General features: G+C 42.1%; 1 protein-coding gene and 1 long non-coding RNA gene across 6 annotated transcripts; one reads left to right on the top strand and one right to left on the bottom strand.

Moving 5' to 3' along the window:
* Positions 1 to 69,184: 69,184 nt before the first annotated feature.
* Positions 69,185 to 73,543, bottom strand: LOC133823216 (uncharacterized). Of its 2 annotated transcripts, none has more exons than XR_009888184.1 (3): positions 73,287 to 73,543; positions 70,816 to 70,877; positions 69,185 to 69,276 (listed from the first exon to the last, which is right to left on the bottom strand). It is a non-coding gene; the product is annotated as an uncharacterized LOC133823216 (long non-coding RNA). The 2 variants fall into 2 exon arrangements; XR_009888183.1 differs by lacking the exon at positions 69,185 to 69,276 and adding an exon at positions 69,458 to 69,832.
* A 20,810-nt stretch (positions 73,544 to 94,353) lies between these two features.
* Positions 94,354 to 129,205, top strand: LOC133823215 (2-dehydro-3-deoxyphosphooctonate aldolase). 4 transcript variants are annotated; one of them, XM_062255862.1, is made up of 14 exons: positions 94,354 to 94,511; positions 94,608 to 94,705; positions 95,426 to 95,522; positions 96,151 to 96,216; positions 108,202 to 108,261; positions 108,381 to 108,455; positions 108,601 to 108,685; positions 109,022 to 109,080; positions 115,918 to 115,962; positions 127,126 to 127,224; positions 127,630 to 127,677; positions 127,791 to 127,838; positions 128,718 to 128,798; positions 129,169 to 129,205. In XM_062255862.1, the coding sequence occupies exons 1-13, from the start codon at positions 94,470 to 94,472 to the stop codon at positions 128,772 to 128,774; spliced, it is 879 nt and encodes a 292-aa protein (XP_062111846.1). In that variant the 5' UTR covers positions 94,354 to 94,469; the 3' UTR covers positions 128,775 to 128,798; positions 129,169 to 129,205. The 4 variants fall into 4 exon arrangements, with proteins under 4 accessions (XP_062111846.1, XP_062111845.1, XP_062111844.1 ...); XM_062255861.1 differs by lacking the exon at positions 129,169 to 129,205 and adding an exon at positions 128,987 to 129,146; XM_062255860.1 differs by lacking the exon at positions 129,169 to 129,205 and having other exon boundaries at positions 128,718 to 129,146.
* Positions 129,206 to 144,179: the final 14,974 nt, after the last annotated feature.

Raw genomic sequence — 144,179 nt, 5'->3', positions numbered from 1 at the left:
TTTAAGTCCTTGTGGATGAAGAAATAATTTAAACTCTTATGATTGGTGTATATCTCGCACTTCTCTCCATACAGATAATGTCGCCATACCTTCAATGTGAATACCACCGCTGCTAGTTCCAAATCATGGGTAGGGTACCACTATTCATATTCCTTCAGCTGCCGCGATGCATAGGCAATAACCTTCTCATTCTGCATCAACACGCATCCCAATCCTAGTCTCGATGCGACATAGTACACTACAAACTTGCCCCCATTCGAAGGAAGACTCGGCACCAGAGTGGTAATCAACCATCACTTCAACTCCTGGAAGCTACCTACACATTGGTCTGACCATGAGAACTTCAGATTCTTCCACGTCAACTCAGTCAACAACGTGGACATCTTTGAAAACCCTTCCACGAACCATCTGTAATATCCGGCTAGTCCAAGAAAACTCCTAACCCCCTGAGGCGTTCCTTGGCCTCGGTAAACCTAACTGCTTCTACCTTGGCCGAATCCACTTTAATCCCATCTCTACTAACAATGTGTCCAAGGAATGTCACTTCTGGCAGCCAAAACTCACACTTCTTAAACTTAGTATACAATACCCATCAGAGATGTTGCTCATGCTCTGCCACTAAACTGGAGTAAACTAGGATGTCGTCGATGAAGACAATCACAAACTGATCTAAGAAATCCTTGAACACCCTGTTCATCTGATCCATAAATAATGTTGGGGCATTGGTCAAACCAAATGACATGACCAAAAAATCATAATGCCCGTACCTCGTGCAAAAGGTCGTCTACAAAATATCCTCGTCCTTGATCCTTAGCTGGTGATAACCAGATCGAAGATCATTCTTCGAGAATACTGTCTTACCCTGCAGCTGATCGAACAGGTCATCTATCCTCGGTAGAGGGTACTTGTTCTTGATAGTCAACTTGTTCAACTCCCTATAGTTTATACACATTCTGAGAGTCCCATCCTTCTTCTTCACAAATAAAATCGGAGCGCCCCATGGCGAGTAGCTAGGTTTGATGAATCCCAAATCCAATCATTCCTACAACTTTATCTTCAACTCTTTTAGCTCTACCGGAGCCATCCGATATGGTGCCCTCGACACTGGCTCTGTACCCGGTGCTAACTCAATGACAAACTGAACTTCCCGATGTAGCGGCAATCCCGGTAAATTCTATGAAACACATCCAAGAACTCGCATACCAGTCTAGTCTCTCCCGGCCCCACTGGCGTAACTCTAGTGGTATCCACCACACTAGCTAAAAAACCTATACAACCTCCTTGTAATAGGTCCCTAGCCCTCAACGCTGATATTATAGGAACGCGGGGTCCGTGCATAGTACCCACAAAAACAAAGGGTCCTCACCCTCAGGCTCAAAAGTCACCATCTTCTTCCTGCAATCTATTGTCGCCCTGTATCTGACTAGCTAATCCATCCCCTAAATCATATCAAAATCATCCATATCCAACTCAATCAAATCTACTGATAGTTCCTTACTATCCACCATCATTGATAGTGCTCTAATCCATCACTGATAGTTCCTTACTAGCAGCTCCCTTGTAGGTAGTATAGTCCCAATCCCCGCAGTATAATACTCACTAGGTCTACAAAATCTATCAATCACTTTACTAGAAATAAATGAATGTGTAGCACCAGAGTCAATCAATACAGTATATGAAGAGACAGCACTAAAAAGCTGACCTGTCACTACCGAGGGACTAGTCTCAGCATTTGCCTGTGTCAAGGCGAACACTTGAGCTGGAGTCAAGCTGTCCACCTTCCATGGTTCCTCTTTCTTCAATGTCAGGCAATCCTTCTTGAGGTGTCCAACCACCCCGCACAAGTAACAGGCATTTTCCCCATTCACCCAGATAGCGCTTCCTACATATAGCACACTCCGGGTAGCTTCTCCATGACTCACCACCTCTCTGGCGGGCACCCTGGGTGTGGCGTGCTGCCCCATTGGATCACCCACATGGGGCCATTTTGTAAGTGAGCATGCCTTGGTGCTTGATAATTAGCCAAGTCTTGCACCAAGCAACCTCATGGGGTAGGGTTGTGGTAATTTTGTAATTATGCATATTGTTTACCAAAAAAACGGCTCCTGATGATGTGGCAGTACTGGCTGGCACGTGGCGGTTTTACCTAAAACAAATCCTGTTCGACGATCGACCAGAGAATCATTAATTCGTTAAGTCTCACATTTAGGTGCGACCAATCTGGTCGCATGCTTTCATTTACTTCCTTTTGGATACACAATCTTGTCGTTTCCACAATGACTATGGCCATGACACTAATGAGTGTAACCAGTTGAAGGATGAGATCGAGTTCCTTATCAGACAAGGACACCTAAGGAGATACGTGCAAGCCACAGGAGGTTCTCAACGAGAGGCTCAAGGAGGCAACGAGCAGGCGCCTGTACGCCAACGCTCGCCACCTTTACAGCCAGCTCATGTGGCAGGTACGTTACTCACCATCTGTGGTGGCCCACACCTTGCAGAAGATAGTGGGAAGGCAAGGGAGAGATATGCTCAGACCTTACGCCACGACCAGGACATCCAGATGCTGAATGTGGAGGAGCGAGCGCCCAAAAAAGCTCGAGCAGAGGAAGAGTTAATAACTTTCTCTGAGCTTGATGCTTTGCACGTCTGATTCCCACATTCGGATCCACTGGTCGTGGACGTTCAGATTGCCAACATGATGGTTAAGAGGGTGTTGGTTGACACAGGGAGCTCAGTCAACATCTTGTATAAATCTTCACTGGAGAGGATGAAGTTGTCCGTGAAAGACCTAGAGCCGTGCAACCAAACCATTTATGGTTTTTCTAGCGCAGGGCTTGCACCAACAGGATCGATTAGGCTTCCGGTTACAGTGGGAACTGTGCCTTCAAATAGAACATTACTCACTACTTTTATAGTAGTTGATTGTCCTTCCGCATACAATGCTATAATCGGAAGGCCTATTCTGGTCAACCTGCAAGCAGTGACCTCGGTTTGGCACCTTGCCATGAAATTCCCAACTGACGCAAGGATAGGATGCGTGTTGGGAAACCAATGGGAAGCAAGGGAATGCTACAATTCCTCGATATCTAAGGCGAAGAAAGGTGGATCGAAGGAAGGCATCGGAAAAGAGTTGCAAACGGCCAATGAAACACAAGCCCAATCAGGTGATTGCGTCACCAAATAGGGTGTTGCCCAAACTGAGGATAGAGATTTGGATCCTCTCTTTAGGGATTTTGATGAAGAAGGAGGACCCATCGAGGACCTTGAAGAGGTCCAACTTGATGAAGAAAATCTGACCAAGGTTGTGAAAGTTGATAAAAACTTAGAGACAAAGATAAAACAAAAGCTGGTGGAATTTTTGAAGAAGAACCAGGAAGTCTTTGCCTGGTCGCATAAAGACATGGTTGGAATTGACCCAACAGTTCTCAGCCATGTCTTGAACATAGACAAGAGTTTTCCACCAGTGCAACAGAAAAGAAGGTTGCTCGACAAAGATAGATCGAAAGCTCTAAAGGAAGAAGTCGAGAAGTTAAAGGAGAACGAATACATCAGGGTAGCGTTTTACCCATCGTGGGTCTCTAATCCCGTTCTAGTACCCAAGCCGAATGGCAAATAGAGAACATGCATGGATTTCACAGACCTAAATAAAGCCTACCCGAAGGACTGTTTTCCACTCCCAAGAATCGACCAGCTAGTCGATGCCACTTCAAGGCACGAGATCCTGTCATTCATGGATGCATACTCTGGGTACAATCAAATTAGTATGCACCCACCTGATGAGGATCACACTAGCTTTCGGACCAATACAGGCTTTACTGTTGCAAGGTAATGCCCTTTGGTTTGAAAAACGCTCGTGCGACTTAACAGCGATTAGTCAATCACATGTTCAAAGAGCTGATCGGTACAAACATGGAGGTATATGTTGATGACATGCTGGTTAAGTCAAAGAAGGTAGAAGAACACATAGGGGATTTGCAAGAGTGCTCCAACATCTTGAATAAGTATTAGATGAAGTTGAATCTCCTCAAGTGTTCCTTCGGAGTTGGATCAGGGAAATTTTTGGGATTTATAGTGAACTCACGAGGAATTGAAGCTAATCCTGAGAAGATCAAGGCCCTGGTCAATATGAAATCGCCAACAAAGATCAAAGATGTTCAAATTTTAAAAGGGAAAATTGTTTCTCTAAGTAAATTTATCTCCAAATCGACGGACAAGAGTGTCCCATTTTTTAATCTCCTTAGAGGCAATAAGAAATTCGAGTGGACGGAGGAATGCGAGCAGGCCTTTCAAGCTTTGAAGTCTCATATGTCGCAACCACCAATTCTATCTAAGCCGATCAAAAAAGAAACTCTGTTCATCTACTTAGTGATCACAGAATATGCTGCTAGTGTTGCCCTGGTAAGAGAGGAGGAAAATGTGCAAAAGGACGTATATTATGTAAGCAAAAGGCTAATAGGAGCAGAACTACGATATTCGCCCATTGAAAAATTAGCCTACTGCTTGATTTTAGCCTCCAGAAAGCTGCAATCATACTTCCAAGCTCACCCCATCATAGTATTAACCGACCAGCCCCTACGGCAAGTTCTGTAGAAGCCAGAAGTCGATGGCCGATTATTGAAATGGGCAGTTTGAAATTTCTTACTTACCACGAGCAGCAGTAAAAGGGCAAGCTCTGGCCAACTTCATGGCAGAGCTCACTAGGCTTCCAAACAGCGAACAGACAGAAGAGCTTGAGCCTCAAAGCCAAACTCCCTCTTGGAAGTTGTTTACAGACGGTTCTTCTAATGAACATCACGCTGGAGCCGGAGTGATTTTGATAACGCCTGAAGGACATCGATTCCACTGCGCAATTAGATTTGACTTCACAGTGTCCAATAACGAAGCCAAATATGAAGCCCTGCTCGCAGGTTTATGATTAGCCATGGACATGAACATAAAGTCACTTGAAATCTATAGTGACTCCCAGTTGGTGGTTAATCAGATTATTGGAGAGTATCAAGCCCAGGAGCTGAAGATGGTTGCTTACTTGGATAAAGCAAAGGATTTGTTGGCATAGTTTGACAAATATACTCTACAGCAAGTACCTCGCGACCAGAACTCAAACGCTGATGCCTTGGCCAAGTTAGCAAGTGCAAAGGATGAAGACATGCTGAGCATAGTTCCCGTTGAACGGCTGTTCGCACTTAGCATCAGAGCATAAGAGACTTCTCTAGTAATTCAAGCAACAGATACATGGATGGCGCCTTTCACTGAGTACCTAACGCATGGAGTGTTGCCCACGGAAAGAAACAAAGCAAGAACCCTCCAGAGGCAAGCTACTCATTTATCCTGGTCGACGGAATTCTATACCGAAGAGGGTACTCAATGCCACTCCTAAGATGTGTTTCTAAAGAAAAAACCAAGGAGTTAATGCAAGAAGTCCATGAAGGTTTCTGTGGGGACCACGCTAGGGGGTAGAGTTTATCGAAAAAGATCCTAAGGCAAGGGTATTTTATGCCAACAATGAATGAAGACTCGATGGAATTTGTTCGAAAATGCGACCAAGTGTCAGAAATTTTCCAAGATTCCGCGAGCAGCCCCTAATAAGCTAAAGTAGATGCAAAGTTTGTGGCCATTCACAGTATGGGGAATAGACCTAATTGGATCTTTTCCCACAGGGAAAGGCGGCGTCAAATACGCTGTGGTGGTTGTCGATTACTTCACAAAGTGGGTCGAAGCTGAGCCACTTGTGACCATAACGACCAAGAAAGTATTGGACTTTGTAGTCAAGAATATATAGTATGCCGTTATGGATTACCAAGAAAAATTATCTCAGACAATGGCACGCAGTTTGATAGTGATCTGTTCATGAATTTTTGCGATCGGCATGGAATTATCAAAAGCTTTTCTTCAGTTGCTCACCCGCAGGCAAACGGGCAAGTCGAGGCTGTCAATAAAACATTGAAGGATACTCTGAAGAAAATGCTTGAGGAAGCAAAAGGGGCATGGCCAGAGCAGTTGCCTGAAGTCCTCCAATCGTACAGAACATCCCATCGAACAGCAACGGGCCATACTCCATTTTCCTTAGCTTATGGATATGAGGCTATGTTGCTTGTTGAATTAGATCTGCTGTCACATCGACGGATAGCATACGATGAAGATGTTAATAGCCAATTATTAATGGAATCTTTGGATGTGGTCGATGAAAGGTGCGAGCAAGTCCAACTTCGAGTAGCAACTTACCAGCAAAAGGTTGCCCGGTATTTCAACTCTAAAGTACGTGAAAGGAAATTTAATGTGGGAGATCTGGTACTTAGAAGAGTCTTCCTTAACACCCGCGATCAAGCTGCTGGAGTACTCAGACCTAACTGGGAAGGACCGTACCAAATCGAAGAAGTCCTCCATCCAAGCACTTACAAACTTGCTCGCTTAAATGGAGATCTCATTCCTCGCTATTGGAATGGAGAACACCTATGCAAGTACTATCAATAAACAATTCTTCTTAAAGAATTGGCTTGTATTAATTTTACTTTTTACAAGTTTATGAACAAGGGTTAGTCATTCTTGTGACTGATCGCTTATAAGTGTAAGATCATATTTTTTATCACTCGTATAGACACGGTTGTCCATCTATTACGAGAAATAAAAAGGATTGTACGCAGCCTGAGTCAATCTTGCCAACTATTGTATTATTACAAGTATTTTCTCATTACGTGTGTTGTTTTGCTATATTATCATTCTAAAATCTCTATTCTGGGCAGAAATGTTTGAATAGGTTTTGGTCAAGGCAAGTGACCGAGGACCTAAAGCTCCTCAATCACTTGGGGGGCATATAAGGTATCTAGTAAGCAAAGCATATCAACAGGGACGTAAACACACAAGCAAAATAAGTGAAAGCATGCTACGGTACTTAGAGTATTTTTCAAAATTTTGTTATTTTGTTAAATCAAACTGAAGTGCTATGCTAAGTTCGGTCATGGGGACAAATGTTATAATAAAATGCAAATATTATAATATCAAAAGTGAAATCCTTTACACCACGAGCAGTCACTGCTCGGATGTAATTTTCTATTAAAAGGAAAAGCTGCCCGTGTAGCAATAAAAGTATAAATTGTATTGACATTACAAACTGTAGTTCATGTGTCTTAAACTACAAGTTAAAAATGAAAGAAAAGCATATAAAATTATGCAGCAACCGAAGGATTCTGCTAAGGCTCTTGAGGTTGCTGGTCAACTGTGGCTCCAGCGTCGTCGTTGACACCCTCAATGCCTGTTGCCAGGGATATTTCGGGGGACCCTTGAGCCTTTTCTTCCTCTTCCAAGCGAGCAACACACCTCGCCAATTCTGCCTCCCTTATTGAATCAGGTAGATAAGTAAAGTCAGCCTTGGGATTTCTTTTCCAGAACATGTAGAAGCATTGGAATGCTGCTCCTTCATATTTCTCCAAGTTGCGCTCGTTGGCCTCCTCAAGGTCAGCAACCTCCTTGCGGCTAATCTCCAACTCCGATTGAAGCTTGTGGGTTTCTCGGTAGTTTATCTGCGAGGCTTCCTTATACTTATCTTTGGAGGCGGTAATTTTGGCAATAAAGTCCTCTTTCTTCTTGAACTCCTCCTCAAGCTTGGCAATCTTAGCCTTAGCTGCTCGTAACTCCTCGGCATGCTTGGCCTCAGCTCCTTGGTGCTTCTCGTTCAGCCTCCCCTCAGCCACCTTGATCTCTTCAGCCTGTTTAGCGGCCATCTCCTCTGAGTGGCACCAACTGGTGCTCACGGTCAGAATCCCCTACGATGAAAAAATAAAAATAAAGAGTTTGTTAGTATCTATCAGAGAGATGAACAAGTCAAATTGTGATGGAAGTAACAACTTACACTGAGTAGTTCGGACAGCCCACGACTGAGGAGTTGGTCGACCGACATGGTGGAAGTGTTTCCGAAAGTCTCCAAACAACGCCAGTGTCTGGACAGCTTCTTCAGCCTGTCACTGGCCGAAGTGCAGGCAGAGCTCAAGATTGCTTCGACCACAGTTTTATCCAGTTGGGCGGTAGAGCTTGGATTGGCAGTAGCTGGAGGATTCTAATTGGTAGTTGCATGGGGAGTCTGGTTGGTAGGCCTTGGAGGGGGAGTAGTCTCTTTTGTAGGAGTTGGTGCAGGAGGGTCTTCTGTTCGAGCCCTCTTTGCAGATGGGTCATTGCAGCCTTCTCCATCCTTACGCCTGTTCGACTTTTTCTTGCTCGCAGACGTGGCGGTGGTAGGATTAGTGTATAGGTCGAAAGCTCTCTCAGCAGGCATGTTTTCAAGGAAGGAAACATGTGAAAAATCAAGCGATATAATTGTAAGTGTTGGCTGAATCAAAGAAATGAAAGCAAAGGAATTATATGTAAAATACCTGAGCTACACCTACTGGTCGCTACAATATTTACTGTACTACTGCTACACTCACTCTTTGGCATGAAGAAGTCTGAATTTAAATTATGTGTGTATTTAAAGTTGTCGTCCCCATCAAATAAATGACAGGGAACAGGCAAGCTGTCTAAGAGTGAGAAGTCAGTACCGTTTTCATCTGAAGACTCAAGAATGGGCTCGGGGTGTTCAGAAACCTTCTTTTTGCCCTTTCCTAAAGGAGCCAGAGCGATGGCTGTTTGTGGGGTGCTGGTAGGTTGATTGATGGTCACTCCTGTCGCCCTCCTCCTCAGGGTTGTGACACATCTTGGTGTTGTTCGGTGGTTTCTCCACCAATGGCACTTCCCGTTATTGATTCCCTCACATCCTGGTGAGGTGCCAAAAGGCCGACCAGCCTAAAATTAGCCTCTATGACCAGCTCTTTGATGCTTTTTTCTATATCGGTCATGCTGGCCAAAGATGTTGCTCGTATCTCCATCTCTGGAGTAGGAGCTAGTCAATGCCATGGACCTGAAGGGTATGGAAGTTTTAAGGGAGATGCTGAAGAGCTAAAAAAAATTGAACAACTAAGGAATAAATTATTTACCTCCTTCTATGAAGGCCAGGTTGTTGGCGACCAGGTCAGTTATTAAAAAGTACTCCTAGAAGTACTTTCCTATGTTAGACTTATAGGTAGTCTCACTCAGGAAGGTGCGAGCAAATTCCTGGTGGTAAAAATGGAAAAACCCCATGTTGTTGTGATTGGGGTTGGACTTGAGATCAAAGAGATAGTTGATCTCGTTTGGCGTCGGAACGGATCACTTCTTATGACTATACATGATATAGAAAGCAGAAAGCACTCTATACCCATTTGGTTTTATTTGAAAGGGAGCGAACTTGAAATAGTTGGCCACCCCTTGAAAAAATGGATGAAGGCAAGGTTGCCTCTGCCTCAATGTGGTATCTCGACCAGGCGTTGTAGGCGCCCTCAGGCAGGTTTGCCCGCTGATCGATGGAAGGTTTAGTTAGGGTTATCCCAGAAAGTCCATACTTTTTGAGATAATTCCCTACCATCCTAACTGTAATTTTGCTATGAGATGCAACTTACCATTCGACTTCTGGTCGAAGGACATTCCGAAGCTGGGCTTTAGCTTGGATTTCTAGTTGGGATGTGCTTTTAGGAGAAGGGCTGGTCGAAGGTTTTTTGACCTGAGGGGCAGGATGTTTAGCAGGAGGAGTGGTTGTTTTCTTTCTTTTTTGGGCAATGGATTTTACTCAACCCATGATTGTTGAGCTGGTTGAAGGTCTATTAGAAGAGTTGTGGGAAAAAGGAATTTCTGGGATCAACAATGATGCTTGTTCGTGATCTTCAAGTAGCTAGGCGAGCAGGTCATCGTCGATTGGCCTCTCACCTCCCCATGGATCGTGCATGAAAATTTGCGGGCAGAGAAGGGGAGATGAGAATCAACGGCCAAAAGACCAAGAAGTGTGAAAGTTGGAATAACATTGCTCGTGTATAAAAGTTAAGCTTTTATACGACCAGCATCATTCTAGCAAAAACACTAAAATCTAAGCAAATAGTTCGAAAAATGGATTAAAAAGCAGAAGTGAAAAGTTTTTCAGGAAAAACTTTTCGACTCTGAAGGGGCGGGAAAAACCCAGTTTTTCTACAAGCTTAAAAATAATTCGATTTTATGCCTCAAATTAATAATCCTAACTACCAAACTGATTTATAACCCCTGTAAAGTCTTATTTTCCTATCATATTAGGCTCATATCTACATGCCCTTTTTACCCCGAAACAATTTTTTCAAAGAACATTCAAGAACAACAGATATGAAAAAGATATTGCATGGCATCTCATTAAATGAAAGGTGTGAGAAACTTACTTGGATGTTGGAGTAAATTTTTGAAACGCTAAGTCGAATGCCTGGGCAGAAGCTCCGTAAAATCGTGAAGGTTGTCTAAATTTCTGGGCTTTCCGTGTCTTGTTCTGCGGTGTTCTTGAGGAGAGAGTAAAAAGTAAAAAGTAATTTCGAAGGGGTACTTATATTGAGCAAGGAGCAGTTGCCTAGGCAATCATAAGGGGTAACTTCCCAAGGCATGGGTAAGTGTAATAGCCCTCAAACCACTTTTGGGAAACTGCAATAATGTTATTGGTTGCCTTTTTCAAGAAAGCATGGACGGCTCTGACAGATTTGGTGGGGCATACGAAAGGACGGTCGTCTAAGTTTACTTTATGCTGGTTGCAGTAGGATAAACTTGGGGGGCAAATGTTTACCCAAAAAATTACTCTTGATGACATGGCAGGACTGGCTAACACGTGGCGGTTTTACCTAAAACTAATCATGTTCGACGATCGACCAGAGAATCATTAATTCGTCAAGCCTCACATTTAGGTGAGACCAATCTGGTCGCATGCTTTCATTTACTTCCTTTTGGATACGCAATCTTGTAATAATTGCATTAATTATACTTTCCTTTATTACCTTAATACGTGAATCCAATTGTAATTAAGGTCCATCGGCCCATGTAACCTTCTTGAGTCTATAAATAAGGATGAAAGGACTCAAGGAAGGGACTTTTGAACTTTGAATTTTTGGACTCATAGAGAAGCATAGAGTGTGATTATTCACCGAAATTGTGATCTCCCAAGGCTTGTGAAACTCTTGAACCCCTAGTTCATTGATCACAGTGTTGGGATTCAATATCAAAAAGAACGATAAGTGGACATAGGCCATTACCATCCCTTGGGGCCGAACCACTATAAATCGTTTGTGTCATTTGTTTTCCATTTGATTCTCTTCTTGTTTTCCTCTCATTTTCTATCGTTTATCTGATTCCACGTCATTGATCAATTTGAGGGTCAACACATATGTCTCCTAGACAAAAATCATATATGTTCCTGGGAAGACCTTGTATCCCTAGAAGGCTCCTTAGGGGGAGGTGACTTGGTTACTTAGGGAAGCACCATGGCCACCGTTAGATAGGGGCTAAAGCTGTGTACTCTTTCGCCTTATCAAGGCTATATACTAATAAAACAATGTTTATCCATACTTGCCTGTGTATGCTTCCTTATTACGTATGTGTTACTTGGTTGTTGTCTTTGTTGGGCCATCGCGTGCCACTTGCCTTGTTTTATGCTTTTGTGTGGTGTGGACGTTCTATGGAATGACATACTTTGTGCTTGCTCATACTTCGTTATTTCACATTGCATGTCTGAGATGTGTTTATGGCTAACCACTAAGTTTGTTTGCACGCAGGCATGAGTTATAGGCTGACTTGCTAGCTTGAAGTGTCCGCAAGTGTCGCACATTCCATCTACTTGGAGTTCCCAAATAACCGACCCATGACAGTTGGTATCAAAGCTAGGTTAGATAGAGCTTGGTGGAACCCACAAATGGTGAGCAATACTTGGAGGATCGAAGCACTTGAGAAGCGCGTGGGGGAAATAGATGGCCTGGACGAGAGGGTCAGGGATCTATCCTCCACTAACCGTAATTCTGGTTTGCCCGACACAAGCAATTGCATAGCCGTGCTAGAGAAGGAAAATGATGTTCTACTAGCCCGGATAATTGCGTTGGAGCAAAGAAACACTCCGACAAGTACATTGGATACCCCTCGGTGGGAGGAGCATATTGCGGTGGTGGAGGGCATGTTGAAGGACCAACAAGACTCCATAAACGACATCATGGAGGACTGTAGGGAGTCAGTTGGCACGCTCAGAGAGGAGATGACTCAACTATCTGCAAAGGTGAACCTAACCATGCGAGTGATTGGGAATGCGCCTGCAACGGGGCCGATAGGTATGGAGTATGGCTGGGTTAAAGTGTCTGAGTCGAGGCCCTATAATGGGGCTAGAGACGCAAAGGACTTGGAAAATTTTCTCTTTGACATGGAGCACTACTTTAGAGTCATGCGGGCTGATTCCAAAGAAGGAAAGATCTCCATGACCACCATGTACTTATCTGGGGATGCCAAGGTGTGGTGGGGGACAAAGCATGATGACATCAAGAATGGTCTATGCACCATCACGTCATGGGGAGATTTTAAGAGAGAATTGAAGACAGTTTTTGTTAGAAAATTTTGCCTACATGGCTCGACACTAGTTGAGAGAGCTTAAACAAGTCAAAATGTACATGACCAGCTGCTCGGCCGCCACGGTTGAGGAGGAGACAGGAACATGAGGACCATAAATGTATGTTTTGCCTTAGAGTGGCTAGCGGTTGTGTATGCCTTGAAATTTTGTAAATTGACTTTCAAACGCTATTTCTTTTGGGATCCCTTGTACAAAACATTTAATTATATGAAATATATCTTTTATGCCCAAAACCTTTTAACCCTAGTTCATTAACGGTTTCACTGACACGTTTTCAACTAAATGACATGATTAGCAAGTCATGCACTTTTATAAATACACAGTGTAACGGTATTGGCTATCCAGGGCGTTACAATAGCAATGCTAATAAGCACGCCTTGTCATATTCACATAGCAGTCAAGGGTCAGGCCCTATCAGTATATCTTATGCTCCCTAATAAACATGCAGAGAAAGCATTTATATTTCATTTAAACACTCAAACACATAATAACATATATGGTTACCAAACCCTGATTCGAGCTTGTCTTTAGTGAGGAGTGTACATGCCCAACCGGTCTTTAGGAACCCTTAAACCAAGACGGCTCTAATATCAAGTTGTAACACCCTGGATAACCAAGACCGTTACAATGTGTGTTTAGAATAATGCAAGACTTGCTATTCAAGTCGTTTGAACATAAATGTGTTTCTAAAGTCAAGTGACATGTTATGGTTTAGAGATTTTGATCGTAAAATGGTTTATTTTCATTAAAATAAGAGTTTGATACATGGGATCCCAAAAATAAAGTTTACATGGCGGATATAACCCACAACAGTTAATACAACAGCAGCCAGTCTAAATGGAAAAATACAAGTTTGAGCTCTAGTCCTTGTAGTTCCCTCGGCCGTGGCGGTCGAGCAGCTGCTGATGTACACTCTGCCCCCAAAGGTCTCCAACTCATGGTTGGTCCAGCTTTCCCTTGCCTTTACCTGCACCACGTAGCACTCATGAGCCAAGGCTCAGCAAGAAAACTTTAATCAACAAGCATAGATAATAACAGAAAATGCATAGTAAACCTTAGATCAACCAGTTCAAACAACAACATGGTACAAGAAATAAGTTAGGCAACAGTAAACATATACTACCAAACATATAATTCAATCTTTAATACAAATATTTAGGTTTCGGTGCCCTTAGGCTGAGCCCTCTGGTTATTTAGCTAATCCCGACTCGCTTAGGCTGAGCTGCGTTCAGTACGCTTAACATCAACCCCGGCTCCCTTAGGTCGTATTTTCACACCACACATAACAGATATACAAGTTACAGAACACATGCATTCATTTACAGGGAATCTCAGTCTCATTCACAACTTGGGTGCAATTTTCTTACCTCGAGTCCCGAGCGAAGGATGTAAAGTGGTCCCAAGCATGATCCTCAATCCCGAGCCTTAATGGTAACCCTAGTCACAAGAGACAACAGATAACTATCAAAATCTAATCCAAATAAATGCTTTGGAAACAAATACTAGCCTCCAGGACCTCAAATTCTACTAAACCAGGTAGTAGAATTCATCCCGAGTGCTTAGGTTTAAGTCCCCAAGCCTAAAAACCAAACCTAGCTATGGCTGCCTAGGTGGGTCGCAACCTAGGCCTAAGGGTCGCGGCTCATCCTAAGTCAGAGGCGCCAGCCTCTTGTCCCAGGGGGAGGCAGGCTGCGACTTGACCTCTAGGGCTGCAGCGCGCCCACAAGTCAACAAGCCCCCAGGGCCTTCTGGGGCGCGCGGGCCGCGGCGCCCATGAACTGGGTCGCGGCGCGCCCCTGTGAACCTAGAAATCCCTGGGTTACTCTGTGTTTTTCCCCATCTTAATTCAGCAAAAATCTAACCTAACATACACCAAAACCAGAATTCGACCACTATATCACAATAGCCTTCTCAGATCACCACAACCTCCTAAAATTCTAACCAAAATCCTTGTCAAAACCAAGAATTCATCAAAATCCCCTTTGAAAACTAAGAAGCTACAAACACTTAAACTAACAGCAAATTTCTATCATTAATTCACAGCTAAAACCTTACCTTAAAGATGGCTTTTCTCCTAAGTTGTACCTCAAACACTTCTGGCCTCAATCCTTCAATCTCCAAACTTCAATTCCCTAAGCCTTCTCTTCCAAAGCTTCAAAAACTCTCAAGGCATAAAAGAGGGAGAAAGAAACGTGAAACGAGAGAGAGAGAGAGAGAGAGAGAGAGAGAGTTGAGAGTTATTCCACTATGTTTTGGTTATTTCCTAGAGTTTAATTAACCCAGCTCTCTTGTAGCCCATAAGGGCAAAACGGTCATTTGCCCTGTTTCCCATTAATTCCTTGAGTCATCCTAAAAATTCCCAATTAATCCCAACATGTCCAACTAATCACCAAATACTTACTCGTTACTCGGTAAATCCCAAATATATGTTAAATTTCCCAAAATGCCCCTAGGCTCACCCCGAGCCGGTTATTAAACCCCATTGTGATTATTCTGCTAATCCGCTCACTAGGATCACCTTGAGCCATATACTGCAAATATATCCACATAATAATGTGGTCTCAATCATTTAACGCATATAATCACATTTATGCCCTTAACGGGCCCAAATTATAAATATGTCCTTATAACCAAGAACGAGCCCACATGCATATTTAATACTCAAAAACAAACATATAAATATATTCATATTATCATATAAAACATGCATGCCATGTAGTGATGCATTTAATTAATTAATCACACACACATCCAATTATATCTTCCCGGCTCGCTAATCAAGGCACTAAACCCTATTAGCATTTTTGGGATGTTACATGCATTGAAATCTAATTGTAGCCTGAATATGCATCCATAAATGTCAAGAGCTCATACCCGGAGGTAGCATCCACCATCTGATTGATCCTCAACAAGGGGAAGCAGTCCTTGGGCTAGGCCTTGTTGAGGTCAGTAAATCAAATGCATGTCCTCCAAGTCCTGTTAGGCTTTGAGACCAGCACTGGGTTTGCTACCCATTTTGGATATTGAGCTTCTCGTATGAACTTGTTCCAGAGAAGCTTGTTGACTTCTTCTTTAACGCTTTTTCCCTTGTCAGGTCAAGTAATCTTCATTTTTGTTGCACTGGGGAAACATTGGGATCCACGTTCAAGGTGTGACAGATGATGTTTGGGTCAATGCCCGTCATGTTCGCATGGGACTATGAAAACACGTCTTGGTTCTTGCAAAAAAAATTCACCACTACTTCTCGGACTTTCGCCTTGAGGTTCTTCTTCACCTTCATCTTTTTGTCTGGGTTGGTTTCATTGAGGACAATTTCCTCGATCTCCTCCAGGGGCCCTATTGCCCTGTCATCGCCAACTCTGGGGTCCAATTCATTAGTCTCCTCTCGTTCTTCAAGGACAGCCTGGACCTCCATCTCCTCTAGAGGATTTTGCTCGAGAGTTGCTGCCTCAATCACCAGTATTGGGTGTTTGAGGGACACATTGTAGCACTAGCGAGCTTCTTTTTGGTTCTCGTAAACTGCACTAATCCCCGCCTCTGTGGGGAACTTCATGCACAAGTGTCTGATGGAAGTGGCTGCTCCAAAATCCACCGAGGTTGGTTGGCCAATGATGGTATTGTAAGTGAAGGAGCAGTCCTCTACCACAAATGTGCAGTATTTGAAGGCCTTACTAGGCTTTTCTCAAAGAGTCACTGGCAACTTGATTTTCCCCATTGGGATCAATTCTTTGCCTGAGAAGCCATAAAGGGTCAAAGTGCATGGGGAGAGATCACTTTTAGTCAATCCTATTCTCTCGAAGACTTGCTTGAACATGATGTTTACAGAGCTCCCATTGTCCACCAGGATCTAAGCAACCATCTTGTTAGAAATATGGGTGTCGATTACCAGATGATCATGGTAGGGGAAGTGCACTCTTTGAGGATCTTCCTCAGTGAAGGTGATGACTTTGTCCGTCGTTCGAGGCATCTGTGCTGGAAGTTGGACCAATGCACAAACCTTGTTTTCATGGTTGAGGGCTCACACATATCTAATCTACGAACTCATTGACATTCCCCTTAAGTGGGGTCCTCTTAAGATGGTCCATACTCTCCCATTCATTGGAGGAGAACCTTGGGCCATAGGCACAGAGTAGAAGGTACTTGGCCCGGATTTTGAGGAGGTGCCCCAACTGATTCGGAGGTGGTGCTCCCAAGGGAGCCTGTGCAGGGCATGTTGGGGGTTTTATGCCCTAATTAAAACCCAAATTCTTTGTAATCTCATTTTATTATCAATAAAAGAATAGAAATCATTTTTTGACTTGGTTAATCACTTTGCTCACATGTTTTATTTTCATGATTATTTGTTTAATATAAACTTCTATTAAATCCCGAGCATATAGCTAATCTTATTTATAGTGACGTAATCACAGTGGAATATAAATATGATTATATGTTCAAAATAAGTTAGTCCTAAGATTAGTCAGTGCACCAGATTTACACTGACTTGCCAATCTACGATATGATCTACTTACACATTACAGTGTTATGTTCTTTCCAGAAAATTAGCAAAGTAGATAAGATCGGATGTATTTGTTACATTGGACAGACTGATATTGACGGTTGATAAGATAAGTAAACATACCATTATTGTCTATTCTAGTCATATCATATATTTGGCCAAAGGTCAATTCAATCTCAATTCTGAGTGGTTAGTATTCTAACTAATTGTATTATTTGAGTTCTTTGACTTGTTCGTTACCAGCTTACCCTACGGACTAGCCCATACTTACATCTTGGGAACTTGGTAGTATAATTGAGTGGTAGTGTTAATCATAGATATGAACATCTATAGCTTCTGATGAAGAAGTGAAACGATGGTTTCCTTTTAGTTTGATTCAAGGTGTTAAATGATAGAGATCTCATTTCAGTAATTAAATTAGTTTACTGAAATATCATTTACAAGGAACTAAGTGTTTTAAGGATAAAATACAATGAGGGGTAAAATGGTATTTTAGTCCTATCTCATTGTAGACCATCTATAGAGGATTGAGTGACAATTGTGGTTGTAATGATGGATAATTAATACCGTATCTATATTTGTTATAGAGCGTTCTATGAATTCAAGAGGGCAATTCTGAGTCTATAGTGGAGTCACGAGGAATTAATAAGTTAGTAAATTTATTTGTTAGATTTATGATAACTTATTGGAGCTTGATTTCATAGGTCGATGGTCCCCATTGTACCTTGGATAAAATATCTAGATAGTCTCAATTAATTGATTTAATTATCAATTAGAATTAACAAAGTTGATCAGGTCAATTTTGGTTAGTTTCACAGAGTTATGTAATTTTGAGAAGAAAAGAGAAATCATGGCAGATTTATTAATTAAGATAAATTGGTATCTAAATTAATATATAAGTTTAAATCAAGGTTCAAATTATAAATAATTAATTTGATAAAGGATTTTAATAATTGTTGACGCGGTTCTTCGCCAACAGGTAATTAATAGAATAAGAGAATGGGATTAGTGCTAAGTAACGAACCGTAACAGATGAATGATCTTATAATAAAATGGTGATACAAATACTTTTTAGGTGGTTCAAAGGTTAAAATCCTTCTACTCCACCAGTCAATATTATTGCTAGATTTTTGGTATTCTTTACAGGGTATTTCTTTACACAATAGAATCCAACCCTTTGCAACTCCCAGGGTCTCCATATTTATAGGAGAGGGCACCTGGGGGTTGGCAAGGGAGGTCATCCCGTGACCTTCTTACCCATCATGTCACTTCTGTGACATTCATGATTAATTCCTAAAACCTGACAAATGAAGTGTGGTCTAATCAATAGGTAAGGGGGATAATGGGTCGCACGGCCTAACCCAGTCGTGGGTGCCTGAACACACATGTTTATGCTGCGTGTCTGAGAATTCAGGGATATATCAGACACGTGATGTCTGATATATGCATGCTTACATTGCGTGGTTGACTTTATAAGGGGTCACAGTCGCCAACTCAAGCTCGTACCTCGAGCTGGATGTCTTCTTAGCCCGCGGTGTCCATACTTCTGACCCGACTCCTTAGTAACCTTAGTAAGCCTTTGGTTACCTCGAGCTAAAGAGGTGGGACCTGGTAACAGCAGCTCTGGATACATGTCATCCACATGGCTGATATATAAATATGTCATACCTCAGCTCGCTAATAGCCCGTGGAGAATTAGGGCGTACATTTGCCCCCCAAGCCCCTGCTCGTGGCACATGACGTCACCTGGGGCCACAGTGGGGGCTTTTAGGCTTCCTTGTGGACTCTTCACATCTCGCCCATTACGCAGGCGTCGAATACATAGAGCATCATGGTTGGTGACAGTACGTCTTCCGAGAACCGCATTAAATGGCCTAGCCTATACCCGACCGTCATTTCGCCTTTCGAGTAGTGATCCTTGTATCCTACATCAAGGCAATCCAACGGCCCTCCTCACTTGGCCTCTTACATATATAAAAGGGGTGGCCACCTTTCGCATGGGCCACCCGTTCATTTGGAAATTTTCTTATTTTCTCCTTTCTTCTCAGTCTCAAAAAACCCTCTCTTTCTTCCGGTTACTGTTCCCAGCGTTCCAAAAGTTCAGGCACAAGAGCTCCTTTGAGGCTTTGGCACCAGCAATTTCAGCAGGACTCCAACCCAGACGGCCCTTTTAGCCTCATCACAGCAAAACATTCTGTAAGTTCTCCGCTTATGCATGCTTTAAATTTCTTCTTCACTGTTGCTTAGGTAAATTGTTTCTGTAGCCGCATGCAGTATTCTGCTGGTTTTTGTGGGTATGATATGCATAGGTTTTTATCCTGGGGCATCGATCGTAGAAAAAACCATTTAGGAGCATGACTCATAGGGTACGCTTTCTGGGAAAATTTTCTGGGTAGAATTTTTATATGCCTGTTTGAAATAACCAGCTTTTAGGGTACAAAACCGGGTAGCTTAGGGGAAACGCTTCACAGGCGGTTTTGCACTGTTTGCCTATTGAAACTTTCCTTTCAAGGAAAACTTTTACCCTGACCCTCCTGACACACGGATTCTGAGTAATCGGGGATCCGTTGGGAGCACAGGCGCGTGTTCATAGAACCGCGTGGTCTCACTCTCCACGGGCTGAGATTACCCATGTAAAGGAAACACTTCGCGTCAGATTCTTTCTTATGCTTAGGTCGCCCTTTCTAAAGTTTCTTCTTTTGTTCATTAGGTGACCAGATGGGACCAAAGAAGCATGCCCCTAAGAAGACTGCTGGCAGCTCATCTTCTCAGCAAGCCAAAGGAAAGGAGGTGGTCACGGACTCTCCAATCCCCGTTTTCTGTCCAGCCGTGGAGCAGGAGCTCGAGGTGGGGCCCGACGCTTTCTTCGAGGCCGAGAGGATCGTCTCGAAGATCACTAGCCAGGGGAAAGTGAACAAGATATTCCTTTCCCACAATATTGAGACTGGGAGGGGCGCCCTTGACGCCCGACCTCCCCTAGAAGGCAAGGGGAGTTGCGCGCCGCTCGATGAGGAATACGCGGCCTGGAGCGACAAGCACTTCAAGGCTGGGGCCTTCCTTCCGCTGGACCAGTACTTCGCGGACTTTCTCAATTACATGAAGCTGGCTCCTTTCCAGTTCCCCCCTAACTCATACCGTTTGTTAGCGGGGTTGAGATACTTATTCCTGAAGCAGGAATGGGAGGTCCCCATGCCGGCGGACATCCTTTACTTTTTCTGCCTCAAGGCCAACCTGGAGCAGCGGGGGCGAGGCGACGGGTTCTACTACCTGACCCGTTTTCCAAACACAGCTGCGTTCATTGAGCTGCCCAGCCACCCCAACGACTTTAAAGACCAGTTCTTTATGTCCAAGGGGTTTCGCAACTGCGAACACCACTATTTCAACCGCCCTCGTAAGTATCTTCTACTCTTAGCTCATAAGTTGATTACTGACTAGCTTCTTTTATTAGTTCCTGACTTAGAAACCATCATCCAGCCATTTTCGCGAGGACGGCCAAGTCTGTGACCCTCGGGGGGCAATACGAGACATTGGCGGGGCTGCCCCCCAGCGAAAAGGACTATCGCCAGCTCGTGTCCGACGAGACGATGCTGGCGTGCAGGCTAATCTCCCCAGGCTAGACTTTGGCCTTGAGGAGACTGCGGGGCCTCCCTCCAGCTCGCGAGATGGCGCCCATCCCCGAGGAGGGGGCCGCGGAAGAAGAAGAGGACAAGGTGCCCCTCGTGCGGCGGAAGCGGGCGTTTGAGGTCGCCCAAGAAACAGATGCGGAGAGGGAACGGTCCGGAGCAGCAGCCAGCCCCACCGGGCAAGGTAATCCTTATATGTTTAGGGACTTAGATAGGGCCACTGCGGACCTTCAGTTAGCTAGGTTCAATCCCAGCCAACCCGTTCATCGCCATTGAAGTGACCCAGACCGTGACGTAATCTTACTCTAATGCGTTGACCAGCTTGTGCTGGGATATGACATGATCCGCCCTAGGGGTACTGTAGTCGTAGATAATACCCTAGCCTTTAGGTCGGTCTTTTTTGAGGAGTACGGGACCAACCTTCGGTTGTGGCCCTCCCTTCGGGAGGGTGTAGTAGCTCCGGGTCTTAGGCAGTACGTAGAAGAGTCTAGTCCCGAGCCAGATTCAGACCCAGAGCCTCTTCCAGCCCGCGAAGTCGTTATCTTAGATTCTCCCGCTGCAGCTCCGGGGCCGGTGGTCGTGACCATAGATTCCTCCTCTAGCTCGGAGGGTAGGATCCCTTTCAATACATACTTGAGCTTTATTTTTCCCTTTTATTTTTGTTGTTTTGCATAAATATTTCTACACGTATTAATGCTTTGTCTTTGCTTATACAGAGGAGATGTCTCAGCCCGAGAGCAATGATTTACGAGTCACGTTCCCTGGAGGGAACCCTTCCTCTGGGGCCTCCGGGCCCATGGTGAAAAAGCTCCGGCTGGCGAAGAAGGCCATCAGGAGTACCTCAAAGTCCCCTGCGAAGGGGAAAAACCAGGCTCCAGCAGCTCAGGAGAAAGTGCCTCCACCCCCTCCTGCAATGAAGATGCCTCCGCCTCCCCCGCGAGCTCCCGCCCCTGTTCAGGAAATGGAGGTGCCCCCCAGGACCTTGTCAACCACAACCCCCGAGGTGTGCATCCCGATGAACCCTCGGGCTCTGGCGAAGATCCACGACGTCTTTCGGGGGACGGTCTACGAGACGGCGAACTACACCGTGGACCATTATTATAATGCCGCCGAGAGGGACCTGCGAGCGATCGAGACGAGGATCCCGGAGAACATGATGGAGTCTTCGCTGGGGATGGCTCTCACGGTAAGTTGGCTTTCCATTTGTATTCCTTGCTCGTATGCATCACATGTTTGTTGTTTTTTTTTCTAAGGCAGTTGCCTTATTATCTTGTGGTCTTGTAGGGTGCCTTGGCTCTCCACCGGAGCATATCCCGATCTAGGGCCAGGCTTGAGGACATGAGGGGCGAGCATCAAACTGCTTTGGTCGCCCTTAAGACTGCCCAAAAGCAGGAACAGGATGCCAAGGATGCCCTGACGACCGTACAGGCTGAGCTGGACGCATCTCGACCTAAGCTGCAGGAGGCCGAGGCTACCAAGGCCACGCTAACCGCTGTGAGGATTGAGCTCGAGGAGGCCAGGACCGCACTGGACGCTGCAAAAGCCGAGGCTAAGGAGGCCAAGGCCGCCCTGGCGACGGAGAGGGCAGCTTCCAGCTCCTCCATGGAGGCTATGCTGTACCACTGCTGGGTCTTCAACCCAGATGGTGACTTCTCCTTTCTGGGGGTGGACCCATGGGAGTCCTTCCTGTAGAAGTTCAAAGTTCGCCTTCAGTAAGAGGCGTCCTCCGAGATCGGGGAGACCTCCACAGCCGCCGAGCAGGAGGGCGAGGTAGTGACCTCATCGGAACAGCCTGGCGAGGCCTAGGACTTCTCTTCAAACATATATTATATTTTTTTGTAACTTCGTATTATGAGGTTTTCTAACCTCGAGACAATTGGTTTTATCATCTGTTGACGGTAAGAACTCGTCAACTAAGTTAAGTAAGAAAAATCACAAAGTAAAGATTATCAAAAGAAAAGTTTTAGAAATCTAATTGTAAACTCGAAGAACAATTCCAAAAGAACAATGATGAACTCAAGTTTCATTCAATATGGTGCCCTTGCTACAGTAAAATTTTTAACCCCCTCCAAATGGAAGTGGAGTTCCTTTTATAGTGGGCTCTAATGGCCCCTGATACATTGTGGTCCATGGGACCAATCTGTGCACAAGTACACTATCGGGAAGGTGGTATCAAGTGTAGTGGTGTCGGCTCCGGTACACGGTCAGAGGTCATGGGAGCACCTCAGCTTTTGTACCCGATCATGACTCCACCACTCGCCTTGTACGGGTGTCAGAGACATGGTGGAGGTGTAGCCACTCTTCGTACTATTCCCAACCGCCACTACTTGTCGGGTACAGGTGTCAGGCCTGTCCCCTTATCCTAGCAGCATGCACGTACCCCTTTAGAGGTACCTCGTCCGTACTCCTTCTGACTTTACATGAATTACTATGAGGCTCTCCCACCTCGTTCTTACGGGTGCGTTAAAGAGGTCCTTTATCCTACCTCAGGCTAGACCCGCAGTAGGAGTGGTGCCCCGTCACCGGCACCTATCTCAAGGGGATAGATTAGGCTCCTGCATCGAGACCCACTATGTAGGCAACCCCTAGTGGCACGGATATGATGTGCCGAGGTGGGGGCGTCTCTCGCGAGGCCCCTGGTGTGGCAAGTGCGTGGGCAAGACGCCGGTCTTGCGGGACCCCTGCGCGGCTAGCGCGCAAGGAAGAGGGAGGCAGGGACTCGTGTGGGCGCGCGCGGAGGAGGAGGCAGAGACTCGCGTGGGCGCGCGTGGAGGAGGAGGCTGGGCCTCGCGTGGGCACGCGCGGAGGAGGAGGCAGGGCCTCGTGTGGGCGCGCGCGGAGGAGAAGGCAGGGCCTCGCGTGGGCGCACGCGGAGGAGGAGGCTAGGCCTCGTGTGGGCGCGCGCGGAGGAGGAGGCTGGGCCTCGCGTGGGCACGCGCGGGAGAGGAGGCTAGGCCTCACATGGGCGCGCACGGAGGAGGAGGAAGGGCCTCGCGTGGGTGCGCACGGAGGAGGTGCACAGAGGTGAGGTGAGGCCTCGCGGGCGTGACCTCGCGAGATGGCTCCGCTAGAGGGCCTCGCGGAGGGCAGCGCTCCAAGACGAGGCGAAGTGGTCATTTGGAGTCAAGTCGATTTGAGCAACAATTTTGGAGGTTCAAATGGACTTCAAACAGGCTCGCTTTGGACCTTCCAGGCACCTGAGGTGTGAGAGGGGGGTTCTTTACCGACGTGGAATATTGTGCATCCACATCAGCTTTATTCTTAATTGATTTACATCCTTTTGCCTCTATCTCATTTCTCTTTTAATACTCTTAGTTTCTGTTGGTGCTGTGATTGACTTTTTGTGCTTTTCTAGGGAAAAACATGCTAATCAATTTTGAACCAACTTCTAAGATAAGTCCTGGTTGTATCCTGGACATTAATTTAAAAACCTAGTTCACGTTAATTTTTTATTAATATCTCGTGCTTTTTAAGAAAAACAACGATCAATCAATTTGAATTAACTTCTAAGTTTTAGGACCTGGTTACATCCAGGACGTTAATTTGAAAACTTAGTTCGCGTTAATTCTTGATTAATATCTTGTGCTTTTTAAGAAAAACACTGATCAATCAATTTGAATTAACTTCTAAGTTTTAGGATGACCCGGTTATATCCAGGATATGACTTAGTTGGCGTTAATCCGTTATCAATATCTCGTGCTTTTTAAGAAAAACAACGATCAATCAATTTGAACTAACTTCTAAGTCTTTAAGATAACCTGGTTGTATCCAAGCACTGTATGCCCCCCAAGTAATTAGGAAAGGGTCTTTCATGGTTACTTGAGATTACATCCACAAATATACACAATAATGGAAAAATATTTAATTCTCATCACTTAATAAACAAAAGATGGCCTTTCTGATTAAGCCTTACAAAGGTATCACTGATAATATTTCTTCAGATGGATTGTGTTCCAAGTTCGTGGGACGGCTTCTCCATTAAGTCGAGCTAACTTGTAGGTTCCTTCCTTTATGACCTCGATTACTTGGTATGGCCCTTCCCAGTTCGGTCCCAATACTCCGTCTTTGGGGTCCTTACTGGCTAAAAAGACTCTCCTGAGGACCAGGTCGCCAATGCTAAAGGCACAATTTTCTGACCTTTGAGTTGAAATAACAAGTGATTTTTTGCTGGTAATGCGCGAGCTAGAGCTGGGAATCTTATCGTCTTTCATCAATCAGGTCGAGGGACTCGCAGAGCAGTTCGTGATTGCGGTCCTGGTCATACGCCTGGACTCTATGCGAGGCTACCTTTACCTCAACAGGAAGGACCGCCTCACTCTCAAAAGCTAGGGAGAAAGGAGTATGACCTGTCGAAGTTCAATGCTAGGTCTGGTATACCCACAGTACCTGGGGGAGCTGTTTTGGCCAGACTCCCTTGGCTTCGTCCAGTCTCTTCTTCAGGCTCGCCTTTAGTGTCTTATTGATGGCCTCGACCTGCCCATTTTCCTGGGGATAGGCCACGGAGGAGAAGCTCTCTACAATGCCATGCCTCTCACAGAATTCGGTGAAGAGGTCGTTGTCGAACTGCGTTCCATTGTCTAATACGATCTTTTTTGGCAGCCCAAACCGACAGATAATGCTTTTGACCACGAAGTCGAGGACTCTCTTTGAAGTGATTGTTTCCAAAGGTTCTGCCTCTGCCCACTTGGTGAAGTATTCGATAGCCACCACTGCGTAACGGGCTCCTCCCTTTCCAGTAGGGAGGGCGCCAACCAAGTCGATTCCCCAGACCGCGAATGGCCACGGGGACGAGATCATCTTCAGCTCGACTGGAGGAGCTCGGGCAACGGTGGCGAATCGCTGGCACTTGTCGCATTTTCTGACGTAAGAGAGCGAGTCCTTTGACAGAGTGGGCCAGTAATATTCTTGCCTTAAGATCTTCATGGCCAAGCTTTTGCCCCCAGTGTGATCTCCGCAAAAACTCTCATGCACTTCTTGCAAAATGGTCTTTGCTTTGCCTTGCAAAACACATCGTAGGAGGGGTAGAGAGTGCCCACGTCGGTATAGCATCCCATCTACCATTGTATACCTTGGAGCCTGGTAAAGTACCCGCTGTGCGTCATTACGCTCTTCAGGTAACTTTCCTTCGGTGAGATACTCGAAGATGGGGGTCATCCAGGTCGGTCTGGCGTCGATCATCTCGACCTCCGCCGCGACTTCTATGCTTGGTTTTTCTAAGAACTCTACCAGTACTAACCCCAAAGTCTCCGTCTCCCCGGAGGTAGCGAGCTTTGCGAGGGCATCTACGTTGGCATTCTGCTCCCAAGGTATCTGCTCAACTGAGCCCCGTTCGAATGCGGACAGCTCGACTTTTACCTTGGCCAGGTAAGCAGCCATCTTGGTTCCCCGAGCTTGGTATTCACCTAGCACCTGGTTTTCCACGAGCTGGGAATCGCTGAAACACTGAACGGAGCTGGCCTTCAGCTCCTGGGCCACCCTTAGCCCAGCTAGTAAAGCTTCGTATTCGACCTCGTTGTTGGATGCCTTGAATCTGAATCTCAACGCCGAGTGGAATCTATGTCCTTCTGGGGATATCAAAATGATTCCAGCCCCGAAGCCATTCTCATTATATGAGCCATCTACGAAGATCTTCCATGACGCCTGGGCCGAGGTGACCTGGGGTGAATCTTCCACAGGATCTTCTCGAAATCCTGTGCATTCTGCCACAAAATCAGCCAGGGCCTGGCTTTTTATTGCAGTTTGTGGAGTGTACAAAATCTCGAACTGGCTGAGCTCAATAGCCCACTTCAACAGACGTCTCGATGCTTCAGGTTTTTGCAAAACCTACCTTAAAGGTTGATCGGTCATGACATGTATTGAGTGGGATTGGAAATACAGCCTGAGCTTTCGGGAGGCCGTGATGAGACAGAATGCCATCTTTTCCATCAGCGGATATCGGGACTCAGCTCCGAGAAGCCTCTTGCTGATGTAATAGACTGGTTTTTGAACTCGGTCTTCTTCTCGGACCAATACTGCACTAGCTGCATCTTCTGTGACAGCTAGGTAAAGGAAAAGAGGCTCTCCTGCCGTTGGTTTGGACAATACGGGAGGCTCGGCTAGATGTGCTTTCAGGTCGAGGAAGGCACGTTCGCACTCCTCTGTCCATTCGAACTTCTTATTCCCCCGGAGCAAGTTATAGAATGGCAGGCACTTGTCAGTGGATTTAGAAATAAACCGATTAAGGGCTGCCACTCTTCCTGCCAGGCCTTGAACATCCTTTCGCGACCGAGGAGAGGGCAGCTCGAGCAACGACCTGATCTTATCGGGGTTCACCTCGATTCCTCTAGTGTTGACAATGAAACCCAAGAATTTTCCAGATGCGACCCCGAAAGTGCACTTCTGCGGGTTAAGCCTCATGTCGTATTCTCTTAGTATCTTGAAGTATTCTCCCATGTCAGAAACATGGTTATCGACAGTTTTTGACTTGACCAGCATGTCGTCAACGTACACCTCCATGTTCTTCCCGATCTGGTTGGCAAACATCCTGTTCACCAATCTCTGGTATGTAGCACCGGCGTTCTTCAGCCCGAACGGCATGACCTTGTAACAATAGACGTTAGTTGGGGTCATGAAGCTAGTGTGTTCCTGGTCCGCTGGATGCATGGAGATCTGATTATAGCCCGAGTACACATCCATAAAGGACATGAGCTCGTGCCCCGCCGTGGCATCTACCAATTAGTCGATCCTTGGCAAGGGAAAATAGTCTTTAGGACAAGCTTTGTTCAGATCGAAGAAGTCGATGCAGGTCCACCATTTCCCGTTGGGCTTTGGGACCAACACAGGATTAGCGACCTAGACTGGGAACTTAGCTTCGCGGATAAAGCCGCACTTTTTGAGCCGGGCTACTTCCTCTTCTAGGGCTTCAGCTCGGGTTGTTCCGAGGCGCCTCTGTTTCTGGGATTTCACTGGCACGCTCTTATCCAAATGGAGGGTGTGCATGATGACACTCGGGCTGATTCCCACCATGTCTTCGTGAGACCATGCGAACACGTCCAGGTTCTCCTGCAAGAATTTGATCAGCTCCGCCTTCCTCTCGCCACAGAGGTTTTTCCCGAGCTTAACCATCCACGAGGGATTTTGTGGATCGATATTTACCTCCTCAAGCTCTTCAATAGCTTGGAGCTCGGACTTATCCTCGCCTACTCTGGGGTCAATATCATCACTTAAGATGATATTTTCCCCTCCGGCACTCTGAGGTTTTTCAATCTCGGGATTAGGCAAAGGTTCCTGAGATTCCTCATTTCTACTCCGGACGGTCATCGTTAACTGCCCGGGTTTTACCTTTCCCTTCATGGAAATGCTGTAGCATTCCCTGGCAGCAAGTTGATCACCACGGACCGTGCATATCTCCGTGGAAGAGGGGAATTTCAGTGCAAGGTGGCGGACAGAGGTAACAGCTTCAAACGCTATAAGCGTAGGTCGACCTAAAATGGTGTTGTATGCGGCGGGACAATCGATGACCACAAACTCAAGGAGTTTCGAGACTGTCCGAGGTCCCTCTACCAAGGTGATCACCAGCTCGATCGTTCCTATTGTCGCCGATCCTTCTCCAGAGAATCCATAAAGCATCATGGAGGTTGCTTTCAGCTCGGTGACAGATAAACCCATCTTCTCCAGCATGGACCGGAATAATAGGTTTACCGAGCTTCCATTATCGACCAGCACTATCCTAACCCTCTGATTGGCGAGCTGCACTGCTACGACCAAAGGGTAGTTATGAGGGAACTGGACGTGGCTGGCATCTTCTTCAGTAAATATGATTGGTTGCCTTTCCAATCACCGTTGTTTTGGCAGATGCTGCTCGGGGACAAACTCCACTCCATTATGAGCTTTAAGTTTGTTGACGTATCTCTTTTGGGCACCTCTGCTCGTGCCAGCCAGATGGGGACCTCCAAAGATTGTGGAGATCTCTCCTCTTATCACGAGAGGAGGGACGTCCTGATCTACCCGAGACCCGGGCTGACTGACCGAGACTTCCTCGCATACTGAGCCAAAGGTCCGGCTCTGATGAGGGTTTCAATCTCATACTTCAGGTGCCTACAATCATCGGTATTGTGGCCAATGTCATTGTGGAACTGACAGAACTTGGAAGGATCTCGCTTTCCCTTCTGGTGCTTTAACGGCTCCGGCTTCTTCCAGGGGAGGCGAGTAGAATTTGCTAGGAAGATGTTATCCCTAGAGTGGGTGAGCTTCGTATAAGTCGCGTAGACCGGCTTAAATTTTTCTACGGACTTGTTCTTCTTTGGGCCGTGCTAGTTTCCCTCGCTGCTCCCCTTTCTCTTGCCTCCACCAAACTGGTTATTCTGCTTAACGGTCTGGGTCGCTGTCACGACCTCCGTTCCTACTCCAGCGGGCTGTTCAGGGACCTGGCTGGTCCCTGCAGCTGAGGCTTGTGCCTCCTCCAGGTTGATCCATCCCTGGGCCCTATTTAGGAATTCATTTACGATGCTGACTCCCTTCCTTTGTATCTCATTCCAGATTCTCCCCCCCCCCCCGACGAGGATTCCAGTCCTCAAAGCCATGAACTTGGAGCTGTCATCGGCGTCTCTGGCCCGAGCAGCGACGTTCGCAAATCTGCTCAGGTAAGCCTTCAGAGGTTCGTCGGGTTGCTGCCGTACGTTTGCCAGGGTGTCGGCCTTGACGCGGATAGCCTGGGAAGCTCAGAATGCTCTCTTGAAGTCAGTAGAGAAAGTTTTCCACGAGCTGATTGACTGTTTTTTACTCTGTTTGAACTACTGTCTGGCCGGCCCAGTCAAGGTGGAGGGAAATATTAAACATCTCAGCTCGGGGCCAATGTTGTGGGCCATCATCAGGGTATTGAACATACCCAGGTGATCTGACGGATCTCCGTCTCCATTGAATTTGGACAAGTGCGGCATACGGAAACCAGGCGAATATGCCGTTGTGGCTATGCTGGGGGCGAAGAGCTCAAGTTCGTCCCCTGAATCATATTCGTCTTTTTCTTTTTCTGATAGGAGCTTCCTCATCAGCTCCTCCATCTGAGCCAGGCGCTCAAGGGTTTTGTCCTGATTTCCTTGGTTGTTCCGGGGCTGTTCCACAGCTCCGGATCCATTGTACGCATTTGGCGGGTTATTGTCCCTCCTATCTAGAGATAGGTTATATGGGACATTCCTGCTGTCGCGTACCTCGGACAAGTCTTCCCTTGGACGAGCACGGCTGCCATTTCCCATCGAGTTTCCTCTTTGAGAGTTTAGACGATCTTGGAGGTCGTCCCTCGGGGTGGCTTGAGGACTTTGCACCGAGCTCAAGCATTGGCGCAGCTCTCCACCAGAAAGGTCACTTCGACAGCTTCCGGTCCAATAGCTCCCATTTGAGAAGCTTGGGGCCCGCCTCTGGGGATGAGGATCCGGGACTTCCCTGGTCGCCCTGCTACGATGGGAGGGCCCTGCGGAAGGTGGATTTCTCCTACTGCTCCCATGAGCTAGAATATCTTGGACTGGCTGAGGAGGAGAAGGATATCTTATCGGTGAAGGAGGATGCCTGACCGGGGATGCAATCCTGGTCCCGTCAGGGCGGATTAGGTTAGGTCGGGGCCGCTCGGCTCTACCAACCTCCGGGTCCTGCGCTCGGCGGTCTGAGCGGGGTATAGGACGGCTGGCCGGGATGGGCTGTCGCTGTGAGCCCTCCCCAGATCTCCTTCGCGAATTCCCTCGAGCCCTCCTGGGTGCACTCGAGGGTGGAAGTGAGCTGGGAGTTGAAGTTCAGACCGATCGGCTGTACTGTTGCTCGGCCCTAGGTAGCTCTTCGAAAGCTGTCTCTCGGTGGTGCGATGAGGGAGTAGAGTTGGACATCGGGGGTCTGGCCGACCAACTAGGCCTAAACCGATTACCCCGGTGGGACTTATGAGTCTCGCCTTGCCTCTTTCCGACATTAGTGTCGGTTGTAAGAGGGGGTAGTTGGGCCAAAACCTCTTGGATCTGCTAGTTAGCTTTTGCCAGCTGACTCCTCAGTTGTGCATTCTCCATCTCCACTACCGTGTAGAAATCTGGGTTCGGATTAGGTGGCTGGGGAGCCGAACTTCCAGTGTCATCTTGGCCTATTGGCTACTTGCCCGGCCGCTGTTGAACCTCAGGGTTCTGATCATCGGAGATAGTGGCATGATGGGCCTCCTGCCCATCACGTTGGTCCGCCTCGTTACCGTGTCTTGAGCGAGTGACCACCATGGTTGGGTATTCGCAATAGCACCAATCTAACACGCTCTCAATGAAAGCACCAAACTGTTGACGCGGTTCTTCGCCAACATGTAATTAATAGAATAAGAGAATGGGATTAGTGCTAAGTAACGAACCGTAACAAATGAATGATCTTAAAATAAAATGGTGATACGAATACTTTTTAGGTGGTTCAAAGATTAAAATCCTTCTACTCCACCAGCCAATATTATTGCTAGATTTCTGGTATTCTTTACAGGGTATTTCTTTACACAATAGAATCCAACCCTTTGCAATTCCCAGGGTCTCCATATTTATAGGAGAGGGCACCTGGGGGTTGGCAAGGGGGGTCATCCCGTGACCTTCTTACCCATCATGTCACTTCTGTGACATTCATGATTAATTCCTAAAACCTGACAAATGAAGTGTGATCTAATCAATAGGTAAGGGGGATAATGGGCCGCACGGCCCAACCCAGTCGTGGGTGCCTGAACACGCACGTTTATGCTGCGTGTTTGAGAATTCAGGGATATATCAGACACGTAATGTCTGATATATGCACGTTTACATTGCGTGGTTGACTTTATAAGGGGTCACAGCTGCCAACTCAAGCTCGTACCTCGAGCTAGATGTCTTCTTAGCCCGCGGTGTCCATACTTCTGACCCGACTCCTTAGTAACCTTAGTAAGCCTTTGGTTACCTCGAGCTAAAGAGGTGGGACCTGATAATAGCAGCTCCGGATACATGTCATTCATGTGGCTGATATATAAATATGTCATACCTCAGCTTGCTAATAACCCGTGGAGAATTAGGGCGTACAATAATTATTTAATTAATTAAATCAATAGAAAACAATACAGGTCTTGATTTTAAGTCCAATGGGCTTATAATCAAATGGGAAATTTCACGGGCCTAAAGCCCATGATAATTTTGACCTAGGGCTTTAAAAATGCTATTATTTTATTGATTTTTTAATTAAATTAAATGTCCTAATTGAGTCTATAAAATGAGTGCTTAGAGAGAAGTCAAAACATAAGTTTGATAAGTCACAAATCAGATTTTCTGATAGTTTTAGATTTTCTCTTTACACAAGTCATTTTCTAAGCATCTTCGTTATTTTCTCTTCTTCTCTCTATATCTATCTCATTTGTTGAGAATTGCTCACACTAGTCTAGGTGATTCTAATGATACATTGGAAGACTATGAAGAAAATAGAAGATCGGTTCAGTTTCTTGATAATGCTCTGCGACAGAGAGGATACAAGAGTTAGAGAAACTAAAGGAATGACTCTTTCATTTTGCTGCGTATACTGTAAGTATTCTTGTCTTTTTTTATCTTTGAATTCAATTTTAGAAACATGTTCTGGGTTATCTCATATTAATTTGTTTAATATTAGATCTACATGAAAATAAATAAAGATCATGTATAAGTTCTACTAACAACTGACCTCAGAGCCTTTGGTAATCTTTATTTTCATGCATGAACATGTTTAAAATTGGATTATTTGATATGTTTGAATAATTTGATGGTTTTCATGTTTTTATGAAGCATATTGATTTTATGTGATTATTAGCAATTTTTAGGTTATTTTGTTGTGTTTTCTATGCTATTAATTTTTATATATGCTTTATTTTGTGTAAAACATGTTAAAAATTAATTAGAAAATGGTTTTGGTTTGAAAAATTGCTCAAAAAAAAATTTTGGAAAAATTTGGCCTGGCTGCCCATGCGTGCGCGCACACCCGCGTGCTGCCCACGCACACCCATGCACACCAGCCACGATGAACAGTACCCACTGGTACTATTCATCCAAAAAAAAACTTTAATTTTTTTTAAATTAAAGAAAAATAAAATTTTCGAAAGTAACTTATTTATAATCAAAGACAAAAATATCAAATTTGTTATGTATTCAAAATTGTGTTTTAAAATAAGATATTTTTGTTAGTTGAAATTTAAATAATTAGATATTTTCTACAAAGATTCAAATTCAAATTTAAAAATAGACTAACAACTTAATTTTAAATCTTTTAAAATATTAAAATATTAGAATTATGATATCAAATATTTAAGATATTTTTATTTAAATTTTTTTTATTAAATTTTTATTTGAAAATATAAATATATTTTTATTATATAGGTTTTAATATTTAAATTATTTGAAATTTGAATATTGTTAGTTAGATATTTTTATGGATATTTGAATTTGTTTAATTATTTTGAGATATTTTATGGTTGTTATAACTATTTATATTTTTTTTAAATGGTTAAAATATTAGCTAATAGCTGTAACAACACAATATATTTGTGAAAAGTAATTAGGATATTGATTTTAAAATTTAAAATTGGTTAGATTTTGAAAAATATCATTTTTTTCAGCCAATTAATAAAATATTTTTTTTCAAATTAACCTAAAACCAAGTTAATTGTTGATAAATGAAATTTAAATTAACTATTGTTAATTGTTGATCAATTTCATTTAAATTGACTTATTTTTTGTAAAAATTTAATTAATTTGAATTTTTTGAAAAATTCTAGATAATTAGTTGTGGTATTTTTGCAAATGAAATTAATCGTGGTATTTTTGCATAAATTCATAGAATTGCTCATATAGTAACATGATTAGGCACATCCAATTATAACATGTCTATTTGCACTATATGTGGCATTTTTGCAATTGGGCTTAGATGCATATAGTGGCTCATATGTTTGTTAGATATGTGGTTTTATTTGGGCCCATTAGAAAATGTAAAGTTTAAATTTCTCTCTTGTAGGTGATTCCACTTGTGAAGGCCCATTTACTTTGTATGACTATAGTGGGCCTAATCAATTAATAACAATTAATAAAATGAAGGTTTAAATTCTTGTCTTTTGGACCTTGTTTGGAAAATAGGGGGCCTTTATAGTGGGAACGACATATTGGACCTAGCCCTCCTCCATACAAGCCCAATTGTTAAGGCCCATTTACCTGAGTTGGACTTAATTGTATAGGTTCATTATATTAGTTAAACCTAAATATTGATTAGCAACAAATTAATTGAATTTATTTCAATGTGACACTTTAGAATTAATGAGAAATTATGGGACTTTGGTTTTAAAAAATTTAATCTATTTAATTTTTTTTTTTGGAAAACCATAGTCATTAATTTTCTAAAAATAAATAATAAAAATACTATTTTTTAAATTTAATAATGAGCTTATTTTTAGAATTGTATTCGATCTCCACCGTTGGTTTAGCATAGTTAATAGCTTAATGGGGCCTCGAGGTGCTTTGATTCGTCCCCCTACGGAAGGTGTTCATTAGTTATTTTGACAAGGTTAGATCTTGAAAGATAGATAATTATAGGTCAAATTCTACTAGACTCACCCTTACGGTGACTACTATGACTAAATCTATGATTATCGAAACCGTGGGTCTAGCTCATAAAATAAGAGATTTTGTTTTCTTATTTTGATCGAATAGTAGGTTGTTAATAGTGGTGTCCATTATTAACTAAGTTTACAACTCTAGTTAACTAGTGGTATTTTTTACTCTCGCCAACCGGGACAAGGATATCATAGATTAGTTAAAAAAACCTAAAGAAATAGAGATATGATTGTTTTTGGTATTTTTTCTCATATCTTACATATTTTGGTATATGTTGTGCTATTTCTTGAAATTTGTGTGAATAGAAATTTTATTGAGCAAATGTGATTGATTTCTATTTTATTGATAATTTGTAGTTTTAAGCTAAGTAGTGTCTGTGTCTACTCCCATCCTTTCTCAACTTTCGATGGAGAAAACTTCCTTAATTGGAAGCAGAATATCAACATAGAGTTGATTGGTGATAACTCTGAATTTGTCATGATTGAGGAATCCCCAGAACGAGCACCGTGTCCGCACGTTAGTGATGGCACCGTCAATGCTCGTGATGGTACCGTAAATGCTTAGATAGCACCTTCTTTGCACGTTCGTGATGGCACCATAAATTCTCGGATGGCACCGTGTCTGCACGCTCATGCTCAACTCAACAATGGTCTGACGCAGCTCATGAACGAGCTTCAGATTATTGAACCTGTCATGGGTGGACCTAGTAAAGGAGTTGAAAATAAGACTAACGATGTTACTGCTGATCTAGCTAAGGTTGAAGCTCATCCAGCTTCATCTTCGAAAGTTGGAAACAAAAGGAAGGTGGACAAATAAACAACCCCAAGCCTGGAAAGGCTACAAAGGCGAGTGCACAGACGCCTAAGGGGAAGAACAAGAAAAACAAGAAAGGTAAAGATAAGTGCTTTCACTGGAAAGAGAAGGGGCATTGGAAACGAGATTGCCCTAAGTTTCTACCAGCGAAAAACAAAGGTAATGATTATAGTTCATTTATCTTGGAAACATGTGTTTTAGAGAATGATAAATCTGTTTGGATTATTGATTCTGGATCTACTAACCATGTTTGTAATTCTTTACAGCTTCTTGAATCGTGGGAGGAAGTGGACAAAGGCGGCATAAAGCTTAGAGTTGGGAATGGAGCGTTCGTTGCGGTCCAAGCTAGAGGAAGAGCTCGTCTAAAGTTTGGAAATAAATTTTTAATTTTAAATGATGTATTTTTTATTCTGGATTTTAGTAGAAATTTAATTTCAGTTTCCATGTTGCAATTAGAACGATTTGTTATGACTTTCACAAGTTCTAATATATCTATTTCTTTCAATGGATCACAATTGTGTATTGCATGTTTGGAAAATGGGCTTTATATTCTGTGACCTAACGAACCCCTCGCTCTTAATAATGATTTATTCAAAGTAGCTAAACCTAGGACCAATAAATGTCAAAAGACCGATAACAATAATATGACGTATTTATGGCACTTGAGATTAGGTCACATTGGCTATGATAGGATTCAAAGACTTACAAAGGACGGACCTTTGAGGGAACTCACCTTAGGTGAATTACCTGTCTGTGAATCTTGTCTAGAAGGCAAACTGACCAAGCGTCCATTCTCTACAAAGGGTAATAGGCCAAAGAACCACTTGGTCTTGTGCATTCAAATGTTTGTGGACCTTTGAATGTACAAGCCAGGGGTGGTTTTGAGTATTTCGTCACTTTCATTGACGATTACTCTAGATACTCATGTCTTTACCTAATGCATAGGAAATCATAAACATTTTCAAAGTTTCAGGAATTCCTAGCAATGGCTCAGAACCAATTAAGTAAAACGTTAAAGATCTTGCAATCTGATAGGGGTGGAGAATATTTGGATATGCAGCTCCAAGATCATTTAACTGAACTTGGGATTTTATCACAACTTACCGCCCTAGGTACTCCGCAACAAAATGGTGTAGCGGAACGCCGGAACAAAACTTTATTGGAAATGGTTAGATGCATGCTTAGTTACTCAACTCTACCAACTTCGTTCTGGGGACATGAAATTGAAACTGTGAATGACATTCTCAATGTCGTGCCGTCTAAATCAATCCCCAAAACACCTTTAGAAAGATGGAATGGTCGTGAACCTAGTTTACGCCATTTTAGAATCTGGGGGTGTCCCGCCCACGTCCTAAGGAAAAAGGAGGGAAAGCTAGAACCGCGAACTAAAGTTTGCATGTTTGTTGGCTATCCTAAAGGTACTCGAGGTGGACTTTTCTATAGTCATTCAGAAAAGAAAATGTTTACTTCTATAAATGTTACTTTTCTAGAAAATGACTATGTCCAAAACTTTAAACCTCGCAGCAAAGTAGTTTTAGAGGAGATGGTTAAAGAATTGACTCCAACCAATGTTCCATCGTCATCAACGCAAGTTGATGATGAAATTCCCACTCTTCATGTCCAACCGACGCAAGTCAATTTAAATGAAGAAAGTACCACTGTTCCTGAGCAAACAGTCACGGAGCCTTGTCGTAGTGGGAGTGTTTCTAGGAACCCAGTTCGCTATGGTTTGGATGGTGAAACCAATATGGTTGTTGGTGACACTAGTGATGATTATCCATTTTCTTTCAAACAGGCAATGGCTAGCCCTGAAAAGGAACTATGGCTCAAAGCCATGAAACAGGAAATGGAGTCCATGTACTCAAATTATGTCTAGGATCTTGTGGAAGCACCTAGGGACTTTAGGGCCATTGGGTGCAAGTGGATCTACAAGAAGAAACGAGGTGCTGATGGAAATATCAAGATTTATAAAGCTCAATTAGTGGCAAAGGGTTATACCCAAAGAGAAGGTGTGGACTATGAGGAAACTTTTACTCAGTAGCCATGCTCAAATCCATTCGCATCCTCCTATCCATAGCAGCCGCTCTCGACTATGAGATCTGGCAAATGGACGTCAAGACAGCTTTTCTTAATGGAAAGCTTGACGAAGTCATTTATATGGATCAGCCAGAAGGATTTAAAGTAGCTGGACAAGAAGGAAAAGTTTGCAAGTTGAATATGTCCATCTATGGACTTAAGCAAGCTTCTCGTTCCTGGAATCTTAGGTTTGATGAAATAATCAAGACCTATGGCTTTGAACAAAATATTGATGAGCCCTGTGTTTACCAACTGAAGGCAAATCAAATAATGGTATTCTTGGTTCTTTATGTAGATGATATCTTACTCATTGGAAACAATGTTAAGAAATTATCAGATGTGAAGAATTGGCTGAGCACTCAATTCCAGATGAAGGATTTGGGTGAAGCAAGTTATGTTCTAGGTATCCAGATCATCAGGTATAGAAAGAACAAACTCTTAGCTCTATCTCAAACAGCTTACATAGATAAAGTGCTTGAACGTTTCTCAATGACAAATTCCAAGAAAGGGCATCTCCCGTCCTGCCATGGAATTCATCTTTCAAAGAAGCAGTCTCCCCAGACTCCTAAAGAGGAAGATGCAATGAGAAAAGTTCCTTACGCATCTGCAGTTGGAAGTCAGATGTATGCCATGTTGTGTACTAGACCAGATATCTGCTATGCAGTGGGAGTAGTGAGCAGGTATCAGTCAAACCCAAGACCGGAACATTGGATAACAGTTAAGCATATCCTGAAGTATTTGAGACGGACTAGGGATTATATGTTAGTCTACAAGGGTGGTGTTATGAACCCTGTAGACTACACCGACTCAGATTTTCAAACTGATGTCGATGACAGGAATTCTACTTCTGGAATGGTGCTTCCTCTTGGGGGTGGAGCTGTGATATGGAGAAGCGTAAAGCAGTCTGCAATCTCAAATTCCACCATGGAGGCTGAGTACACAGCCGCGTCAGAAGCAGCTAAGGAAATAGTCTGGCTAAAGAAGTTCTATTAGTATCTTGGTGTTATTCCAGAAATGGATAAACTGCTTGTGTTGTTTTGTGACAATACAGGAGCAATAGCCAACTCGAAAGAACCTCGAAGTCACAAGAGGAGTAAGCATATAGAAAGGAAGTATCACATTATTCGAGAATATGCGGCCAGGGGAGATGTGAAGGTTATGAAGATTGCAACTGAAGACAATCTTGTGGATCCGTTTACAAAGACACTACCAAAAGCTACATTTGATAAGCATATCAAGCAAGTGGGATTGGTAGAATTAAGGCATTAGTTTCAATTAGTGCAAGTGGGAGTTTGTTGGGGTTTTATGCCCTAATTAAAACTCAAATTATTTGTAATCTCATTTTATTATCAATAAAAGAATAAGAATTATTTTTTGACTTGGTTAATCACTTTGCTCACATGTTTTATTTTCATGATTATTTGTTTAATATAAACTTCTATTAAATCCCGAGCATATAGCTAATCTTATTTATAGTGACGTAATCATAGTGGAATATAAATATGATTATATGTTCAAAATAAGTTAGTCCTAAGATTAGTCAGTGCACCGGATTTACACTGACTTGCCAATCTATGATATGATCTACTTACACATTACAGTGCTATGTTCTTTCTAGAACATTAGCAAAGTAGATAAGATCAGATGTATTTGTTACATCGGACAGGACCAATATTGACAGTTGATAAGATAAGTTAACATACTGTTATTATCTATTCTAGTCATATCATATAGTTGGACATAGGTCAATTCAATCTCAATTCTGAGTGGTTAGTATTCTAACTGATTGTATTATTTGAGTTCTTTGAGTTGTTTGTTACCAGCTTACCCTACGGACTAGCCCATACTTACATCTTGGGAACTCGATAGTATAATTTAATGGGAGTGTTAATCATAGATATGAACATCTATAGCTTCTGATGAAGAAGTGAAATGATGGTTTCCTTTTAGCTTGGTTCAAGGTGTTAAATGATAGAGATCTCATTTCAGTAATTAAATTAGTTTACTTAAATATCATTTACAAGGAACTAAGTGTTTTAAGGATAAAATACAATGACGGGTAAAACGGTATTTTAGTCCTCTCTCATTGTAGACCATCTATAGAGGATTGAGTGAAAATTGTGGTTCTAACGATGGATAATTAATAGTGTATCTCTATTTGTTATAGAGCATTCTATGAATTCAAGAGTGCAATTCCGAGTCTATAGTGGAGTCACAAGGAATTAATAAGTTAGTAAATTTATTTGTTAGATTTATGATAACTTATTAGAGCTTGATTTCATAGGCCGATGGTCCCCATTGTACCTTGGATAAAATCATCTAGATAGTCTCAATTAATTGATTTAATTTGTCAATTAGAATTATCAAAGTTGACCATGTCAATTTTGGATAGTTTCACAGAGTTATGTAATTTTGGAAGAGAAGAAAAATCATGGCAGATTTATTAATTAAGATAAATTGCTATCTAAATTAATAAATAAGTTTAAATCAAGGTTCAAATTATAAATAATTAATTTGATAAAGGATTTAAATAATTATTTAATTAATTAAATTAATAAAAAATAATACATGCCTTGATTTTAAGTCCAATGGGCTTATAATCAAATGGGAAATTTCATGGGCCTAAAGCCCATGATAATTTCAACCTAGGGATTAAAAAATAGCTATTATTTTATTGATTTTTTAATTAAATTAAATGTCCTAATTGAGTCTATAAAATGAGTGCTTAGAGAAAAGTCAAAACATAAGTTTGATAAGTCACAAGTCAGATTTTCTGATAGTTTAGATTCTCTCTAAACACAAGTCCTTTTCTAAGCCTCTTTTTTATTTTCTCTTCTTCTCTCTATATCTATCTCATTTGTTGAGAATTGCTCACACTAGTCTAGGTGATTCTAAGGATACATTGGAAGACTATGAAGAAAATAGAAGATCGGTTCAGTTTCTTGATAATACTCTGCGACAGAGAGGATACAAGAGTTAGAGAAACTGAAGGAATGACTCTTTCATTCCGCTGCGTATACTGTAAGTATTCTTGTCTTTGTTTCTCTTTGAATTCAATTTTAGAAACATGTTCTAGGTTATCTCATATTAATTTGTTTAATATTATATCTGCATGAAAATAAATAAAGATCTTGTATAAGTTTTCCTAACAGGGCAGGCACCACCTTCGGTGTACTAGTGTAGATGTCCCAACTTGATGGGATTTTCTATCTCAACCCGCAATTGTCTGCATTCATTGGTATTATGACCAATGTCGTTGTGGTACTTGCAAACTTGCTTGCGTCTCTCGTATCCCTTTCTCTCCAAATGGATTGAGGCCTCCAGTAGTGGATTTGTTGTTCAGTGGCTAAATACACATTCTCCCAAATATTAATTAGCTCAGTGTACTCAGAGTATTGGGCTGTGTATTTCTCTTCAGGAGCCTTTATCGCTTTCTTGCTGCCTTTGTTTTTACCCCTTGCTTACTTCCACTCGAGCCTTCACTAAGCGTCGTTGATTGGGAGGGAGCAGCTACTCCAGTACTAAAAGTAGGTTGATAAGCACTGAATCCAGTGGGAGCTACTCCATACCCCATGGGCATGGCGTTGTAACCTACTTGTGGAGTGGTAGGATTGTACTGCAGGGCACTCATTACAGTTGTCTATGCAGGAGTGTACAGCGAGAAATGAGAGCTTGGTGTTGCAGCCGTTGGGATGGTAGGGGCTGGAATGAATATTGGTCCCCCAAAAGCTCCAATTTGGGCATCATCCTAGTGGATATATTCTTGGGCCTGACGGATGAAGTCATTGAGCTTGTGGAATCCGCGGCTTTGCAGGTCGTCCCACAGTGGAGAACCTGGTCGGATACCAACATGTAAAGTCATAAGCTTCTAACCATCATCTACCCTCTTGGTCCTCATAACTTCCTCTTTAAAGCGCTTGATGTAGCTTTGAGGGTCTCAAATTACCATTGCTTGATGTTATCCAAGGCATTGACCTCGAAGCTAACCTTCCGCACTGTTATGAACTATCTCCAGAAGTCGAAGGATAGTTGGGACCAGGATTGGATGGAACTTGGTCCATGCTTCTTAAAGCATTCATCAGCTGCCCCCATCAAGGTCAATGAGAAGCAGTGACATCTTGCGTCCTCGGAGACACGATGCATAGACATCAACCTTTTAAACTTAGAAAGATGGTCGGACGGATCTGTCATCCCACTATATAGGGTGATGTCGGGCATTTTGAAGCCTCTGGGCAATGGGACTTCGACTATGTGTTGAGCACATGGCTATTTGTTCTCATCTTTAGCGTCTGAGTCATTGCCCTGCTTCTTAGCATCCTTAAGCATTATCTTCTTCAATACCCGACTCGGGGCGAGTCAAGGGGTATTTTAGGTATTTGGCATTAAATTGGGTTATCAGGTAATGGGAATGAATAATTGGGGATATACTACTTCAAAATTGACATGGGACGATGGTTTTAAACCGTCGTATAGACTCTTGTACGTCAGTTCTAATACCGTCATCCCATTCAATGTCATGCCATGTAAAGCATGAAACGACAGTTTAAATAAAAGTGTTATCTCTTGTCGTACATAGACGATGGTTCCTATACAAACATTGTCTTTTATGGTACATGAGACGAAAATTTCTGTGTAAGCGTCATCCACTACAGTAAATAAGACGACAGTTCCTACTCAAGTGTCATCCTCCTGCAGTACATGAGATGACAATTTATGTGCAAGCATCGTCCCCTGCAATACATAAGATGACAGTTTTGTGGAGACCGACATCCGATGTAGAATATGAGAATATTTTCATTTCTCTATTTTCAACCACTACATTCATTCATAATTTCCTGTGTAATTACAACATAGTTCAGACAGAATCAACATGAAGACAAAATCAATAGAATTCAGTATATTCCAAATCTAAAAATTACAAGATCAAAATATACACTTGCAATAACTATGTAAGTGTTAACTAAAAACTACAATTAGTATATTTTTTTAATTCTGATTTCAAAAGTTACTCTAGCTATGACTCATCCACTCAAGAAGCTTGGCTGCCCATTCATTTCGAGTTTCATTAATTTTTCCAAGTGTATATGTATTTTTCCCACCACACTACAAAACACAAAATAAAAAACTAAGTCAGAAAACGTCCACACCGCACAAACCGCCCACACTGCACCGCAATTTGCGGTTTAGAACCCTTCGCGGTGCGGTTGCGATTTGTATTTTTGCCAAACCGCGCGGTGCGGTGTGGTTTGCGGTTTTAAATTTTATAAATGCGGTTCAAACCACACTACCCCGCATCATTATATATATTAACTTTTTTATATTATTTTTTTCAATTTTACTACATTTAAAGTTAATGCATAAATATTTATATAGTATAATATAATATACACAATATCTAGAAAGAAATTTAATGTTTCATAAGATGCTAACACATATTATACTTCAATCTAAAGATATTCATCCTTAATTAAAATAATATTTACGTTTATATTACATTTTTTATTTGTTATTAGTTTGTTATATTTTTATTGTTTTGCTTAAAGTTCATTAGCTTGTTGTACATTTAATTATTTTGTTAAACACTCTATGGTTATGAGATTTCTTATGAATATTTCTTAATTATAATATTTAATTGTTAAATTATTTGGTGATAGGTATAAACTGCCAAAACCACACCGCACCACACCGCATTTTTGCGGTGCGGTTTATGCGGTTTGAGGTCTATGCGATGCGGGTTGCGGTTTGGAAAATTGTTCAAACCGCATATGTGGTGCAGTCCAAAAAATTAGAGAAAAACCGCACCAACCACACCACGAACACCCCTATATTATACTACATACATAGAATTCCCAAGACACATGTTCAATTACAACATATCAGCATAATGAGCATCAACTAGTTTAATAATTAGGCATCATCTCCCCTATATATTGTATAAAAACTTCCAGCATGTAGAAAATTCCCAGAACAATACATAATATAATCAAGTATTCAAGTATAATTCCCAAAACAATACATAATATGCACCTTAAATAAAATTGTTGACCGCGTTTTTGGCCAACGACGTGTAGACGTCAAAAACCTTCAAGAGAAATAAATGACACAGACGATTTTATAGTGGTTCAGCCCCAATATGTTGGTAATAGCCTAATCCACTTAGAGTTGTGATTATAGATCTGCACTCAAGATCAGATGAACCTAAGTCAATTGAGTTTCTTCAGTGCAGATTACAAGAATACAAGAATTCTCTCAAATACAAGTACTCTCTCTCTCTCTCTAGAAAATAAGAATTTGAATCAAAAGTCCAAAAGTCCTCTTTATGATGCCATAAGCCTTGTATTTATAGGCTCAGGATCGTACAGATGATATCCCCCCATAATCAGGATATTTTATTATTCTCATTTTATTTAAATTACAATAATATTTAAAATGTAACAGTACACTATATTCGTGGGATAAATGAGAGATTCCCGCGCAAGCCAAGACTAATTCTCATTGAAGCTATTTCTGGGATCTCTTGCGCAGCTTTGCTCTATCTAGTCGATCCATATCTCATTCAAGCTGGTCGACCACACCTTCACTGGGCAGACACGCACCTGACTGGGTAGACATGCACCTGACTAGGCAGACATGCACCTGACTGGGCAGACATGCACTTCACTGGTCGGACATGGTCATGACTGGTCAGACATGGTCATGACCGGTCGGCCAAGGCCATGTCTGGTCGGCCAAGGTCATGCCTGGGCAGACAAACATGTGACCGGTCAGACAAGGTCATGCCTGGGCAGATCAACATGTGACTGGTCGGACAAGGTCATGCCTGATCGGTCATGACACTTCTCAAGCCAGTCAAAATTCTTCAATGGTCTACCGGGTCATTCCTAAGCCAGGTCACCCAACCATTCCTTGCCATTTGTCATTTCTATTGCCACGTCATCATTTTCAAATTTTGGGGATAACATTTGCCCCCCAAGTTTATTATATGATGTCTCACATAATAAACTTTTTTCTCCACAGTTGACGGCACTTAAAAAAAATAACTGTTCATCTTCCCGCCATGCAACAGACCACAACTCCACAGACCACGATTACTGCAATTAACTGCTCATAATCGTGGGGAGAAAAAAAAATAGCCCAGGAATCCCAGGGGTCCAAAAATAAGTGCTAATTCCCACTTTTTTTTCTTCTTTAAATAGGTCCCTATACTTCCACATTTCCACATACACAAGAAAGTTAAAAATAAAAAAACCCTCTCATCTTCTTCTTCCTCTTTAGCCGAAACCCTCTTGAGTATTTCTTCTCTTGGCCAAAACTTCAAGGACCTCCAAGGAAAAGTTTCTCATTTCTCCAAGAAAATCAAGGGCTCTTCAAAGTTGGGTAAGTCTTCTCTTCCATCTTCACTTATGTTTTTTTTTTCAAAAATTTCCATGAAAAATACAAGTGGTGGCCGAAACTCCATAGAGCATTTTTTCTTGAATTTGTCTATGAATATTAGAGATATAATGTGTTTGGTGGATGTTTTGATGTTGTTTAGATTATGGGTAACCCAATATTATCTTCAATTTCATAGGAATTTAAAGAAAAATGGGTCATTTTAACCTAAATCATGAATATGGGTTTTTGGATTTTTGATGGCATACATGGGTTCAAGAACATTTGAAAACCTTTCAATTTCCCCATTTTGATCTTGTGGTTGTGTATTTTGGGTGAAAAAATGTGTTTGTGCTAGGAATTTTGGGCTTTGTTTTCGGCTTAGGGTTTATAGTGAGGTTTGGGTATGGGACATGGAGTATGGCCGAGTGGCCATGGCCCTTTCTTTTGTGTAAAAAGTATGGTCCGATCGGACCATACAATAGCCCCTTGGTCATAGGATGCATCCGATCGGATGCTTAGTTATAGCTCGGACTAGGCCCCTCGGAGCCCTTGGATGTGCACCTCGGACATCAAGTGTCCGATCGGACACCCACGCACACACGCCATGGGGCTGGGCTCATCGGACACAAAGTGCAGCCCCTCGGACCAGGCACACCCGAGCGCATCTCCTCGGTCCAGCTGCTCCTCGGACTCCCAAGCGCACACCTCTTCGGACCCATATGCGCGCACCTCCTCGGACCAGCAGCTCCATGCGCGCATCTCTTCGGGTGTCTCGGCACCAACAGCTCCTCGGACCCCTTACACACGCGCGTTAGCTCCTCGGCACTAGGCACATGCATCCGCTTGGACCAAGGTGTCTGCTCGGACACCACGACTTCTTGACACCTCTTGGCTCCTCGGACCAAGCATGGCACGCCCTAGGCACTTGGCACGCCACTTGGACCAAAAAAAATTTATATGTCCAAAACTTTTAATTCATGCTCACCCTAGGGACCTTAAGCACTTTTTAGGCACAAAATTTATTTTTTCTCCATGCATGCTAAATTTTCACTACTTAGATAAATTTTTCTAAGTAGAAAAATAAATTTTACTCTTGTTGAATTTTATCAGTATGGTTACTCACCTCTCCATTTTTATTTTTTGTAGATGAATCGCTTCGACTATAGAGGAGGTGACAACCACACGAATTATGATATGTCTGTCCCGCAGTCGATCGAGACCCCTCAAAGCAGCGACTCCTCATCAAAGTCTCCCACCAGTCGCACTCCTGAGGATCGCCTCCGCCGCTTTAAGCAGATCCTCCCTCGTTCAGCTTTGTACTTTCTCCACGAAGAGCAGTTTCTTCATCAAGCTGAGCAGTCGACAATGAGGGTAAAGAAGTCTAATAGACTCCCGCAGGACCAGGATCCTCAAGTAGCCCGCAGAGCGGTGCAAAAAGTGGTGGAACGCAGTGAGGTCCACACTGCAGCTTCTTCGAGACCACCCCGCCAGATGCCAAACTCAAGTAAGACTCGGAGACAAACCACCCAGAATTTCGCTACCGAGGTCCAGCGCCTGGCCGTCCAAAAACCAAGGAAGGAAGGAGAGGAAACACCTTCCTGGTTTACCGCCAAGCCTACAAAACTCAACCCCGGGATGTTTGACAAACACATCCAAGCCTTGGGTTTGAGAGGGGTGAATGTGATATGTCCGCGCCCTCACCAGAGAGCTAACAGGCCCGGCGGACCATACTGTGCCTGGTCCAGGCACCATACATTCGTAGGAGCGACCATCCCGCTACACCCTTTCTTCCGGTCAGTAGCGGATTATTTCAACGTCTCTCCCTTCCAGATCGCTCCGAACGGGATTCAGGCGTTATCTGCTATACATTCTTTACTACATGCAAGGCTGGGATGAGCCTACTCCTCACGAGATACATTACTTGTTCGACTTCAGGACCAACCCAAGCCATAAGAACACAGGTTTTTTCCACCTCTTTCACAGGCAAAAGGGGGTTAAATACCTTTGTGGCATCGCTCACAAGTCGAACCCTGGGAAATACTATACAGAGTATTTTCTCACATCAGACATCAAAGCCAACAACTTGGCTTTTACACATGCGGGTCCATTCGAGCAACCCTTGCCCACTCAAGAGATGTTCAAGCGAGCAGAGGAGTTGGCTAACATGTGTATCGAGGAGAAGGACGTGAAAATTTTGGTTACTGTGGACAACCTTCAGATGGTGGGCCTGCTACCATGTAACCAAAACATCACAGTGGAGAGTACTACTGAGGAGAATAACGCAACTGATCAGTCCAACACCGGCACTGAGGTGGTGACTGACCAGTTTTCTCCTGGACCATCTCCTCACCCCCGTAGACCAGGCGATCTTGTCATTAGGGAGCCTCAGCCAGAGGAACAGCGCAGACCTACTATTCCCACCCAGTCCGGGAAAGGAAAGGCCATCCAGCCTGAAAGGGACTTGAGCTCATCATCAGATGACGAGGACGACTTCCTCGATCAAATCCTCAACTTAGGTCTAGTAGTCATAGTAATATGTTTGATAACTTGGTGATATGAGATTAATAGAACTGTAGTAGTAATATACTTATCCACATATTGCTTTTTTTTTTTTTACTAACAAATCTTGTGTTTCCTCTTTTGCAGATCCAGAGATGTTCAGGCATTACAACACCCCTCCTGCCCCGAAGAGGAAGTCTGGAGAAGGAAGTGGCTCCACTCCCCCGAGCAAGGTCCCGAGGACAATACCGCCCAGCCAAGGGAGACAACCCAAAGGGTTAGTTGCAATCCCGTAGTTGACCCCTTCCTCGCTTCCTCCTTCAGCGAGCCTAACCCCCACTCGTCCGACCGGCCCGAGCGAGGCACTACGCACTGCTAGTACCATTGGGAAGGGAGTAGTTGATCAGACTCTTCACGACGCTTCAATGATTCAAAGTTTTGAATCCTTCCCTCGACTAAGTGTTGATGTCGTCTTACAGAGAGGGATTGCTCAGTTGGCGAATGTAAGTACTCTACCACAAGACAGTTTGTTACTTATATTCATAGTTTGTAGTAACCTCTTGTTTTTCATGCAGACGCTCTTGACCATCAGTCATGCTCAGCACCGAGCAGTAGACTACAAGGAGTTGATCAAGGTCTTAAATGATCAACTAGTTGAGGCCCAAGCTAAGGTGGATGCTCTTCAATCCAAGTTGGAGCGGTCAAAGAAGACTGTGGCTGAGCGAGAGGAGTCTCTTAGGGAGTTGGCTGATGGGAATGACAAACTAACCCAAACCACAAGTCGCTGACTGATCGGCTAGACAAACTGACTTGTGAGAACGAGGGGTTGGCTTGTGAGAACGAGGGACTGATTCGCGAGATTGAGGAGCTGAGGCAGGAGAAAGAAGCCGATCTCACTCGCTACGAGGAGATCTACTTCAACTGTTTTTATCAGGTGTGGAAACTAAACAAGCCTCTCAACCTCGACTTTCTCACCGAGGAGATTAAGACAGAGGAGCTTGCTAAATGTGAGGCCAGGGCTGCTGAGGAAGCTGCTAATCCTGCCGGTGCCACATCTATTTCTCCCACGCTGTCATTCCGACCAGAAGGAGCAACTGAAGCTGAGGAAGGGGTTGGCAGCCGACCAGTGACCCCTCATCCGACCGGAGAAGCCTTCGCCTGACCAGACAAGTTGTCATCCTACCAGCCCTCTATCATACTTTATTTTGTGTTTTGTTATATACTCTTGCTCGTATGATCGAGCTATTTGGCATTTGTACTTTACTTTTCTTTTTTGGCTAACTTGAAACATTCAAGTCTTTTTATACTTAAAACATTACAAGTTTATTGTGAATAGCAAAGTCACCCTAGTATATGCCTTATATTTTCGCATGAGTACTTAGTTTTCTAACTTTGAAATTCTAGACATTTCATAAGTCCATACTAAGTATACTTTCTCACGCTCTTATTGCTCTAACATTTTATGAGCATAACGTTTATTGTCACACGAATATCTGCTTCTAACTTAAAATTTTAAAAAATTCCAAGTTACTTAAGCTTTGTCAAACAAGTTAGCTTAATGGCCTTTTTGGACTTCAAAAATTTACAAGTCAGCCTAAAAAAATATTTTTGCTCGTGCTCTTATTGCCTGTGTTGAAGTGCACGCCAGTATACCCTATGTGCCCCCCAAGTGATTAAGGGTTGAAAAATCCTTGATCACTTGCTACTTGACCGAATTTGTCTGAGCAGTTACTACTCGTGAAACACATAGAATATACAAACATATTTCAGCAGTTAACCACTGCAAAAACATGCAACTATTTAAACGTTGGTCATTCATCTGATGGATACCGACCAGTTGAACACTGCCCGGTATATATATATATATTTTTTAGAAGACCTTTTTTGTTTTAAATTGTAATGACAGTTGAACACTGCCAAGCAAGAATAATCAACACATATGCAAAATTTGTAGCAAGATTTGACTACGCTGCGCGTGATCTCTTTTATTACTCGTAAAAAAAAATGACAAAACGTGTCTAATTACGAGTCTCAAACAAAATAACATTGTTCAAAATAGCATGACTGGTTAGCAAATAGCCAGTTCACAAACAAACTTAAATAACAAGTTAAGCACCTGATACAAAGCTACTACTCTGTAAGCAGTATTCATTGATAATATTTCCTCAAGTGCTTGCCATTCCAGTAGTTCCTGATCAGCTCTCCATTTAACCGAGCAATCTTGTAAGTGTCGAGTGGCAAGACTTGCTCAATTTGATACGGTCCCTCCCAGTTTGGTCCTAGTACTCCAGCCACCGGGTCTCTAATGAACACCTTTCTGAGGACCAAATCTCTGACCTGGAACTTTCGATCTCGGACTTTGGAATTGAAATAGCGCGCCACTTTTTGCTGATGAGCAGCAACTCTCAGGCTTGCCTTTTCTCGTCTCTCCTCGAGGGAAGCCAAAGATTCTGCTAGCAATTGATGATTCTCCTCCTGGTTGTACATGGTCCTTCGATGAGATGGTGGGTCTACTTCCACAGGTAACATGTCCTCATACCCATATGCCAAGGAGAAGGGGGTATGACCAGTTGCTATCCGGGCAGTAGTCCTGTATGACCAAAGGACTTCTGGCAATTCTTCCGCCCAAGCACCCTTAGCTCGCTCTAGACGCTTTTGTAAGGTGTCCTTCAAAGTTTTGTTTATGGCTTCAACTTGCCCATTGGCTTGTGGATGGGCCACCAAGGAGAAACTTTTTGTGATGCCATGCCGAGTGCAGAAATCGGTAAATATGTCACTGTCGAACTGAGTGTCGTTGTCAGACACTATCTTCTTGGGCAGACCATAGTGACATATTATATTTTTAACCACAAAGTCTAACACTTTCTTTGAGGTGATCGTGGCTAGTGGTTCGGCTTCAGCCCATTTAGTGAAATAATCCACAACAACCACTGCAAACTGCACTCCTCCTTTCCCTTTGGGTAATTTCCCGATCAGATCAATGCCCCACACTGCAAAAGGCCATGGGCTCTGCATTTGCTTCAAGACATTCGGAGGCACCCTGGGCACTTTAGAATATCTCTGGCATTTATCACACTTCTTTACGTACTCCATAGAATCCTCGTTCATTGTAGGCCAGAAAAATCCTTGCCGCAAAATATTTTTAGATAGACTCTGCTCCACAGCATGATCTCCACAGAACCCCTCGTGCACTTCAGCTAATAAAGTTTTTGACTGGTCGGGTGTTATGCACCTGAGTAGAGGCAAAGAGTACCCTCTTCTATACAACACCCCATCCATCATAATGTACCTAGCAGCTTGCCTCATAACCTTCTTTGCTTCATTACGATCGTCTGGGAGGGTTCCTTGCTCAAGGTAAGCAATGATGGGTGTCATCCAAGTGTCAGTTATTATGATAGGCATGGCTTCTTATTCATTAATGCTCGGCTCCGCCAAGTATTCCACCAGTACTATGTTCAGAGTTTCGGCATCTTTTGCACTAGCTAGCTTTGCTAGAGCGTCTGCATTAGAGTTCTACTCCCGTGGTACCAACTTGATGGTATACTCCTCGAATTGTGCTAGCAGATCATTGGTCTTATTTAAGTATGCCACCATGCGTAGGCCCCTTGCCTGATATTCCCCCAAGACTTGGTAGACCACCAATTGGGAATCACTGTTCACTTCCACTGACCGGGCACGCACATCTCTAGCCAGGTGCAAGCCTGCTAGGAGGGCTTCATACTCTGCCTCATTACATTGAATCTGAACCTTAGCGCACAATGAATTCGGTGCTTCTCTGGCGTGACCAATATAATTCCAGCTCCTGAATGATGCTCGTTCGATGACCCATCAACAAAAAGTTGCCAAGTAGGAAGTTCCTCTTTTTGGTCAGTGACACGCTCTTGCTGGTCGGGAACGTCAGCGATCCCAGTACATTCAGCAATGAAATCTGCCAAAGCCTGACCCTTAATAGCAGATCTCGGTTGGTACTTGATTTTGAATTGTCCCAATTCAACCGCCCATTTAAGTAGCCGACCAGATGACTCCGGCTTCTGCAAGACTTGACGTAGGGGCTGGTCGGTAAAGACTTTAATGGGGTGTGCCTGGAAGTATGGCCGCAACTTACGCGATGCAAGTACCAAGAAATAAGCCAACTTCTCGATCATGGGATACCGGGATTCTGCTCCTATCAATCGCTTGCTAACATAGTACACCAGGTGCTGCACTCTATCCTCTTCTCGTACTAAGGCAGCACTAACAGTGTGCTCCGTGACTGCTAGGTACATAAAGAGGTCTTCTCCATCAACTGGTTTCGAAAGAACAGGAGGTTGGGCCAAATGTTCCTTTATGGCTTGGAAAGCTTGCTCACATTCTACCGTCCACTCAAACTTCTTGCTCCCTCTAAGCAGGTTAAAAAATGGGACGCACTTGTCCGTTGATTTAGAGATAAACCTGCTTAGAGCTGCAATTCGCCCAGTCAAGCTTTGCACATCCTTAATTCTGGCCGGAGATTTCATTTTTGTGAGAGCCTTTATCTTTTCTGGATTTGCCTCTATTCCTCAGGAGTTCACAATAAACCCAAGAAATTTTCCAGAACTCACTCCGAATGAGCACTTGAGGGGGTTCAACTTCATGTTGTACTTTCTTAGTGTTGCAAAGCACTCCTCCAAGTCTCGTACATGTCCTTCAGCTTCCTTTGACTTTACCCTCATATCGTCTATGTACACCTCCATCCTCTTGCTGATTAAGTCACGGAACATACCATTTACCAAACGCTGGTAGGTAGCTCCTGCATTCTTCAATCCAAAGGGCATGACCCTATAGCAGTATAGCCCTATGTCTGTTCGGAAGCTGGTATGTTCTTCATCAGGAGGATGCATGCTGATCTGGTTATACCCCGAATACACATCCATGAAGGACAATGTTTCATGACCAGAGGTTGCATCCACCAGCTGGTCTATTCTCGGCAAAGGAAAACAGTCCTTTGGGCACGCCTTGTTCAGGTCGGTAAAATCTACACAAGTCCTCCATTTTCCATTGGGTTTGGGCACTAGCACTGGGTTTGAAATCCAGGCAGGGTAATATGCTTCCCTTATAAACCCATTCTCCTTTAGCCGATCTACCTCCTCCTTGAGAGCCTTTGCTCGATCCTTGTCAAGCAATCTCCTCTTCTGTTGCACCGCTGGATAGCTTTCATCCACGTTGAGCACGTGGATGATCACAGTTGGTGAGATACCCACCATATCCTTGTGAGACCAGGTGAAGACATCTTGATTCCTTCGCAAAAATTCTATCAGCTGTGCTCTCACTTTTGCCTTCAACTTTTTTCCAACCTTGACTCCTCTGGTCAGATCATTCTCATCTATTGGGACCTCCTCTAAATCCTCGGACGGTCCCACATCACTTTCATAATCCCCAAAGTGAGGATCAAAGTCCCCTCCCTCGCTTTGGGCAACGCCCTATTTGGTGACTTCATCACCGAATGGGGCTTTTTGTTCTCTTAAACCAAGAGTGCTTTCTTGGCCAAACTCCTCTAACATCTCTTCCCGATTGGTTACAACTGCAAAACTTAGGTCGACATCCATCTCGTCTACCTCCTCTTTCTCAGCACATACAATCATGTTGCTCTCCTTGGCCCCCTTCCTTGCTTTAGCTACCGAGGCATTATAGCACTCCCTAGCCTCTCTCTGGTCTCCTCGGACGCAGCCTATGCCTGCACTGGTCGGGAACTTCATGGAAAGGTGCCAGATTGAAACTGCCGCATGTAAGTTTGTGAGTAGTGGTCGACCAATAACCACATTGTAGGCGGACAGGCAGTCGACAATCAAAAACTCGGTCATCACTGTCTCATGTTTGGGAGCCTCCCCCGTCGTGATTGGCAACTTGATCGTTCCAGCTGGTGACAATCCTTCTCCAGTGAACCCATAAATGACTTGAGAGCATGGCTTCAAGTCAATGGTAGATAGCTTCATCCTCTCAAAGGATGACTTATAAATGATGTTCACAGAACTCCCTGTGTCGACCAGACATCTCTTCACCTTCATATTCGCAATTTGGACTGTCACAACAAGAGGGTCATTGTGAGGATATCTCACGTGTCGAGCATCATCTTCAGTGAAAGTGAGGGACTCACTTTTGTATCGTGGGTTCTTCGGTGGTCGCTCCTCCACTGCCATAACTTTGGAGGTTGATGCTGCATCCAACTCATGACGAAGGGTACGAGCATACCTCTCCCTTGCCTTATTGCTATCTCCAGCAAGATGTGGACCTCCACATATGGTGTCTAATGTGAAGTCCACGGGCTCAGGTTGCAAAGGTGGGGATCATTGTCGCTTGAACCCAGGATTGTTGTTACTTCCATCTCCCTGGGTCTTCTCTGCTCGATACTTCTTCAGTTTCCCCGACTGGAGGAGAAACTCTATCTCATCCTTGAGATGATTGCACTCATTCGTGTCATGACCATAGTCCCCATGGAAGCGACAGAACTTGTTCATATCTCTCTTACTCATCTCCTTCTTGATTGGTGGGGGTTTCCGGTAGGGGACCTCTTGATGACTTGCCAAATAGATCTCCGCTCGGCTTGCCGAAAGAGTGGTGTAATTGGTGAACCGAGGTTCATACTTAGTTGGCTTGTCGTTTGATCCCGACTTAGCCTTCTTCTCATTGTCGCGGCCAAACCCGTTATTCCCACGTTTCTTACCACCATTTTGATCATTTTCACCATTCTTGGGAGGATCAGTCGATCCGCTCGGATTGTTCAGGCCCTTCTCTCCCTTCTCAATCGCATCATCCAACTTCATGTATTTGTCAGCCCGGTCCAGAAATTGGATAGTGATGAATACTGTCCCACAAAGGACTCCGATAGATAATGCCAGAAGAAATTGCCACCATCTTCCCCTCATCTCCAACTGCAGTAGCTCGGTTAGCTTCTCTCATGAACCTTTGTATGTAGTTCTTGAGAGACTCATCCTTTCCTTGCTTAATATCTGCCAAGTGATTGGCATAAACAGGAGGGGTCCGAGCAGCACTAAACTGCCTGCAAAACTTATTTCTAAAACTTTCCCAAGAAGTGATGGAGTTAGGCTTAAACTTCCAATACCACTCCTAGGCAGTGTCGGACAATGTGGTGGGGAAGACTCTGCACCGATAGTCATCACTCACCCCGAGCAGCTCCATCTGATCTTCGAATTTCCCCACGTGCCTTATTGGGTCTGCCTTTTTTGTATAAACTGGCAGTACCGGTGCTTTGTACTTTGCTGGTGGTTGGGCTGCTCTAATTCAAGCACAGAACGGGCTGCCACTCCTGTGGTCTGCTGAATCAATCGCAGAGGGTCATTTTGACAGACTCTGAACTGCAGCTGTCAGAGCATCAAGCTGGGCTTGGATGCCTGGGACCACTGCTTGGGACTTATTCTTGGGACCGCCTAGTCGGGCGCTCCTATCCGGCAGACCATCATCAAGTATTTCTACTCGACTGGTAGGTCGGATTGGATCTTGCCCTACGACCGGGACGGTCCTTCTCCTATCAGCAATGACATCTCTTAAATCCTTCTGAGCGGTGTGCTTTCCTAATCGATCGAACACCGTACTCCGAGTTTTCTCGGAAGGTTTGCTAGGTGGAACATGCTCCTTGCCACTGCGCTGGTTGGGATGCAGTGGTGGCCTTCCTGTCTGAGCTGGGCGATCATTTCCTCCTCGACGGTTGTTATCATTCTTCTCCTTCGACTGCTCAGTGTGATGACTATCGGCTTCATCACGCCCATGCCCATCTTTGAAGTGGGAAGTCTCTTTACCTCGAGGAGCTCTATTGTGCTCCTGCTTAAGAGGAATTTCTTGCTACCTAACTTGTGACTTCTTGATCTAGAAGTCTCTGATCGGTGGCTTCTTGAGGGGGTTTTGGAGTTCCCCCTTTGGGTTGAGGCAGTGCCCGACCGGACCCCATCTTCCTCATGACCAGGTGGGTTACTACCACCCCTGCTTGGCCCACGAGAATGGGGTCTATCAGTGTTCTTACGACAAGCTTCTGTGGTCCTTGCTCCTAGGGTGGCTGCCACTCCAGGTGCAGCTTGGGCATTGGCCCGGGTCAGCTGCGAAGCTGCCTCTAGAGCGAGTGCAGCCTCGCGATGTCGCCTATCGGCCTCCGCCTGCTGTCGCCAGATTTCCTCACTCCTAGCGTCCATTTCCCGTCTTTGCTGCTCGAATGCGGCATTCTGCCTAGCCATTTCTTCAGCGAACGCCTCCTGTCTAGCATTGAATTGTACCATCTCCTCTTGGAAGGCGTTCATGGCTTCCTGGAGCTCTTCGACTTCTAGAGTTACGTCCTCGAGCACGACTCTAGGCTCAGTTTCACAGTCTTGAAGGCTAGGACCTTCTGATCTGGCGGGCTCTTTAGATGAGCCTATCTTCTTGGAGGCCGCATTGGTGTTCTTAGGTGCCATAATACTTCAGGGACCATCTGTCTTTCTCTTCAGGCTCTCAATGAAAGCACCAAAATGTTGACCGCATTTTTGGCCAACGACGTGTAGACGTCAAAAATGACAAAAACATTCAAGAGAAATAAACGACACAGACGATTTTATAGTGGTTCAGCCCCCAATATATTGGTAATAGCCTAATCCACTTAGAGTTGTGATTATAGATCTGCACTCAAGATCAGATGAACCTGAGTCAACTGAGTTTCTTCAGTGCAGATTACAAGAATACAATAATTCTCTCAAATACAAGTACTCTCTCTCTCTAGAAAATAAGAATTCGAATCAAAAGTTCAAAAGTCCAAAAGTCCTCTTTATGATTCCATAAGCCTTGTATTTATAGGCTCAGGATCTTACAGATGATATCCCTCCATAATCGGGATATTTTATTATTCTCATTTTATTTAAATTACAATAATATTCAAAATGTAACAGTACACTATATTCGTGGGATAAATGAGAGATTCCCGCACAAGCCAAGACCGATTCTCGTTGAAGCTGTTTTTGGAATCTCTTGCGCAACTTTGCTCTATCTAGTCGATCCATATCTCATTCAAGCGGGTCGACCACACCTTCACTGGGCAGACACGCGCCTGACTGGGCAGACATGCACCTAACTGGGCAGACATGCACTTGACTGGGCAGACATGCACTTGACTGGTCGGACATGGTCATGACCGGTCAGACATGGTCATGACTGGTCGGCGAAGGCCATGTCTGGTCGACCAAGGTCATGCCTAGTCAGCCAAGGTCATGCCTGGGCAGACAAACATGTGACTGGTCGGACAAGGTCATGCCTGGGCAGATCAACATGTGACTGGTCGGACAAGGTCATGCCTGGTCGGTCATGACACTTCTCAAGCCAGTCAAAATTCTTCAATGGTCTACCAGGTCATTCCTAAGCCAGGTCACCCAACTATTCCTTGCCATTTGTCATTTCTATTGCCACGTCATCGTTTTCAAATTTTGGGGATAACAAAAATCAAAGTAAATTCATAGTTTAGTAAACTTACCAAAAGAATGCTAATTTTATTATTCTATGCCCAAACCAATCTTCAATACAAGTTTTTGTCTCTCAACCTAACTATATTAAACACGAAGCATAAATAAGATGTTACAAATAATTCAACTATATAAGTCATTTTATGTATAGCTAACATGAATATTTTATAAACACTTCCACTCTCACAAATAAATCACAAGTAATAAACACCACATTCAAAGAAACACATATTCAACAAAATCATTAATATTCAATCATTATATGCAGATGAAAGAACTCATAAATAGTTAGCAATCTGCCACTACCAAAGCTAGAAATTCATATATTTCATACTATACTCGTTTAACATAAGATGATCTATATATGTACTCGAAGCTAGACTTTTGTACATTTGGGGAGGCTTCTTTGTCCTCACTATGTGCAATTAAGTAGACTAAACCAAACCCAAAAACCAAAACAAAACATGAACCAGCTGTTATTCCACTCACTAACAAACACTACTACAAAATGGGTTTTCTCGATAGTTTTTAACTGTCACTATTGAGCAACGACGACAGTTGACTAACTGTCATATTTGCCTATGCCGGTCCAAGTTTATTCACAATTGTTACACAACTCTCTTACTACCAATGTCTCAGCACTACTACAAAAATGAGCTTTCCCAACAGTTTTTAACTGCCGCTATTGAGCAACAATAACAGTCAACTAATTGTCGTATTTGCCTATGCCAACGTAGGGGTAGCTACGCCGACATATAAAAATTGTTGTTGTTGCAGGCAACACCGACAGTTACTAGGTGTCGCTGTTGCTGGCAACGCCGACAATTAAAAATTGTCGTTGTTGTGAGGCAACGCCGATAGTTATTAGGTGTCGTCGTTGCTTGCAAAAAATTTTAATTTTTAAAAAAATTATTTATTTTTATTTTAAATTAAAAATTATGATTTAAATGAAACATTTATATACAAATATGAAAAATTATAGATTAAAATAACAAAACTTATACAAAGTATTTACAAATCTAATAAAATAAATTTTGGAACAAATATAACACTACTACTTGACTCAAAAATCATATAGCCTTGTCTATAAACATAATCATCTTGACCTTAAAAAATATATAACTAGAATTACAAAGTAAATAATTAACCACTCAAAAAAGAATCATTTACTCTAATAAAAATTACAAATAAAATAAAACACTAAACTCATTGTCAAACAACATATCTTTCTGTTGACCCTCGATTTGGGCAACTGACACGGAGTCACAATTTGCTTGACGTGTATGAATGCGTTGAAAAGAACGTAATGACGAAAAGAATAAGAACACAAGATTTTATAGTGGTTCGGCCCCAGGATCTGGTAATGACCTACGTCCACTTGAATTGTTATTAGATTGAGATTCAAAGGGGTGATCAAAGAACTCGGGTTCAATGAGTTTCACTAGCCTCTGAAGAACAAATACAATATAGTTTCTAGTCACAAACGATTTAGAAGTCTGAAAAGAGAAAATAGAGCTCGATCCCCTTTCCTGAGTCCTCTTCTTCTATTTATATGCTCAGGGAAGATTTACATTGATTTGTTATAGATATTATGTCCTAAATAATCGGATACTCAAGAAATCATGGGAGAGAATCTTGGATTCCCTCATAACCGCCCAAGATCTTTTCTGCGTATAAAGTGCATACGACCAGTCTGGTCGTATGAAAAACTGATCGTCTGATACGGGATGTTTTCCTGGTCGATAGTCGAACAAGCATTCTTCCAGGTGTCAGCCATGTGTAATTAATGCTTGCCACGTCATTTGCTTCTGATTTTTTGGATAACATTTGCCCCCCAAGTTTGTTTGTTGCGACAAGTAACGAAGAAACTTAAGGGAACAACTATTCATATCCCCATGATGTTTGTCAGAACTCCCGTGCGTTCTTGTAAACCGTGACATAATTATGATTAATCAAGCCTTTTCAGTTTCCAAAAAGGTAATTTTGACGGCTTGTCCACTTCCCCACGTCTTGAAAATGAGAAACGATGATTACCGCCTTTTGGCTGTCCCTTTGCTTTTTATAAGTAGATCTTCCTTCTTCTTCAAGAAATTTTTTTATTCATCAACTTTGCTAAAGTCTTCAAGAACCCGCACCAGTGTTCAGAGCTCTGAAAACCAGTCCAACGTTGTATTGCAGGTCTTCCGATTCAAGTTTTCACCTTCCTCCGAATCATCTTCTCGCCCGGGTAAGAACTCTGTTCCTTTTTTATCTGTACTACGTCATGCATGCTATTTTTCTACTCTAATGTGTTGCGTTCTTGAATAAGGCTTTTAGGGTTTTTGATAGGAACCACTTGATATTCTGTAGAAGTGCGTCTTTATACCTGGTATGGGTCTGTTTAGGACTTTGATAGGTAGAGTTTCTGATTCGGGTTGTTAGGCTGTTGAAAGTTTCACCCTTTAGGCTAGACGAAAGAAAAACTGAAAAATTTTACCGCCCTTTAGGAGTTGAAAAAGGGTTCTTTTTAGAAAATGTTTTTCTTTCCTTTTCTAATTCGATTTATCCACGTTAAAGTCAGCGTAGGATTAGGATGTTGCTGGCTACTTAGGCACGAGCAACGTTATCCCAGCTTCCCCACACTACTTCGCGGATTGTGTCTGATCTCCTCCATTGTCTGTTTGCAGTTCATATGTAAGACCCTTGGGGGGGAGAGAGACCTATCGAAGACGAACTCCTAGCCCAGCTGCTCGAAGGCGAAGAGAATCCATCCACATTGATTCCAGAAATCCCATTTTCACACCCTAACCCAAATCCTCCACCAACTCCTGCCCAAAAAATGGCCAGAACAAAAACCAAGGCCAGAAAAAGACGCGACCCTCCTCAAAGTCAGCCTCCTGCTGACGCTCCCTCAACCAGTGGTCGAGGAGAATTTCCTCCTGAGACTGAAGTTCAGGCATGTGCCCGACCTCGCCATGCCAACCAGACGGCTGTCGAGTGGCATGTGGTAGCTCCGAGCACGGTGACCATTCGAATGGTCTCCAATTATTTAACCAAGTACAATCTGACGGGGGTGACCCTAGTCAGACCTACTGTCGACCAGCGAGCCAACCTTCCAGATGGGGCTTATAGCGCCTGGTCGAGATACCACCTTGAGGCGGGTGCCACCCTTCCTTTGCATTCATTTTTTCAAGGGGTGGTTAATTACTTCGGGGTGGCTCCTTTCCAGATTACCCCAAACGGATACAGGATGCTGACTGCGCTTTACATCCTTTACAAAATCCAGAAATGGCCAGCCCCCTCCCCTCACGAGGTCAACTATTTATTTGACCTCAAATCCAACCCTAACCAAGACGGTATGGGGTTTTTTCATTTTTTCCATCAAGAGACCGGACGCACCTTCCTGTCCGAGACCACCCATATCTCTAATGCTGGGAAGTATCACTTGGAGTACTTCCTCACACCTGATATTGCTGCGGACAACCTGGCGTTCACCCGAGGAGGTAAGGAAATTAATGAGCCTTAAACCAGTAGCTCCTGCCCCTTAACTTTTTCTTGTCGTAACATTCTACTGTTCCACTATATTCCAGGTCCATGGTTGCGCCCGACCCCCACTCCAGGAATGGAGTCGAGGGCAGCACTCTTATCAAGTATGTCCAATGCTGCTAAGAGTGTAAAAAGTTTGATCACTGAGGCTAACCTTAGGTTGGCTGGCCTTAAGGGCTCTCCACCTACGACCAGTGAACCTGTGGCGGGTGGTGTTCATGCTGGGGGGCGCGAGCAGGGTCCCGAGCAGCAGCCTCAGTCACCTCCTAGGAGGAGGCCAGCTGGGGTTACAATCAGGGAGCCTGCTGCTACCCATCGAGCAGCAAAACTGTCGGTCCCTAAGGGCAAGGGGAAACAAAAGGCTACTGATCCTGCCGAACAGTCTGACGACTCGTCGGATGTACACGGTACACAATTCTCGTTTTTAAATAACTTGCCCATTCCCATCCATCTATTTGAAGGGGACAGCAACTTTAGGAACGCTCCTTCTTTAAATTCAGATTTCTTCCAGGAACTAGGTAGTTCTATAGATAATGTTACGACCAGTAGGCATAGCTCGGGTACCTTACTTTTGCAACTCTTACATTCTAACTTTTATTTCTTTGCGATCCTTTAAACTTATTGTTTGAATGTTATCCTTTGCGTAGGCATGAATTCAGGGGACTTCTTCGCACACTATCAAGCTGCTGCCAAAGCTTCTGTCCCGAAGGATGGTAAAAGGGTCCGAGGAGAAAGTAGCAAGGCCCCAGCGAAGAAAGCTCGAACAGAAAATGCTTCCACAGATGCTCCCTCCAAAGAGAACTTAACACATCCGCCTGCTCCTGAGCAGCAAACTCCCTCTCCTGCTGATCCTTGGTCCTCCTCGAAGGCCGTAGACAAAGAGGCCATGGATCATTTGCCTGAAGGTTCCCTGCCCAGCCACGTAGTTGGCATGGCCAGGGAGAGGATATATCGGCTCTCCAAGCATAAGCGCTCCCAAGTCGCCATCAATGACACAGCGACAATGGATGTCCACGACATCATCAACAGAGGGCTGAACGAGATAGCCAGTGTAAGTTGTCTCCTATTGCTTTGTCCTTTACGCTAAACTTCCTTACTTAACTCATTTTTCCTTCAGGGGTTTTTATCCTTGATTGCTAGCTGGCGCCGAGCTGGGGCAATGGTCTCTCGAGAGAAGAACTTTGACTCCAGGCTTGCCCAGGCTAAGCAAGTGCTTGAGGATGAGAAAACCAAGCTGCTCGAGGAAAACAGCAAGCTGCTTGTGGAGAACAAGGAGTTGTCTAAGCTAAACGAGCAGTTATGCGAGGACCAATCCACTCTTACTCGAGAGCTTCAGGAGAGTGAAGATGCCTGAGAAAAAGCCAACGAGGAGCGGAAAAAATGGAGGGAGAGTGCTGTCCTCAATACCCGAGAGTGTAAGCAGTTGAATCTTGATCTGACCGCCAGCAGAGATGAGGTAACGAGGCTCTGGAAGCGGGTCGAGGAACTTGAGGGGCGCATTCAAGAGCTTGAGGAGGATGGTGCCAGAAATCTGGAGAAGTATAAGGAAGCCACCTTCCTAAGCTTTTATGATTTTTGGAAACATAACCAGGGGGCCAAAATCGACTACTTAGCTGAGAACTTGCAACAGTCACTAATGGCGGAATGTACTGCTCGGTTTGAGGCGGAAAAGAAGGCCAAGGCCCAGACCCCTGCTGCTGGTGCCAAAGATGATCCTCCAACTGACAAGAATGCTCCTGCTCTGAAATAACTTATATTTTTATCTTTCACAATTTTTGCGGCCCACAAGCCTTTCTGTAAAGACAATTTCCTTTTATTGTTGCATGGGCAGCTAATTTTACTTATGTTTGAACAATTACATCCGAGCAGTACTGCTCGCGACGTACGGATTTTCCTTTTAATTTCATATTTACATCCGAGCACTAATGCTCGCGGTGTAAACGGTTGTCTTAATGATATTATGATATTTCTATTATAATACCTGTTCGCATGACCGAACTTAGCATAGTACTTTGGTTTGATTTAACAAAATCATAAATTTTGAAAAATACTCTAAGTACTGTAGCATGCTTTCACTTATTTTGTTCATGTGTTTACATACCTCATGGTATGCTTTGTTATCGATGTGCCTTGTATGCCCCCCAAGTGATCGAGGAGCTTTAGGTCCTTGGTCACTTGCCTTGACCACGATCTGTTTGAACATTTCTGCTCGATACGAAACTCAATACTTGTAATACAACAAAACAACACACGTAATGAACAAATACTTGTAAAAATGAATTCACAAAAGTTGGCAAGAATGACTGGCTGTGCACAGTCCCTTATATTCTCGTATTAAAAATGGACTAAACATGTCTTTGCGAGTGATTCTAAAATAGAATCTTACATATACGAGCGATTAGCCATACAATGTGGCTAACCCTCTTTGCTAAACTTGTAAAAAGAAAAGTTTTATACAAGCCAGTTCTTTAAAAAGGACTGTTCACTGATAATACTTGCGCAGGTGTTCTCCATTCCAATAACGTGGAACGAGATCTCCATTTAGGCATGCAAGTTTGTAGGTGCCCGGAAGAAGGACTTCTTCGATTTGGTACGGTCCTTCCCAGTTTGGCCCGAGTACTCCAGCAGTGGGGTCGCGAGTATTTAAGAAAACTCGTCGTAGCACCAAATCACCGACGTTGAATTTTCTTTCCTTAACTTTGGAGTTAAAGTACCGGGCGAATTTTTGCTGGTATGCAGCAACTCGGAGTTGGGCCTTCTCCGGTATCTCGTCAATTGAGTCTAGGGACTCCATCATTAGTTGGTTGTTCTGGTCCTGGTCGTATGTTATACGTCGATGTGAGGGGGGATCTAACTCGACAGGTAACATAGCCTCATATCTGTATGCTAGGGAAAATGGGGTATGACCTGTCGCTGTTCGGTGAGATGTTCTATACGACCAGAGGACTTCAGGCAGCTGTTTCGGCCATGCTCCTTTGGCGTCTTCGAGCCTCTTCTTTAGTGTATCCTTAAGAGTTTTATTCACGGCCTCGACCTGCCCGTTTTCTTGGGGATGCGCAACTGAAGAGAAGCTTTTAATAATTTCGTGTCTTTTGCAGAAGTCTGTAAATAAATCGCTGTCAAATTGGGTTCCGTTGTCTGAAACTATCTTTCTCGGCAAACCATATCGACAAACAATGTTCTTGATGACAAAGTCAAGAACTTTCTTGGTCGTTATGGTAGCGAGTGGTTCAGCTTCGGCCCATTTGGTGAAGTAATCAACTGCTACGACTGCGTATTTTACTCCGCATTTTCCCGTTGGCAGAGATCCAATTAAATCTATGCCCCAAACAGCAAAAGGCCACGGACTCTGCATTTGTTTCAACTTGTTTGGAGCTGCTCGTGGAATTTTGGAGAACCTTTGACACTTATCGCATCTTCGTACAAACTCCATCGAATCCTCGTTCATGGTTGGCCAAAAGTAGCCTTGCCTCAGAATCTTTTTTGCCAAACTCTGCCCCCCAGCGTGATCCCCGCAGAAGCCTTCATGCACCTCTTTCATGAGTTCCTTAGCTATTTCTGGTGTAACGCATCTGAGTAGTGGCATTGAATATTCTCTTCGGTACATAACACCATCGACCAGTATGTATCTAGCAGCTTGCCTCTGTAGAGTTCTGGCTTTGTTTCTATCTGTTGGTAGCGCACCGTTTGTCAGATACTCCAAGTAAGGTGCCATCCACGTATCCTTCATTCGAATTTCCATACTGGCCTCAATCGCCTGTATGCTTGGCTCACTCAATCTTTCTACTGGTATGATGTTCAGAGTGTCTGCATCTTTCGCGCTTGCGAGTTTGGCTAAGGCGTCTGCGTTTGAATTTTGATCTTGCAGAATTTGCTGGAGGGTGTACTCCGTGAACTGGGCTAGCAGGTCTTTTGTTTTATTCAAGTAGCCCACCATTTTTAAACCTCGCGCTTGATATTCTCCTAGAACTTGGTTCACGACCAGCTGTGAGTCACTGTAAATATCAAGCGTCTTTATGTTCATATCTTTTGCCATTCTTAATCCAGCGAGGAGCGCTTCGTATTCGGCTTCATTATTTGACGCGGTGAAGTCGAACCTGATGGCGCAGTGAAATCGATGCCCTTCAGGCGTTATCAATATCACTCCCGCTCCTGCGTGGGATTCGTTGGATGACACATCCGTGAATAACTTCCACGAAGGAGCTTTCTCTTGAGGCTCAGGCGCACTAGGCGATTCGCACTGCTCGTTGTCTGGGAAATCTGTGAACTCTGCAATAAGATCAGCTAATACTTGTCCCTTTACTGCTGCTCGCGGTGAATAAGTTATATCGAACTGCCCTAGTTCGACTGCCCATTTTAATAATCGCCCAGCCGCCTCTGGTTTTTGGAGGACTTGTCGTAAGGGCTGGTCAATTAAAACTGTGATAGGATGGGATTGGAAGTAAGGGCGCAACTTCCTAGAGGCCAAGATTAAGCAATATGCTAACCTTTCAATGGGCGGATATCTCAGCTCTGCCCCAATCAGCCTTTTGCTTACATAGTAGACCACTTTCTGTACGCCTCCTTCTTCTCGTACTAGCACCGCGCTCCCAGCAACTTCTGTAATCGCCAGGTAAATAAACAAAGTTTCTCCTTCGATTGGCTTTGATAAGATGGGAGGCTGTGCCATATGAGTTTTTAAGGCCTGAAAAGCTTGCTCGCAGTCTCCTGTCCATTCAAACTTCTTATTTCCCCTAAGTAGGTTGAAGAAGGGGACGCATTTGTCTGTTGACTTCGAAATAAATCTACTTAGGGCTGCGATTCTCTCGGTTAAACTTTGTACATCTTTGATCCTTTCCGGTGATTTCATGTCGATCAGGGCTTTTATCTTGTCGGGGTTGGCCTCAATTCCTCTTGAATTTACAATGAACCCCAAAAACTTCCCTGATCCAACTCCGAAGGAACATTTGAGGGGATTTAACTTCATATGGTACTTGTTCAATACATCAAAGCACTCTTGTAAATCCTTTATATGTCCTTCTGCCTTCTTAGACTTTACCAGCATGTCGTCTACGTATACCTCCATGTTTACTCCGATCAGCTCTTTAAACATGTGGTTGACTAGCCGCTGGTAAGTCGCACCTGCGTTTTTCAGTCCAAAGGGCATTACTCTATAATAGTATAAGCATGTATCGGTCCGAAAGCTGGTGTGATCCTCATCAGGGGGATGCATGCTAATCTGGTTGTAGCCCGAATATGCATCCATGAACGAGAGGATCTCGTGTCCTGCAGTAGCATCGACCAGCTGGTCGATTCTTGGGAGTGGGAAGCAGTCTTTTGGGCAAGCTTTATTGAGGTCTGTAAAATCCACGCAGGTTCGCCATTTGCCGTTAGGCTTGGGAACCAGCACTGGATTGGAGACCCATGATGGATAAAATGCCACCCTGATGAACCCATTCTCCTTTAATCTTTCAACTTCTTCCTTTAAGGCTCTCGATCTATCCTTATCGAGCAGCCTTCTCTTTTGTTGCACGGGTGGAAAAGTCTTGTCTATATTTAGGACATGGCTGATAACTGCAGGATCTATCCCAGCCATGTCTTTGTGCGACCAGGCAAAAACCTCCTGGTTCTTCCGCAAAAATTCCACCAGTGTGTGCTTCATGGTGGGCTCTAGTTTTTTCCCGACTTTCACAACTCTGGTCGGGTCTTTTTCATCGAGTTGGACCTCTTCCAGGTCCTCGACGGGTCCAACGTTCTCTTCAAAATCCCCAAAGCGAGGATCTAAGTCTCTATCCTCACTTTGGGCAACACTCTATTTGGTGACTTCATCACTGGATTGGGCTTGTGTATCAACTGCCATCTGCAACCTATCTGAGGTAGGGCTCTTTGGCGTTCCCCTTTTTGCCTTTGTGATTGAGGCGTTGTAGCACTCCCTGGCTTCCCTCTGGTTCCCCAACACGCGTCCTGCCCCTGCGTCCGTTGGGAACTTCATGGCTAAGTGCCACATAGAGATGACAGCCCGTAGATCAACTAGTATAGGCCTTCCAATGACGGCATTGTACGCCGAAGGACAATCGACTACTATAAAAGTGGCGAGTCCTTCTCCAGAGAAGCCGTATATCGTTTGGTTGCAGGGCTCCAGGTCCTTAACGGACAATTTCATGCGTTCCAGCGAAGAATTATACAGGATATTCACCGAACTTCCTGTATCCACCAGCACTCTCTTTACCATCATGTTAGCCATCTGGATATCCACGACCAGAGGATCGGTATGTGGAAATTGGACGTGTTGGGCATCGCCATCAGAGAAGGTTATGTCGCCTTCTTCTGATCGAGCCTTTTTTGGCGCGCGGTCCTCCACAGTCATCATCTCAATGTCCTGGTCGTGGTGCAGGGTCCGAGCATATCGTTCTCTGGCCTTTCCGCTATTTCCCGCGAGTTGCGGGCCTCCACAAATGGTCAATAATGTGCCAGTCACGGGGGCAGGCTGTAAGGGTGGCGAGCGTTGGCGTGTGGGCGCCTGCTCGTTGCTACCCGGAGCTTCTCGTTGGGAATTTCCCGAGTCCCGTACGTATCTTCTCAAGTGTCCTTGTCTAATAAGGAACTCGATTTCATCTTTCAGCTGGTTGCATTCGCTGGTGTCATGTCCGTAGTCGTTATGGTAACGACAGAATTTGGTAGTGTCCCTCTTCGAAATATCCTTTCGAATGGGGCCAGGTTTTTTATAAGGCACACTAGAACTTGTGGCCTGATAAACCTCTCCTCGAGACTCAACGAGGGCAGTATAGTTAGTGAACCGAGGTTCATAATGGTTACCCTTCGTTCGTTTATTGTCGGAGGTGGAAGGCTCGTTATACGGCCGTTTTCCACCATTCTTGCCATTGCTGCTGCCGTTCCCATTGCCTTTGTCGTTACCGTTAGGTTTGGACCCATTGGCGGCTTTGGCGGGCTCGGCTGCTTTCTTATCCTTGCTGGAAGGCTTTCCATCGTCGGCAATGGCATCTTCGAGCTTGATGTAACGATCAGCCCGGTCCAAGAATTCCTGGGTAGTTCTAACTCCTTCCTTTCAGAGGCTTTTCCAGAGGGGGGAGCAACGCCTAACCCCTGCGGTTATGGCCATCATTTTGCCTTCGTCCCCCGCCGTTTTTGCTCCAGCTGCTGCTCGCATAAAGCGCTGGATGTAGTCCTTCACTAATTCTCCATCCTACTGGCGAATTTCCACCAGCTGGTTTACTTCGATCGGATGCACACAACCTGCATAGAACTGTCCGTAAAACTCCCTTACGAACATTTCCCAGGAAACTATGCTTGCAGGAGGGAACTTAAAAAACCACTCATGTGCGGCCTCAGAAAGTGTTGCAGGGAAGATCCTGCACCGAGCGTCTTCGGACACTTTCTGAATGTCCATTTGTTTCAAACTTATTGACATGAGATACTGGGTCTCCGTACCTGTCAAAGTTTGGAAGTGTAGGCATTTTGAATTTTCTTGGAGTTTCTGCATTAGCTATCCTCTGTACGAAAGGAGTGCATTTCCTCCTATCGTGGTCGATATAAGATGTCCTTCCCCCGACCATCTGTTGCACTGCCTGGTTGAGGGCATCTATCTGGGCCTGTACAGCGGCAGGAATCGCTGTAGCCTCTGTTGCTGGGGGGACGTTCTCGCCATGCCGCTCGCGGCGATCATTGAGTACGTCTCTCAAATCCTCGTCTCTTCTCCGCTGCTCGCTACCCCTGAGCCGGTTGAAGACATTATTTTGCCTGGGCTGCCCCCCAACATCCCGTCTATTGGGCTGGTCATCTTGAGGTACCTCACTCCCGCCTCTACCTCTTTCTTCATTCCTCCTACCAGCATTTCCCTTGCCTGAGTCGGCCTCATTATACCCATGGCCATCTCTGAACCTCGATTGGCTGTGGTGGGATCGACTGTTCCCTCGATTTCCATCCCTGGCTGACACGTCTCGAGCGTTAGAGGGTGGCCTGCGCTGGTCGTTGTGTCCCCGTGCATTATCCTGCCGTGGGGGACCCCGGACCGCAGAGCCTAACTCTGAGTTCCTCCTGTTACCAGGAGGATTCTGACCTCTGTTCGGTAGGTTTGGCTCATCACCCCTATGGCGTCTAGGACTGCGAGGCTGATGCTCGGTCCTATTCTGCCTCTGCTAAGGGGGATTACCACAACCAGCCTGGGATGGTGGCTGTGCCTCAGGGTCCAGCGGGACATCGTCATGGGGCGCCTGAGGCTGCTCGGGCCTTTGCGGACTCGATGGCTGGATTGGTGGGCTAGGATTAGGACCCCTTTGAGGTGGCCCATTTGCAGGCTAGTCAGGCTGCGAGACAGGTGCGGCCTGATTTCTAGCCAGTTGCAAGGCCGCCTGTAGGGCTGCCATGGCCTCGCTTTAGCGACGATCCATCTCCGCCTGCCTTTCGCTTAATTCCGCGCGCTGCCGTTCAATCTCCTGCTACTGCCGCGTCATAATTTCAGAGGCAGTCTCTTGACTGGCCCTCAGATTAGCCAGCTCTTCCTGCAACGCCCCCAGGGTACTCTTCAGTGTTGCGTCATCCATTTCTTCCTCCTCAAAGTCCAAATGTGGCTCATCCTCAGCCACGCTTGCAGGAGGAGGAGGAGGTGGGTTTGATGGTGCAGCGGCGGCCGCCTGTCCAGCTTTCCTTGCAATTTTCGCCATTGGTTTTCTCAACAATGATAAATCAAGCTCTCAATGAAAGCACCAGAATGTTGACCCTCGATTTGGGCAACTGACACGGAGTCACAATTTGCTTGACGTGTATGAATGCATTGAAAAGAACGTAATGACGAAAAGAATAAGAACACAAGAGTTTATAGTGGTTCGGCCCCAGGATCTGGTAATGACCTACGTCCACTTGAATTGTTATTAGATTGAGATTCAAAGGGGTGATCAAAGAACTCGGGTTCAATGAGTTTCACTAGCCTCTGAAGAACAAATACAATATAGTTTCTAGTCACATATGATTTAGAAGTCTGAAAAGAGAAAATAGAGCTCGATCCCCTTCCCTGAGTCCTCTTCTTCTATTTATAAGCTCAGGGAGATTTACATTGATTTGTTACAGATATTATTTCCTAAATAATCGGATACTCAAGAAATCATGGGAGAGAATCTTGGATTCCCTCATACCCGCCCAAGATCTTTTCTGCGTATAAAGTGCATACGACCAGTCTGGTACTGATCGTCTGATACAGGATGCTTTCCTGGTCGATAGTCGAACACGCATTCTTCCAGGTGTCAGCCATGTGTAATTAATGCTTGCCACGTCATTCGCTTCTGATTTTTTGGATAACACTTTCTTCTTCTTGTCCTTGTACTCACCCTCATCACCAATAGTCTTTCCAATGTAAGGATTGGCTGCAATGAATCTCTTTCTAAAATCATCCCTGAAACATGAAAAATCACATTATAATACACCAAACATGAAAAATTATAACTAGATTTTTATTGTGGTGTCTATAAATAAGTTTACTCACAATTGTTACACAACTCTCTTGCTACCAATGTCTCAGTCCAAGTGTGGCAACATATTCACTACGATATCATTTATAGGAGTATTGTCATTAAAATTTTGAAGAGAAAACATTGAAGTATAAAAGTAAATCAAACAGAAAATCGGACAGCATATCCCCTAATTTACTAGCCTAGCCATCTGTCACAATCAACACAAACAAATCAAACAACACATAGGTTTTCGTTCATATATCACTGCAGCACACAAAATTCTTAGAACCTACTTCACTAATACATGCAAGTTTTCAACCTTCTGTTATCACCGCAGCACAGAATTCTCATAACCTACTTTGTTATGGATGAATATCTAAGATATCCAAACTCCACTAAAGTTATACAATTTATATTAAAAATCAAAATCAAATACAACATATACCTCTCGCAAGCCAACTACTAATCCAATGCTTTAAGACCAATCGAAATATTAACCTACACATTAATATCAACATTATATTTAATTTTGTAAAATTTCACATAAATATAATTTAAATAATAAATCATGTCACTACTAAAAAAAATTGATGTAATACCACAGTTTTATTATTTGAATTGGCATATAAACTATCACATTTTATTGCTCAATAAACACCTTAAAAATACTAGCATGCCTTGATAATCTAACCCCAAATAAATTGATGAATCAACAACTGATAATGCTACAGGGAGAACCAGGAATACTACGAACCAAGATAGTGAACTAATATGGTTGAAGCTTGGATGAATAAAAATAAGGCAATCATTTTAGAGAAATATATTTGTACTCTTGTAGAAAATATAAATTTCAGTAGCAAGTTAGCTTTTGGCTCATCTTTGGTTGTTAAGACAGAAGCTGCTTATAAGCATCGCAGATATAAACTATAAAAACTTGCAGACCCTAAATTAACAGACATGACTTAGAAACACCATATAAAAAGGACAGAGATACATAAGAATCAATATTTTTTTTTAAATGTTTAAATGATTAACAAGAAGAGTAGTGCAAAGCTTCTTACATAATAGAGTAGGTAGCAAACAAATATTGTAACTATATAAATAGCAAAGAAGTGAATCCATAGGCTGCCAAAAATAATAGAATGTTAATATTAGCACATCTTAGAACTCTTAAACAAGATATATATAAGTTCTCAAGATAATTATAAAAGACAATAAGTTCTAGTACAAACATAGATGGTCTTCATATATGCACTAAACAAGCAATTGCAATGAGGAAAATGACAATATATAATTATTGTTATAGTTACTAAAAATGCATAAAATTGTAAGTACAACAATGTGCGTAAACGAATAAAGATTTGAAGGTGTCAATCTTTTAAAAGTGGTTTACAAATAATATATATGCCTATTTTTCTATCATGTGCCTGCTTATTTGAAGGACTTCAGTTCCTAAGACATAAAGTTTGAAGGGCACTCACAAGGATCATGCACAAAGAGTTTTTGTCCATTGTCCTTCCACGAGGAAACAACCATGATGGACCTGCAACGTTTTGTACCATATACATGAGCAGGAAATTAGCTAATTTATTTTAACTATACAAAGTAAGAATTTGATTTCATTATAAGACACACTTATCTTTATCGAGGAAATCTGCAGCAACCTCAAATAAAAAAGTTAGGAGCAATTAATAAAAAAAAAATAGAGTTGCTCATTTCATTATTTCCCCAATAATATCTTCTTTATTTCCCTATGTTTAAGACACTTATATCTCTATATCATCAATTGATGATTGCTTAATGGTGAGAATCTTAAAAAACGTGAAGGAAGAAAACTATTATACACAATAGTTAACCAAAAAACATGTACATATCCAGTCATAATAACTAAGCCACACAAAAATCTCAGATAGTTAGATTTATACATCCTGTAAAACTTAAATCTCAAACCTCAGTAATAACACACTATAAAACTCAGATCTCAAACACATAAAAAAAAAAAATCAATCCTTGCAAACCCGAATCACAAAAGTAGAAGCTTGTTATATTTCTTATGATTTGTTAATCTTCCAAACAAGAACAAATAGTGACTATTTAAGAGAAATGCTCAACCTGAAGCTAAGAACGTACATGTATATACAAGTAAAGTTGTTTGTTGAAGTAAGAACTGAATAAATTGATAAGATGAGCATAGGAGAAAAGTGAAGTATGCTATGCAAAAGGTGTCATGGGATCAAAACATATAACAAGTTCCAACCCTACATAGTTAATAATTAAAAAACAACAACGGGTCATCTTAAATATTACAAACAATTAATTATTTCTTTACTACATAGTTAAAATCACTTGCAACAAAAATCCAAGTGATTTTGACCCTATGACATTATGACTTCAAACATCCTTCTACATCTTCAAATATTCTATTATTTCTTTCTAAATTCACTAGTGAAACACTAAACTTCTTTAAGGAATCTCGTATCAAAAAAAAAAAGAGGAAAAATAATTGCAATACAACAAACAGATGGAAAAACATAGCAAAAAGTGTACTGAAAAACAGTATATGTCAACTTGGGTGGGATTCATATGGAAATACCTTAAATGAGAAGCTACTGAAGGAATAATTGACATTTGAGCCTAAATCAAATTCAGCAAGAGTCGCACATTCATCCCCCTTCTAACAGGATTAAAAAGATCAAAATGACTAATGGTCCTTTCATTTTTAATTTTTTTATGATACGAAAGGATATACAAAAAAATAGTTTGTCAGAAGTAGCTAATTTAAGTTACCACTTCATCATAACCCATGCTCATGCCACTGTTGCTACCACTTAAGCTACCAGCATCACTAGAATCTTCAAGTTCACTAGGTGTATAATAATACTATCTAAATTAGGGGAGACTATCTTTAGTGCATGTGAGGCTATGTAATTTGTTCATTATGTACTCCTAAAAACTTAAAAGTCAAAAGACCACTTATGATTAGAGACATTCAAAAAAAGAAAAATGGGAAAAATATAAGGGTTGGAAATAATGCCAAAAACAGTAATAAGAGTAACACAATCAACAACTTTCAAATCCTTTTAACTTGACTACACATAATCCCACTTCTCTCTTTTATGTTTCTCTTTTAAAAAACAAACTTCTCTTTTATACAAAATATTACATCAAACCACACCACATCTCCAAATAAATAGAATCCTATATCTTTTATCATTCAGGAATTCAATCAAACACCTTAATTACATTAACGACATAACTAAAATAAATATTCTATCACCACTTTTATCCACTAAACACAAACGAATCACAAGTAATAGGTTTCACAGTCAAAGAAATTTCAACAAAACTATCAATATTTAATAAAAGATATATAGGTATTGTAAATACACACAATAAAAGAAACACATATTTAGTATATTAATATTAGATATAGATCCAACTCCAGTCTTGCTTTATAGCATCTGATGCAGTTATTTTTCAACTTCAATTTTCATCTCTCAATTAAGTTAACCATAGCTGCAAACTAATTTTGTCAACAGAGGCATGCCCATTTTGTAGGAGGGTTCGAGAGGCGATAACAGAACTTGATCTTTCTGTAGAGGTGAGTAGTTAAAAAAGGAATTTGGATTACAAGTTTTAATTTTATTTCTTGGGAAAGTTGGTCTTATTGTTTCATACAAGCAATTTTTTGCAGTCATATATTTTTTGTCCAATAAAGATGTTCTTGTACTTAGATTTCTGTTCAGGAACTTTCATGTATATCATAAAGTTCAGAAGAATTTTACAAAACATTAATTTTCTGAACAAATTTCCAACATCTATAGTTTTATGAAAGTAAACTATTTCCCACATATAATAAATTCACCATAAAGAACAACCAAGAACAAACAAATATGCTAATGCCGAAAAAAGCACCAAATCTGAAAGAATGTCGTTTGAAGGAGATGCTTACCCAAATCTGCCCAGACACCGGAAGTTCTTGCTTCCCCAAATCTGCCCAAACGTTACGCATTTGTCGCACCCAGAAAATTAATGAGATGCTTGGATGCAGGGACAACAATGTTTGTCTCGTTCGACGCTTCGTTGACAGGGACGATGATGCAGACAGAGGAGGGAAGAAGATGGAGCGAGTAGGACAGAGTAGCAGCAGAAGAAATCGGGGAAAAAAGAAGAAGAAGAAATCGGGGGAAAGAGAAACAAGGTCAGAGGGAAAAATAAAATAATATCTTTAGTTTCTTACTTTTATTAAATAAAAACTTATTATAAAATCAATTTCTTTAATTTCCTTTTGGCCCCAAATTTCAAAAATTATCTCTATTAAGTTCTTTACCAAATTCATTTCATTTTTTAAAAACCCCAATTATAATTAAATAACATTTTAATCCAATAATCTTTACTAATCAAATTCTTTCTTTTAATCCCAAATATTATAATTAAATCATAATTTATTTTAAATCTCACAAATTTTAGGATAAACATTTCATCCAATTGGATATATATTATTATTTATTCAAATAAATGATAATATAAATTAAGAGGGAAATATTTCTTTATAGTCTCAAAATTGGTACAAGGGAAACTGGTGGCAAGAGTACCCAATGTTTTGGATTTCTTGCGATTTAGTACCTAATTATTTTTTTGGCGGAAAAAGTACTCAATATCAAGTTCCATTAGTTTCTGTAGGTACCCACTTTAACAGAGCCGTTAATTTCTGTAAGAGCAAGATCACACCATTGATCTAGCATTTAGAGGCTCGACAATTAGTTCTGAAGTGGCACACTACGACATTCGTGCTAGGATGGAGGCCCAAAGTCCTTAATTGCATCATTTACTTACACATGGGCATATTATGTGTAAGGAAATCAATATTTATTTACACATAAATAAGTGTAAGTAAAATTAAATTTGCCACATCATCAAAATATATAAATCTGTAGGTAAAGACCCTATTTTCTTGTAGTGTGTTGATTTGAAGAATATAAGAAACAAAAAGTCGAAACGGTTTAAAAAAAATTTAAAAGTGGAAAAATTCTATTTTCAAAATTTAATGAATTTTAATTAAAAATTTTATAAATAATAAATAAAAATAAAGTCAAACACTATTTTATGTTTAATTGTCAAATTTTTAATTAATTAAATAAAAAATTATTTTTTTAAGTGTTACCAAACAGCACCATCATTAATGAATTTTTAATAAAAGAAATCTTCTTTTGTTAAATATATAATAAGTAATTCAATTGGCAATTAATATTACAAAAAAGTATTAAAAATTTAAACAAATATTTGAATAACTCTTTTAAAAACAACTCATTTTTTAACTAGTAGCTATTGTATGTTGTAAATTATTAATTAATATTTTTTTATAAATATATTTACATAAAATATATCAAATTATATTAAAAAAATACAAATTAAAGTAGTACTTATTGATTAGAAATTTTGTATTGCATTAGACAACAATTTAAGTAAAAATGTTGTCTCATGTTAAAAATAGGTATGTTATAACAATCTCATTAGAACTGTCGTTTCATGTGAGTTTTAATTTGCATGGAAAAACAGTTTGTGAGCGAATATTGTGTCATGTATATTTTTAACATGACACAACAGTTCTACTACAAATGTCATCTCATACATGTCGTCTAAGTACAATTTTTTAGTAGTATTTGGAGTTAGTAAGTTTAGGAGGGAATACCGGGAAATTTGACAATTTTGCCCTCGGGGACTTTTTTGGTACCCCAAGCCTCGGGATTAGCTTAAGTGAAGTTAAGACTTAGGAAAACATAAAGAACCACACAAACACTCTCTCACTCAAACGACTCTCCCTCTCTCTCTTTTCTCTCAGCTATTCTAGTTAACTCTTGAGAAGTTAGGAAGATTGTGGCTGGAAACCAAGGAATTAAAGGCTCAAGATTATAATTCAGATAGCTTGTGGCTAGGGGATCACCATTCATAGTTAAGGTAATATCTTAATCCTTGTTTCAGATTGAATTCTGCCCTGTTTTCCTTAAAGTTTGAGGTGTTCTTGAGCTTGTGGCTCAAGTATGGAAGTTTGATTTTTGGTGGGTTTTTAAACTAGATTTTAGTTGGGTGTTGTTGTTGGGAAGATATTAAAGCTGTTGTGTTGGTTGAATTATAGTTTTGGGATGAAATTGGGATAGTTTTAGTTGGATTTGGCTGTTTAAAAATGAAGGAAATCTGGGTTCTTAGGGCCAAGTCGCGGCTCTGTTCTTGAGGGGTAGCGACTCAACTGAACCCAGGGCCCGGGAGGCCTCTGTCTAGGAGGTGCGCCGCGACCCTCTAGGGCAGGTCGCGGCCCATCTCCCTTAAACAAAAGAGGAAGGCCTTTGACCTAAGGGATGCGACGCGACCCTCAAGGGCAGGTCGCGGCCCGCCTAGGTCGTTTTGGCCTTGGTGAGTTTTTAGTGACGGGAATCAAATTCTTAGGGCTTGGGATCGATTCTACTACCCGGTTTAGTAGAGTTCGAGGCCCCGGAGGCTAGGACTCAGTCCGGAAGCCTTTATTTGCTCATTATTGATGGAATCCTATATTATGGTTGTGACTAGGTTATCGCTATCGCTAGGGGCTCAGAGCCGGGATCGTGCTTGAGGTTCATTCTTATCTTACGCTATACTCGAACCTGAGGTAAAAAAACAGCACCCAATATGTGTTATATATAATCAGGGCTTGGCCCAACTGTTATTAATAATTATGATTAGGGCTTGGGCCCCTGAGAATGTTTATGTTTAAGTTATCTTTTCACATGTTGATTGATCCTACTTGAATATTTTATACCTGCTTAAGTGTTACATGTCTGTTTGCATGGTACGTGTGGTTAGGGCTTGGCCCCGTTAAATAAGTATGATTATTATTATGAGTACAGTTACTTGATGGTGTTATGTGATTAACATGCATGCGTGCTCGTCTTGTTGGGGTATGCCTGTAACGCCCTACTACCTTAGAGCCGTTACTAAGTGAGTTTAAAACAGAAATTGTGCATTTAATTGACTCAAGTGGTTTCTAAAACCAAAAGTGTGAATAAACCAGAGTTTAAGGCTGTACTCATTGAAAATGTTTAGTTTCATTAAAAACGTTAATTATAAAACATCTGGGATCCCAAAATAAGGTTTACAAAATATTTACAACTCAAAATAGATTTACACTTGATCAGCTATCAAAAGAATGGTTAAATACAGCCATATACAAAATGCCCCCAACCAAAGCAGTCGGGCAGGCCGAACATGTACGCGCCGCCCCCACGCTCTCCATACTCATGGCCGGTTGACTGACTCCTTGCTTTTACCTGCCACACGGAGCACCCGTGAGCCGAAGCCCAGCAAGAAAACCCAAATAACACATAACATATGCAAAACAAATAGCTGGCAATAATTCACTGGCACAAAGGAAAACCATCATAATAAACAAGTACGGCCATGCCGCTCCCAAGGCCTTACCAAAGCCTGGAGTTTCGGTTCTCACCGCGAGGATAACTCATGTATCCCTTGGGTCCCACCCTGAATATAAGCATCCCATGTGCTGTGTGTTACTTTCGGCCCACGGCCGCCCCGGCCTACGCCGTACCCGGCCTCTGCCGCTCGTTTCATCATAATCACACATATAGTACATTCAAAATAAACATTCACACACATCACGGTTCATTTAAAGTTAAGCATTTGCACGTAATACAATCCGGGGCCACGCCCTACAATCACACAGTGGGGCCATGCCCTAAACTCGAGTGTTACGGTTTTCTTACCTGTATCCCGTGCTTTCCAAAGTACCACGGTCATGAGCACGGTCCTTTAGCACGAGCCTCTCCGAAATCCTAGTCACAACACACATAAAACACTTTTAATACCAACCAAACCCAAAACCACTTCCCGGGACCAATCCCGCACTCTCGGGACCTCTAAAACCTTAAAACAACACCCCGGAGGCATCCCACGAACCCCCGGAGCTAAGACCTAAAATTGCCAAAAAGAGCTACCCTGAAAATTGCCTTGTGCCGCGGCACCACATCCTTGTGCCGCGGCACCCATCAGACAGAAGCTCCCTTGCCGCGGCACACAAAAACCCTGCCGCGGCACGCCTTCGCAGACCCAGAATTCTGGGTTTTTCCTGCAATTTTCCCCGAGCTTTAACCTCCCCAAATCATCCCAAACCAAAACCTAAACCCCAAAACTCAAATACAAACCTCATATGAACAATCTAACACCCCATAAACACTAGAATCAAATCCAAAACATCAATACACACAAGATCCACTCCTTTGATTTCAAATTCAACAACCCAAATCAAAACCCATGAAAATCTTAACTCAAGCATTAAATTCCTCAACCAACACAGAAAACAAACTTAAATAAGCATAAGATCCTTACCTCAAGAGTAGAATCCACCCTAAAAGTTCCCTTGATCTCCTTCTAAGCTTCCCACTTCAGCCCCTTTCTACACCTCTTCTTCTTTCTTCTTCTTTGCCCTAGCCTTTCTCTCCTCTTCTTTTCCTTCTCTTCTAATTTATCAAAGCCACAAGTGACCCAAATGCCCAAACCGTACCCCCTAAATCCCAGCTGCATAATGTCTATTTGCCTTGCCAAAAGACCAAATTACCCCTCCTTACTAATCCTTCTAAGCTAAACCTTCAAGGGTACTTAAGTCTTAACACTTTCATTTCAATTCTACCACTTCCTATCTTAAAACTTGTTACTCACAGCAGTTACAAATGGTTACCAAATTACCAATACTAATCACTCTTTCTAAACTCAACTTATAAGATTCCCGAAGTACCCCTGGGCTCCTCCCGAGCCGGGTACAACAACCCGTTGTGACTTTTAGACTAACTGGCTCTCTAGGACCGTCCCGATGCGTGCATCCTGGTAAAACATCACACTCACATGGCACAATTCACATAGTATAATTATCACAGTTATGCCCTAACATGGCCAAGTTACAATCATGCTCATTTTAAGACAATCAGTTCTACATGCATACTGATTCACATAGTCATGCATCTCAAATAATCCAATAGTCATATAACGTGCAATAAATCATAATGATGCATTAAACTTAATAAAGTCACACACAAAATCCCATCATGCCCTCCAGGCACACTTCCCCAAGCCCTTTAAGCCTAATCACTGAATTTGGGTCGTTACAATGCCTATCCCTATCTGTTTATATATTGATATTTAAATACCTGGATTAGGGCTTAACTTATTAGTCAAGGATGGCAAGAGTGCGTTGTGCGTTGGTCGAAAGGCTTAGGCCTAAATTAGCAATGTACTATTACATTGGCAGACCCTATGGTCGTTGGAAAACCAAAGGTGTTTGGCTAGCTCTATGGCTAGTTACTCAGAGCTAAGGGTGATGGCCCCAGGTGACTATAAGGTCACGTAGCTAGGGCATAGGGCCCCGGAGTTGACTCTATGGTCAATTGTTTAGGGTAGTGGGCCCAAATTGGTCCAATGACCATTTATTTGTAACTGAATGACTATATATGAGTAGGTTATTACTGCTAGACATGCTAGATAAGTATCTAGAAATCTGTATTTTCTATTTATGCACATGCTTAAGTTTTCTTGCTGAGCCTTGGCTCACGAGTGCTTTGTGGTGCAGGTAAGGGAAAAGGAAAGCTTGACCAGCAATGAGTTGGAGAGCTTCGGTGGCGACATGTACATATGCGGCTGCTTGACCACCACGGCTGAGGATATCTCAGAGGAACTAGGGTTGTAGCCCTGTTTTTGCCGCTTAAATCAGCCAAATGTAATTTTTTATGTACATACACCTTTTTTAAAGTTTGGTTGTAATATTTTGGGATTCCATGAATGTATGAAACTTTTTAAATAAAAGTCAACAGTTCCTTTGACCAATTTTTTTATTAACCTAACCTTTGACATTAACCTTAGTTACACATTATAAAACCAAATGACTTAATTAGCAAGTCTGACACAATTTAAAGTACATAGTGTAACGGTTATGGATTAGGAGGACGTTACAACTTGGTATTAGAGCTGCCAAGGTTTAAGGGTTCCTGAAGACTGGTCGGGCATGTACACTCACCACTAAAGATAAGCTCGACTCAGGGTTCAGTAACTATTATGTGGTTATGTGTTTAACTGCTTAAACATAATATAATTGCCTTATCTGATTGCTTGTTTAGGAAGCATGATATAATCTGATAGGGCCTGGCCCTTGACTGCTACATGAATAATAAAGAACGTGATTATTAGCATTGTTACTACTTGTGAATGCAAGGGAACTGCTTATTAGCGTTGTTATTTGTATATAGGCCAAGAAATGCTTATTAGCAATGTTAGCACTGGCAGGGATTAAAAGAACATGCTTATTAGCCATGTTATACTTGCGTAAATGTTTGGATATGTTTAGGTGTGTTGTTATTTGCTGATGGATATTAGGAAGTGCTTATTAGCACCATGAATGAGCATATTATGTGATGGCATGCTTATTAGCATTGCACTTGTTTGTTTATGTGTTTGATCTTGGACTGTCAGGCGGCAAGAGGTGTAGTTATTACTTACCTAACGGTCGATTTGATCACTGCAAAGTAGGTAGATATCAGTATGAATCCTCAAAGGTCAGAGAGGTTGGCTGGCCAAGAGTTACAGGCCAGGGAAGGGGATAATTAGGGTCAGGCCCCACCGCCAACTCCAAAAAACTGGCAATAGGTGCTTGCTGGTATGCAAGCCAGGATAGAGAGGCAGGAAGAAGAGATTGGCCTCTTGAGACAGTAACAGGTTCCAGTAGGGAATCCATAGCTCGCAATACCGGCAGTGATACAACTAGAGGTACCAGTGGTAGTGCAGGCCCAGGCAGGGAGAGAAAGATGGGAACCCTGTATGAGAGGTTCAGGAAGCAACACCCTCTAGTCTTTAAGGGTGGCTCAGATTCACTGAAGGCTAAGCAATGGATGACGATGATAACCACCATCCTAAATTTTATGAGGGTAGGTGGTAATGAGAGAGTGGCCTGCACCACTTATATGTTTCAGGAGGATGCCTGAATATGGTGGGAGGTAGTATCCCAGACCAGAGCAGTAACCACCGTGGAATGGGAAGAGTTCAGAACCTTGTTTAATGAGAAATACTACAACGACGTAGTTAAAGCTATGAAGGCTGGAGAGTTCAGCAAGTTACTTTAGGGTAACATGACAGTGACTGATTACGCCTTGAAGTTCGACAGATTGGCAAAGTTCTTCGGGGATCTGGTGCCCACTGATGGGGCCAGAAGAGAGAGATTTCTCCAGGGGCTACAACCTATGATAGCCCAGGATGTTCGTATTACCACTGTGCCAAGATTGACTACCTATGCACAGGCTGTGGAGAAGGCGCTTATAGCTGAGAGTGTAGAGAACAAGATCTGGCATGACAATGTAGCTAGAAGGGATTCTAGGAGGTCGGGACCTCCATTTATAGGATTTGGTAGGGGCGGAGGCCCCAGTGACCAGAAGAGGAAGACTTTAGATACAGTTTTAGCTCTAGGGCCAGATAGGAGGCCACGGGGCATGCAGATGAGCTGCCAGGGTGATGCTGAGACCTAGAGAGCATTCCCAAAGTGTACTCGGTGCAGGAGGCGCCATATTAGGGAATGTTGGGCGAAGGCCTGGTTTGTTTGCGGCAGTGTGGGGCATTTGAAGAAGGACTGCCCAAGAGCCAGAACGGAAGAGCTGAAGAAGGTGGATAGCCTAACGCCAGCTTAGGTGTTCACCTTAACCCAGGCAGAGGCCGAGGTTAGTCCCTTGGTAGTTACAGGTCAGCTTTTTAGTGTTGGAACCTTCTATACTATGTTTGATTCATTCGAGTGCTACACACGCTTTTGTTGTAGTAGGATTATAGATGGATTGTGTAGACCATGTGACTTTTATCCTTTGGGGTTTGGTACTATGTTTCCTATTGGGGAGTTAGTGGTTTCTAGGAGATGGGTTAGTTAACTACCAGTTACAGTGGATGGCATGGAATTATCAGTTGACTTAGTAGATTGGGGATGACTGATTTTGATATAATTCTGGGTATGGATTGGCTAGAAAAGTATGGGGCAACGATAGATTGCAAGAAGAAAATGGTAACCTTTGAGCCCGAGGGTGAGGACCCCTTTGTATTCGTTGGCATTATGCATGGACCCCGTATACCTATGATATCTATACTTAGAGTTAGAGACCTATTGCAGAAGGGATGCATAGGGTTCTTAGCGAGCGTGGTGGATACCACTCAGATCATTCCAGTGGGACTAGAACAGATCCAATTAGTCTGTGAGTTTCTAGATGTGTTTCCAGAGGATTTGTCAGGGTTACCTCCACATAGCAGGATTGAGTTTGTCATTGAATTGGCGCCAGGGACAGAGCCAGCGTCTAGAGCACCTTATAGGATGGCTCCAGCTAAGCTGAAGGAACTAAAGGTTCAACTACAGGAGTTACTAGACTTGGGTTTTATCAGGCCCAATTTCTCGCCATAGTGTGCACTAGTTCTCCTTGTGAAGAAAAAGGACGGTTCTCTAAGGATGTGTATCGATTACAGAGAACTGAACAAGTTGACTATCAAGAACATATATCCTCTGCCTAGGATTGATGATTTGTTTGATCAGTTGCAGGGTAGGACAGTATTCTCCAAGATAGATCTTCGATCTGGTTATCACCATTTAAGGATCAGGGAGGAGGATATACCAAAGACAACTTTTCGCACTAGGTACATGCATTATGAGTTTTTGGTGATGTCATTTGGATTGACTAATGCCCAGTAGCATTTATGGATCTGATGAACATGGTGTTCAAAGATTACCTAGATTGGTTTGTGATCGTCTTTATTGACGATATATTGATATACTCTCAGACAGAGATAGAACACGAGCAGCACCTCAGATTGGTACTACAGAGGTTGAGAGAACACATGTTGTATGCGAAGTTCAAGAAATGCAAGTTTCGGTTGCCACAAGTGACTTTCTTAGGTCACATAGTCAGTAAGGATGGGATTAAGGTGGATCCAACGAAGATTGAGGCGGTTATAGATTGGCCAAGACCGAAGAATGCTTCAGAGATCAGAAGAATCTTGGGATTGGCAGGGTATTACAGATGCTTTGTGGAGGGGTTTTCCAAGATTGCATCATCACTAACAGAGTTAACACGCAAGAATCAGAAGTTGATATGGTCAGATAAGTGTGAAGAAAACTTCCAGAAGCTCAAGAAGAGTTTGATCACCGCTCCGGTTTTGAGTCTTCCTACAGATCAGGACAAGTTTGTAGTTTATTGTGACACCTCGAGGCAGGGTATGGGTTGTGTTCTTATGCAGACAGGGAAGGTGATTGCCTATGCATCATGCCAGTTGAAGGAATATGAGCAGAGATACCCCACACATGACTTGGAACTTGTAGTAGTGGTCTTTGCACTGAAAGTGTGGCAGCACTACTTGTATGGTGAGAAGTGGGAGATATACACTGACCATAAGAGTTTAAAATACTTTTTCACCTCGAAGGATCTGAACATGAGGCAAAGACGTTGGTTGGAACTGGTAAAGGATTATGATTGTGAGATCTTCTATCACCCTGGGAAGGCCAACGTGGTAGCAGATGCCTTAGGCCGGAAGAGTCTGGGACAATTATATAGTGTCAGGCAGATATCAAGGGATTTGGCTGACGATATGGCTAGAGCAGGAATCGAGCTAATGGTGGGCCAACTAGCCAATATCACCCTGCAGTCTACTCTCTTGGAGAAGATCAAGGAGAAGCAGTTAGATGACCCACAGTTGGGGCATATTAGAAGGGACGTCCTAGCTGGAATAGCTAAGGACTATATAGTGTCAAGCATGGGCTTATTGAGATACAAGGATCAGATCTGCGTTCTGATGGACACCGGAATCAGACGGGAGATATTGGATGAATCTCATACTACTCCTTATTCTCTACATCCAGGCACCACGAAGATGTACCAGGATCTGAAAGTTCTATATTGGTGGCCTGGGATGAAGAGGGACGTGACTGAGTATGTGGCAAGGTGCCTGATTTGTCAGCAGGTCAAGGATGAACATCAGAGGCCAGTAGGGCTGTTACAGCCTCTTGAGATCCCAGAGTGGAAGTGGGAGGATATCACGATGGATTTCATGGTAGACTTTCCCAGGACAGTGGGCCAGCATGATTCTATTTGGGTCATCGTGGATCGGTATACGAAATTAGCTCATTTTCTACCAGTGAGGATGAATTACACGGTTGACCAATATGCAGATCTCTATGTGAGGGAGATAGTTCGCCTTCATGGAACCCCAAGGTCTATCGTGTCTGATAGGGACCCTATCTTTACTTCCATGTTTTGGGGAAGTTTGCAGAGGGCGATGGGTACACAACTGAAGTTTAGTTAGCTTATCATCCTCAGACCGATGGTCAGTCTGAGAGGACTATCCAAATATTGGAGGACATGCTGAGAGCATGTGTGTTGGACTTTAAAGGGTCTTGGAGTAAATATTTGCCTCTGATAGAATTTTCCTATAACAACAGCTACCAGTCTTCTATTGGAGTGGCACCTTATGAGATGTTGTATGGTAGGAAGTGCAGATCGCCCATTCACTGGGATGAGATGGGTGAGAGGAAATATTTAGGTCCTAATGCAATTGAGAGGACCACTGAGGCTATCGAGAAGATTAGAGCTCAGATGCTCGCGTCTTATAAGAGCTATTCAGATCCAAGGCGGAGGAACGTGGAGTTCCAGGTGGGAGACTATGTCTTCCTTAGGGTTTCACCTCTGAGAGGGGTGAAGAGGTTCGGGAAGAAGGGCAAGTTGAGCATTAGGTTTGTGGGACCATTTGAGATCCTGGAGAGGATCGGTCAGGTGGCCTACAAGTTGGCCTTACCCCCTGCACTGTCTAGTGTGCATAATGTATTCCACATTTCCATGTTGAGGAAGTATGTGTCAGATGGAACTCATGTACTGAGTTATGAGGATCTGGAACTGGAGGCAGGCTTGTCCTATGAAGAGCAGTCAGTTCAGATTCTAAATAGGAAGGACAAGGTCCTGAGGAACAAGACTATACCTTTAGTTAAGGTATTATGGAGGAACAGCAAGGTCGAGGATGCAACCTGGGAGCTGAAGGCAGATATGCAGGCTCAGTATCCCAAGTTATTCAGGTAAAATTTCGAAGACGAAATTTCTGTAAGGAGGGGATAGTTGTAACATCCCAAAATTACATAATAAGGCTTAGGGCCTTGATTAGGGGGACAAGATGACAATATATGAAATTATATGTTTATTTGTTATATTTGATTGTGATTATGTGAGTTATATGATAATATAACTAGTTAGTCATGTTTAAGGATATTAAATATGCATGGGCCTGTTTCTTATTAGAAGTGAAATTTTTGTAATTTGGCTCGTTACAGGCATAATTATATATATATATATTTGCATATATGTGATATATGTGAGAGAGCACATTATTATGTGGGTTTATTTTGGTTACTCTGCACGAGACGATCCTAGAAAGCAAGTTAGTGGGAAAGTCACAACGGGACCTAATACTCGACTCGAGGCGAGTCAAGGGGTATTTTAGGTATTTGGCATTAAATTGGGTTATTGGGTAATGGGAATGAATAATTGGGGATATATTTGGAGTTAGTAAGTTTAGGAGGGAATATCGGGGAATTTCACCAAATATATCCCTAATTATTTAGTAAGTTTAGGAGGGAATATCGGGGAATTTCACCATTTTTCCCTCAGGGACTTTTTTGGTACCCCGAGCCTCGAGATTAGCTTAAGTGAACTTAAGCCTTAGGAAAACATAAAGAAACACACAAACACTCTCTCACTCAACCGACTCTCCCTCTCTCTCTTTTCTCTCAGATGTTCTAGTTAACTCTTGAGAAGTTAGGAAGATTGTGGCTAGAAACCAAGGAATTGAAGGCTCGAGATTAGAATTCGATAGTTGGATTATACTTTTGGGGTGAAATTGGGATAGTTTTAGTTGGATTTGGATGTTTAAAAATGAAGGAAATCTGAGTTCGCAGGGCCAAGTCGCGGCTCTGTTCTTGAGGGGTAGCGACTCAATCGAACCCAGGGCCTTGGGAGGCCTCTGTTTGGGAGGCGCACCGTGTGACGTGCTGCGTCATGGCACATCTCCAGGGGGCCATTTTGTACGTATGAGCATGCCTTGGTGCTTGATCATTAGTCAAGTCTTGCACCAAGTAACCTTAGGGGTAGGGAATGACACTTTTGTAATTATGCATATGTCTCCCAGACAAAAATCATATATGTTCCTGGGAAGACTTCATTTACTTAGAATGCTCCTTAGGGGGGGGTGACCTGGTGACTTAAGGAAGCACCATGGCCACCAGCAGATAGGGGCTTAAGCTGTGTACTCCCTTGCCCTATCAAGGCCTTATATGAATAAAATGATGCTTTGTCATGTCCCTTTGTGTATGCATTCTTCATAGTCTATGTGTTGCTTGTTTGTTACCTTCGTTGGGCCATTGTGTGCTACTTGAATGTGTTGTTGGCTCTGATTGTTGTGTGGGATGTTGCCTCTGGATAGCTTGCCTCGTGTTTGCTCCCGCTTCATAATTGCCCTTACTTGTGTGAGACTTGTAACGTGGCTAACCATTGAGTTTGCTTGTCGCAGGTGTGAATTCTAGGCTGACTTGCTAGTTAAAAGTGCTAACAAGTGCCGCACGTTCCGCCCATTCGAGTATCAAAGTTGGCGGCCCGTGACAGTTGGTATCAGAGCTTAGTTTGAGAAAGCTTGGGGACCCTGCAGGATGGTGGGCAACACTCAACGGATTGAAGCGCTGGAGAGGCGCGTTGGAGAGCTTGATGGCCTGGACGAAAGAGTCAGGGATCTCAGATCTGCCAGGCTAGAACCAGAGATGACTAACGCACTAAACCGCGTGGCTGTGTTGGAGCGGGATACGACCAATCTGCTGGCCCGCATAACAACAATCGAGAGGAGAGAAAACCTTTCAAGCACATCCCATAGTCCTCCGAGGGAGGAACGTATGGAGGCAATGGAACGAGCGATGAAGGACCTACAAGAATCATTAAATGACCTTGTAGAGAATTGCAGGGTGTCGGTTGAGGCAATTAAAGAGGAAATGTTGGAGATGAACACCAAGCTGAACCTCACCATGAGGGCAGTTGGGAGCCAGCCTGCAACCGGACCCATTGGCATGGAATATGGCAGAGTAAAAGTCCCGGAGCTGAGGCCCTATGGTGGGGCTAGAGACGCGAAGGACTTGGAGAACTTCCTTTTTGATATGGAGCATTACTTCCGAGCCGTGAGAGCTGAATCGGAAGATGGCAAGGTGGCCATGGCGACGATGTACTTGTCTGCGGATGCCAAAGTGTGGTGGAGGACAAAGTATGACGATATTCAGAACGGCAGATGCACCATAACAACCTAGGAAGATCTCAAGAGAGAGTTGAAGACGCAGTTTCTCCCCGAAAATGTTGCCTACATAGCTCGACGCCAGTTGAGAGAGCTGAAGCACACTGGCACAATCCAAGAATATGTTAAGAAATTCTCTGGATTGATGCTAGATATAAAAGACATGTCCGAAGTGGACAAACTCTTCGCGTTTTTAGAGGGTCTGAAGCCTTGGGCAAAGCAAGAGCTCGAGAGACAGAGAGTGGCTGACCTAGCCACTGCTCAGGCTGCTGCCGAACGATTAACTGATTACTCATCAGGGAACATTCAATCCAAGAAGACCAATCCATCGACTAGTGGAAGTAATGCTGGGAGTAAAAAGTTTGGGAAGTCTTGGCAGAGCAAGAGTGGGGGAGGAGAGAAAAGGATTGTGGAGTCTAACGCTCCTAGCAAAGGTGGCAACCCCCAGTTCAAGAAGCCTCTTACATGTTGGATCTGTACCGGGCCTCATAAGTCAATAGAGTGCCCTCACAAAGGCCAGATGAGTGCCCTCCAGGCGACATTTGCCCAAGCAAAACAAAACAACGTAGAGGAGGAGGAGGAGGAGTATACGCACATGGGTGCCCTCCGGATGCTGAATGCTCTCAAGAAACACGGTGCGAAAGTGAAGAAGACCCCCGGAAAGGGACTAATGTATGTGGATGCCGCCCTAAACGGTAAGATGGCCGGAAGTGTGATGATCGACACGGGCGCCACTCACAACTTCATTTCGGAGATCGAAGCTAAACGTTTGGGACTAAAATGGGAGAACGACCATGGCCGCATGAAAGCGGTTAAATCAGAAGCCTTGGCCACAACCGGCGTGGCTAAAAAGGTGAACATGAAGATTGGCTCGTGGGAGGGGCAGACTGACTTGGTGGTCGTGCGAATGGACGACTTTGATGTGATATTGGGTATGGACTTCCTTATGGAAAAGAGAGCCATTCCCATCCCAGCTACGGGAAGCTTACTCATAATGGGGGAGACACCTGCAGTGGTGCCTGCTAAAGTAGAGCAGCCCCCAGAAACCAAGCTGCTGTCAGCCTTGCAGTTGAAGAAGGGCGTGAGAAGACAAGAGCCCACGTATATTATCCTACCCACAATATACGAGGATACGGTGGATGAAGTCATCCCACCAGAAATTCGAATGGTCTTGAAGAAGTATGGGGATGTGATGCTGGACCAACTCCCCAAAGCCTTACCACCTAGAAGGGGGATTGATCACCAGATTGAGCTGGTGCTGGGAGCCAAACCACCTGCAAAGGCGCCCTATAGAATGGCGCCCCCCGAACTAGTAGAACTGAGGAAGCAGTTGAAGGATTTACTAGAGGCAGGCTTCATCAGGCCATCGAAGGCACCATATGGTGCACCCGTGCTATTTCAGAAAAAGCACGACGGGAGCTTGAGACTATGTATTGATTACCGGGCTCTCAATAAGGTGACAGTGCGTAATACATACCCCATTCCCTTGATCGCCGACTTATTCGACCAGTTGAGTGGAGCGAAATTCTTTACAAAACTGGACTTAAGGTCAGGCTACTATCAAGTGCGGATAGCAGAAGGGGATGAGCCGAAGACAACGTGTGTGACTCGATATGGGGCATACGAGTTCCGAGTCATGCCGTTTGGGTTGACAAACGCACCAGCCACATTCTGTACGTTGATGAACCAAGTTTTCCAGGAATACTTAGACAAGTTCGTGGTAGTCTACTTGGATGACATTGTGGTCTATAGCTCTACAATAGAAGAACATCAACGACACTTATCTCAAGTGTTTTAGAAATTGAGAGAGAACCAACTCTATGTGAAGCGAGAGAAATGCTCCTTTGCACAAGAGAGAATCAAGTTCCTAGGCCACATAGTAGAACGTGGTCGGATCCGCATGGATCTAGAGAAGGTGCGGGCCATTCAAGAATGGAAGAACCCCACAAATTTGAAAGAATTATGCTCCTTCCTTGGTTTAGCCAACTATTATCGAAGATTTGTGGAGGGCTATTCAAGAAGGGCGACACCCTTAACCGAGTTGTTGAAGAAGGGTGTAATTTGGACGTGGACCGATAAGTGTGTCGAAGCATTTAAGAGTCTGAAGGAAGCCATGATGCGAGATCCTGTCCTCGCCTTACCAGATGTTGGTAGGCCCTTTGAAGTGCAGACCGATGCGTCTGATTATGCTTTGGGAGGAGTGCTTGTACAAGAGGGCCACCCCGTAGCTTATGAAAGCTGCAAACTCACAGAGGCAGAGAGGCGGTACACTGCACAAGAGAAGGAGCTTCTCACAGTAATTCATTGTCTACGAGTGTGGAGGCACTACTTGTTGGGGTCAAAGTTTGTGGTGAAAACAGATAATGCAGCGGTGAGTCATTTCCTCACCCAGCCAAAGCTTTCCCCTAAACAAACACGATGGCAGGAGTTCATAGCAGAATTCGACTTTCACTTCGAACACAAGGCAGGCCGTCTAAACCAGGCAGCTGATGCCCTGAGTCGCAAAGCTGAGTTAACGGCTCTGAAATTGCTAGCAAATATGTCTGCTAGCATGGTGACCACTCCACTTCGGGAGCACATTAAGGAGAACCTGGTGAAAGACCCGGTGGTGAAGACCATCATGAATCTCGCAAAAGAGGGGAAGACTCGCCAATTTTGGGTAGAGGACGATCTTTTGTGGGCCAAGGGTGGCCGCTTATATGTTCCAAAGACGGGAGATTTTCGGAGGACACTAATGAGTGAGTGTCACGACACCTTGTGGGCGGGTCATCCAGGGTGGCAGAGAACCCATGCCTTGTTGAAGCAGGGGTACTACTGGCCACAAATGCGCGACGATATCGTGGAGTATACCAAAACTTGTCTCACCTACCAGCAAGACAAAGTGGAGAGACACAAGACGCCAGGGTTGTTAGAACCTTTGTTAGTCCCAAGCCGACCATGGGAGAGTGTGTCACTTGACTTCATTACTAGTTTACCGAAGACGGGAGACTTGAGTGCGATCTTAGTGATCGTGGAGAGATTTTCAAAGTATGCAACCTTCATACCGGTGTCAAAATATTGCTCGGCAGAAGAGACAGCGAGACTTTTCTTCAAGTATGTAGTTAAGTATTGGGGAGTACCCCAAAATATAGTTAGTGATCGTGATGGGAGATTCACAGGGACCTTTTGGTCGGAGTTATTCAACCTTTTGGGGTCACAACTAAATATTTCCTCGAGCTACCATCCTCAAACTGATGGACAAACTGAAAGATTCAATGGGATGCTAGAAGAGTATTTGCGACACTTCGTCAGTGCTAACCAAAAGAATTGGCCGCAACTACTAGATGTAGCTCAATTTTGTTTCAACTCTTAGAAGAGTTCTTCATCAAACAAGAGCACTTTTGAAGTTGTTAACGGTCAGCAACCGCTGTTACCCCACACAGTGGATGAGTATCGCGGAAGAAATCCGAGAGCCTTCAATTTCACGAAAGACTGGAAGAAAACCACCGAGATTGCCCGAGCCTACCTGGAGAAGGCATCAAAGAGAATGAAAAAATGGGCAGATCAGAAGAGACGACCGTTGGAATTCAAAGCAGGCGACTTAGTGATGATCAAGCTGAGGCCCGAACAACTGAGATTCTGAGGGAATAAGGACATCAGACTCGTTCGCAAATACGAGGGTCCTGTTCCAGTCATCTCGAAAGTGGGCCTGACCTCCTACAAAGTCAGCTTACCAGAATGGATGAAGATACACCTGGTCTTGCACGTCAGCAACCTCAAACTGCATCACGAAGATCCAGAAGAGCCAGCGCGCAACCAGTCTACCAGAGAAGGAGTCAGCGTCAAGCCATGAAGCAGCAGTCAGCCTGAAGAAATCCTAGCAGAGAGGACCGTGGTCGTGGACAGAAAGAAGAAGAAAGAGTTTCTGGTGAAGTGGAAAGGGCTCGGAGATGAAGAAATTTGCTGGGAAAGGGCGAAGGACTTGCACAAGCATACCCAGAAGATTGAAGATCAGCATGGGGCAAGTTCGTCGAGGACGCCGAAGATTTAAGTGGGGGAGAGTGTGACGTGCTGCGTCATGGCACATCTCCAGGGGGCCATTTTGTACGTATGAGCATGCCTTGGTGCTTGATCATTAGTCAAGTCTTGCACCAAGTAACCTCAGGGGTAGGGAATGGCACTTTTGTAATTATGCATATGTCTCCCAGACAAAAATCATATATGTTCCTGGGAAGACTTCATTTGCTTAGAATGCTCCTTAGGGGGGGGTGACCTGGTGACTTAAGGAAGCACCATGGCCACCAGCAGATAGGGGCTTAAGCTGTGTACTCCCTTGCCCTATCAAGGCCTTATATGAATAAAATGATGCTTTGCCATGTCCCTTTGTGTATGCATTCTTCATAGTCTATGTGTTGCTTGTTTGTTACCTTCGTTGGGCCATTGCGTGCCACTTGAATGTGTTGTTGGCTCTGATTGTTGTGTGGGATGTTGCCTCTGGATAGCTTGCCTAGTGTTTGCTCCCGCTTCATAATTGCCCTTACTTGTGTGAGACTTGTAACGTGGCTAACCATTGAGTTTGCTTGCCGCAGGTGTGAATTCTAGGCTGACTTGCTAGTTAAAAGTGCTAACAAGTGCCGCACGTTCTGCCCATTCGAGTATCGAAGTTGGCGGCCTGTGACACACCGCGACCCTCTAGGGCAGGTCATGGCTCGTCTCCCTTAAACAAAGGAGGAGGGCCTCCGACCTAAGGGGTGCGACGCGACCCTCAAGGGCAGGTTGTGGCCCGCCTAGGCTGTGTTTGGCCTTGGTGAGTTTTATTTGTGACGAGAATCTATTTCTTAGGGCTTGGGATCGATTCTACTACTCGGTTTAGTAGAGTTCGAGGCCCCAGAAGCTAGGACTTGATCCAGAAGCCTTTATTTGCTCGTTATTGATGGAATCCTATATTATGGTTGTGACTAGGTTATTTCTAAGGGCTCAGAACCGCGATCGTGCTCGAGGGTCGTTCTTATTTTACGCTATACTCGGACCTGAGGTAAGAAAACTACACCCAATACGTGTTATATGTGATCAGGGCTTGGCCCGACTGTTATTAATAATTATGATTATGGCTCGGGCCCCTGAGAATGTTTATGTTTAAGTTATCGTTTCACATGTTGATTGTTCTTACTTGAATATTCTATACCTGCTTAAGTGTTACATGTCTGTTTGCATGGTTTGCGTGGTTAGGGCTTGGCCCCGTTAAATATGTATGATTATTATTATGATTATGAGTATGGTTACTTGATGGTGTTATGTGATTAACATGCATGCGTGCTCATCCTGTTGGGGTATGCCTATCCATATCTGTTTATGTATTGATATTTGAATACCTGGATTAGGGCTTGACCTATTAGTCAAGGACGGCAATAGCGCGCTGGTCAAAAGGCTTAGGCCTAAATCAGCAACGTACTATTACGTTGGGCGACCCTATGGTCGTTGGAAACCAAAGGTGTTTGGCTAGCTCTATGGCTAGTTACCCAGAGCTAAGGGCGATGGCCCCGGGTGACTCTAAGGTTACGTAGCTAGGGCATAGGGCCTCGGAGTTGACTTTATGGTCAACTGTTTAGGGCAGCGGCCCCAAATTTGTCCAATGACCATTTATTTGTAACTGAATGACTATATATGAGTAGGTTATTACTGCTGGACATGCTAGATAAGTATTTGGGAATCTGTATTTTCTATTTATGCACATGCTTAAGTTTTCTTGCTGAGCCTTGGCTCACGGGTGCTTTGTGGTGCAGGTAAGGGAAAAGGAAAGCTTGACCAACCATGAGTTGGAGAGCTTCGGTGGCGGCATATACATATGCGGCTGCTCAACCACCACGATCGAGGATATCTCAGAGGAACTAGGGTTGTAGCCCTGTTTTTTCCGCTTCACGTTGCCCGGATGTAATTTTTGATGTACATACACCTTTTAAAAGTTTGGTTGTAATATTTTGGGATCCCATGAATGCATGAAACTTTTTAAATAAAAGTCAACAGATCCTTTGATCAAATTTTTTTTAACCATAACCCTTGACATTAACCTTGGTTACACATTTAAAACCAAATGACTTGATTAGCAAGTTTGATACAATTGAAAGTGCACAGTGTAACTGTTCAGGATTAGGAGGACTTTACACTTCTTTTCTCTGAGCATTTAGGTTTTCTCGGAGGTCGAGTTAAGGGTATCTCTCATGGAGGTCCTTGGGCACGACCTTATTCTTGCGAGCATTGAGATTGTCTCGTAAGTCAGGCTGCGCGTGTCCGCAACAACCTTCCTCGGGGAATCCTACTTCAGTTTCCCAATCAGACTCGACATAGTTGTTTGCCGAGATGCTGATGTGACGTCCTCAGTCTATGGAGACCTCTTTCATGTTGGCTCCCAGCCTTGGGTTTTCCCGAGGCTGTTGAGGCACGAAGGGTTCTCTTTCCTGTGGCCTGGCACTGTCTGTTGCGCCATGCTTGGGCGGAATGCCTTGGGCTCCTCGGACATTGTGGGTATGGGGGTCTCCTCGGACTTCATGGACTACTTCTGGATCACAAACTCCTCTCGAAATGCCGAGAGGCTCAGAAGCCCATCAAGCTCTCTTCCGTTTGTGAGGAGCCTTAGCTCTTTCTCCTCCCGCATGGGCATGCCACATGCGTGACTTGCTGATGTTGCCTATGAATAACCAGCTGGAGTAACACCTGTGCAGCAAGTCACGTCTGCAAGTCACGCATGTGGCATGCCTGCTGTCTATACATGTGGCACTTCGGCTTGGGGGTCCACTTGTATCCCTTGGGATGCTAATGTGGCCCTCATGGCATTCACCACCTCTTGTAAGCGCGACGATATTATTTTTTTGTGCCTCCATTTCCCTTTGTTGGGAGGTGATTTGGATCCTTAAAGCCACCACTTATGGTGGTTGTTCGAGTTGAGATGAGCGTGAAGACTCACTATTTCCACCGTCTCCATCGTACCCATCAATGTCTGCCACCTTCGGAATGCCCACGGGAGGTTGACAGACTTGCTCTCCTCCCACTGTGGCGGGGAGGTCTTCATCCATTGTTGAAATTGTTGCTTTCTTCAAGCTCTCAACGAAAGCACTAAAATATTGATTGCCGCTTGTACGAGATCGACACCACGATCTCTGTGCTGTGGCTGTCAGAAAGCTATCTGTGGTCCAGGACGTCTCTTAGCGTAACACCTGGAAACTGTTCTCCTACTCCGGACAAGGGTTCTCACACGCTTGGAGGAGGTGATCACAACATGAGACTGTTGGTGTAATACTCGTTTACAAGGTCCTCGGGAGGTATGCCTTTAGAAGATGTATTCCACTAGTGGTGGTAAACGATGAGGAGAACTGGACTCAGTTCCCGTGCAATCTAATAAAAATATAGATTTAGAAAGAAAGAAATAAATTAACCCCAAAATTGATTTAAGGGAGGAGGATGACTATGGTAGAGCCACGTCGATGATGTGCGTAGTCAGCAACGTTTGTGGTGTCAGCGTGGCATAGTGGGGGGGAGAGGTCAAGAAGTAAGATTGACACAACAGAAATATGGTTATTTTTTGTCAAATTGTTGGGGGGTTTTGAGGAATAGTCTTCCAGCTTTTAATTATTGGGGCATACTTTGGAAATATTTGGTATTAGAAAGCATAAATCTTCCAATTTCTCTAGACAACCTTTAAAAAAAAAATTAAGAAAAAAAAAGACGATTGTTGCTTTATTTTGATATTCCGACTCCGTGTACTAGATCGGTTCTCACTCCGGAGTAGCAAGAGATGGATTCATCGTCATCAGCACTGCTATACAGCCATCTCAAGGTTTTCTTATGTTCTGCTTAGTGTTTTAAACTTCACATTGCTCGCTTTCATGGCTACCCATCGTGATCAGTGATCTGTCTTTGTTGATTTTCTCAGGCTGCAGATCCCTTTTTCTTAATGGCTGGTCCAAATGTGATTGAATCTGAAGGCCATGTCATGCGAATGGCTGCTCGCATAAAGGCTGTCGCCTCAAAGTACGCCTTGCTCTCTCTCTCTCTCTCTCACACACACACACACACGCACATATATAACTATATGTATAATGTAGGCACAATACATTTCGGAAAGGGCATTCACGATATTTTTATTTTTTATCTTTTGCTGATGAAAAATTGTAGATAGTGACTGAACATTTTATCGTATATATTGTTGGAAATATTGATCGAATTCATGGTCGAGAAGATCTTAGTATGCTCCAGCATCGACCATTCTATTTTGTAGAAACTTTAAATTGAAGAAGTTCAATATTTTGAGATGCTTCCCAAATAATTGCAGTGGGCTAAACCAAAATATGCCAGGTAACAATGCTAAGAAAGCTTTATCGAGATCGGGGGTAGTGGCTATTTGGTGGCCTTTTGTCTAAAAAGGATAAGAGGATTTTTGAAGGGGTTGAAGAAAATGCAGATTCTTTATGGGAGAGAGTTAGATACTGGGTGGCGATAGTAAATAATTTTCTAATGTTCCTTTCTATGACATATATATAGAGATTGGCATTTTTTCATGTAATCTTATCTTTTAATTAGGAGATTTTTCTAATTTTTCTTGTAATAATTTTCATATAACAAGCCGTGGTTGTGTTTCAAAAAAAGAAAAAGAAAAAGAGGAGCTGTGTTTGCATTTGTAGCTTAAGGATTTTTGTCTGATTGATTTTTTATAAGCAAAAGTCTAAAATTTGCCTAGTGTTGTTGTTGTAGAGTTGGGTTGCCCCTGGTGTTTAAGTCAAGCTTTGACAAAGCTAACCGAACATCATCAAAATCATTTCGGGGTCCAGGCTTGACTGAAGGTTTAAAGGTGTGTTTTGTTCTCATTTTTATCTCTCTTATTGTATTGTTGTTCTTTTTAAGGTTTTGAATCTTAATAACTTTCCCATTGCCGTGTTTTATCCTTGGTAAATGACGTATAAAAAAAAATAACATGTACATTTCAAATAAGTATGAAATTATAACAGATATTGCTTAAGTGATTTTTTCTGATTTCCATAGAGAGACATTGAGGTGGTGGTAGTTTTGTTTTTTCTTTGACCAACCATAAAATATTGTCGACATAACAAATAGTTATGACATTTCAAGCTGGCTTTATTATGTTTAAGCAGAAGGTGGCCTTTTGATTTGGAATACTCTAATAAAAAGATTTGCTTGTCAGAAAATTGAAATTACAATTTGAAAGTTGATGAAATGGTAGGTTTTGTTAAGTAGTGGGTCTTCGGTTAGGCTGATATGTCCGTGTTCTTAATTTTTTTCGTGTAGAAGGGTTCAACACGCAAATTTGTTGAAAATGTTTTTATTATTATTATTAAAGAATGAACACAAGTAACTTATAGCAGAAAAAGTAAAATGTAGTAGATAAAGAAATGTTTATCGAATTTCTGTGTGGACAAACTGAAATATCATTAGTTCCTCATGATTTTTCTTGATGGCAGATCCTTGAGAAGGTTAAATTAGCGTATGACTTACCTATAATTACCGATGTTCATGAAGCTTCTCAGGTGAGTTCTTTTAATAATTAATCTGTAAACCACCTTTTTAGACACGTATACTCTTGTGCAAATTAAACAAGATAGAGAGTAATTTCTGAATTGTTACTTCTTTCTTCGTATGGAAAATAATACAAGATAGCTATACTTATTAAAGATTTACAATGAAGGTAATACAGATTAATAATACTAATGTGATTTCTAGGCTAACAAAATCTTGTAAAATAGAATATATTTAAGAGGCAAATCTATATTTACATAAGATTACAAAAGGACAGCTAGCACACTACGACCATATCTTAGTAGATATGTTGATTAAGTTGCAATGGCCAAGTATGATGTGCAGCTAGGGAGAGTAGAATTCGAATTGAGTTCATTTTGGCTACTGGTGCAAAAGTCTTCTTGTAATCTATCCCATAGGTTTGTGTAAACTTTTTTGCTACAAGCCTTGCTTTGTATCTTTCTACCTGCTATCAACTTTGCATTTGATGGTAAATACCCATTTGTAACCCATAGTTTTCTTTTCTTTAGGTAAACCAACTACTTCCCAGATGAAATTGTTTCAAAGAGCTTTCATCTCGTTTTAAATTGCTAATTTCCAATTTGGATCATCAAGAGCTTTTTGAATGGTTCTTGGCAGAAATAGAAATTTTTGACGTAAATGATTTATGATACTCTGAGTCTATGGTATAAAAGTTACCTAGTAATAGGATGATATGTAGTTCTAGTTCCTTTTTTAAGAGCAATAGGAGTATTAAGATCTGAAAAGTCAAGCAGTAGGAGTGATATCCCCTGTTTTTCTTTGGAATGACTATTTTTTGGGATGGTGATTGACCATGCTATCAGTGGGATGAACAACTCTACTATTTGGATTTATCCTTCTCCTAGTATAAACATGGAGCTCAGAGAATATTGAAGGATGATTCACTTAGAAATGCAAGAGAAAAAAGACAAAGGATTTTGTTAATGGTGTGACATTAAGTGAGCTCCGGATATCAGTGGGATGAACAACTCCACTATTTGGATTTATCCTTCGCCTAGTATAAACACAGAGCTCGGAGAATATTGAAGGTTGACTTAGAAATGCACGAGAAGAAAGACAAGAATTTTGTTATTGGTGTGAATGTTCTTTTGAAACATGACGAAGAAAAAAAAGACAAAGGATTTTGTTAATGGTGTGACATTAAGTGAGCTCTGGACATCAGTGGGATGAACAACTCCACTATTTGGATTTATCCTTCGCCTAGTATAAACACGGAGCTCGGAGAATATTGAAGGTTGACTTAGAAATGCAAGAGAAGAAAGACAAGAATTTTGTTATTGGTGTGAATGTTCTTTTGAAACACGACAAAGAGGATGACGAAGAGGACGACCCAAGGCCTGAAGAAATTCAAGACCCAGAAACAAATGTAGAATTGGATATGGTGGAAGGAGGTGGGGGTATCCCTCGATTCAGTGGGTGGATTCTTATTATCCTATCTAAACAATTCACACAAAATTGTATTGAAATCCTCTGCATTATTCAACTAAGGTTTGGCAAAGCACGAAAACCCTGACATATACAATGGTGAATTAATTCAAACTGATCTTTCTTTAATGAATGTTGATTGTTAGGAGCCTTAAAAGTGGGCACGGTCTGATCAAAAGGGTGGGAAATTGTTGGGCTAGCCTGCACACATCGACCTCCATCTTAACCATCCTCTCATTGGAATTACCAAGCATTTTTTTTTCTTTCTTCCCTCCTAACCTCAGCAAATACATCATCAATATGAGGTGGTGGTTAAAGAGCAAGGACCTAACCACGAAATTCATCTAAATCTTTGTTCAGCTCTGATACAACCATACATTCTCTCTGCAGCAATGGAAAGGTAGAGTTCCGCATCAAGGGCATAGTGCCAACTATGATTGTGGAACATGTCTAACTCTTGCCAAACAGAGGTAAGGGAGTTAAAATAATTAATTACACTCAAATCTCCTTGTTTGAGTTGCCTTGTGGTCTCACATAAATCACATAAGAGTTGCGTTATTGACATCCGGGTACTTTCTATTGATAGCGTCCCACATCTCTTTGGCAATTGGGTTGAGAATCAAATTTTGGTTGATCTTGTCATTCATGGAACTAATTCTCCATGGCATAATGATCGAGTTATCAACTCCCAAGCCGAAAAGGTAGATTTTGTTTCGCTGGCCTTTGTTTTGATCCATTGATGAAGCCTATCTTCCATCGTCCTTGAAGAAGCATTTTGATTGGTGTGGATCATGGAAGAAAATTGTGGCTGTTGAATTTGTGAGAGGTTATTTGAAGAAAGGAAGAGGAATGGTCAACTGGAGCAATGACAACAACTATGGAAGCTTGCGACATAGGTTTGGAATTAAGTTGCTTTGCTCTGGTAAGGGCTCTCTTGTATATTCTCTCAACCACTCTGATACCATGTAGATGTAGTGAAATAAGGAGAGAATTAGAGAGGAAATTGCTCTAGCTTATCTTATGAATTTCACGTATTATAGACTTAAAAGGCCAAATTTATACTAGAACTGTAGTAAAAAAGTAAACAGTTTTTATAATAATATAAATAAGAATAATAATGAATCATTCAAATACAATAACCTTATTTCCTTTGTACATATGTATATTATAGAAACAATATAACATGGAAATTAAATTATAGCTCGTGAGAGAGTATGAGGGCAAGGAGAGTTTCTCATAACCCCACTAGTTATGGGAATAAGAAACCCTCTTTCCCTACTGGAATTGGGCGAAATGGTGGTTTTGATCTTGATAACTCCAATAATCAATATTGGAGTTTCAGAACAGAACATAAAGTTTCATGTTAACACTCTCTACTGATGGAGAGGCTGTCCATTTATGTGAAAGAACTAGATTGTGAGGTTACGAGATTTCATTGCCATCAGATGGAGCAAGGTGGCTGATTGGAGAGATTCAGAGGCTTTTTTCTTTGAAGGTTGAGGATAGGTTGGGATTCAAGCGTTCGTTTAGAAACAATTATCTGAATGTATTTATCGAGTGCTTTAGGAATATCAGAGGCGTTTTCCTCAAAGTTTCCACGCTAAGAAATAATGTGGTTAGCAGTGCTATTATACCTGATGATGGGAGTCAAGTTGGAAGGAGATGAGTAATTTCCTCATTGGGATTGTTGGAAGACAGGAAAAGGATCCATGGAGAAGAACCTTTTCAGATCCTAGGGTTTCCAAGAAATCTTGGGCGGCAGTGGTGTCAGAAAAGGGGGAGCGCTAATGCACTGATAATTAAAAGAACACTGCTAGTCTTGGATTTTCATGTAGGAAGGGACATGCCGTGATGTTGATTCAATCTGGAAGTCCTTCCTGGGATTATATTCTAGGAGGTATTCAAAAGCTTTTAGGGGAACAAGTTGAACTGTGTTTTATGTCTGATGATAGAGCTATCCTTTGGTGTCCCTCTGTATCCATGCAACAAAATTTGATTTCTAGAGGGGAGATGAACTTTTCGAACAACACTAAGGTCTCTGCTTCTTCTTGGAGTTGGAGAGCACAATTGAATGAGAGGAAAATTAGATGCTTTCAAAACTGGATTGGAGTGGATGAGATACCGTTGAACATATGGAATATGCATGTGTTTAAGGTGATAGGAGACTTGTGTGGCGGTTTGATGGCCGTGGACAAACGATCATCAGAGATGAAAGACGTGTTTGTTGCTAGAATAAGAGTGGTTGGACATCCTAGAGGTTTCATTCTTGCATCTATCATTTTGCCCTATGATGGTAATTTTATCTCTTTAAGATTATTCAAGTTAAGAGAGTCGTGAGGGTCGATTGAACATTCTAGTAGAAGCGGGGGGAGTGTTTGGGTTAGAAAGAGTACGCAGGGGCCGAAAGGTGGCTCAGGGGTGGTGGGGCCGACAATCGATGTAGAGGAAGCGGAGCTGTTAGGCAAGGTAGAAACGACAACTGGTTATGCAGTGGTCAAGCTGTCGTCGGAGGATAGCAAGGGAAGGTTCCAGTCGCATTATTGCCAAAATCTGAGGCCGGATTCTTAGGGTATCCATCACGGATCTAAAGGGATAGATTTATGTGAGTTTTGCTCTCTATTAAAGGGTATTTTTAATAGGCTTCTTTTAGATTTATCGACTGGAGAGAGAAAGAAGGATAGCACGTGGCTAGGTCTTCATGATTATAAAAACTCCACGCACCCAAAGTTGAAATACCAGATTGGTTTTTCTAAAAGTAGTTTGGGCTAGGCCTTGAAATTGGAGAATAGGGTCTGTTCTTTTAAAGCGGTCTTACACTCCTTTAGGGCTCTCTTCAATCCAACTTACACTGAAATGGAGTTGGGCTTTCGGGGGTTAGAGTATGATCGAGTTTCTACAGGCCTGACTCAGCATCTTCGTTTGCTGGCTGCCCCAAGGACCGTGAGGCCTTTTGCAAAGGTAGAGTCTTTTTCTGGACTGATCTAAAGGGGATTCTTCCTAGAAAATGATGCGTTTCTCCATAATTCGGGAAAGGAGGAGTTGAACCCAGAGTATACGACTACTAGTCTGTAAGTGTATCACCGCAAGCCAAAAGTTTCAGGTCTAGAGAGTGTGTTTCTTTCAAAAGAGCTGGAAGAGAGATTAATGTTTACAGGGCAAGAAATGGAAGAGGATGATTTCATCTTTCCTTTGGTAGAAGGCCAATCTGAACCGTGCAACTCTGAAGAGGAGGATATGGACATGGATTCTGAAGCAGACGGGGAGGAAATGGAAGACATTGTGGTCCATGCTAGAAGGTTGTGGAATGAGGGAAATGAGGCGGAAGGAACTGAAGTTTGCCACGAACCCGGATTAGGGAAAGAGGATATTGGTACAGAGAAAATTATTTTTGAAGAGGTGGACAGGCCAGATGAATCTTCTAGGCTACTTAAGGTCATGGACTCTTTGGGAATTTCATTACTGATTAATAATCAAGGGGAGGAACAGGTAGGCAGCTCTTATTTTCTGTCTAAGAAGAGCCACCGTGAACTTAGGAATCTAAAGTTTAATGTCAATTATGAGAAAAAGAAAGAGACAAGATGTAGTAAATACTCATGAAGATTTTATCTTGGAATGTGAGGGGTAGTGGTAATAAAGAGAAGCGGAAGGCGATTAAAGAACCATTTGCAAGGTTAATACTGACTTGATTGTTCTTCAAGAGGTGAAAAAGGTTAAAGTAGATAGGAGTTTTGTGGGGAGTATTTGGCGGTCTAGATTTAAAGTTTGGATTTTTCAGCAGGCTTCAGGAAGATCAGGAGGGACCTTAGTGGTTTGGGATACTTGGAGTGTCACTGTTTACGGATTCATTGGTGGGGGATTTCTCGGGTACTGTTCGCATTTAAGCCGAAGGTAAGGATCTTTGGTGGTTCTCTGGCGTTTACGGTCCTGTGGCATATGGTAAACGGGATGGCTTTTGGGATGAGTTAGTTGGTTTGAGTGTCATTTGTGGTAGTCATTGGTGTGTGGGGGGAGATTTTAATGTGGTTAGGAGAGGAGATGAGAAACTTAACAGTGTGTCTAATACAAGAAGCATGAAGAAATTTGATGCGCTGATTAGAGAGCTGAGCTTGATGGATCCTAAACTCCATAATGGTCGTTTTACGTGGTCTAATTTCAAACAAAGGCCTATTTGTTGTAGGCTTGATAGATTTTTATTTTCGCCCTTATGGATAGATTTTTATCCTTTAGTTCGTCAGGAGGTGGTGGTTTGTATTGTTTCAGATCATTGTCCCATTGTGTGGTGGGGCCCAGTCCAAGATTTGATAATTCTTGGCTTGAGCATAAGGATTTCCCTGTCCTTTGTCAGAAGTGGTGGAATTCATCTAAGTTGATGGGTTGGCCGGGATATGGTTTCATGGAAAAGTTGTCTTCGGTTAGAGATAAAGTCAAGGGGTGGAGTCGGGAGGTATTTCGATCAAGAACATTGCTTAAACAGTTCTTGGAAAGACGGATGTTCGAGTTGGACAGAATAGAGGAAGGGGCTAGTGGAATGATCAACTCTTTTGGATCAAAGGAAGATTAAGAAAGAGTGGCAGCAAATAGTTTTTGAAGAGGAAAGAGGCGTTTGGTTTAAGTTGAAATGTCAATGGGCTAAAAAAGGGGATTCTAATTCCAAGCTTTTTCATAGTATTCTTAGTGCTCGAAAAGCAAGGAATTTTATATCTAGAATTGAGCAAGAGGACGGAACTATCTTTGGTAAAGATGACGATATTGAAAAGGCTATTGTTGGTTTTTACTCTTCGTTGTATTCTTCGGTTTATAGGAAATGGATTGGGGTGGAAGGTATATCCTGGGAGCCTATTCCTTCAATTTTTGCTTCTCTCATAGGAGGAAATTAGACATTCAGTGTTTGAATGTGATGGGTCTAAGGCTCCGGGTCCGGATGGATATTCCATGGCATTTTATCAGGAGAATTGGGACACGGTCAAGAGTGATCTTCAAGCAGTATTCGATGGTTTCTTTAAAGATGGAGTTATTCACAGGAAGATCAATGAGACCTATATTTGCCTTATTTCGAAGAAGTTGGATAATTGTTGTGTGCGAGACTTCAGGCCTTTCAGTTTGGTCACAAGTCTGTACAAAATCATCTCGAAAGTGTTGGTTGGTCGACTCCGAGGAGTTCTTTCTGGCACGATAGCAGAGACTCAAGGAGCTTTTGTGGAGGGTAGGCAAATTTTGGATACAGTGTTGGTGGCTAATGAGATAGTGGAGGAGTATCGGAGTAAAGGTAAAAGGGGATGAGTGTTCAAAATTGATTTTGCTAAAACTTACGATTGTGTGGATTGGGACTTTTTGGACTTTGTACTGGATAAGAAAGGTTTTGGTGATGTTTGGAGGAAATATATGTTGGGATGTTTGTCTTCTAAAATCCTTCTCTGTGTTTTTAAATGGGAGACCTAGGGGAAATTTAAGGGATCTAGAGGTCTTCGCCAAGGGGACTCCCTTTCACTTTTCTTGTTTACCTCGGTTGCAAATGTCTTGGGTAGGATGGTGGATAAGGCTAAGAGCGTTTCAGCTTTGAGAGGCTTCAAAGTGGGAAAGGATAATGTGGAGGTCAGTCATCTTTAGTTTGTTGAAGATACGATCTTCTTTGTTGATGATAAGGAGTCTTTGTCAGCTCATCTGGATATTCTGAAAGCTTTTAGTGTTGTTTCTGGATTATCTCTTAATGTGCAGAAATGTCAGTTGTTAGGGATTAACCTGGATGAGGAGACAGTGGAGCTTTGTGCCAAGGAGATTGGGTGTGAGGCATGTCAGTGGCCTATGAAGTATCTGGGGTTACCTTTGGGTGCTTCCCCTCGTTCCAAAGGTTTCTGGGAGCCCGTGGTTTCGAGATTTGCCAAACGCTTGGATGGGTGGAAGTGTGCTTTCCGGTCTAGGGGTGGTAGATTGACTCTTATTCAATCGATTTTATCTTCTATTCCGGTGTACTATTTGTCACTTTTTTTGTATTCCCAAGGGCGTGGTGGAAGTTTTGGAGAAGTTGATGCGAGTTTTTCTTTGGGAAGATGCAGATCACTCTGGTTCCGACCACCTTGTCTCTTGGAAGGAAGTTTGTGAATCACCGGGTCACGAGGGGCTTGGCATTGGTAACTTGGACTCGAGAAACAAGGCGTTGCTCATGAAATGGTTGTGGTGGTTTTCGTTGGAAAATAAGTCGTTGTGGCACAGGGTGGTGAAGGGTAGGTATGGGGGGGATGGAGGGTTTTGGGCAATTGGTAGAGGGGGGAGGTTGTCTGTTCGTGGTCCCTGGAAAGATGTTTCGTCTCTTTGTGAGGAGTATAGTCAGCTGATCAAGTTCAAGGTTGGGAAGGGGGGTTGGATTCAGTTTTGGGAGGTTATTTGGATAAACGATACTCTTTTAAAGCATAAATTTCCAGACTTATTTACGATTTCCTAGGCCGATAACTGTTTGATTGAGGATTTGGTGGTTTCTAGGGGTGAGGGAGGTTTGGGAAGCCTGGGGTGGAATTTGCGTTTCAGAAGGAATCTGTTTGATAGGGAGGTCCCTAGTCTCACTCAGCTGTTTCAGTTGATGGAGACGGTTGCTCTGTCAGCAATTTTAGAGGACAGAAGGGTGTGGACCCCTAACACTAGTGAAATATTCTCTTGCAGGTCCAAAAGGTTAAGTTATGCCCACTTGGGTCCGGAAGAGAAGTGGGCAAAGTCTTTGTGGTAAAGTGTCTCTCCCTCAAAAGGTAAAGTGTTTGGTTGGCAGGTCTTCAAGAAAAGATTGAATGTTCATGACAACTTGTAGAGGAGGAGACCCTATCATTGTTTATCCCCTAGTTGGTGCGTTTGTTGTAAGATTGGAAGGGAATCAACTAGACACTTATTCCTGGAGTGTCATTTTGCTAGGGAGGTGTGAGGTAAGGTCTTGGTTGAGTTTGGTGTCCTTTGGTGTATGCCCTCTACTTGTTCTCAATTGTTTTTGAGTCGTTTAGAGGGAGGCAAAAGGATGTCTCGATTGTGGCAGACCACCTTGCTAGTGACTTTTTGGGCCTTAGGGCTCGAAAGGAATAGTAGAATTTTCGAAGGTGTCTTTAACTCAGTTGAGGCTATTTGGGATAAAATTAAGTTTTGGGTTGCAACTTGGGTGTATAGAACCAAGTTTTTTGCGGGGGTTTCCTTTTTGGATCTTAATAGAGATTGGGGAAATTTTTGGCTTTAACGTTGGGGATGGTTGTTTGTTGTGGGGTTTTGGTGGCTTGTTTTTTTGTGATTATTTTGTAACCACGGTATTCCTCCGCTAAAAGTGAGGGCTCTCAATAATGTTGAGAGGGGGTCAGTCTCTGACTATGGCCTCTGTCTCTTTTTCAAAAAAAAAAAAAAGAAATTAAATTATAACCAAAAGGGTTTGTAAGAAATTTTGTTCCACTTTCCAAAGGACCAAATGTCTCAACCATCTGTTCTTATTGAAGTAATGTCACTTACTCAAGTTTGAACACATCCTGCCTAGTGCATGCTTATCCACGTGCACCTTGTGTGGCCAACTCTGGAAACCCTTGTTCGATGCCTGGCATCATGCACCTAACTTCCCACATTACCTATTGTTGCTTGCATTTGGATGCACATCACCACTTGCATCCTCTTGCATGCTGGGCATCCACCCATGCTAGTATCTGAGTGCCATTTGCCATTAGATATTGTCTCTTTCCTCCTTGGCATGATGATGCCTTGGGTCTACGTCAACATGCATGCAATCCCTAAGTTGAGTTCAAGGTGTAACAAATCATTCCCTGCTGGATGAAGCCAATGTCTGTGTTGGGAGAGTTTTTAGATATCTCTTGATTTCACCCTTAAATTTTCATAGGTTCACACCTTATTTCCAAGTAGCATTTGATTTGCTTTCTCCCATACCATTGTACTAAGAAGTTAATGCACATGTTTTTCTTGCTTGCACGCTTATTATGTTTGTTAAGGATCTTTTCAATTCTCTCCTCAAACTCCTTTCTCAATTATTGACAGTGCCCGTTGCGCCTATTGCCTCTCAGCATTATCATGGTATGGCTTAAGGAAGCTAACATGAAATCTATCCAACAATTTCAATTTGTGGGCCGCCCTACCTTCTTTAGAACTTCAAAAGTTCCATTGTTATTTTGAACAACTTCGTTATGATATGTATATGCCATCTTCCAAATTTGTGGTGTTAGTTCGAGTAACATCGCAAATCTGACCACTAAAAGCCCAAGCAAATTAAAGGCTGTCAACTCGAGGGGGCATAATCTATCATATGTACTATTCTCTTCATTACGAGGTTGTAAATGGGAAAATCGATGTTTTTTTATAGTTGCTTCATTAGATATTTCCAATTTGATATTTGGAATTGAGTTCTTTATGATGAAGGTTATGTCTAAATATTGTACATTTATGATGAAGGTTATTTCTAAATATTGTTCTAGTGATGTGTGAGGGAAAGAAGGTGGGGGAGTTGTTGATACAGTCAACTTCTCAATTGAATCAGGTGGCAGGTAAAACATTTGTGGTGACCTTGGTTGGAATCAAGAAAGGCAAGGTTGTTAATAACCTTTACTGTGTTGTTGTTATTCTTGTTGAGTACAACAACATTATGCGTACGGATTTGCCGCTGTGCAATGCCTCCAGCTCAAATCCCATATTGCATGTCGCCACTGGAGTTGGTGGAGCTAAGGAAGCTAAGTTTATTCACTGTTGGAAGCATCGTACTTGCAACATAAGAAGCCCACATAGGGTGGCCCTCTTTTGTTCTAGAAGAAGTAGGATGAGAGTCTTTGGATGTGTGTTTATCACACAACATTAGATAAGAGTACAATAAAAAACAAATTCATGTGTCAAATGTAGTTGACGTATTTGATCTCTTATCAAGGGCAACATAAATCAAGATTTGTCTCACATGTTAGCTAGATAAGAGAGTGAAGAACAAACAAGACATGAGATCCATTATGGTAGCATTAGATTGCTTTTGAAAGTAATGCGATGGCAGCACCACATGCTTGCCTGGCTAATGGGACAACGAAATAGTTCTTTAAACTATTGCCCATACAAAATCACTGTCCACATAATGCCCCTCATTCTTCTTAGCCCCCTATATATACTAACTCTATTCTAGCTCATCCACTACCCCTTCACTACAATGACCAATATACCCTTTAATTATCCATATGCTATCAATAATCGGGTCTATCAATGTCCAGGGAGAAAGGAATGCGATGAGACTAGTTGGAGTTTGTCTTTCTAATAATTTAATTTCTTTCATGATTGGCTTTACAAGATCATACAAACATGTGACTTTTCATTTATCAGCGTTCCTGATGTTTCAATGTCCTAGAGTCTCTGTAAGGTGTTTGATGTATACTTATGGCTGGTTAGATTCTACATTCTTGATTTATAATTTGAGTTTTTTGAGATTTCATTAACCCTTTTATGTATGTATTTATGTACGTAAACAAAACTAGACTTTTTTAATGACTGAAAATAATACGAGGATGGAAGAAGGAAACAACCCTAAAAAATAAAAAATTACAACAAAACAGTCCAATCCCATTCAAGATCAGATAACAAAACTCCTTTTAAACATTTTATATTTAATAGCCTAAAGACCACTACTGCAAATTGAATTTTATAGCAAACACTATCCACATTGTCTTCAAATTCTTCGAAAATTCTCTTATTCTTCTTCATCCATATAGACTAGTAGATAGCCATAACAACTACCACCCAAGCCATGTGGATACATCAAACTGTAAGGAAATGCGTGGTTCCAGGTCCTTGATTGAAGGATATAATAATTTTGCTCCAGTTTCCTTTATTTGGAAATCTAATGCCCTCCTAAAAGGTGAAGTGTTTGGGTGGTTTCGGCCTTGAAAAAGTTAGATACTCGTGAGAACCTACAGTGCAGAAAACCTTTTCCATACAACTCTCCTAAGTGGTGTGTTATGTGCAAACGTAGTATTGAATCAAGTGACCATATCTTTGTACATTGGTGCTCTATGGCCAAGATTGTTGCAGGGATTTGGCCTGCTGGTTACCAGAATATTTTGTAGTAGATGAACGGGGATGGATTAGGTAGTTTTAAGGGTAATTTTGGGAGAAGGAAAAAGATAATATGGAATGTTGCTGTTCTGGCCATTTTTTGGGCCCTATGGTTAGAAAGAAACAATAAGATATTTCAAGATGTGGAAGATAATCTTTCATCCATTTGTGATAGAATTAATTATTGGATGGCTATTTGGGCCTCTAAAACCAGAGTTTAAAGATTTTTCTTTTTCAGTGCTAAATAATGATTGACACCTTTGGTTGTTATGTTGACTCGTCATCTTTATATTATTCTACAATCTATCGCATCTTATATAAAAAATGATAATTTCTTCTCGTTCCTTCATCAGTTTTCCATTTTCGGAGACTTTTCTTATCATATTTCTGAATTAAATGCAGCTGCCATATAAGACAGTCGGGAAAGTTTGAGCATGGCCTTCATGAACTGATTCTAACACTTAATTTTTTTTATTTAGTGTGAAGCAGTTGGCAAAGTTGCAGATATTATTCAAATTCCCGCATTTCTGTGTCGTCAGGTACCTCCATATTCATCTTTCCTTTCCTTGGTTCTTGCACTTTCATTTTATGAAGGATGCATCAGTCATTTACTAGCAATGTCATTTTATCTCTTATCTCAAATCTCCTGTTTGAACAGACAGATCTCCTAGTTGCAGCAGCCAAGACTGGGAAAATTATCAATGTCAAGAAGGGCCAGTTTTGTGCTCCTTCTGTAAGTAATCTTTTCCCACATTCTTTTGTACTTGTTTTGATGGTTTGTAGATTTTTATGCTTCTATCGGTAATGGTTATTCTAATGTTTTGATTTGCTTATCCCACAAAAATAAAAAATTTAAAAATATGTTTTGATTTGCTTAGGTCATGGAAAATTCTGTTGAGAAGATTAGACTGGCTGGAAATTCAAATGTGATGGTCTGTGAGAGGGGAACTATGTTTGGATACAGTAAGTAATGAGTAGCCCATTTATTTTCTTGCATTTTAATTTATTTGACTTAAAAACCCTTTGCTAATGATATAGATACTAGAAATATTATTTTTTGGCACATGCATGAATGTTTGGGCATGTCCACTATTACGAGTCATTTCCCTACTTAAAATCAGAATCAAATTTGTGTTTTTCCCCTTCATTTTGCATCGACCATTTGTGAATGGACTTTTAAGCTATGATAGTTAGCTTTGATCTTACCTTTAGCATCTTTATCAAATCACTGATTGATGCATTATAATTTATTAAAACCTTTTCCCCGTGCACTGATAATACATATGCATTTGAGGCCAGATGATTTAATTGTTGATCCACGCAACTTGGAGTGGATGAGAGAAGCTAATTGTCCTGTTGTAAGTAATGTTCTTCCTGCATTATCTTATGTTGGTCTTGTCATTATCATTATTATTTTTTATAATACTTTTCTTTATTTCTTTGAAACAAAACATCCTTGTATTAAATTATTAATAATGAGAAATTACAATACATGAGGGTGGTGAGAAAACCCACCAGTTTCACAAACCAAACCATGATGCAAACCAAAGCAAACCTAAACAAGAACAAAATAATTACACAATAGAGGACCAAATCTCTGAATAAACTAGAGAATGGAACATCTTTAAAAACCTTTACATTTTACAAACAGATATTGTACGCCCTAATTATCTACGGGCTATTAGCGAGCTGAGAAATGACATAATTATATCAGCTACGTAGATGCCACGTATCCGGAGCTGCTGTTACCAGGTCCTACCTCTTTAGCTCGAGGTAACCAAAGGCTTTATAAGATTACTGAGTCGGGTCAGAAGTATGGACACCATGGGCTAAGAATACAACAAGCTCGAGCTACGAGCTTGGGTTGGCATCTCTGACCCCTTGTAAAGTCAACCACGCAATGTAAACGTGCATATATCAGACATCACGTGTCTGATATATCCCTGAATTCTCGGACACGCAGCATAAACGTGCGTGTTCAGGCACCAACGATTGCGTTGGGCCATGCGGCCCATTATCCCCCTTACCTATTGATTAGACCACACTTCATTGTCAGGTTTTAGGAATTAATCATGAATGTCACAGAAGTGACATGATGGGTAAGAAGGTCACGGGATGGCCTCCCTTGCCAACCCCCAGGTGCCCTCTCCCTATAAATATGGAGGCCCTGGGAGTTGCAAAGGGTTGGATTCTATTTTGTAAAGAAATACCCTGTAAAGCATATCAGAAAAACACCAATAATATTGGCTGGTGGACTAGAAGGATTTTAACCTTTGAACCACCTAAAAAAAGTATTCGTGTCATCATTTTATTTTAAGATCATTCATCTATTACGGTTCATTACTTAGCACTAATCCTACTCTTTATTCTGTTAATTATCTGTTGGCGAAGAACCGCGTCAACAGTTTGGTGCTTTCATTGAGAGACTGTTAGATTGGTGCTATCGCAAATACCCAACCATGGTGGTCACTCGCTCTAAACATGGTAACGAGGCGGACCAACGTGATGGGCAGGAGGCCCATCATGCCGCTATCTCCAATGATCAGAACCTTGAGGTTCAGCAGCGGTCGGGCAAGCAGCCAATAGGCCAAGATGACACTGGAAGTTCGGCTCCCCGGCCACCCAATTCAAACCCATATTTCTACACGGCGGTGGAAATAGAGAATGCACAGCTGAGGAGCCAGCTAGCGAAAGCTAACCAGCAGATTTAAGAGGATTTGGCCCAACTACTCCCTCTTACAACCAACGCTAACGTCGGAAAGAGGCAAGGCGAGACTCATAACTCCTGCCGGGGTAATCGATCCAGGCCTAGCTGGTCGATCAGACCCCCGACATCAAACTCTACTCCCACATCGCACCGCCGGGAGACCACTTTTGAAGAACTACCTAGAGCCGAGCAATAGTACAGCCGATCGGTCCGGACTTCAACTCCCAACTCACTTCCGCCCTCGAGCGCGTCCAGGAGGCTCGAGGGAGCTCGCGAAGGAGATCCGGGGAGGGCTCACAGCGACAGCCCGCCCCGCCCAGCCGTCTTGCCCCCAGCTCAGACCGCCGAGCATAGGACCCGGAGGTTGGTAGAGCCAAGCGGCCCCGACCTAACCTGATCCGCCCTGACGGGACCAGAATCGCATCCTCAGTCAGGCATCCTCCTTCACCGATAAGATACCCGTCTCCTCCCCAACCAGTCCGAGACATTCCGGCTCATGGGAGCAGTAGGAGAAATCCTCTTTCCGTCGGACTGTCAAATCGTAGCAGAGCGCCCAGAGAAGTCCCGGATCCTCGTCCCCAGAGGCGGGCTCCAAGTTTCTCAAATGGGAGCTATTGGATCGGAAGCCGTCGAAGTGACCTCTCCGGCGGGGACCTGCGCCAACGCTTGAGCTCGGCGCAAAGTCCTCAGGCCGCCCTGAGGGGCGACCTCCGAGATCGTCTAAACTCTCAAAGGGGAGACCCGGTGGGAAACGGCAGTCGTGTTCGCCAAATGGAAGATCTGTCCAAGGTACGCGACAGCGGGAACGTCCCATATAACTTATCTCAAGATAGGAGGGACAATAACCCGCCAAACGCGTACAATGGATTCGGAGTTGTTGAACAGCCTTGGAACAACCAAGGAAATCAGGATAAAACCCGTGAGCGCCTGACTCAGATGGAGGAGCTGATGAGGAAGCTCCTATCAGAAAAAGAAAAAGATGAATATGATTTAGGGGACGAACTCGAGCTTTTCGCCCCTAGCATAGCAGCAACGGCGTATCCACCTGGTTTCCGTATGCCGCACTTGTCCTAATTCAACGGAGACGGAGACCCATCAGATCATCTGGGGATGTCCAATACCTTGATGATGGCCCACAACATTGGTCCTGAGTTGAGGTGTCTAATATTTCCTTCCATCTTGACTGGGCCGGCCAAACAGTGGTTCAAACAGAGTAAGAAGCAATCAATCAGCTCGTGGAAAACTTTCTCTACTGACTTCAAGAGAGCATTCCGAGCTTCCCAGGCTACCCGCGTCAAGTCCGACACCTTGGCAAACGTGAGGTAGCAACCCGACGAGCCTCTGAAGGCTTACCTGAGCAGATTCGCAAACGTCACTGCTCGGGCCAGAGATGCAGATGACAGCTCCAAGTTCATGGCTTTGAGAACTGGAATCCTCGTCGGAGGGGGACTCTGGAAGGAGATACAAGGGAAGGGAGTCAGCACAGTAAATGAATTCCTAAATAGGGCCCAGAGATGGATTAACCTGGAGGAGGCGCAAGCCTCAGCCGCAGGAACCTGCTAGGTCCCTGAACAGCCCGCTGGAGTGGGAACAGAGGTCGTGACAGCGACCCAGACCGTTACGCAGAATAACCAGTTTGGTGGAGGCAAGAGAAAGGGGAACGACGAGGGCAACCAGCACGGCCCAAAGAAGAACAAGTCCGCAGAAAAATTTAAGCCGGTATACGCGACTTATACCGAGCTCACCCACTCTAGGGAGAACATCTTCCTAGCAAATTTTGCTCGCCTCCCCTGGAAGAAGCCGGAGTCGTTAAAGCACCCGAAGGGAAAGCGAGACCCTTCCAAGTTTTGTCGGTTCCACAACGACATTGGCTACAATACCGATGACTGTAGACACTTGAAGGATGAGATCGAAACTCTCATCAGAGCCGGACCCTTGGCTCAGTATGCTCGGAATAGAGTTCCCGCAGGCCATCCAGCTCCAGAAGTCCCAGTCAGTCAGCCCGGGTCTCGGGTAGATCAGGACGTCCCTCCTCCCGTGATAGGAGGAGAGATCTCCATGATCTCTGGAGGTCCCCATCTGGCCGGCACGAGCAGAGGTGCCCAAAAGAGATACGTCAACGAACTTAAGGCTCATAATGGAGTGGAGTTCGTCCCTGAGCAACATCTCCCAAAGCAGCAACGATTGGAGAGGCAACCAATCATATTTACTGAAGGAGATGCCAGTCATGTCCAGTTCCCTCATAATGACCCTCTGGTCGTAGCAGTGCAGCTCGCTAATCGGAGGGTTAGGAGAGTGCTGGTCGATAATGGGAGCTCGATAAACCTACTGTTCCGGTCCACGCTGGAGAAGATGGGTTTGTCTGTCACCGAGCTGAAAGCAACCTCCCTGATGCTTTACGGGTACTCTGGAGAAGGGTCGGCGGCAATAGGAACGATCGAGCTAGTGATCACCTTGGGAGAGGGACCTCGGACAGTCTCAAAACTCCTCGAGTTTGTGCTCATCGATTGTCCCGCCGCGTACAATGCCATTTTGGATCGACCTACACTTATAGCGTTTGAAGCCGTTACCTCCATCCGCCACCTCGCGCTAAAATTCCCCTCTTCCACGGGTATATGCACGGTCCGTGGCGATCAACTTGCTGCCAAGGAATGCTATAGAATTTCCATGAAGGGAAAGTTAAAACTCGGGCAGTTAACGATGACCGTCCAAGATGGAAATGAGGAATCTCAGGAACCTTTGTCTAATCCTGAGATTGAAAAACCTCAAAGTGCCGAAGGGGAAACTATCGTTTTAAGTGATGATATTGACCCCAGAATAGGCAAGGATAAATCCGAGCTCCAAGCTATTGAAGAGCTCAAGGAGGTAAATATCGATCCACAGAATTCGTCACGGATGGTAAAGCTCGGGAAAAACCTATGTGGCGAGAGGAAGGCGGAGCTGATTAAGTTCCTGCAGGAGAGCCTGGACGTGTTCGCATGGTCTCATGAGGATATGGTGGGAATCAGTCCAAGCGTCATCATGCACACCCTCCATTTGGATAAGAGCGTGCCTGCGAAGTCCCAGAAACAGAGGCGCCTAGGAACAACCTGAGCTGAAGCCCTAGAAGAGGAAGTAGCCCGGCTCAAAAAGTGCGGCTTTATCCGTGAAGCTAAGTTCCCAGTTTGGGTCGCCAATCCCGTGTTGGTCCCGAAGCCCAACGGGAAATGGAGGACCTGCATCTTCTTCTCCGATCTGAACAAAGCTTGCCCCAAAGACTGTTTCCTCTTGCCGATGATCGACCAATTGGTAGACGCCACGGCGGGGCACGAACTCATGTCCTTTATGAATGCGTACTCGGGCTATAATCAGATCGCCGTGAATCCAGCGGACCAGGAGCACACTAGCTTCATGACTCCAACTAACGTTTATTGTTACAAGGTCATGTCGTTCGGGCTGAAGAACGCCGAAGCTACATACTAGAGATTGGTAAACAGGATGTTTGCCAACCAGATCGGAAAGAACATGGAAGTGTACGTTGATGACATGCTGGTCAAGTCGAAAACTGCCAATAACCATGTTTCCGACCTGGGAGAATGCTTCAAGATACTGAGAGAATACGGCATGAGGCTTAACCCGCAGAAGTGCACTTTCGGGGTCGCATCTGAAAAATTCTTGGGTTTCATTGTCAATACCAGAGGAATTGAGGCAAACCCCGATAAGATCAGGTTGTTGCTCGAGCTGCCCTCACCTCGGTCGTGAAAAGACGTTCAAGGCCTGACAGGAAGGGTGGCGGCCCTTAATCGGTTTATCTCTAAATCTATCGACAAGTGCCTGCCATTCTACAACCTGCTCCGGGAGAATAAGAAGTTTGAGTGGACCGAGGAGTGCGTCAACCACGGGCTTTATAAGATTACTGAGTCGGGTCGGAAGTATCGACACCACGGGCTAAGAATACAACAAGCTCGAGGTACGAGCTTGGGTTGGCATCTCTGACCCCTTGTAAAGTCAACCACGCGATGTAAACGTGCATATATCAGACATCACGTGTCTGATATATTCCTGAATTCTCGGATACGCAGCATAAACATGCATGTTCAGGCACCTACGACTATGTTGGGCCATGCGGCCCATTATCCTCCTTACCTATTAATTATTAGACCACACTTCATTGTCAGGTTTTAGGAATTAATCATGAATGTCACAGAAGTGACATGATGGGTAAGAATGTTACGGGATGACCTCCCTTGCCAACCCCCAGGTGCCCTCTCCCTATAATAATATGAAGACCCTGGGAGTTGCAAAGGGTTGGATTTTATTTTGTAAAGAAATACCCTGTAAAGCATATCAGAAAAACACCAATAATATTGGCTGGTGGACTAGAAAGATTTTAACCTTTGAACCACCTAAAAAAGTATTCGTGTCATCATTTTATTTTAAGATCATTCATCTATTACGGTTCATTACTTAGCACTAATCCCATTCTTTATTCTGTTAATTATCTGTTGGCGAAGAACTGCGTCAACAGATACCTACCCATAACCTGATTTTATCCCAAAGACTATCTATATCGTTGGAGAGTCCATCAAAAGATTTTTTGTTTCTTTCCAACCAAACCCTCCCAAAAAGTAGTTGAAACACCCGTAGCCCACAGAAACTTTTCCGTCTTGCCTTCTCTACATGGAACATCAATAGCTCTTCACTCTGGGAAGGAATGCCCTAGCTTAAATTTAATTCATTTAGCAATCTGTACCACAGTTTCAGCAAAAACTCACAATGTTCTGAGTTTGATTATTGTTACTATTTGCTGCTTTGTTTTTTAAATAGCTGTTAAAGAAATTTAATGTGGGATCAAGGCATTGCAGAATAAGCTCTTATTAAAACAATATAAATATATATTTAAATTAATCATTCTATTAGAACTTATGCATCCTGTTAATGAATTTAAGCTTGGAGAGAAATCCCCTATGAATTCTATATACGAATTGATATGGAATACTACTGATGTTATAATTGTAGAGAGTTTCTTTTGGGCTTCAAAAATTAACTTTGTTCCAATATTTCTATGGTTCTCTCCTTTATACATTTATGAGCACCCATAGGATATATACTCTATTAATTGATATCCTTACTTTGAATTGATCAGACATCTCAGGAGAAACTGATATCACCTAAATGAAAAAAAAAAGTGTACACCTATGACTTGAAAGTAGATTATGTATATTACGAGCTTCATCCTAGTTTGGCTGCCTTGGAGAATTCTGCTTTTACGTACTTTTTTCTGTAGGTTCTCTTTCATTTACATTGGACTACCTGTGCTCACATTTTCTTTACTTACCATATTCTGTCTTTAGTTAAATACTTTTCCTCTGGCTTTCACCTTTTACAAATAAGATGTTCTGTTAATAGTTAAAACTAAAACATTTATTGTGATCATTTTCACATTTAGTTCCGTTAATACTGTTTTAGGTGGATGATCAAATCATCTGATTTAATGCCTTTAATGTAGGTTGCTGATGTTACACATTCACTGCAACAGCCTGCTGGGAGAAAGGTGCTAATTGTTCCTGTAGAATTATGCAAATATCTTGCATTTATTTGGTTTCAATCCTTTAAGGAAACCCAATTATCTTATTTTCTAATATATTATATATTCCTGATTGTTAGGAGATTAGTTGACCTAGGTTAATTGTATAGCTTAGCCTATAGTTTTCTGATGTAATCTGCCTATTAATAGGCAATTCTCTTTGATGAATAACATATCAATTATTCAAAAATCTACATGGTATCAGAAGGGGTGGTTTTAATCGCAATATATATATTTTTTTTCTTCTCTTTCTTTTCTTCCCTAATCGCACCAGCCTCTCTCACTCATTCTTTCTCTAAATCGTACCAGCCCTTCTCCTCTGTTCATTTTTTCACGCATCACTTTCACCATGGCTACTGGAAAAGAAAGCCTAAACTTAGATGCATCCTCCTATCCATCAACCCTCTCTAATCCACATGCATCAATCGGTTCTTCATCTCACAATAATGACGTTGTTTCTTTGGTCACCAGCCACAAGTTCAATGGCCATAATTATCTTCAATGGTCACAGTCAGTAATGATGTATATCGGTGGAAAGGGGAAGGAGGAATATCTCACAGGGGAGATTGAGACTCCAAAATCTGATGATCCAAAGTATAAAACTTGGAAAATAGATAATCACATGATCAAATCTTGGCTGGTTAGTTCAATGAATAATGATATAGGAGAAAACTTTCTTTTATATTCGACAGCCAAGGAACTTTGGGATGCTGTTAAAGATTCTTATTCTCATTCTGATAATACATCAGAATTATTTGAGATTGAAGCCGCTCTTTACGATCTCCGCCAAGAAGATACTACAGTCACACAATATTTTAACACTCTTGCTTGTTTTTGGCATCAATTGGACCTATTTGAAACCTATTCTTGGAAGTGTACAGATGATACTACTCTATACCGGAGTATTGTAGAGAAAAGGAGAACTTTCAAATTTCTTCATGGTCTCAATAATGAACTTGATGCTGTCAAGAGTAGGATCATGAGTATCAAGCCACTTCCGACAGTCAAAGAAGCATTCTCTGAGGTTCGACATGAAGAAAGCAGAAAGAAGGTCATGATGGGCGCTTCTCCTCTTCCATCTACTCGAGTCATCTGCTCTTGCTGCAAGAGGGCAGCAGAAGGGTCGACCATGGTGCGATCACTATCGTAAACCTGGGCATTTCAAAGAAACATGCTGGAAACTTCATGGAAAGCCTGCTGATTGGAAGCCGAAATCATGGAAAGACAGAGAGTCACGGGAATGTCGCTGCCATTTTAAATACTGTTGCTGCTGAAGGAAAAGGGGACACATCTGATTCATCACCTTTCACTAAAGCACAGTTAGAGGCACTTCAGAAACTCCTAAATCAGTCACACATCGCTGCAAAGCCAAATACTACACCTGGTACAGGGCTGTTGGCCATGAAAGGTAACCATTCAGTAGCTTTTATTGTCAATAAAAGAACTACTAACCCTTGGATTCTTGATTCGGGAGCATCAGATCATATGACAGGAGATGCAAATATTTTTTCTGAATTTCACACAAGTCCAGAGCATCATACAGTGAAAATTGCAGACAGCACATCCTCTAAGGTTGAGGGTTCTGGTTCAGTCAACATAAATCAGAACCTAACTCTCACTTCTGTTCTCTATGTGCCTAAACTGGATTGTAATTTACTGTCTATTAGTAAATTTACTCGTGACCTAAACTGTGTGACTAAGTTTTACTCAAATTTGTGTGTTTCAGGAATTGGATTCGGGGAAGATGATTGGCAGTGCTAAGATGTGTTCTGGGCTCTATATCCTACAAGATGACACTCCATCCGTTAGAACAACTCAGAAATTCAGTTTGTTTTCTTTAAATAATCTGTCTATTTCAAATAAAGATAGTGATATTATGTTGTGGCACTATCGTCTTGGTCATCCGAATTTTCTATATTTGTCAAAAATGTTGCCCTCATTATTTATTAATAAAAATCCAAAATCTTTCTGTTGTGAAATCTGTCAATTTGCGAAACACACTCGAAATACCTATTCTAGAATACCATATAAATCTTCCAAACCTTTTTCATTGATCCATAGTGATGTGTGGGGTCCCTCACGTGTAAACAATATAACTGGACAAAAATGGTTTGTATCTTTTATTGATGATCATACTAGATTAACTTGGGTGTTTCTCATAAAATCAAAATCAGAAGTAAGTGAAATTTTTAAAAATTTTTATTCTATGATTCGAACTCAGTTTCTTACTAAAATTCAAATCCTCAAGACCGACAATGCCAAAGATTTCTTCAATTCTATTCTCGGTCCTTACCTCACACAACAAGGTATTCTACACTTAAGTTCTTGTGTTTATACTCCTCAACAAAATGGGGTTGCTGAACGGAAAAATAGACATCTCTTAGAAGTTGCTCGTTCTCTCATGTTTTCTACTCAAGTTCCCAAATATTTATGGGGAGAAGCTGTTCTTACAGCCACCTATCTAATCAACCGAATGCCATCCCGAGTACTCAACTTTCAAACTCCATGTCACAGAGTTTTACAATCATTCCCTCATACGAAATTCATTAGTCTTCTTAATCCTAAGATCTTTTGCTGCACAGCCTTTGTTCATCTTCATTCTCAAAATCATAGTAAGCTAGACCCTAAATCTATCAAATGTATTTTTTTTGGTTATTCCTCTCATCAAAAGGGTTATAAATGTTATTCGCCTATAACTCGGAAAATGTAACGATGGATGTCACTGATAGGCCACCACTTACTTTTGTGTATGCTAGAAGGAAGGGAAAGAGTGGACTGGCTGCCAAGTCAGCCGAGGGTAGTATAGGGAATTAGTTTTTAATTGTGGTTAAGTGAATTGTGTAGCCTACGGGCAAGTGCAGGGAATGCTTGGGTGTATCGGGCAGTAGGGAAATAAGAGAGAGGAAATGAGACATTAGGGGTATCGATGTATTGAGTAAGACTTTGTATTTGGAGAGACACAGGCTCTCAAATTCCTGTAGTTCAATGAAAAGCTGCCTAGAATTCTATCTGGTTTCTATCATTTGCTACTGTTATTGTTATTATTGACAGGTTGGGTCTATCAATTGGCATCAGAGCCCTTTCGTTCCTCCATGGCAAAGAAGCTGGAAGTAGTCGTCGAGGGGTTGGAAGGCAAGTTTTCAGCACTTCAACAGGAAGTTCAATCGGAAATGAGTGCGATGAAACTAGATTTGGGCTCGCTGAAAGACGATGTAGCTCGCTTACCTGCAATTGAGCAGGCTTTGCAGCTAATAGTGGCACAATTGCATCAGTCGGGGTCGAGAGACATTGGAGACTCGTCGGCAGTGAGCGCTGACCAGGCTCGCAGAGCTGTCGACGGTGATACGATGAGGGGTAGACAACCCGCGGGCTCGCCAGAGGTTCGATCGATGCCGGTTCCGCCAACTTCGCAATTTCACCATACGACTGCCGATTCAGTGTTTGGCCGTGACTTCCGTCCTCCGAGGATGGAATTGCCATTATTTTCGGGGGAGAATCCAGAGGGATGGGTTTACAGGGCTGAGAGGTATTTTTTACTATCCAGATTGACTGAAGCTCACATGCTGGAAACAGCCATAATCGGCTTAGAAGGAGATGCACTGACTTGGTTTCAATGGGAAAACCAAAGGAGGATAACATCATGGGCGACTCTCAAAACCTTGCTTCTGGCGCGGTTCCGAGCTCAACCAGTTGGGTCTCTGTCCGAGGAGTTCCTTTCGGTCCGGCAGGAGTCCACAGTCAAGGACTATCGGCTAAGATGGGAGGCCTTGGCTTCTCGGGTACCCGATACTCCAGAACACCTTCTAGAGGGTAGCTTTGTAAAAGGGTTGAAGGATGAAATTAGAGGAGCCATCCATATTCTGAAACCCTTGGGCCTGGCCCAAGTCATGGATATGGCCCAGCGGATTGAAGAAGGCCACCAGCTACTGGGCAGCCCAAACCCGAACCATCGGCCTGCCACTCTCAAGCAACATCTCAGTCCCATTTTTCCAGCAAGGTCATCCATCTCTGCCTGGACACCCAGACCGCCGCCACCGCCGCCGTTGTCGTACAGTGGAGCCTCATCGTCCTCGTCAACTCCAGCCCCAACTTTTGCGGCCGCCAACACGGTTCTGGCAGCAAGAAACACGTAGGTCCGAAGGATATCTGAGGCTGAGTACCAAGATCGCAAAGCTCGGGGTGTTTGTTTTAAGTGTGAGAAGAAATGGCATCGTGGACATGAATGTGAATTGAAGACCCTGCAAATGATTTTGGTTCTAGATGAGGAAGAAAGCAGCACACCGGTTGAATCTCCTCCCCAGACGCCTGAACCGATTGAAGACATGGTCACCAATGAAACTTTGGCCACACTGTCATTGAACTCCTTGGTGGGTATCACTTCAGTTAACACAATGAAATTGGCAGGCCAAATTGGGCAGCAGCGAGTTACGGTCCTTATTGACAGTGGTGCAACGCATAACTTCATTTCGACGGACACAGTGAAGGCAACGAACATTCCCATTACAGCAACATCATGTTACGGGGTGTTATTGGGCACGGGTGGAAAGGTCCGCACGGATGGGGTTTGCAGCTCGGTGCAGTTGGATTTAGGGTCTATTCGGGTGGTCACCGATTTCATACCACTAGAACTAGGCGGGGCTGATGTGATTCTTGGCATTAAGTGGCTGGAAACTTTGGGCAATATGCAGGTAAACTGGCGCACTATGCTTATGAAGTTTGAGGTGGGTGGTTCATGGGTTTCACTACAAGGAGACCCCAGTCTGTACAAATTGCAAATCTCTCTCAAGGCAATAATATACACGGTACAACAAGAGGGTGAGGGCTTTTGGGTTGAGTTGGGTGCAATCACAACAGAAGAAGGAACGACGAACAGCCCAATTCCACCATCGGTAGGGAAGATTCTCGACAGTTTCAAGGCTGTTTTCTATATGCCGCAAGGGCTTCCACCACCCCGCGCACGCGAGCATACCATCTCCCTACAAGAAGGGCAGGGCCCGATTAGTGTACGTCCATACCGATATGCTCAAGCACAGAAAGATGAAATTGAAAGGTTGATGACGGAGATGTTGCAGGCGGGTATTGTGAGGCCGAGTACCAGCCCATTTTCCAGCCCGGTCTTGCTAGTCAAGAAAAAGGACAGGAGTTGGCGATTTTGTGTGGATTATAGAGCCCTTAATCGAGCTACAGTGGCAGATAAGTTCCCAATACCGGTCATTGATGAGCTATTGGATGAGCTTCATGGTGCAAAATTGTTTTCAAAGTTGGACCTAAAGTCCGGTTATCACCAAATTCGGGTGGCTGCCAAAGATGTGGAGAAGACAGCTTTTAGGACGCATGAGGGTCACTACGAGTTTCTTGTCATGCCATTTGGCCTTACAAATACCCCCGCCACCTTTCAAGCATTGATGAATGAGGTATTTCGAGACTTTTTGAGGAAGTTTGTTCTTGTGTTCTTCGATGATATTTTAGCATACAGTGCCACTTTGGAGGACCATGAACGTCACTTGAACATGGTTTTGGAGAGATTACAGCAGCATCGATTGTACGATAATCGCAAGAAATGCTTATTCGCGCAAAGACAGCTAGAATATTTGGGTCACATTGTCTCCGAAGACGGGGTTTCGGCAGACCCAAACAAGATTCGGGCCATGGCCGAGTGGCCTATTCCGAGGACCCTGCGAGAATTGAGGGGTTTTTTGGGTCTTACGGGGTATTACCGTAAGTTTGTGAGAGGGTACGGGCAGATTGCACGGCCACTAACCGACCAGCTAAGAAAAGATGCTTTTGGGTGGACAGACGAGGCTCAAACGACTTTTACTCATCTGAAGCACGCAATGTGTTCTGTGCCCGTTTTAGCGCTGCCTAACTTCTCTATTCCATTTATATTGGAGGCGGATGCTTCAGGCAGCGGCTTGCGAGCGGTACTTATGCAAAATCAGAGACCTATAGCCTTCTACAGTCAAGTTTTATCTACTAGAGCCCGTACTAAATCGGTCTATGAGCGAGAATTGATGGCAATTGTGCTCGCTGTCCAGAAATGGCGTCCTTATTTATTGGGACGCAAATTTATGGTTCGAATGGACCAGCGAAGTCTAAAAACTTGCTGGAACAAAGATTAGTTGCTTCCGAACATCAAAAGTGGCTAATGAAACTCTTGGGATATGATTTTGAGATCGTATACAAACCAGGTTTGGAAAATAAGGCCGCTGATGCTCTGTCCCGAATTCATCAAGAGGTGTCATTGGCTGTCATAACGGTACCAACATTGATTTCCATGCCCAATTTACAGGCTCATGTGCAGACCAATCCGGGTTTAGCTCCAATAATACAGGCTATCAGCCACGGGCAGGACACAGGCGGCTACTCAATGGTGCAAGGGTGTTTGAAATTCAAGGGACGCTTGGTCATTCCCTCATCCTCGCCCTTTATTCCCATTCTCTTACAGGAATACCACGGCAGCTGCATAGGAGGGCACTCGGGGGTCTTCAAGACCTTTCAGCGACTTGCAAGGGACTTATATTGGCCGGGTATGCGAAAAGATGTGCAGAAATATGTCGCGGAATGCGCTATTTGCCAGCAAAGTAAATATCTCGCCCAATCTCCAGCGGGTTTAATACAGCCACTGCCTATACCGGAGCAGGTTTGGGAGGACATTTCTATGGATTTTATCGAGGGGTTACCGCTGTCCAATGGCTTCGATACAATATTTGTTGTGGTTGATAGATTGACCAAATACAGCCACTTTATACCACTACGTCACCCGTTCACAACCACCACAATTGCTACTGTATTTGTGCGGGAAGTGGTGCGTTTACATGGGATACTGAGGTCCATAGTCTTGGATAGAGACAATTTTTCTCAGCCTGTTTTGGAAGGAGTTATTTCGCCTCCAAGGGACTCAACTCAAGCATAGCACATCTTACCACCCCCAGACCGATGGCCAAACGGAAGTGGTCAATAGATGCCTAGAAACTTATTTGCGATGTTTTGTTGGCACTAAACCCAAACAGTGGGTAACGTGGCTTCCATGGGCAGAATTCTGGTACAACACATCGTACCATTCATCCGCAGGAATGACCCCTTTCCTAGCTCTATATCATCGAGAACCGCCCCCGGTGGTGAGATTTGAACACGGAAGCACTAAGGTTTCAGCGGTGGAGGAAAGATTGAAGAGTCGGGATGAAGTATTAGAGTTACTCAAACTGAACCTTCACAGAGCCCAACAAAAAATGAAGTCCCAAGCTGACCGAAAAAGAAGAGAGATTCAGTATGAGGTTGGGGACTTGGTTTATGTGAAATTACGGCCATATAGGCAGCGATCGGTGGCTAAACGTCGCAATGCGAAGCTGGCACCCCGTTACTTTGGTCCTTTTCCAGTATTGGCACGAATTGGCCAGGTTGCGTACCGTCTTCAACTGCCTCCTGACTCCGCCATACACCCAGTTTTTCATGTCTCACTCCTTCGACCTTCGTTGGGACCACGGCAGCAGGCATCCAACTTACCGCCAGAGGTGGCAGCGGATTGGGAATGGACCGTAACACCCGAGGCAGTCATGGATGTGCGCCCAGGCACACATAAGACACCCCCACAGGCCTTGATCAAATGGACCAACCTGCCGGCATTTGAAGCAACGTGGGAAGATTTTCCAGCTATACAACATCAATTTCCCGATTTTAACCTTGAGGACAAGGTTAGTCTTTGGGTAGGGGATATTGATAGGCCACCGCTTACTTTTGTGTATGCTAGAAGGAAGGGAAAGAGTGGACTGGCTGCCAAGTCAGCCGAGGGTAGTATAGGGAATTAGTTTTTAATTGTGGTTAAGTGAATTGTGTAGCCTACGGGCAAGTGCAGGGAATGCTTGGGTGTATTGGGCAGTAGGGAAATAAGAGAGAGGAAATGAGACATTAGGGGTATCGATGTATTGAGTAAGACTTTGTATTTGGAGAGACACATGCTCTCAAATTCCTGTAGTTCAATGAAAAGCTGCCCAGAGTTCTATCTGGTTTCTATCATTTGCTACTGTTATTGTTATTATTGACAGGTTGGGTCTATCAGTCACATTCTTTGAAAATCATGCTTACTACAAATCTGTGATTCAGGAGGAGAATGCAGGTGAATCTCATCTTTGGGACACTATTCCGAGTATTAATAATACTTCATCTCTGAGTATTCACCATGAGGATTCTTCCAACTCTCAAGTCATAGAAAATCAAGTTTCATCTTCCTCTAAATCCTTAGGTTCCCAAATCATTGAAAACTCTCCAGGTCCATCCATGGCTCTTGCACCTTGTCAAGAACCAGAAATTCGTGTCTATACGAGAAGAAAAAATTCTGGTAAAGATATAGAGCACACAACACATCTGGAGGACCACCATGAATCGGAACCGGATCCTCATTCTCCAGAAACTCATTCAGGTTTAAGTAATTCTAACCATGATAATGTTGTTCAAATAAATGATGATTTAGATTTGCCGATTGCATTGAGAAAGGGAGTTCGTGCATGTACAGAACATCCTATTGGCAATTTTGTATCTTACAAAACATTATCACCATCCTATCAGGCGTTTGTCTCTGTTATTGATAATATACAGATTCCTCACACAATTCAAGAGGCTCTGACTGATTCTCGATGGAAAGAGGCTGTGGAAAATGAGATTAGTGCTTTGGTGAAAAACAGTACTTGGACAATCACAAGTCTACCACCTGGGAAGAGATCCATGGGTTGCAAGTGGGTCTTTAACGTTAAACACAAAGCAGATGGGAGCATTGAGAGGTTTAAAGCTCGCCTTGTTGCTAAAGGCTTCACTCAGTCCTACGGAATCGATTATCAAGAAACGTTTGCTCCTGTTGCCAAGCTTAACACTGTACGTGTACTGTTATCCCTTGCTGCAAATAAAGATTGGCTCCTGCACCAACTTGATGTGAAAAATGCATTCCTGAACGATGACCTTGAAGAAGAAGTTTATATGGACATTCCGCCAGGCTTCGAGAACTCTTCCAATCAGGACAAAGTGTGCAAACTCAAGAAATCTTTGTATGGTCTTAAATAATCTCCACGAGCATGGTTTGGCAGATTCACTAAAGCAATCATTCAGAATGGGTATACTCAATGTCAAGCAGATCACACTTTGTTTGTTAGATTCTCGTCAGATAAAAGGATAGCTATCCTAATTGTCTATGTGGATGACATAATACTTACAGGTGACTACAAGGAGGAGATGGAGAGATTGAAAGATTTCTTATTTAAGGAATTCGAGATTAAAGATCTTGGGTATCTTAGATATTTTCTTGGCATGGAAATTGCTCGATCAAGACATGGCATATTTGTTTCTCAACGTAAGTACGTTCTAGACTTACTGAAGGAAACAGGAATGCTTGGATGCAAACCTGCCTCAACCCCAATGGACTCTAATAAGAAAGTGGGTTCAGGAAAGGACATGACACCAGTAGACAGGGGGAGATATCAAAGGTTAGTTGGACGCCTGATCTACCTATCTCATACTAGACCTGACATTGGTTTTTCAGTTAGTGTTGTCAGTCAATACATGAACAATCCTACTGAAGAACACATGGAAGATGTTACTAGAATCTTAAGATACCTCAAGATGAATCTTGGGAAAGGTCTTCTATTCAAGAAAAGTGATAGCAGAGAGATCAAAGTCTACATTGATGCAGACTGGGCAGGAAACGTAAGAGACAGGAGGAGTACTTCAGGATACTGTTCTTATGTTTGGGGTAATCTAGTTACTTGGAAAAGTAAGAAACAATCAGTGGTTTCCAGAAGTTCAGCTGAAGCAGAATTTAGAGCTCTTGCTCTAGGTGTTTGTGAAGGGATTTGGCTAAAAAGATTATTGAGTGAACTAAGACTATTTGCAGGCGAGTCCATAAAAATGCTTTGCGATAATCAGGCTGCTATTAGTATTGCTAAAAATCATGTTCATCATGATAGGACAAAACATATTGAGATAGATCGACACTTCATCATTGAGAAGATTGAGAGTGCCACAGTTCAAACTATCTATACTCCATCAAGACTTAAAACAGCCGATGTTCTTACCAAAGCCCTTCCTAGAATTGTTTTTGATGAATTAGTGTGCAAGCTGGGAATGTTTGATATACATAACCCAGCTTGAGGGGGAGTGTAGAATTATGTAAATATCTTGCATTTATTTGGTATCAATCCTTTAAGGAAACCGAATTATCTTATTTCCTAATATATTGTATATTCCTGATTTTTATAGGAGATTAGTTGACCTAGGTTAATTGTATAGCTTAGCCTATAGTTTTCTATGTAATCTGCCTATTAATAGGCAATTCTCTTTGATGAATAAAATATCAATTATTCAAAAATCTACAGTTCCCATGTTTTATATTTCAAACTAGTATGTGAACAAATATTTTTCCTCTGTTTGAGAACTGTTGTATTTTTTGTGTAGTTTATTTGTTTTTCGTTCTTTAAATTTTTCAAGGCAACTGTACTGATCTTTATAGAGCTCTTTCCATAAAAGCCCTGTTCTTTACTGCTTTTTGACATTCCCCAAGATGTTCTCTCTGTTGCATTTGAAGTCCTAAGGGGGTCTTATCTCTAGTAACCCGTGTACGTCAATTTAATATTTTATCAGTTAGAAACGTGAAGACCTTACTAATGCCAGTGCGGATAAATTTATATAAATATATGTATATATAATTTTCATCAACTGTAATAATTGTTTAGTTTTGTTTTTTCACATTTGCACCATTCTGTCTGGGGAGGGATAATGAGTTCTACTTAACATGTGCTTACGTAGCTCTTTTTCATGGTATTTTCTTGCATGATTAACTTATTTGACATGATAATTTAAAGAGCATTCTGTAGGGTACTCATGGTGCCCAATACTTGGTGCAATTTAGTATTGGGTCCCACATATTATATTTTAAATTAAAATGTGTGGGACCTTATACTAAATTATACCAATGAAGGTATGCCATGTAAGGTGGTGTTGGGCACCATTGGTGTTCCTTGGCAATACCCTAATTTAAATCTTAAAACACGGTTGTAGAGTGCTTAGAACTTTTTTCTTTTGTTTTCTCATTGTTTTGTTTTGGTTTTCAAATCTCTCTTCAAGTTGTTGATCGTTATACTCTTTTAGTTGGCTGGTGGAGGTGTTGCAAGCGGTGGTCTTCGTGAATTGATACCATGCATTGCAAGGACAGCTGTTGCTGTTGGTGTTGATGGAGTTTTCATGGAGGTACAAAGAATCTGCTGAAACATAATCCTTTCAAGATTTTATTTCTTCCTTGGGCTTGTTGCAAATTTGTATATCAAGTAGGATTATATATATATATATATTACCCTACCTATTCAAGTATAGTCTACAATGTCTTTACACTAGTAATAGGAGTTAGTTTTTTTTAAAAAAAAAAATAGTAATGAAAGTTATTTTATGTTTGCTAGAACGAAAGAGTGTTTCCTGATACCCTGCCTTTTGTTGCGTAATAGTTTTTTTTTAATATATATATATATATATATATTATTAGCTTCCAAATAGTTGCGTTCTTTGGAAGCTATGAATTCAGAGGTTTTCCGAAGTTCTATTGTTTGAATAAAGTCTCTTTAAGACCATATATCGATTAATGACTTCAACTTGACTTAGGTGCACGATGATCCTTTGAATGCGCCGGTTGATGGTCCAACTCAATGGGTAGGTTTAATTTGTGCATATAAAGAAGGCATATGCTTTTCTGGGAATATCTACGTGTTTCTTCTGACAAAGCTCCTAAAGTGATTCTATTTTATGATTTTGACAAAAAATAGCCCTTGCGCCATTTGGAGGAACTTCTTGAAGAGCTTGTGGCAATTGCAGTAAGTCCATTGTTTTATCTAATGTTCGGACCGGTTTGCATCTTGGAGTTTTGTGTCAAATTGTTGTTAGTCTATTAATGGGAAGTGGTGCACTTTAATTCATATGGAGGTTCGCTATGGTGACATTGGGTTGGAATGATGAAAATGGAGGAATAGGAATGAGATTGGGAAAATAAATAAGAATGAAATGAAATAAAAATTAATATGAATAAAAAAATTGATAAAAATATTATTTAATTTTTTCCATTCTTACATTGGAATGGTCTTTCCTTCCATTTCGAATGGAATAGTCATTCTATCAAAATGATGGAAAAATCATTCCAGTTGAATGACATTCCAATATTTTAAAATGCAACAAAATAAAATAATGGAATGAAAATTGATTTATTCCCCTTTTATTACATTCCATTGTGTCTAACCAAACAACACCTAAGTGTAATTTATTAAGAAATCTTTCACCCCCATATCATGAGAAATGGTTTAAATAAGTTCAGAAACTTTTCAACAGGTCTTTGTGGATGATATGCTAATAGTATAAATAACTTGGGTAATTTATTAAGAAATCTTTCACCCCCATATCATGAGAAATGGTCTAAATAAGAGTATAAATAACTTTTTGGTTGGTATTTGCAATATGATTTTTTACATTATGAAAACGATATTTTGATAAGTTAAATAGAACAATGGTTGATCAACTGGTGATATTGTTTGCTTATTGAGTATCAAAAGAAATATTTAATTCCCATGTTTGAGCCTCAAACAAGAATATTGAATACCAACAAGCGACACGTTTGTATTTATTGATCTTGATGCTTGTATTGTACTTTTTCACTAGAATCATATTGTACTTGATATTTTATTGTCTCTGTTTACTCACAGAGGGTGAGCAAGGGGAAGCAACCCTTCAATATTGATCTTACACCATATCGTGATTGAAGATTAACGAGGCCACTTTCTGTGGTAAGAAAGTGAATTAATGTCAAATTATTGTTCATGCCATGTTTTGCATTTTATGTATTTTATATAAATATCACACTAGATATTTTTTTAATTTAATTTTGTAATTTTTTTTTCTTTTCTAAAATGAATTCTGCTGTACCATTTTGTCTCGTTATTTCCCATCATGCAATGGATTTACAAAACTTCAGGACTTGATAATTATGAGAAGGATTGTGCCAATTAGACACTCCTAATTTAACTGAACTATAAGAATCCTTCAGTCGTTGCTCCTCTTTGTATATTTTACCTTAACGTTTCAAATTTTCTTTGTGAAATGTAATGGCTTTTGAAGTTGATGCTTTGAATTTTCTTCGGATTTGTGATTGTAAAGATTGTTCATGGAATCAGTCATTTGTCGTTCGGATAAAGATGCAAGATTTTAGAAAGCCGTCAATTTTCAAACATTGCATTCTACTCCACTCTTCAAAATAAAGTTGGTCCAAGCATATTTAATATTGACACATTCATGTTGTCATTTTGTGACCGACTCATATGTATTATTATTGTATTTACCTTATGATGTGTACGTTTTTGTGTTGAATTGTACTATTTTTAAATACTATACATGTATATATGATAATATTAAAAGTCCATGATAATTTTCTAATTAGAAGAATTTTGAATGGTTACGTCTATGATAGTTACATCTAAAAAAATATGTTGTTATTGTTGACAATACAGCAATATCTAAGTAAATCGATTTGATGAAAAAGAAAAACAATGAAACACTAAAACATACTATGTATTTAATGGTTTTTTTGCTTAAGAAAGTGAGATGTAGAGATCACTGAGTTCTTAAAGTTAAGAGTTACAATTTTTACAGAGTAACGGGCTTGTACCTTTATAATAATATACTAGAGATTTTTTCTTAAATATATGTATTTTTAATTTTTTACGGTTGTTATTTTAAAAAAAAAAAAATAAAACGCACTCAAGTTTTATAAAATATGATTTTCAAAGTTTCATAATTACGAAAATACGATTTTAGGAAAAATAACTAAAAAACAACTCACTGGGCTAATTAAACACCAACCCAAGAAAACTTAAAAACAACGTGAAAAAAAAACATATAAACAATGTGATAATAACTTGAAAACACAAAAAACGAAAAAGATAAAACTGTAAAAATTTAAAAATTTCTTTAAAACCGTAAAATTGAAAAAAAGAATGTTTGACTGTAAAAACGTAATTTTGCAGTGAAAATTAGTATTTTATGTAAAAATCTCAATATACTATGTATTTTAAGGTTTGTTGGTTGATATAATTTTCATACCGAAAATGAGACAGCATTCCATTTTGTTGCAATTGACTATTAACTTGAATTCAAAATATGAAAGGAAACAAGAATATTTCAAATAAAATGTCAAAGGGCGTGTTTGGAAACAACTGTATAATTACTAGTTCGTGTAATTACTTGGGTAGTAATTATATATCTGAGTAATTACACTATATTTTAAAATACAAGGTGTGTTTGAATGTCAAGTGAAAATTACTTATGAATTTCTATTATTATGTTTGACAAAACAGTTAGTTATTATTAACAAAAAATAATATTATGTAATAAATACTATTAGTACTTACACCAAATTCTTATGGGGCTATGAGAATTGGAGAGTGTAATTGAGACCCTCAATTATCTCAAATTACAAGTTACTGTGTAATTACATGGTCATATAAGCACGCAAAATTAAGGGTCTGTTTGGCATTATTTTCTGTTTTTTATTTTCAAAATTGTGTTCTCAGAAATGAGAACAAAAAACTGTTTTTGTAGTTTTTAAAAAACAAGAGTTGTTTGGTTAATGTTTTCTAAAAACAATTTTTTAGTTTTATTTTTTTTAAATCTTAAATAAAAAATTAACAAATATATTTACAAAGAGAAAAATATTTTAAAAGTTTGTAATAAATAATGAGATAAAATAATTTAAAAGAAAAAATAATGAAAAATAAGAAGTGAGAAAGTAAGGAAAGAAAATTTGAGAACAACAGAAAATAATTTGTTGTTGTTGTTCTCAAAATTTTCTGTTTTTTGTAACTTTGTTTTTAAAAATTGTTTTATGAAAACAATACTAAACACCTCCATTTGTTTTCAAAAAACAGTTTTTAACTTTTAAAAACAAAAAACAGTTTTTTTAGTTAAGGTGCCAAACACCCTCTAAGTAATTACTCCGAATTACAACCAATTTTCTAACTGACTTTCAAAACACACCCTAAATTGTTTCATAAAGTGGTGCGTGTTGATCAATCATGCTTCAAGATTTTATTTTATATTGAGTATCTCACAAAAGTCCTCTAGAATAAATGCAAAATTAAGACCTTTGATTCTATCCATTTCATGATCCTATGAGCTCACTAGAAGAGGGCTCGTGCTTGCAACAACGATCTAGTGAGCATGCCATAACGCTTGCTTGCGGCCCGAGCATTTATTAACTTTTGGTCTTCGGACTTTGATATATTTATTTGTGCATACTCCTACTCTAGTTGAAGCATATTTCTTGAATAGAGGTGTTAGGCAAAAAAAAATTTAAATTTAATATATTAAAATTAATGTCAAACACAATTTCACTTATGCAAATTTTATAGCATAAGAGTTTATCAATTAAAGTTTGACTCATCCAAAATTATAAGAATAACCTCTTAATTACAATATTTTTGTTTAAAGGAACACATTTTGATTCCAATTACGATGAGATTAAATAGTTCTGTAATTTTGGGAAAATTTTGGGTGAATTTGGAATTGTGGCTGAATTCACTAAATTTGGTTGACTGAGCTACCTACATACCTTGGTTGAGGGATCAAGCCACTTGCAGTTCTGAATGTTATATTTTAGAAAATGAGTGGAAGAATTCTAGTGAATGACCATTTAGGAATCCATGACAATTTTAAAAATTTACGAAATTCCAATAGATGACCATATCATTGAATTATTTGATGTTTTGGAAGTTAGGAAAAATTTCGAGGGGAATGATTTTTTATGGAATTTTTAGAGTTGTGTTTGATATTTGAGAACATTGGGAATTTGTAGTATTTGTGATTGCACTTAGTTTTAGCAACTAAGTTGCCTACGTATCATTTAAATGAATCAAGTTAAATGTAGTTCATTGATTTTTGTATCTTTGAGAATTTTGTGAAGAGTTAACTCACTTGGAAATTCTCACCGTTTGAGGTGGGGGATTTGAGGAGAATGACCTCACTTTGGATTTTTGAAGTAAATGACCTCGTTTGGGGAAGTTGGCGGTGAATGACCTCATTGAGAAACTTGGGGAACTTGTGACAGTACCTAACCTTAGCAATTAGGTTGCCTACGTATCATTTAGATGAATCAAGTCGAACGTAGTTCAAATTTTTTTGTATTTGTATTCTTTAGAGATTTTGAGTTTGTTTTGCATTGAAACTCATTTTTAATGTCACTTGTGAAGTGATATTCAAAATTACTTGAGACTTTATGTCATTATGAAATAATTTGAATCTTATAGTTTAGAATTGAATCCAATAGTATTCGAGAGAAATATGTTTTTCAAATATATGATGACTTATATTTATTTTTATATTTTGTCATATTTATATTTTAATTGGAATATTTTCTTGTTGTTTCATGTTCTAATTTTTCTCATCAAATTGATCTTTATACTCTTGGTTGATACCATGTTTTTAACACTACTACAGAAAAGATTTTTCAGGACTCGCAATGAAAGTTTTTAGGGCTCGCGGGGCGCGAGTCTTCTATTTGAGAGCCTTAAAAACTAGAGTTTTTTAGTACTTGCAAAAGAATGTTTTTCAATGCGAGTTCTGAAAAGTTTTATTTTTTATTTTTAAAAAATTAGGTTTTGAATCCGGCGACGGGGCTCAGGCGTTGGCAGCGGCACCACCATTCAAATGTGGTGGTTCGGAAAACAAACTATTGGGTTTTAAAGCCCAAGAAGCAAGGAGTATGGTGGTGGTGGTGGTTCAGCTCGTGGTGCCCGGAATATGCTCGGAAAGTTTGGGAGAAACCCATGAACGACCAAACTTCGAGTGCCCTGTTGAGGGCCTTAGGCCGCACATGAGGTGTCCATCTTCGGGGGTCGGGGGTTTCGGGAGACCGTGCTTCTGATGGTGTGGTGTGTGGAGGTGGCCGGAGACAGGACAGCGACCGTTCGGCCCTGGCAGTGACAATGCAAGGAGAGAGAGGGAGAGAGAGAAGGAACTTCGGGAGAGAGAGAAAAATGGGCTGAGTTATTTATTTTTTGTTTTTTTAATAAATAATAATAAAAATTTTGTTTAAAAAAATTCAAATTTTTAGGAGACACATAGATTTTAGGACTCACTCCGTGAGTCCTAAAATTTGCGAGTCCTACAAAGTCTAGGAGGTGTTTGTTAAAAAAAATTCAAACTTTTAGGACACACATAGTTTTTAGGACTCGCAGAAAATTCTTTAAGGACTCGCAAATCGGGTCCTAAAAAGTCCAGGAGCTGTTTTCAAGACTCGCATTTGGTTAAGTGTCCTAAAAAAGTATCCTAAAAATGTGTTTTTGTAGTAGTGATAGAAGCGTTTTGATTGTTGACATCTCCAAATGATATTCCTAGGAGAAATTTTTCATTGCATTAGTCTTGATCTTTATAGTATATTTGTACTCAAAAAGCATCATAACCTTATATTTTGGGTAGTAAATTGTTAATGCCAACACTTGTCTAGCCTATCAGCTGCTTCAAATTGTAATTTGATTGTACACATATGCATACATATTTCTTTTCCCATCCGAATTAATTAGGCTTCGTTAAAGGCTTCTTTTTCTTCTTTCTTTCATTAACTTTCATATATGTATATAACTAATACATTATATAAATGTGATGATTGTCTTTAAATATTCCAAGTTTTTTTTTGGGGGGACTTGAGTGCCATGATTGTACACATCATCACATATATATAAATACATATATTTAGAGTCAGCAAATCAATCTGTTGCACTATGTATTTTTCCATAGTCTTTAAACAGATATAAAATCATTGAACTGGTATGTATATACGGTCACTTTTACTTTGTTGACCAAACATATATACGTTAGGCACTTTTGAGAAGATTTCTTTCTCTATACCACGATTGGAATTTTACTTAAAGTTTAGGATCCTACGCTTGGAGTCATAAATTATATACTCTTGGGTTTAAGTCGTTCCAACAGAGTATGGAGATTTTGGCAACTTTTATTTTCTTGATTTTACTGTTTTGAATCAAAATTGACATTTTAAAAATAATTTTGACATCATAACACTGTAAATTTTATGGTTTATCATATCCTCCATGACTATATTTGACTATATTTGACTTTTGCGGACCTTTTGTGGCTAATAAAGCCTAGGTCAAAGTGGAGCTTGAAAAATATGATAAGTCCATTTTAATTTTAGGAGAATTTGAGCTGCATAATAACATAGAGAAATTAGATTTTCTTCTTTCTCCTTTGATTATATCTCACTTTTGGAGATATTTTGTGGCTTATAAAGCCTAGGTCAAAATAGACAAAAGAAGAGAATCACTGGAGAAGAAAAGATACTTGTATTGGGAATAGTGCCCTTAAAACAATTGTAGTTGACAAATGTTTTAAATGAAATAAATAATTGAATTAAATTATTATATTTATATATATATAGACTATATCCGATATTATGTTGATAATATTAACTAAATATCAGAAAATTCAAAAGTTTATCTATGTAGCATTAATCTCATATTGGTATGAGAGGAACATGATTAAGATAATGAACTTAAAACAGTTCGAAGTAAAATAAAGTTATGAAATCTTTAGATTAATTATTGCTAGTATGGTTCGCTAGTATTATGAATACAAGTGACCTAGATCTGGGCTACTAGTGTAGTAGGATACTTTAGTGAATGTTCTTTATATACAGTGATATATAGAACTGGACCAAATGTGATTTGTTAATACTTGTTTAAACACTGTTTCATAGTATTAATTAAACACATCAAACGATGATCATATACACGATGATCTGAAGTTGCTATGAACTCCTATATATGTCATTTGATTGTTTGATTCATGCGTTAAAGTTTGTCAGAATGATCAGACTAAGAAAAATGGTTCTGGGGACTCAATGATATATATGGCTGGGACATAGTTTAACAAATATGGAATCTATACATTCTTATAGATTGAATAATGGTTCCCTATTGGGTTGACTATTGGAAATGAAAAAGTTATGAGCGCTCATGTCGCAAACTTGTTGTGACACAACCTTCACTAGTAAAGTCAATTGTACTCTAGGAACAAGATATAACTAAAATGGTAAAATGGTAATTTTATTCTCTTTTAATTATGAACAATTAATAGAAGATTAACGTTGTATGTAATGATTATATCAATGAACACTTTATTCTTTAATAAAGTACTCTACAAATAGATGTCTATAATTATAAAGATTTCAATCTCATATTTATAGTGGAGTAATCATTAGATTAATAAATATGATTATTTAATCAAAGAGCTTTGATTAATAATATAATATTTATTGGAGCTTGATTATAGGTCCATAGGTCCCTAGGGTGGCTCTATCAACATCATATCAAGGTAAGAGTTGATACAATAGTAAAAGTATAATTTAAAAATTTGAGAAGAATTTTATTTTTCGGGTCAAGTATACTATTATATAATAATTGAGGTTAAATAATTAATTTGAAATTAATTATTAAATTTTCAAAAATATGTTTATTAATTTAAATATATAATTTTTGAAATTTATATATATAAATAAAAAAATTAATTTTTAAAATTAATTATTTTATTTGAGTGAGAGAAAATAAAATTGCTAAGTGAAAAATAGTTTTTAATTTATTGAATTTTAAAAGATGATGATAGTGATGATCATCAATTTAAATTTTGAATTTTGAATTTAAAATTTAAATTTTGAAATATAGTTGTCATCTTTTCCTTAAAAAGATAACTATCTTATTTTGTAGAAGATTGATTTTAGTTAAATAAATTAATAAAATGAAAATGCAATATCCCTGAAAAGGGAATGTAGCAGTTCACGCATGACATAGTCTAAGACTGTGCCATGTGTGTAACACTACACTGATATTGTATCAATGTTTTTTTATTTTATTTATTTAATTAATTAATAATTTAAAAAAAGATATTTTCAAGTTTGGTAAGTTAGATATTTACCTAAGTAAATTCATATTATCATTATGATATTATTATTATATTACTATTATTATTAAGAATAATAAGGTAATAGAATAATCTCTCTCTATGTAATATAGAATAATCAGAAGAATAATATAATACAAGAAGCAATACACAAGTCAGTAAGAATTCGAAAAAGTTTCAGCATTTTTGTTAGACAAGAGATTATCTTCTTCTTCTTCTTTATTCTCAACTTTCTCAAACCATAATTAAAGTTCTCATGTATTGAGAAATACTTGTGATTCATAAATTACAAACCCATGTTATCTATGTGCCCACACATATCTTGAGGTGTAGAGAACACTCCGGAAGATCGTGGTTTGAGTACTCAAAGTATTGGATAGGAAGATCGATATATATATATATATATTTATACGAAAATACTTAATGACACTTGATAGACTTCAAGAGATAAATACTCATGTTCTTGAATATTTATGTATATGTTTATATGATATATATATATAAATATTGTATATTTATATATATGTTGCATGATTAATAATATTGTATGTTAATGTTTTTGTCTAGATATTTTTTTGATCATATAAACTGTTTATATGAGAGATGGAATTTTTTTATTGTTGTATACACTGGGCCCACCATGCCTATTCCCCTACGTACTCTGATTGTTTTTCCAATAATTGGGACCCGAACAGGTCATTAATCTATGCATATTATTAATTGTTGTGTAGGATTATGTGCATTTTTATATTATATGTGATATATGTTTGAATGAATTAATGTTTATTTTCATGATAATAGATTCTTAAGGGTTGTTTAATAATTGTGCTTTTGGGTTTATGAATTGTTCTTAAAATTTATAGAAGAAAAATTGTAAGCCATTTTGGGGCAAGATAATTTTATAATTTTTTTAACAAAAATTATGGGTGAAATTCCAAGATGGCCCGAGCCCCGAACCCGAGCCATCCCCTTGCACCAGCTCACGCCGTGCGCACCTGTACCCCGCGCCCGTGCATCCTAGGGCGCCTACAGCCGTGCGTCCCTACTGCGCCTCCACGCCCAGCCGCGCGCCTCTGCCAGCCCTACCCATGCAGTGGCCTCCTCCACTGCTGGACCTCCCTACCACTGCCCCACTTGGTACACACTTAGGGTTTGTATCATACAAACCCTAATGTGTTGTTACCATAATTTTTTTAATTATTGATTTAGTTAAAAATCAGAAATTGAATTAAAATATTTTTAATTTGGAAATTTCTTTAATTGAAATAATATTGATTATTTTTCTTAATTAAAAATGTTTTGATTGTTATCTTCCAACATAATTAAAATTGTTTTAATTGAAATATCCAAAATTAAAATTATTTTGAATTTTAATTTATTAAAATAAAATTGTTTGATTTTACTTTTGAATTAAATTACCCAAATTCAAATTGGACTTTAGAAACTTTTTGGGTGTTAAAACCCAAAGTTTGTTTAAAATAATTAAAAAAGTTGTATAATTCAAAATGGATATGGAAAGGGGTGGCATTGGCTCAACAAGACTGCATCTTGAGGTTCAAGATCAAGGTGCTCTTCATCAGGCCTTAAATAGTCTATGTTACATTTTCATGTATTTTTTGCAAGTGTTGTAATTTTTATAGAAATACCCAAAATGTACCATACCCGCTTTTATTTACTTATTATAAATATTTGAATGTGATTAAAATGTTTAATATTTTGTCATGCATAATAACATGCCATTCATATACCCACACAATATGCAAATATGCAATTAGCATGCATTACATTCGTGTAGAAACATGCTATCAGGAACATCCTATAATTTTTTTGTTATATGTTGATATATGATAAATCATATAATAATAAATTTAGTCTTAATTAGTTAAGATGGTAAATCAAAATTAAAGTTGTTTAATTTATTGTTTTAATGAAAAATATTTAGTAAAATAAAAATAATATTCTCTTAATTAAAGCCAAATTAGAATTAGAATTCAGGGCACAATTTTTTTTTGTTTTGCTTAATTGGATTAGTAATAATTAGATTATCATTTGGTAAAAATAATTAAATTTATTTTTACAACTGTTGACGCGGTTCTTCGCCAACAGGTAATTAAGAAAATAAGAGGAAGGGATTAGTGCTTATGTTGAACCGAAATAGATGAATGATCTTTGTAAATGGGCTGGTGACACAATCACATTTTTTAGGTGGTTCAAAGGTTAAAATCCTTCTACTCCACCAGTCAGTATTATTGCTATATGCTTGGTATTCTTTTACAGGGTATTTCCTTACACAATAGAATCCAACCCTTTGCAACTCTCAGGGTCTCCATATTTATAGGAGAGGGCACCTGGGAGTTGGTAGGAAGGTCATCCCGTGACCTTCTTACCTATCATGTCAATTCTGTGACATTCATGATTAATTCCTAAAACCTGACACATGAAGTGTGGTCTAATCAATAGGTAAGGGGGATAATGGGCCGCACGGCCCAACCCAGTCGTGGGTGCCAGAATACGCACGTTCATGCTGCGTGTCCAAGAAGTGAGGGATATATCAGACACGTGATGTCTGATATATGCACGTTTACCTTGCGTGGTTGACTTTATAAAAGGTCACAGCCTCCAACTCTAGCTTGTACCACGAGCTGGATGCTTCCCTCGACCTGTGGCCTTTAGAGTCCAGACTCGGTCCTTAAGTAATCTTGGCGAACCTTTAGGTTACCTCGAGCTAAGGAGGTAGGATCTTACGATGGTAGCTCCGGTCTTGGGGATGTCCACGTGGTAGACATGATTAGGCCGTATCTCAGCCCGCTAACAGCTCGTGGGAAAATCAGAGCCATCCCTGAGGAGGAGGTCGCGGGGGATGAGGACGAGGAGGACGAGGTGCCCCTCGTGAGGACGAGGAAGCAGGCACTGGAGGTCGCCCAAAGGACGGACGAGGAGAGGATCCGGTCCGGAGCAGCTGCAGGTCCCTCCGGCCAAGGTAACCCATATATGTTTAGGAACTTAGATAGGGCCACTGCAGACCCCTGGCTAGCTAGGCTCAATCCTAAACAACTCTTCCAACGCCATCGAAGTGACCCAGACTTTGATGAAACCCTACTCCAATACGTCGACCAGCTCGTGTTGGATTATGAAAGTAGCCGCCCTAGGGGTACCATAGTTGTAGACAACACCATAGCCTTTAGGTCGGTCCTGTTCGAGGAGTATGGGACCAACCTTCGGTCATGGCCATCACTCCGGGAGGGTGTCGTAGCTCCGGGTCTTAGGCAATACATAGAAGAGTCTAGTCCTGAGACAGCCTCGGATCCAGAACCTGCGCCAGCTCGAGAAGTAATTGTCTTAGATTCCCCTGCAGAAGCTCCGGGGCCGATGGTCGTGACCATAGATTCCTCTCCTAGCTCGGGGGGTAGGATTCCCCTTAGTATATATATATACTTGAGTTTCGCCTTTTTCCCCTTTGTTTTTTGTTTTTGCATGACTGCTTACTGATATATTGAAGTTGTCTTTGTTTTGCCAAAGGAAATGTCTCAGCCCGGGGGAAAAAATCTACGAGCTATGTTCACCAAAGGGAACTCCTCAGCTGGGGCCTCCTGGCCCAAAATGAAGAAGCTCCGGGTGGCGAAGAAAGCCGCTGGGACCCCAACCAAGTCCCCTGCAAAGGGGAAGGAGCAGCCCCCAGCTGCCTAGGCCGAGGGAACTGGACCTCCTGCTGCAGTGGAGAACATGCCCCCACCCTCTCCGCGAGCTCCGACCTTTGTCCGGGACACAGGGGCAGAGCTCGGGGCCTCGAAAACTGTGCCCCCCGAGGTACGTATCTCGGTGGACCCCCAGGACCTGGAGAAGATTCCAGATGTCTTTCGGGGGACGGTGTATGAGACAGCGAGCTACGCCGTCAGCCACTTCTACCGCTTCAATGAGAGAGAGCTGCGGGCCATCGAAACCAGGAGCCTAGTGGGCGTAATGGAATCGTCATTGGGCATGGCCTTAACGGTAAGCTGACTTTACCCTTTTATGATTTTTGATTATTATGCCTTGCCCTGTTTTTCCTCTCTCTTTTTTTCTAAGGCAGTTGCCTCTTTGTTTTTGCAGAGCGTCTTGGCCCTTCACTGGAGCATAGCCAGGGCCAAGGCCCAGCTCGAGGATATGAGGGGCGAGCATCAGACGGCCTTGGTCACCCATCAGACTTCCTTGCAGACGACCCAACAGAAGGAAAAGGAAGCCAAGGATGCCCTGGTGGCCGCGCAGGCCGAGCTGGCTGAAGCCTGTCCTAAGCTTCAAGAGGCCGATGCCACCAAAGACGCCCTCGCCACTGCGCGAGCAGAGCTAGACACTGTGAAGGCTGGGGCCGAGGAGGCCAAGGCCGCCCTGGAAGCCAAGAAGGCACCCTTCAGCTCCGCCATGGAGGACATGCTCTACCACTGCTGGGTCTACAACTCGGACGGTGATTTCTCCTTCTTGGGAGCGGACGTCTGGGAGCCCTTGCTGGAGGGGTTTAAAGCTCGCCTCTAGAAAGAGGCACCTTCTGAGACCGGGGAAGTCTCCATCGTAGCCGAGCAGGAGGATGAGACGGCGACCTCCACGGGGCAGCCTGGTGGAACTTAGGGCCTTTCTTTTTCGCATCCACTCCTTTAATATTCTCATTTTTTGTGTAACTTTGCATGAGGTTTTTTTACCTCGAGACAATCGGTTTTTATCAATTTTTGCCTTTGATTGGTTTATTTCCTGTTGCCTTTACGCATTTATGTTACTGCTTTAAAAAACTTAGTTCGCGTTAATTTTTATCAATATCTCGTGCTCTTTAAGAAAAACAACGATCAATCAATTTAAATTAACTTCTAAGTTTTGTGACCTGGTTATGTCCAGGAACTTAGTTTGAAAACTTAGTTCGCGTTAATTTTTATCAATATCTCGTGCTCTTTAAGAAAAACAACGATCAATCGATTTAAATTAACTTCTAAGTTTTATGACCTGGTTATGTCCAGGAACTTAGTTTGAAAACTTAGTTCGCGTTAATTTTTATCAATATCTCGTGCTCTTTAAGAAAAACAACGATCAATCGATTTAAATTAACTTCTAAGTTTTAAGGCGACCTGGTTAAATCCAGGATAGGACTTAGTTCGCGTTAATTTTTATCAATTATCTCGTGTCTTTTAAGAAAAACAACGATCAATCGATTTGAATTAACTTCTAAGTCTTTAAGGCGACCTGGTTAAATCCAGGATAGGACTTAGTTCGCGTTAATTTTTATCAATTATCTCATGTCTTTTAAGAAAAACAACGATCAATCGATTTGAATTAACTTCTAAGTCTTTAAGGCGACCTGGTTAAATCCAGGATAGGACTTAGTTCGCGTTAATTTTTATCAATTATCTCGTGTCTTTTAAGAAAAACAACGATCAATCGATTTGAATTAACTTCTAAGTCTTTAAGGCGACCTGGTTAAATCAAGGATAGGACTTAGTTCGCGTTAATTTTTATAAATTATCTCGTGTCTTTTAAGAAAAACTATGATCAATCGATTTGAATTAACTTCTAAGTTTTTAAGGCGACCTGGTTATATCCAGGTACCATATGCCCCCCAAGTAACTGGGAAAGGGTCTTTCGTGGTTACTTTAGATTACACTTGTAAATATGTAAAATTATAAACGAAAAGTTAATTCTCATTGCTTAATACATAAAAAATGGCCTTTTAGGCCTTACAAGGGGGGTCATTGATAATATCTCTTCAAATGGATGGCGTTCCAAGCCTGTGGGACTGCCCCTCCATCGAGTCGAGCTAATTTGTAAGTTCCTTATTTAATGACGTCGATGATTTGATATGGCCCTTCCCAGTTCGGTCCCAATACTCCATCTTTGGGATCCTTACCGGCTAAGAAAACCCTCCTGAGGACCAGGTCACTAATGCTAAAGGCACGCTTTTTGACTTTTGAGTTGAAATAACGAGTGATTTTTTGCTGGTAATGTGTGAGCTGGAGTTGCGAATCTTCTCGTCTTTCGTCAACCAAGTCAAGGGAAGCGCAAAGTAGCTCGTGGTTGGGATCCTGGTCATAGGCCTAGACCCTATGCGAAAGTTCCTTAATCTCCACAGGGAGGACTGCCTCACTCCCAAAGGTCAGGGAGAAAGGAGTATGACCTGTAGGAGTTCGATGCGAGGTCTGGTATGCCCACAGAACCTGGGGGAGCTATTCTGGCCAGACTCCCTTGGCTTCGTCTAGTCTCTTTTTAAGGCTCGCCTTTAACGTCTTGTTGACGGCCTCCTCCTCGATCTGGAGGAGAAGCTTTTCACAATCCCGTACCTTTCGCAAAATTCTGTGAATAGGTCGCTGTCGAACTGAGTCCCATTGTCGGAAACGATCTTCTTGGGCAGCCCAAATCGGCAGATAATGCTCTTAACCACGAAGTCGAGGACTTTTTTGGAAGTTATCGTTGCCAAAGGTTCTGCCTCAGCCCACTTCGTAAAGTAGTTGATGGCCACCACGGCGTAGCGAACCCCACCTTTTCCAGTAGGGAGGGCGCCAGCCAAGTCGATTCCCCAGACCGCAAATGGCCATGGGGAAGAGATCATCTTCAGCTCGACCGGGGGAGCTCGGGCAACGGTGGTGAATCGCTGGCACTTGTCGCATTTCTTGACATACGAGATCGAGTCCTTGGACAGAGTGGGCCAGTAATATCCTTGCCTCAGGACCTTTAGGGCCAAGCTTTGCCCCCCAGTGTGATCTCCGCAAAAACCCTCATGCACTTCCTGCAGGATGGCCTTTGCTTCGCCTGGAAGAACACATCGTAGGAGAGGTAGGGAGTGCCCTCGTCGGTACAGCACCCCGTCTACTATCGTATACCTGGGATCTTGATACAGTACTCGCCGCGCATCATTACGCCCTTCAGGTAGCTTCCCCTCGGTGAGATACTCAAGGATGGGGGTCATCCAGGTCGGCCTAGCATCGATCATCTCGACCTCCGTCCTGACTTCTTCTATACTTGGTTTTTCCAAGAACTATACCGAAACTAACCCCAAAGCCTCCGTCTCCCCGGAGGTGGCGAGCTTGGCAAGAGCATTTGCGTTGGCGTTCTGCTCCCGAGGTATCTGCTCGATTGAGCCTCGCCCAAATGCGGACAGCTCGACTTTTACCTTTGCCAGGTAGGCAGCCATCTTGGGTCCTCGTGCTTGATATTCACCCAACACCTAGTTTACCACGAGCTGGGAATCACTGAAGCACTGAATCGGAGCTCGCCTTCAGCTCCTGGGCTATTCTTAGCCCTGCCAGCAAAGCTTCGTATTCGGCCTCGTTGTTGGAGGCCTTGAATCCGAATCTCAGTGCCGAGTGGAATCTATGTCCCTCAGGGGATATCAAAATGATTCCAGCTCCGGAGTCGTTCTCGTTGGATGAGCCATCCATGAAGATCTTCCACGATGCCCGGGCCGAGGTGACCTGGGGTGAGTCTTCTGCAAGATCCTCCCGGAATCCTGCGCACTCTGCCACAAAATCGGCCAGGGCCTGACTTTTTATAGCAGTTCGTGGGGTGTACAGAATCTCGAACTGACTGAGTTCGATAGCCCACTTTAACAGACGTCCCGATGCTTCAGGTTTTTTCAAAACCTGCCTTAAAGGCTGATCGGTCATGACGTGTATCGAGTGGGACTGGAAATACGGCCTGAGCTTTCGGGAGGCCGTGATAAGACAGAACGCCAATTTCTCCATCAACGGGTACCGGGATTCAGCTCCAAGAAGTCTCTTGCTGATGTAATAGACCGGTTTCTGAACCCGGTCTTCCTCTCGGACCAGTACGGCACTAACTGCATCCTCTGTGACAGTGAGGTAGAGAAAAAGGGGCTCTCCTGCCTTTGGTTTGGATAATACGGGTGGCTCGGCTAGATGTGCCTTCAGATCGAGAAAAGCACTTTCGCACTCTTCTGTCCATTCGAACTTCTTATTTTCTCGGAGTAGGTTATAGAATGGCAGGCACTTATCGATGGATTTTGAAATAAACCGATTGAGGGCTACCACCCTTCCTGTCAGGCCTTGGATGTCTTTGTGCGACCTGGGTGAGGGAAGCTCGAGCAATGATCTGATCTTGTCGGGGTTTGCCTCGATTCCTCGGGTATTGACGATGAAACCCAGGAATTTTCCAGATGCGACTCCAAAAGTGCACTTCTGTGGATTAAGCCTCATACCATACTCCCGTAATATCTTTAAGCACTCTTC

This window comes from Humulus lupulus, chromosome 3 (genome assembly GCF_963169125.1).
Source record: "Humulus lupulus chromosome 3, drHumLupu1.1, whole genome shotgun sequence".
In the NCBI taxonomy this organism is placed as follows: domain Eukaryota; kingdom Viridiplantae; phylum Streptophyta; class Magnoliopsida; order Rosales; family Cannabaceae; genus Humulus; species Humulus lupulus.
The sequence above is the reverse complement of the archived record's forward strand: the minus strand, read 5'-3'. Positions and strand labels throughout refer to the sequence as shown.

Bases quoted from the DNA above. Each gene is read 5' to 3' on its own strand.
- LOC133823215 (XM_062255862.1), top strand. From the start codon at position 94,470: ATGGATTCATCGTCATCAGCACTGCTATACAGCCATCTCAAG. The intron at 94,512-94,607 runs GTTTTCTTATGT...TGATTTTCTCAG, and splicing joins TGCTATACAGCCATCTCAAG to GCTGCAGATCCCTTTTTCTT. The intron at 115,963-127,125 runs GTGCTAATTGTT...ATACTCTTTTAG, and splicing joins AACAGCCTGCTGGGAGAAAG to TTGGCTGGTGGAGGTGTTGC.